Here is a 144,179-nt window from a genome sequence, read left to right as displayed (position 1 = left end):
TTAAGATACAGTGCCTTCGGAAAGTATTCAGACCCCTTGACTTTTTCCACATTTGGTTACGTTACAGCCTTATTCAAAAATGTCCTCAGCAATCTACACACAATACCCCATAATAACAAAGCCAAAACAGGTTTTTGGAATTTTTGCAAATGTATAAAATAAAAAAATCTACATAAGTATTCAGACCCTTTGCTATAAGACTTGAAATTGAGCTGAGGTGCATCCTGTTTCCATTGATCATCCTTGAGATGTTTCTACAACTTCATTGGAGTCCACCTATGGTAAATTCAATTGATTGCACATGATTTGGAAAGGCACACACCTGTCTATATAAGCTCCCACTGTTGACAGTGCATGTCAGAGCAAAAACCAAGCCATGACGTCAAAGGAATTGTCTGTAGAGCTCCGAGACAGGATTGTGTCAAGACACAGATCTGGGGAAGGGTTCCAAAAAATGGCTGCAGCATTGAAGGTCCCCAAGAACACAGTGGCCTCCATCATTCTTAAATAGAAGAAGTTTGGAACCACCAAGACTCTTCCTAGAGCTGGCTGCCAAACTGAATAATCGTGGGAGAAGGGCCTTGGTCAGGGAGGTGACCTAGAACCCGATGGTCACTCTGACAAAGCTCCAGAGTTCCTCTGTGGAGATGGGAGAACCTTCCAGAAGGACAACATTGCGGCAGCACTGCACCAATCAGGCCTTTATGGTAGAGTGGCCAGACAGAAGCCACTTCTCAGTAAAAGGCAGATGACAGCCCTCTCGGAGTTTGCCAAAAGGCACCTAAAGTCTCTCCGACCATGACAAAGAAGATTCTCTGGTCTGATGAAATTAAGATGGAACTCATTGGCCTAAATGCCAAGCGTCACGTCTGGAGGAAACCTGGCACCATCCCTACAGTGAAGCATGGTGGTGGAAGCTTCATGCTTTGGGGATGTTTTTCAGGGCAGGGTCTGGGAGCCTAGTCAGGATTGAGGGAAAGATTAACGGAGCAAAGTACAGAGAGATCCTTGATAAAAACCTGCTCCAGAGCGCTCAGGACCTCAGACTGGGGCGAAGGTTCACCTTCCAACAGGACAACAACCCTACGCACACAGCCAGACCAAAGCAGGAGTCTCTGAATGTCCTTGAGTGGCCCAGCCAGAGCCTGGACTTACACTATCGTTCAAAAGTTTGGGGTCACTTAGAAATGTCCTTGTTTTTGAAAGAAAAGCAAATGTTTTGTCCATTAAAATAACATCATATTGATCATAAATACAGTGTAGACATTGTTAATGTTGTAAATTACTATTGTAGCTGGATTTTTTTTACAGAAAATCTACATAGACGGACAGAGGCCCATTATCAGCAATCATCACTCCTGTGTTCCAATGGCACGTTGTGTTAGCTAATCCAAGTTTATAATTTTAAAAGGCTAATTGATAATTAGAAAACCCTTTAGCATTTTATAATAGCACAGCTGAAAAATGTTGTTCTGATTAAAGAAGCAGTAAAACTGGCCTTCTTTAGACTAGTTGAGTATCTGGAGCATCAGCATTTGTAGGTTCAAAATGGCCAGAGACAAAGACCTTTCTTCTGAAACTCAAAAGTCTATTCTTGTTCTGAGAAATGAAGGCTATTCCATGCGAGAAATTGCCAAGAAACTGAAGATCTCGCACAACGCTGTGTACTACTCCCTTCACAGAACAGTGCAAACTGTCTCTAACCAGAATAGAAAGAGGCTAGACCTGAAAATAGCTGTGCAGCAACGCTCCCCATCCAACCCGAAAGAATTTGAGAGGATCTGCAGAGAAGAATGGGAAAAACTCCCCAAATACAGTAGTGCCAAGCTTGTAATGTCATACCCAAGAAGACTTGAGGCTGTAATCGCTGCCAAAGGTGCTTCGATAAAGTACTGAGTAAAGGGACTGAATACATATGTAAATGTGACATTTCAGTTTTTTATTTTTAATAAATTTGCAAAAATGTCTAAACCAGTTTTTGCTTTGTCATTTTGGGGTACTGTGTGTAGATTGTTGAGGGGAAACATCTTTTAAATACATTTTAGAATAAGGCTGTAACGTAACAAAATGTGGAAAAAGTCAAGGGATCTGAATACTTTCTGAAAGTGGGCTTTTTGGTAACAGAATGACAAGAAAGACACTAGGCAATATTTCTTAAACTTACAGAAGTCAAATCATTTCTGTAAAACGAAATGTTGATGTTTTCTAAAACCCCTTTTCCATCCGTTTGACTAGAAACCTTTGCTTATGCCTAGTTTATATATGGCTTAATAAAATAATTATATAGATTCATAGCTTTCATTTGACACCAATTTTTATGTGCTCCTATGAACTTCCCGTTACTGCTAATGGCGCTTTTACAAAGAAATGCCCACCAATTTGCACAGACTCGCCCATGTCACAAACAACCACATTTACCCAACTCCTATACACACACACAATTGTTATGTTCTTCTAACTTCATGGGGACCTACAATTCATTTCCATTCAAAATCCTAATTTCCCTAACCCCTAACCATAACCCTTACCCTAACCTTAACCCATAACGCTAACCCAAACCCAAACCCTAAACCTAAACCTAATTCTAATTCTAATTCCCCTAAGTTTAAAATAGCATTTGTCCTCATGGGGGAATTGTCCTTGTTTTACTGTCCTTGTGGGAACTTTTGGGGATTTTAGGTCCCCACAAGGATAGAATAACCAACACACACACACACATTATCTATGTTTGCAAATGCTATACTTCCGTCTCAAAAGCTCTGTTGGTTAGCTGACTTGAGTCTGTCTGACCAGCCAGCGTTACTATGTCTCTCTCAGGCTGTGGCAAACCAAGCAAGGCCCAGCTGCATTCCTTAAGCGTCTGGGCTTGGCGTAGACCCCAGTCTCTCAGAAGGTTTAAAGTGTTTATCTTTTTCTCTCTCTCTCTCATTTAAAGGGAGACACGTGACTCACAGCTTTACTGCCAACCAGATTTTTCTACTACCATGCTGATTGGAAACTACTGCTCTGGGCCATTATTCACAAACTCAAGAGAACTCTTAGTTGTGCTGATCTAGGATCAATTTAGAAGTGCTGATCTAGGGTCAGTTTAGCCTTTTAGATCATGATGAGCTTGATTTTATGGACAGCACTCCTACTCTTAGACTATTTCTGAATATGGGCCCAAAGGCTGTATGTCTCAAGTGTCTAAAAGTAGGAGTGCTGATCTAGGATCAGGATCCTCCCTGTCCATATAACAGTAATCAATATGATCCAAAAGACAAAACATATCCTAGATTAGCACTCCTACTGTTTAGATAGAAGCCCTTGAGCCATATTCATTAAGTGTCTCAGAGTAGGAGTGCTGATCTCGGATCAGTTTTGCCTTTTGGATCAACATTTATTCGTTTCAATTTTGACAAGGAGGGGATCCTGGATCAGCACTCCTACTCTTAAGACTAAAGTATTTCCAAATAAGGACCCCGGTCTGCTTTTCATTGGGGCTCCCCACAGAATTTCTGCTTCTTAACACTTTAAGCATTCCTCACCACAGACCCAGAGTAAAGTAGACAAGGGGCACACTGACAGAAACCATCAGACCGGTCACGTCACCCACTGTTTGTCATCGCAGTCGGCGATCACAAATGCACCGATTCAGCCTCTCTAAATGCCTCTGTTGCATTCCTTATGGCCACAAATGCATTTTTCAAAAGACTCCACACTGTTTTCGCATTCCTCCTCTCGTAGCTCATTGCATTGCTGTGCTGTTTGGCAAGAGACGTCTAGGAGACCCGTGACATTGCCTGTCAAAGCGAGGCTGGGTTGTTTACCCCCAAAATTGGCGTGGTGCTTTGTTGTTGTTTGTATCCCAGATTGCCCCTTTATACAATGGGTCTTATATCATAAGGCAACTACATAAGTGTAGTCTACAGCTGGTCAGATGAGAGTGTAGTCTACAGCTGGTGAGAAGAGGTGTAGTCGACTCCTTGAGAATTTAATTTGGAAAGCCTCAAATGATACATAATGTCAAAAACATTAGTTGGCTATGATAAGCCTTCTTGGATAAATCTAATCAGAATAACAGTATTAATCAATTGGCTCAAATGCTAGTACACAAACCACTTGTGAAGACGCACTCCATTATCTTCGAACTGACATTTGAACATGCAAATTCAATCTATTCTACTCAATCTAATCTAATTCATTGGATACATGTGGCAGTCTGTCTCATAAAAAATATTGCATTTTTGTGCAATCAAACATATTGACATTTCTCAGTTTCAACCTGGAAAGAGTATCTCTCTCCTCGTGACGTCTAACACTTCACCGTGGCTGGCTGCACGACCTGAGAGGCTACTGACAAGGTAATCATGCACAAAATATATGGCTTGGCCCATGGCTAGAACCCATACATTGGAGGGAAGACCTTAAACTGTTGGGGGTTAAGGGTCAGACCCTTTGAGGGCGACTGAGGAAACGATTGCCAAGGAGTAGAGGGATGTAAGAGTTCCTCCCTCTACTGAAGAAGAAGAAAGCTTTAAAGATCATTCCTCTTCTGACCTCTTCTCCTTTATATGCAGTGATCTGAAAGAACTGACCAGGGGTGTAATCATTACTCCAAACAGTTGCAAAACTGAGCGGAACGTTTTGCCCCAGGTGAAAACCAGCCTAATGACGAGATTCCACCCTATAATTTTTTTACCTGGGCCATGGTCAGCAAGCAAACATTGTGGAACATTGCACATAGAAATACCATGAATAGAGCTCCCATGATTCCTTGTTCTACGTGCCAGAGGCATGTTTGTTGTACATTTTTATTGTGTCCTGCTGAACGTGGCCCTGTAGTTTTTTCCATTCAGAGTGGATGAAGGGAAGGAGCCAATGACAGGATACATTTTATGACAAATAGCCTGTGTTTTCTTTAAATTATATCAAAGTCGGGCCTCCGGAGTGGAGCAGTGGTCTAAGGAACTGCATCGCAGTGCTAGCTGTGCCACTAGAGATTCTGCGTTCGGGTCCAGGCTCTGTCACAGCCGGTGCCTGAATGGGTTGTGTTTCAGACGATGCATGGCTCTTGACCTTCGCCTCTCCCAAGTCCGTTCGGGAGCTGCAGCGATGAGACAAGACTGTAACTACCAATTGGATACCATGAAAAAAGGGGTAATAAAATATTATATCAAAGTCACTCTATTTTTGTTATGCCTGTACTACTTGACAATAGGTTGCCACTGCCAGACTTACCATTACTGCTCTTTGGCTGTACTAATGTAGTTTGAGGGTTCTTCATAAGGTGGATTGATGACTCTCTATGTTGACAACACTGGATGGAGACAGATTACACATTTACTCTTTACTCGTTTGATTTCTCTTTTACTCATGAACGGACTACATTCACAGAAATGTCACTTCAAGTACTTCCTGTTCTCAACATCTAACCAATCAGAACAGAGAAAAGTAGTTGCTAGGTAGATCATCAATTACTATTAAAATTTAAATCCACTGATTCACCATATTTTGGAACTACAAAACATTGACAAATAATAATATCTCTTCACAACATAATTATACACCAGTGTTATGTGGTGAACAATGTTACAAACAAAATGTTTCTCAAAAGGTCTTTCATATCTGGTCTGCTTTGAGTCATATTGGCTAAGATAGGTAGAGGCCTGTGAGCCATAAAAAAGCCTATTGCAAAGACTACAGAGACTATTGTAGAGAGTAATGTCAGCAGTTTCAAATCCAGAACATTCTAAACCTATAAAACGTGGAATGCAGGTTCTAGTAGAGAGAGACTTTCAAAAGAAGATGAGGCAAATACTCAATGTTAAGTGTGCCATTGCAGTTTTACTTATTTATGGATTCATAGTTATTAGCAACTGAATGTTGAGCTATCGCCCATTGTTTTGAAAATGTACTTAGCAGTACTTTGACTGTAATTGCTTTCTAACAAGGTTTTAAATAGGATAGAACACGTATATCTGGCCTATAGCCCTAAGTGATTTTCACCCTGCACTTTCCAGTAAGAGAGCAATACCTCACATACAGTATCTAAAGTCATAAACTGTTCTCTCAGCTACCGCACGGCAAGCGGTACAGATGAACCAAATCTGGAACCAACAGGACCCTGAACCGCTTCTACCTCCAAGACTACTAAATAGTTGACCAAATACCTACCCGGACTATCTGCATTGACCGTTTTTGCACTTACTCTTTTGACTCTACTGTCACTTTATCCCCAGTTACCTCGTACCCCTGGACATCGACTCAGTACTGGTCCCCCGTGTATATAGCCAATTATCATTACTCATTATGTATTTATTCGTTGTTATTATTTTTCTATATTTTTCTCTCTGCATTGTTCAGAAGGGCTTACTGTTAGTCTACACCTGTTGTTTACGAAGCGTGTGACAAATAACATTTAATTTATTTAATAACCAGTTTGGGACACTGGGGAGGAGCAATGTTGGACTTCTATGGTCAGATACCCATACATTTAGCCTACTCTCATCGTTACATGTCATCATTGTCATGATGATGAAATATCTACTTTTCATTATTTTCAGTGCGACCAGCTTTCACCAGACATTCCTCCTTCCTGTTTTCTTTGCACTGATGATTAGCAAGAGGTTGGAGCTAGTCCATGGGGTGAGCTATAGGCGACAACATTTTACTCTGCAGCAAATGCATACTATTGTGCACCATACTGAAACAACCAAAGCTCTTCTCAAACACTCTCAGACAGATTCATGTTTGAAAGATATTTCCATTCTCCTTTCTGCCATAACGTATTACGTGATGGAATGGAATGGCAAATCTATATCTTGATACAATCATATACAATCCAATGTCTGGAATTCATAAAGATGAAGAGTTGGCCAAGTCTCTGTGAAAGATATTGTTAGAGAATTCCCATAGTTAACCAGAACACTACCCTTTGGAATTCCCAGCTGCATCTGGGAGTTAAATCTGCTTGCTCATAAAGCAGTCAGTCCTACAGCTTCCATACCAACACTGAGATAAATATGACTTTTAATTATCCAGGCATCTGGTTAATGGTAAAAGCGTATGTGTTTTGTTTCTTCTTAGAACAAATATTAAAACAAGCAAACTCAATGCTATTGTGTGTCCCTATACATGTAAAGGTAAAACTGTTTTGATAACATCATAAAACATCATAAAAGGAGAATGTAATGATGAAGGGAAATCTACTATCCAATACAAATCCAACCAAAAATGTTAGCTGGAACTGAAGCATGGTTCTATCTGAGACACTGTAGCTCCCAGTGTAGTGAGATGACTGGGGAGTGTAGAGGCAGTCTGTCTGCTGAAACGTGCTCAGTGTCGAGGCAGTCTCTGAGTGCATCCCAAATGGCACCATATTCCCTTTATAGTGCACTGCTTTTGACCAGGGGTTTTATTTTAATCCCCATTAGCTGTTGCGAAAGCAGAAGCTACTCTACTCACAAAACATGACATACTACAGAAAATGAATAGACAAGAACAGATCTAAAAATAAATAAATATAGAAATATACAAGCCTCTGGTTAAAAGTACTGCAATACAGGGGAAAGGGTTCCATTTGGGACATAGATTCTGTGTCTACTGAAATGTTTTTGCTCAGAGGAACACTAAGTGGATTCATGCATCGCCCCATGCTACAATGCCATGTTGGAATGTCCAAGCCATGTTATTTGCAGTCCCACTGGGAATAAAGAAATGTCCCTTTTCACATCAGCAGCTTGAAGAGAGGCCCTTTATATGGCAATCAACATTCATGAGCTACAAAGGGAATCCGTAGATAAATAAATTGTCCACATCTTGAAATGTTAAGCTCACTGATTCTAGCAACTCTTGCTTCTCAGGAGATGAACAGAGATGCCGGTGAACCAAGGCACAAAATGTGGAATAAAAACATTACCAAGCTATACAACTCTGCCCTCCCTGATGTTTTTAGAGACAGTCCACTGTCATTTGGAGTGATAAGTCATGCATTTGTTTTTGAAACTGCATCAAAATCAACAAATCAACAGTAAAAGTCAACATACTTAAAACAAAATGATATTGCCTCTTTTGTCCAGTCTTCAGGTAAGCTTCCTTTCTTCTTCCTGTCCCCAACCGGCCTTGTCTATCCCCAGCGTGTGGATGGGTATCCAGTCCAGGCTAGTGTGGTTAGGAATTGTCAACTGTTCCTCCCAAGGCTGCCTGAGGTGAGCGGGGAGGAGGCCTAAACAAATGTGCTTGTGTTCACCCTCGATGGTTTGTATGCAGCCAACACCACCACACCACAGCCGGGCTCCTAGCCAAGGCCCTACCTCTCCTTCCACAAATGGCAAATGGCCGTCAAAAAAACGGACCAGTTCCCGCCACAAATACACACCCACTCCTTGTACTTTATCATTTCCTCAGAGTGCTAGGTCAACACAAAGGAGGGCCGTTGTGAGGCGTGGTGTGATGAGATGCCCCCAGAAAGACTACGTTATGCCCCTGTGAATGTTCATGGGGTAGGCTAGGGTGGGTGCAGATGAAGGGTAGGGCAGGGTGGAGGGAGGTGTGTGTGTGTGTGTGTGTGTGTGTGTGTGTGTGTGTGTGTGTGTGTGTGTGTGTGTGTGTGTGTGCCCTGCGACTGAACCTCAGCTCCCTGCGCCATTATGCCATGTTTGCCCTGTGAGACTGGCAGCTGGGGCGAGGACAAGGCATTTTTGTCTGTTTTATTTTCCTATGAGGGCCCTGGGACAGGGAGGGAGCGCTGATGATGAGGGCCCATTCGGCTGGCATTGACATGTAAAGAGACTGTGTCAGTGACAGCTGAGGAGATCAGGCCCTGTAATTAGCTGTGTGTGTACAGAGAGGATGTAGGATGGGCCGTTGCTTCCCCCTCTCCCCCACCCTTTGACATTCAGCATCACTGATCATATTCTGAAAAACAGACAAACTGGGTATACCAGACCTGGATTCCACTAGTGTTAGTTTTCTTTCAAATACTTAGGCCCAATCAAACTGAAATGCGAGGTACAGTAATACTATAATTAAGCAATAAGGCATGAGGGGGTGTGGTATATGGCCAATATACCACGGCTAAGGGCTGTTCTTAGGCACGACGCATGGCACAGCCCTTAGCCGTGGTATATTGGCCATATACCACAAACCCCCGAGGTGCCTTATTGCTATTACAAACTGGTTATCAATGTAATTAGAGCAGTAAAAATAAATGTTTTGTCATGCCCGTGGTATACGGTCTGATATACCACGGCTGTCAGCCAATCAGCATTCAGGGCTCTAACCACCCAGTTTATAATATAACAATATATGCCATTTAGCAGACGCTTTTATCCAAAGCGACTTAGTCATGCGTGCATACATTTTACATATAGGGTACAGGTTTGCACTACTCCTTTGCTTCCATCGCACTGTGTTCGATGAAGTACCAGTGAAAAAATCAAATATTTGAAAGAAAATACATCCTATTTGAACACAGGTTATATAGCTTACCGAGCAAGATATTCTAGTCTGTGTGGGATTTCACGCAGAACTAGAATTATACGACTGTTATAAATATAAGGTTGTGAGAGCCAGGTGGTTGGGGCCTGGGGTGGCCCATATAGAGCCTGCAAGGCCTGGGGAAACATTTGGAGGAGGAACACTGACAGAACCATCCATGTGAGACACAGGTGTGATCAACCAACAGTGAAAAACTCACCCCACCTCATTACACGCAGTAAATCACAGCGAACACTGTTTGTTGAAACTCAATATTGCAAAATGTTGAGTTAATCCTCAGGTAATGACAGCCTTGATTTGTTGGTGCTGTAACATAGGTGGTTCAGAACCACACTGGTTAAATGAGGAACCTTTGCCTGAGACTTGACAACTTGCGTTAGTACCTCAAACTAATGCCTAGGCTTTAGCTAAGCGGGCTAACACAGTCTCGTGTCACCCAGCAGAGCCAGGTTTGAACCCCAGTCAGTCGCACTGTCAACTTGTACTGCTATAATTGGATAAGTAGATGTATTTGTCAGCAGCATGCAGACTCAGTGATATCTCAACCATGAACTATCCAGACCTCACACTCTTGTTTTGCTCACTTTCGACCTCCTAAGTCCAAGACTCACTCTCTCTCACAATGGGACAGTGTTGTGTAGGGACTAGTTGGCCTCAGTGCAGTTACCATGGTGATTAAGCTGCTCTTTCAAGCCCAGGACTGAAGGTGCACCTCTTCTCTTTGTGACAGAGGATCAGGGTCCCAACCTGCACAAGGCTCTCACTGTCTCACATCAAAACACTGATGACACTTCAGCTGGAGGTGAAGGGGAGCCTAACCTTCTGGAAGACCCCACACAGGTCCTCTCCTGGGGCCCCATGTCCCACGGGAAACAGGGGCGGACAGGGTGCCTCAACCTGGGCCTTTGCCATCTCCGTGGCCCCCTGCCTTCCGTTGGGCCCTTTGATGTACAGGGATGTGTGGGATCTGGGGCAGCCCGTCTGTGGAGCTGTCAACCAGAAGAGAGGCCTCCTCCTCGTCGGGTTACCCAGGAAAGAGTGAACCATGGCTGGACACAGTCGTGGCTACGGACAAGGTGGAAGCGTGGAGGGATGGATGGAAGCATCAAGGTCCCTCTGATCTGATGGGACAGTCAAAGGCCTAGCTGATTACTCGCTATCCCACTAAGCCTCTGTTCTTCTCACTGTGATACAGCCAGAAGAGATGGAGAGACAAGGGCCACGATTGTTCTTTAATCCTGGGTCTGATATGGTTGTGTCACAGAAGACTCCAGGGAATGGGTTTGTGGAATATCTGTATAACATTTACGTCTGTGTTCTCTAGGATAAGTAGGCCATCTTTGAAGTGAAGGCAAGAACTAGATAAATGTAATTGTTATGAAAAGCTGATTTAAATCAGTTAAACATAAGCAATCCTTCTTTCATCAGGGGAACATCTAATTAAAATAAATATGGTCTTTCATTTTCTTTCAAAACATCTGCACGGACAACATTAGACAATCAAATAAACGTATCTTTGTTATTCCTCCCTCATCTTAACTATTTCAAACTGTATTGTTCACTGTTATCCTCTGAAAGGATTTCAAAGTTAAAAAGGGCAAGTGACATCAATTTCTTTTTTTATTTATTTAACTAGGCAAGTCAGTTAAGAACAAATTCTTATTTACAATGACGGCCTAACAGTGGGTTTAGGGGCAGAATGACAGATTTTTACCTTGTCACCTCGGGGATTCTATCTAGCAACCTTTTGGTTACTGGTCCAACGCGCTAACCACTAGGCTACCTCCCGCCCCAATGCAGCTAGAGTAAGTGTGCCCCCATGTGACAAGATGAAGTGAAACAAAAGAGTCACAATACATTTGTTTTTCACTCAAAATTATTATTTTGAGAATAATTGTTCCACAAATTGTAAAATTGTTAAATGAATAGAAAACATTTTTGTAACCAACAAAGATTACTTTACATTGTTAAGTGTAGTTAGTTTAGTTGATAAGCTGATACACAATCAAAACATAAAAACATATGAACATGCGACAAAGTACGTTAAGTAGTGGTTCTTCAGACTTAGTATCAAATGATAAGGAATATTTAGTGGTTACAGTTACATTTTTAGGTAGTTACAGTGTTATGAATAAACATTTATGCAGCACTGCTGCCCTCTGATGGTATGATGGTGCTACTGGAAGTGGCTCCGGGGGTGAAGTTGCCCTATAGGTACAGATCTAGGATCAGCTTCCCCTCTCCAATCCCAACCTAACCATAGGGGAATGCAAAACTGACAAGATCAGCATCTAGGGGCAACTTCACTCTACACCATTGGAGGAGCTGCAGGTTCCGTGGCTGCAGGTTCCAGAGTGATCACATATGTTCAGGGTGGCTCTGCAGACATGTGATAAACTCCTGCACAGCTTTGCCCTCAAAGCAGATCTGGTACACAGAGGCAAACAACGGAAACCTACAAGACAAAACATTGCACTAAATCTCAATGCAGCAAGAGGTGGTTCCATTAGCAGCACTCACACATTTGTCGAGGAGAGCTTCAGTTCCTATTTGCAGCTAATTTGATGAAAATGTATGTGGTGAATGAGTAGAGGAATATTGGAGGAACATTTGCAAGTCATTAAATGTATTGAAGGTAGGCTCAGCGATGCGCGAAGTAAACTAAAAAAAAAAAAATCGGGCCACAATTTCCACAAGAGCATTGAAGCATGAGGCTAAACTTCTTCACTATTTTGAACCCATAGCCATCATGTTGTAGTAGCGTGAAGCAGGAACAGTGCACATACGCAGATACTCTGTGTGACTGTGTGAGAGCAAGCAAAGTCATATCGCTGAGTCTCACTTTAAGGTGAAAGATTTGTACTCACTTGCTGATCAGGTCTCTCTTCTTGAGAATTTTGAACACCTCAGCGGAGGTTTGTGGGCCTTGGAGCTTCTGGCCATTGAGCATCTCAGCCTCTAGCTCTTCAATAGACTGGAAAGGTATGCAACATAGTTACTTAAAGCACACACACACAAGTTTCTTGAAGTGATGGATATTAATATCTTAACCGTTATCAACCTGACAAAACAGTTAAAAGTTGCACTGGTCACAGCACAGTCACATCCTTGAATCGTATTTGTCTAGATATGTCACCTTGGACGTCTTGGCGAAGGCCTCGGCCACCTTGCGGTTGCGCCCCCCGTAGCAGGTGGTGATCAGGTCGGCGACCCCACAGCTCTCCAGGAAGGTCACGGAGGAAACCTGGCCCTTACAGAACAGCTTGGTGAAGGCGATCATCTCCATCAGCCCCAGCCGGATCACCGCAGCCTTGGTGTTGTCCCCAAAGCCCAGACCGTCACAGAACCCAGCGCCCACCGCTACAATATTCTGGGAAGGAGAGAGTGGGTAAGGAATCATTAGTGTTATCTGTAGTTTTCTACTCTATTTCTATCAACATTATGATTCATGATTTGTAAAAAAAATATATATTTGACAATGTGAGCGAATAAAACAGAGGTGCAGTGCAGCGAAGCATAGGCCTCCTATGTAAGTTACGTTCACGACGTAGCGGAAGTTGTTCTCTTTGAGTTGAAATGTAAATTGTACCTTGAGAGCCCCACAGAGTTCTACGGTGTCACTCTCCTGCACCACGGTGATCCTGAAGTTGGGAGTCTGCAGCAGCTCTTTAAAGATATGTCCGTTTGCTTCGTTCTTAGCTCCTGTTTCGGTAGTGATAGAAAGTCAAGGTACACGTAACTGCATCCGTGGGAGTTGCACGGCAAGCCGAGGAGGACACGAAACATTACAGCACTATTCTAGATAATATTATGGAAAAATATTTTACCAATTGTGGTCTCACAGAACTTCTCATCAGCCACTTCGTTGGCAATGTTGGCCCCCATCAGGACGCTAACCTCGATTTCCAGTTTCTCACGGATGATGTCAGAGATGAGCTTCAAGCCCTCTGGGCCTTCATCGATGCCCTGAATAAGGACCAGGGCAGAAAAGAGATCTTAGGCTGCCTTCAAAATCACTCATTTTGTAACATATACCCTAGTTACCAGCATTTGGGTGGCTGCATTTTTTTAGACTAGGCTGCTGTTACATAATGAGTGTAAAATCATAGCCATGATGATAAATTCATACAGCTGAGACTTTCCCTGAGTGATAAGAAGCCCGATATGAAGCCAGAGTAAAGTCAGACATACATTTTATAGATTTTAGCAATGGTTTTTCTAAGTGAGAGCTGGTGTGAAAAAGAGCTAAATGACATTACTTTGATGAGGGATATCCCAATGGTTCCCTGTGTAAGATGAGGTTTCATCTGATCACATAGCCTCCCAATGAACTGATGTGGAATGACAAAGATCAGTATGCTGGCCCCTTTCACCGCTTCTGTGATTTCTGGAACAGCAACCTGGTAAATTGGAGCGGGAAAAGATAGCATGATACATTGTACTGTTCATGATGGATGTTACTGTGTAGTAGCATTTATCGTGAATCTACATTACGCAGTGGAGGCTGCTGAGGGGAGGACGGTTCATAATAATGGCTGGAACGGCGCGAATGGAATGGCATCAAACACGTAGAGACCATGGGTTTGATACCAATCCATTTTTTTCCTCTCCAGCCATTACCGTGATCCCGTCCTCCCCAATCAAGGTGCCACCAACCTCCTGTGATTACAATATGTTATGTGATGTTATTTTGTTACAGGGTCGTTTAAGGAATTGACATAAGGGGCGGCTGGATACAATAACACGCACATTAAGTCTTGGCATAGTGGAAAGCAAGGCATGTCAGACTGGTAGGCCGTTCATAGAATGCCAACTACCTTAAGCATCTATTCATGAAGGTATATTCTGGCCGGGGGAGTTTTGTTAAAAGCCCCGACGCTCGTTCTGAACGTTAACATACATCACTTGCGGTACGGTTTTGGAAATATAAGGAAAGTATCTTTCATAGCAGCAAGAAATAATTTCCAAAAAACTTAAGTCTAAATTACTACACACCTTTTATAGTATGTCTGGGAATTTCCAGGGACCTCACAATACCACATTATCACAATATTTAGGTGCCAATACGATATGTATTGCGATTCTCACAATTCTATGTATTGCGATTCGATACTGTGATTTTATTGCGATTCGATGTTCCAAACTGTTCACCGTAGCTGCAGAGGGACAAGCAAGAACATGAGAAAACGAGTTTGGATCGGTCAGGGAAATAAAAGTGGTGAAAACAAATTGGCTCCCTACTTAAAAAGATGGAGAACAAGCTAGGAAAACAAGCTAAGGAACAATACTGGACAACTAACAAAAAAATCATATTGCGATATTGTCAAAACTACATGATATATTGTCAAAAATAATATCCTGATATGTAACTGTCTAGATTTCTTACCCCAGCACTATTTTATAAGGTTAGGGTTTGTGTTCCCATATGGCCATGTTACAGCGCTTTATTAAGGAAGACTAATGGAAGGCAGAGAAGACCACCTGTGCTAATTAGATATCTAGCGTGCTCGAACACCTGTGTGTAAGCGTAACTGGAAAGGAAGTGTAGTTTTGTCGTCTGGAGGAACACAGTTGGCATGATATTGATCCCATACTATGCATACACACAGCCCTATGGCTCAGTGCAAACCGATACAGTAAGTGTATCTTTTTTATATGAAAGATTATTTCTCACTGATATGAAAGATAATTCCATGTTTCAAAAACTGCATTGCATGCGATGATCATTGACGTGTCTGAACTTTAAAACAAAGATGGGATTGTAGTTTTACACGGGCCCACCGGTAAACAGTGCTTAAAGCTGAGAACCCTAGGGATAAGGCAGAATGCCTTGGGTTCTTGTGAACAACCCCAGACGGATATGTTATCATCTCTGTATAGGTCAAACTTCACTCATCTTATCGGTGTGTATCCTTTTACACAACCGCAAAGCATGTCCGGAGATAACGTTAACTCCAGCTGTATTGCCCAACTCAATGATTTGTAATCTTGAGACAAAAATCTAATATTAAACAAAACACAATACTAACCACATTTTTGGGAAGCTTGTGACCCGGTAGGTATTTGACGTTCTCATGCTCTGTGTTGATGATTTCTGTTAACTTTTTGCCATCGATCATCTCTTCAAACACCCACATGTTAACAATGGGGTCAAACCTGTTGGATCCCTTTGCATTGTGACCAACGATTTTGGCTATCGCAGAGCCCCTAGGAGATGATGAAAACGGATTAGATTGGAGGGCAATGGAATAACACCATTCATATTTTCAAAATCCCAGTCGCAAAATGAACAACATGCTAAATATATCTTGGGGGTACCATAACCAGATTATAACAGTACACGGAATGGCTTGCATATCCCCAAGCCTACATTCAATGAATGTAAATCAAACTTCTATGTTTGATCTTCTATGAAACTACATGCAAGTTGTCAATTTAGCCAAATATCAGCACTTAGTTGGCTACATTATGAATCAATGAGTGGAACTCATGATACAATTCTGTCGAATGCAGGCACATGCAAATAGAGAAATCCCATAAATATACCAGTTTCCAGATCCAACGATGCACACTTTCTTAGCAGGCATTTTTAAGGTAGAGTAGCAGCCACGATTCCTTGAACAGTGTTAAGGGATCAGTAAAATGCCGTGTTTATAACCATGTCCATAACTTCCTTACACGCCCTAGTCGTGTGGGCAGCACATTATTATTAGCACACCGCCCTTTGACCCTGTATATAAAAGAAGGGAAAGGTTTGTACAGGTTAGATAACAGTAGGGTTATTCTGGGTGTGCCACCACGACGAACCTGTCATGACAAGTATGGAGAGACATTTATCCATGGAGAAAGTCCTATAATTTTCTCGATTTGCCGAGCTCGGGGGAGATACAAAATTCTCAGTTTGTCATGCAACACGACTGAAATATATGCCGGCGGTAGCTCGATGGGGTATGTGCAGGATATATTTGAAGACGTGTTCTATTTCTACAACTGCAACCTATTTTGACAAACTTTGTATGCCACAAATGTCCCTATTGTTTTGCCAATGCGGAAGTCCTTTCATGGAATTGAATCACATGACTCCAGTTCCGTGACGCGTCATCGTGAAGCCTGTTAGCAGCGATTTGGATCATGTAAACCCCAAGCTCACGACCTAGCTAGCTAGCACGTCACTGTTTTTATAAGAATATATTGTGATGGATTACTTAATCAGTCGTTTAGATAGTTTTTCATGAACGATAGCTATGTGTTTTGTAAAGGCATAAACCGAATAAATCCATCTGTGAGCAAGGCCTTCAAGTTAGCAAATCAGATTAGAGATTGCTGTGTGACTAGCTGTCAAGCTAGCTAACGTTTCTGGCAAGGTTTGTAGCTTGTTAGCTAGCTATAACGTTGGCTATGACTATGCAAGGAGAAACCGCCACGGCAATACGAATATCAGACAGTGAAGGGAAACTGGATGTCTTTCCCCAGAAAGGGACGCCTGGTAGTTCTGGGAGAGGGAGTTCTAAAAGCTGGCAGTACAGGTATGCTCTCTGTCTAACTAGCTAGGCTAATTATCTGGCTAACCAATCGTGCAAACCTAGTTAGCTGCAGTTATTTGTTTGGTTAATAGGCAGTGCAACACACATCTTCAGTTGGTAAGGTTAACTAGCAAGCCCTTGGTCAAATGTTAGCTGTTTAGCCAGCTATGGTTTCTAGCTTTTCTAGCTGAGCTTACTGACTTAGTTATTAGTTAACAGGCTAGTCAGAGTTGAATCAGAGGTTCATCTGGAGTTGAACTTTGCCAACCCATTGCTGTTATTGTAGCATAACTAGCGTGTTTGTTAACTGTCAATCATTTTCTCAATCTCTGCTCTATTCAGTGACCACATGGAAAATATTGACGGTTACCTGATGAAATACACCAACCTGGTAACAGGATGGCAATATAGGTGAGTGGGCAGCCCAGGTTGAAGAACATTGATTAAACAGTGCCATGTGCATTTGGTAAAAGTATTTACAATTTAATCAAATCAACTAAACATTGAATTTAATTGATTCAATGCTTTGCCAACAAGCATCTTGAGCTCAATGGCATTGGGCCAGTAACCAAAAGGTCACTGGTTCGAATCCCTGAGCCGACTAGATGAAAAATCTGTCTATGCCCTCGCAAGGCACCCAACCTTATTTTCTTCTATAAGTCCTGTAAATCGCTCTGTATAAGAGCGTCTGCTGAATTACTCAAACGTTTTGATAGATTGAACGTTCTGCTCTTCATGCAGGTTCTTTGTCCTCAACAACGAGGCAGGGTTGTTGGAGTACTTTGTCAATGAGCAGTCCAGGCCCCAGAAACCTCGCGGGACACTCCCCTTGGCAGGGGCGGTCATATCCCCCAGCGACGAGGACTCCCACACCTTCACGGTTAATGCCATCAGTGGGGAACAATACAAGCTCCGAGGTGAAACGCACACACTATCTGTCTCTCACACTCCTCACCAATCAAAACAGCTACAACAACTCATACAAGAGTGTCATGCTGTTTGAGTAGTCTACTACTGGACATGTATGGTTTGCATTTCAACACAATGTTATTATATCCTCAATGCGTCAGTCAGTAGTTGGACAGGCAATATACACATCTAGTCACTGTCAGACTATTGTACCAAGACTTCAGGAAGGGGAGAAAGCATGTAAATGTATCCAAATCAATACGCGATAATGGCGGTTTTCTCATTATCCTCGGTCGGCGAGGGATAACGTTGTCGTTATTGATCGATGCGGAGAGATTCACTCTGCTGCACTGTAATGAGTTAACTCTGTTCAGGCACCAAACTAAAGAAAACCGACTGAAACAGGGATGCACTAACTGAACATACCCAATAGGAAACTCGTTTGAATTTTCAGTTGCAAAACATTTTGCAACGGTGTGCACTAATGAATGTGACCTTGTGGTGTTGTCTCCCAGCGACGGACGCCAAAGAGAGACAGCACTGGGTGAGCCGGCTGCAGATCTGCACGCAGCACCACACTGAGGCCATGGGGAAGGTAAAGGCAAGGGCTTTTCGTCTGACACGCACCCACTTTCACAGGCGCACACACACAGTTGCATGCATACACACACACACACAGTTGCATGCATACACACATACACACACACAGTTGCATGCATATGCACTCACCATCACAAGCTCTTTCTCACTCACAACAATGTTTTCCCTTGAACCAGACACTCTCTACTAGCTCGTTTTGTTACGCAATTCCATTGATCGTGTCCATGGTTGCCTGTAACATGAGCTTCATAACAGAAGTGGAGAGCGGATGTCTTGTATTTAGATTAGATGTAGTAGTGTTTGTGCTTGATAATGAGAACACATTGATGGGGAACTCTAGCTACTATTAATTTAGCTTAGTTATGAGCCAAGACCATCCTAGATGGTAGACTTTGAGTGTAGTGTTGTAACACACCAAAGACACCCCTGGCTGCATCATAGCAGACAAATGAGGGGTGGGTGGGGGGGATGTGACACTTCCTTAAAAAACAACTTTGATCTTACGTTCTTGGCTGAAGTCAGTGAGTCTATTACTCAGTTGGTTTTACTTCCTAACATATGTACATTTTCTATTGAAATACTGATGATAAGACAGAATGTGACAAACCACAAGCATGATGCAAACTCTATTCTTGGGTAAATTGTGGCGTAGCCATAACGACTCGATTCAGTACACTTCACATTATTGGCCTTAATTCGTCTCGCATCTTGAGCACTTGAGTTGAAGACAATCAACATTTCCAGAGCACACTGACATGACACCATAAGGTCACACAAATAGTCACAAACAAGATGGCTCCATAGGTTAAGATTCCCCGAGGTACAGATCTAGGATCCTTTTCCCCTACCACAATCCTAGCTGTAACTAATAGAGATGTATAACTCGTTTTAACATAGACATTTCCATTGAGTGCTTCCACCATTTTTAAAGTAGTCAACTGGTGGGGATTCTTATAAGTTGGGAGCAATCAGCAAATAACAAAGACGACAATGGCCTAAGCCTCAATGTTGCTGCCCATGCTGTCACACACACACTATATACTGGCACAGATACAAAGATGAGGCCTCGATCTCTATGCTGTAACCATTAGTGAGGGAAATACTAAACTGACCCAATATCCGAGTCTAAGGGGCAACTTTACTTACGTTCCACAAGCTCCAATGATCAAAATATACTTATCTAAAGATCCTATCACAGATGAGATTCACTGTATGACAAATTTGTTGACCATCTTGTCTTTGTCCAGAGTAACCCTCCGCCCAAGTCTCGCAGCTACTCCATGGCGTCTCAGGGGAGCGCCAGCTCGCCCCTGTCCCAGCGCAGGCCTAGCCAGCTCCAGAACCAGAACGCTGCCTCCTTCTTCAGCATGACTCAGCTCCACAAGGGCTCCTCGCTGTACTCCTCCAAGAGGTCCCTGCTGCCCGACCATCTGCTTGACGCCAGAGAGGTAGGCTGGGGATAGGGATGGTAGCTTTTACCTCAGGTACCAAAATAGAAGTGGGGTTTAGCGTAGCTTAAAGGTTATTTTTGTTATTTTTCTTAGTGTTTTGTATTTTCCATCAGGTTTTTTTGTTGTTATAACTTCGCGTCTCAACAGGAATAGCCGGTGGTAGAGAGAAGAATATCTCTTCTGCCTTATTTGAAATGTATTTTGTCATAGAGGTATTCTCTTAGTCTTTTTACCCATCTTTTTTTGTTTAGTGTCATTTTATGAAGATTGTTCATCTAGGTCTAGGTTACAGGGACTTCTTGTTTTAATCTAATGATGGATACAGTAAGCACATTTGTACATCGGTATCAACTTACTACTCCGGTTCCTTCCGCTCTTCTTTACTCCCAGATGATGACCCAGGCCCAGGGCCAGCACCGAGACCTGATCCAGACCATCGAGGGCCTGCCCCCAGCCGCGGGCCCCCTCTCCCCGCTAGACCAGGACCTGCTGATGCTCAAGGCCACCTCCATGGCCACCATGAACTGCCTCAACGATTGCCTGCACATCCTGCAGCTGCAGCAGGTGGCCCGCCAGAGGAGCTCCCTGGGAGGTGAGGGTGACCGCTGGGGGCCTGGAAGGGAGGGGGAGTAGGTCACTACTGGTGACAGTAATGAGTGTTCATTTATGGATGAACTCCAATGAAAAGAAAGGGATCTGTGTACACGCACTGTTAGTTTTTTCAGTGGGTAGATCTTTATTGCCCGGCTTTCTCAGATTTGCCTTCTAGATGGTTCATTTACCACTGAAGAGAGCAAGGTAGAAACTGTTTAAGTTACCTTTTCCTTGACTCATTTCTCAAAGTTAGCCATGGAAGTCTTGAAGGTGGTTTGTTTCCAAGAAGGGTTTTAGTCATGTTTAGTTGTATGTGACATGTACTAGACACCCATCGTGTGCTTGCACAATTCTACCTCACAAATCATGGAATTGCACATGTAGACCCTCCCAGTCCAGATGTTTTACCCGAAAGCCGACAGTGGAATTATTTTCCATAATTGATGAGGGAGCGGTACTTATTCTTACCGGCTGTCTAGGCTCGTAACCAGATCGCACATTGGGTAACTGAGTAATAACAGCTCTCCCAATTAACCACCTTTCTTCCTTTTTGATCACACCGCACCATACTGACAGCCAAGAGACTTACCAGAAGTGTATGGCTGCTACGATCTCAGCCATTTCTTTTGACAGAGCCAACCAGACATTGTGGAATAGGGGAAACGGTGAAAAGCTGTCACAAGTTCCCGGTTTGATGAAGGAGATCGTAAGAGATCTTGTTACCTGGCATCCATATTTCATTAGGCCCACGAACAGGACGGAACCCGGGGACCAGCCAATCAGGAAAAGTTGTCAAGGATTGTGTGGGCTGTGCTAATTTGAATGGGCCTCTCCTCCCACCCAAACACTAACCCACCAATCAGGCGGTTTCCTGTTGGCGGGGCATAAAATGTATCTCGATACTCCCTGTGTACCGGGGATCGAGTTAACGTCTCATCCTGTGGTCCTAGGGAACTGTCAGGTAATACGCCAGCCTGGGTCTTTCTTGAATGGTCGCTGGCTACAACCTTGTTGTTTTGGTCTGGTAGCCTCAAGGGGCCTTGTAGCGTAGCCTAGCATGAGTACCTCTGAGCTAAAGGTCGTGGCGGCCGCCGCTGTGTCGGGTGTTACAGGGCCCACCATCGAGTGGCTGGAGCCCAAGCTGCCGGACATCCTGAAGAATGGCGGGCCCTTGGACAGCTTCAGCACCGAGGGAGGGCCGCTGGAGGGGAGCCTCCTGGAGCTCAGTGCCACGGAGCCCTGCAGTTTCTCAGGGGTAAGGACACAGAACATTACTAGACCCAAAAAGGCTTTTCCCACTATCGAGCCAAACTGTACTGACCTGAGGCTGTATGTATCAAGCTCTGAGTAGGAGTGGCCTGGTTACGCATCCAGCATAGTTACTGGAGCTGTGCTAGAAAGGGCGATGTGAAAAGAAAGTATTTGAAAAGTGATAGGCGTATCTCTTTGGATAGGACAATTTCACTTCAGTACTTTTTATTTAGTAATTAAATGTATAGCACTGTTTCCAATGATCAATTTGTCTATCAATGTGTCCATGGTCAGGTGACGATGGTAAATATAACTAAATAAAGGCCTTTTATTTTCAATCATGGCTTTTTGTTGTAGGTACTTCAGTTTGACTGTTTCTCAAGATGCAAGCCACAACTTTTGTTGTTCTCAACGTAAATATTGTTGTATCCCCTGCCAGGAGGAGATTGACGGGGAGGACGAGGTGGAGGACGCGTTCACGGAAAAGGAGGAGGAACTGGGGGCGGTGGAAGAGGAACGCAGTGTCATCCTACACCTGCTCTCGCAGCTCAAGCTGGGCATGGACCTCACGCGGGTAGGTCGAGTTCCACAACGCTCACACCGCTGCCCCCCCCCCCCCTGGCCGTGGCCTGGACACCGCCTGAAACATGCATCGGGCTGGACCAAGGCCCAGCTAGACAGACCATAGTGGTGTCTTGTTTCCCGTCCTCTGATTGGCTAATGTAAAGGCAGTTAAGAAATGCCTCTGTTTGTTGTTTCACTTTTCTTGTTGACTTCATAGTAGAGCTGGGCGATATGGACTAAAATCCATATTGCGATTAATTGCTTGAATTGATGCGATAACAATAAGTGGAACGATACGTTTTAAAGTTAATGTGCTGCAGTTTTTATTTGCGTTATCTTTTAAACTAAAATGACTTGTTTGATGGTTTTAGCCATAAGTTGTCCCATTAACATCACACAGATTAGCGAACGCATTTCATTTCAGACTTCACATTTCTCTAATATAGGCTACAAAATGCCTGCGATAAGCGATCTGTATGGTCGGCGTCGATAGTTTTCGATTATCGTCACAGCTCTACTTCAGTGAAATTCAGTTTCTCATGGTTCGCAGCAGCTAGTGTAGGCTCAAAGCCTGTTGGGTGTCGGATGGTAGTTAGTCAAGACATAAAAAGAGAATGTGTTCTCAAATTCCAATTGAAGCTTTTTTTAAATCTTTACCTCATAGCTACATGTCATTATAGATCACACACTAGATTATTGAACAATTGTCAATAACCCAACCCGCTTTATTAAAGGTCATAAATAGTTCTGTCTCCTCAGGTGGTGCTGCCCACCTTCATCCTGGAGAAGCGCTCCTTACTAGAGATGTACGCTGACTTCATGTCCCACCCGGACCTGTTCGTATCCATCACAGACGGCCAAGGGCCCGAGGAGCGCATGGTGCGCTTCGTCGAGTACTACCTCACCTCCTTCCATGAGGGCCGCAAGGGCGCCATCGCCAAGAAGCCCTATAACCCCATCATCGGCGAGAGCTTCCACTGCTCCTGGAGGGTGCCCAGGTCAGGGGAACCTGCCAAGGATGCCCCCTCGCCCCCCTCTCCTCCCCAGGGAAGCCCCACCACCGAGGGGGAGGACGGTAGTTACCAGTTGCGCTTCGTGGCTGAGCAGGTGTCCCATCACCCCCCCGTGTCGGGCTTCTACGCCGAGTGCCCCGAGAGGCGGATGTGTGTCAACACCCACGTGTGGACCAAGAGCAAGTTCATGGGCATGTCCATCGGGGTGTCCATGATCGGGGAAGGTAAGGCCGGCCAGAGACGGAGTATCGATTTAATGCACTGGGTTTGAAATGGAGAGACTCGGTAAGGGATTAGGCCTACTTCCTTCAGACCAATGTCAAAGGGAGAGTGGACATTTCTTCCATACAGGAAGTAATTATTGTTGAGTCTTTTGACTTCAAACCTCTGGCTAAAAGTGATCTGTAATGCAAACAGGATATAAGGTATAAACCTTACTGTAATCTGTATGTGTAGGCTGTCTGTACCTGCTGGAGCATGATGAGGAGTACACGTTCACGCTGCCCTGTGCCTACGCCCGCTCCATCCTTACCGTGCCCTGGGTGGAACTGGGGGGAAAGGTTAACGTGAACTGCACCAAGTCGGGATACTCCGCAGTCATCACCTTCCAGACCAAGCCCTTCTACGGAGGCAAGCTGCACAAGTGGGTGCCCCTCACAGAGCGCGCACACACACAAACCTGCAGAGGAATTTCTAATGCTTTCATTAAATTGTTACATTGGCTTTTGGTCCCTGTGCCGTTACAGCTTCATATAGTTAGTTCTATGTTATGTTACTGTGTTTTTTAGATTTAAACTATTACATTTTTTGGATCCTAGAACTCCCTGGAAAACAGTGACTGTTGAGGAGTGGATTATCCTGGCTAAAGAAAGATTAATTTAAATTGAGTTAATAAACAAGTGTTTGAATAATTGACAAAAGCCACAACTCTTTGGCTTGAAGTGACCTCAAATTGTTTTGCATAGTTTGTGCGGAGAGGCTGTGATTGGTTGATAACGTTGACCATGTGTCCTCCTGCTCTCGTGGCGCCTCACGCAGGGTGACGGCGGAGGTAAAGCACAACGCCACCAGCGCCGTGGTGTGCCGTGTTCAGGGCGAGTGGAACGGCGTGCTCGAGTTCAGCTACCAGAACGGCGACACGCGCATGGTGGACGTCACCAAGCTGCCCGTCACCAAGAAGCGCGTGCGCCCCAACGACAAGCAAGGACCAACTGAATCAAGGTTAGACCAAAAAGTTCATTCATATTGGCATTAATATGCTCAGATTTGTTTTCTGCCGCTTTCAGGTGAGGTTGTGGCATAGATAAGGACTGTAGATGAAAAATAAGATGTTTAGTTAATTATGTCTCCTCTGTTGATTGTGCCTTGTCCCATTTAATAGTCATGATGTAAATAGATAACTCTGTTTTTAGGCGCCTGTGGCAGCATGTGACTGAGACGCTGCGTCAGAAGGACATTGAGAAGGCCACGGAGTACAAGAGGATCCTGGAGGAGAGACAGAGGACCGAGGAGAGACACCGCACAGAGACCGAGACCCCATGGAGGACCAGATATTTTGAGAGCGAGGTACGTAGAACATCGTCTTGACAAACCTGTTCATATTTAGCGCGCTTGCTTCAGTAAGACCTGGGGGAGCTCTGGACAGACAGCTGAAGCAGGCACACACATTTTCTTCAGGAAACGTTCTGTTTCGTTAAGCGGTCAGGCATTTTGACACCCAGTTTTGCTAGAAGAATGCAAGGATAATGGACACATGATATCTAATGAGGCATTTACAGTTTATATTCAGGAATCAATGGATTTTATAATGGATTCTCTTCTGTCAGACATTTACAGGTTCAAATGACAATTGCGTAGCAGGAAATCTTAGCTTGTACTTTTTATTTTATGTCATGTTTTCTATTCTCTCCTTCTCTCTGTGCTAGGGCGAAGGCTGGATGTATCACAAACCACTGTGGAAAACACCCACTCTGAAAACTTAGTCCTACCGGTCAGTGAGATCTATCATCGAGAACGGGTGTAGCCACGAGACTGACGCTCTCTTTTGGTTTGTGTGTGCGCGTGAATGTGTGGGGTTATTTCCTAAACGGTCGAGGTAAAGCGCGACCTCCACTTACATGCATACGGATGCAAAAGTATTGGGGAAAGCCCTATAACGTGATGAAAAGCTATATAGTTTCATCTCCCACTCGATGTACAACTCAAACCTCAAGGTAGTAGGTACAGGCTTTTGTACAGATTATCATTTTTTGTATAATCCACTCTGAATGAGGACATATCTCCTTGAGCAGATAAAAGGTACTCAATTTACGCCGCGTTCACAATCGTATGACGACACGCTCGTTTGGGTTGTTTTTAAAGTGTTCAAGAATCACGATTCAGCATAGGGATTTTTTTTTTACAGTGATGTCGCACACGAGACCGAGAATGGAAGTGCATCTTTCAAAGTACACGATTGACATTCGACGGTGTGAACTGGATAGCCATATTTTGGGATATGATTGGCACGGCCTGGGTCATGTTCATTAGGGCATGCGACAGAATGTTTTAAAACGCCTTACAACGGTAAATTAGTTATTGGATAAGTACATACAGTCCCTCCCTGTTTTGACTTTTCTTCCGTTTGGTGCCTAATGAACATGACCCTGCACGTGTTATGTCACAGCTTGGATAAGACACACACACACACACACAACCTGTCACTACAATGAACAAGTTTATAATGGGGACAATGTTCCTGAATTCATACTGTAGGTAATTCATGACATTACTCCTTTGGTTTTGCACAGACCTCTCCATTTGGATGATTCCATGTTTCAAAATGATTGACAAGGCTTGGCATGATACAGATAGTATTTTAACGATTTAGGCCCCCCAAAGTGAATGCATTTGTTGATATGAGATGTATGATAAAGTAACAATCATTCCTTTCGCAGTCCCAAAGGGATATAGTCCACCTTCCTTGAGGTATTTTGGAAAATGGACCGCATGATGAGCAATGTCTTTTTGTGTACTACAAGTATTATTATACTCTGGTTACTATGTCTGAATTCCACAATTTGTTTTCTTATGCAAACAAATGTTTTACTTATTTTTCTGGTTCAAAATGAATGTTAATCTCCTGGATATCTGTCTGTTCTGATTTTAAGAGCAGAATATAACTTAATATCGTCACCTTATTAGTTGGTTTTGAATGAGATTGCTCCCTCGTGGTGTTTCTTTTCAAAAGCTACAGTTATCACATTTTTCGCCCCCCCCCCCCCCCAAATGTATGAAATACACAGCACTAGTTGAGTCTCAACACCAATGCAGTCAATATCAGCCTGGAAAGGTTCTCCCAACCCTTTTTTGATAGGCAGAATGCAAAGAGAAGACCTGCTTGACGCATGGGATTTGACTTTAACTCTGCATTGATAAGCTACTCTCTCCACGTCATGGTGCCTTAATCACTCTTCCGTTGTGCTTCTTCCAGTCCAAGAGCATACCCCCCCCCCCCCCCAGGGCCGGATTACCGCATTTGGAAGTCAGCTAATTTATAGCAGTTTCATACTGCTATTCTACACATTTTGGCATGAGCCTGAGAACAATTTGCTGTTTTAAAGCTATATTGAGGCAATTCTACACATTATGCTTTCTTGGGGGCCCCGACCTCCAAGGGGAAGCAATGCCGGGGCACATGCCCTGCGTGCCAGTTCTGTAATCTAGCCCTGTTTGTTTCCCCCGTCACCGCTATGAATGATGCAATAGTATGTAAATATTGGTTGTTTTGAGGTATTTGTTGCATTCTTTCCTGTTTTGAAGAAAGACATGTTAGACGAGCAGACCCCTGAATGGTGTTATACATGTTGACTTTGTTGTTTGGAATATTACTCGTTTGTCTTGCTGACATGTGAAATGCACTGACATTGAAGGAAACATGACTCCTTGTAGACTAAGATATGTGTGGTAATGACTGATTAAATAAATTGCCTATCAATTGAGTATCGTGTTAATAACTCTTTCGCCAAAAAAAAAAATTGCTCATACGACAGTAATATTTAATAACCCGATACATTTTCCTTATTGACTGTGTATTACTTACATCATGAAACTGCTCAGTATTCTAAAGTGGATTCCTTGCCGACAACGGGTGCATCTCAATACTCTTCAAATGGGCGTTTCTAGTGAGCCACAATCAATACAGAGAAGCTAACTTTCTCTACAATTGTGTGTTTGCCTTACATGGCTAACAGTTTAGGTTGGGCGTAATTTCGAATCCCTCTTCAATATTCCTTATGAAAAGAAGCACACTTTAAAATAATACTTTTTTTTTTTTGGTTCTAAATCAGAATGAACCACAGCTAAAATGGGGGGGGAAGATGTGAACGTGTTGACACAGGACAGATTTAAGAAATGTAGGTTATCCCTCCACCACCAAGCTTTGATAAGAGCCCACTTGTGCAGTGATTCTGGCGGTGTTCACATTGCAAGTTAAACAATATTGGTAGTCTTAAACACCCAGTCATATCTTAATCGCCCGAGAACTGTCGTCACCACTCACAAAATGCCTCTGTCTTTGATGCCCTTCCCCCCCCCCCCCCCCACACAGAACACAGTCATGTTTCTGTGCATTCTTTCCACGTGTCCCCTTAGGCTTTGCTTTGTTGCAATCATTTGACGTATACATTTTTTTCTCTCTCTGTGGGTGTTCTTTGACTATTCAATGTACTTCTGGCACTAAAGCATGACAGACGCGTGTAAGATTTATCCTGTGAATTTCCATATGCAATGTCAAATATAACAGACAATTGTGAAAGATGTGCAACAGTCACGGTCGAATGTGGTTTCTCCCCTCGGTCTCATATGCCAGATCAAATGTTATTAGTCACATGCGCAGACCTTACAGTGAAATGCTTACTTAAGAGCCCCTAACCAGCAATGCAGTTTCCAAAAAATACGGCTAAGAATAAGAGAAATGTAACAAGTAATTAAAGAGCAGCAGTAAAATAACAATAGCGAGACTATACAGGGGGGTACCGATACAGAGTCAATGTGCGGGGGCACCGGTTAGTTGAGGTAGTATGTACATGTAGGTAGAGTTATAGTGACTATGCATAGATGACAACAGAGTAGTAGTGGTGTAAAGAGTTACTGAGCACGCGCTGCTGAGGGGCTGATGTGTTGTTACCTACCCTTACCACCTGGCGGCGGCCCGTCAGGAAGTCCAGGATCCAGTTGCAGAGTGAGGTGTTTAGTCCCAGGGTCCTTAGCTTATTGATGATCTTTGAGGGCACTATGGTGTTGAACGCTGAGCTGTAGTCAATGAATAGCATTCTCACATAGGGGTTCCTTTTGTCCAGGTGGGAAAGGGCAGTGTGGAGTGCAATAGAGATTGCATCATCTGTGGATCTGTTGGGGCGGTATGCAAATTGGAGTGGGTCCAGGGTTTCTGGGATGAAGGTGTTGATGTTAGCCAGATTGTTCAGATTGGAACAATTCGTGAAACATTTACAACAATCCTGACAGCAAAATGGTGTATCGCTCATCTGATTATCCTCATATGCACTCTCGTGACTGCCAGTGCTCAAAGATCTGCTACTGAAGCAACAATATGATTTCCCTCATATGCGTAGTCAGATTATGGTCATGCAGAAATTATTTGCCACAATAATGACAGAAATGAGGCTTCACCCCTTTTTGAATCCTAATGTGAGAACTCCGACTACCACTATGAGCAAAACATTTTCCACAGACCTGGCAGGAATATGATTTCTCCCCTATGTGAATCCTCATGAATTTTCAGACCAGTGCCAAAATGAAAACAATTGCCACAATCATTACATCTAAAAATTGTATCCCATGTGATAAGTCAGATACCGAACTTCAGAAAAACACTTTCCACATTCACCACAGTGATGCTGTTTCTCTCCTGTGTCTTCCTATGCGATTAGAAACATCTAGCCAAGTGAATACTTTGCCACAGTCTTGACAGTGAATGAGTTTCTCTCCTGTGTGAATCTTCTTATGACACTTACATGCACGAGCAAAACATTTGTCACAATCCTGACAGTGATATGATTTCTCCCGTGTGGGTCCTTATATGAGAATCCAGATATACCCACTGAGGACAACATTTGCCACAATTACAGCGATACGGTTTTGTCCCCGAGTGTATCATGAGCCTATGAGAATTCAGTTTTCCCATCTGAGTTAAATGTTCACCAATCACTACAGCAAAATGGTTTGTCCTTCGTGTGATTCCTCATGTGCAAATTTAGATTGTGGCAAATGTTTTGCTAAGATTGGCAATCACTGACAGTGATGAGCTGTATCTTCTCTGTGACTCCTCTTTTGCACTTGTGATTTCAGATCCATCGAATTTTTGCCCTTGGAGCTGATGAAGCTTTTTCCTTTTTTTTGTCTGCATCCGCGTCCTCTTCGATTTGTGCAGGGGCTGAGAGTCACTGGTTTTCTCTGTGAAACCCACTTCCTTAGATTCTGTTTTGATCTGTTCAGTAGAGGCAATTCTGTCTTTGTATTATTCACTTTGGGTTTGTGAGGACTGAGTTCACCCAAGCAGGAGTGAATACAGCCTTCCTCCTCCTGGATGATACAGAATTCCTCCTGTTCCTCTTTAATCTGTATGATGTTCCAGTCATCTTGCCCCAGACTAGGGCTCCACTCCTGCTTACAGTGCTGCTGCTCAGGGGGAAACTCCTCTTCAGAGACAATGAACTGCTGGAAATCTGAAGGGAAGGAGAAAGGATGAATTTGAACTGAAAAGCTGATAAGACAATGCAGAAACGATTGTCACGCGGTGCTCATTCCTCAACTGACAGTGTAGATGATTTTTGTGCAATCTGACGTAAGACAATTGGGTCTCTGTTGCAGGATAAGTTCAGCCTTTTACAGCGTAATGCAAGTTGGTTCCTCACCTTGAAAGTAGTCTGCAAACTTATACCACGACTAGCTAAAAACATTAATGGAAGTGATAGAGGCAACTGTGCAATGCCAAATCACCTTTAAGTCATGCCAAATCAAATAATCGTTGATTTTGGAAGATTTGGCCATGAACTTTGAACTGTGCTATTGTCGTGGAAAATAGTGTTTTATTAAGACAGTAGGCATATTCTGCCCGTTTTAGTTTTTTGCCTCTATCTATTTAAGTTAGTAAGAAGGACACTGGTGCCTTTTGCAGCCTGAATGGAGGATGTTTAATGTACTCACCGGTAGCAGGGAAATTAGTGTGCTAGCCAATGTACAATATCCTTCCAAATGATAGTGGGACCCTCAAAGACTGGTAAACAGCGACCACTAGTGGCTTAGTGGAGCTTGCTAGTAGGGTATGCATTAGGGCTTGGAATTGTAAAGTATCTCACGATACGATATGTATTGTGATTCTCACGATTCTATATCTATTGTGATTCGATGTTCCAAACATATTGCTCAATATACTGTGTCTCCTGCAAATTTAGATTTGTCAGCCATGGAAATAAAATTGCATGTTACCTCAATATTTAAAATGACGGAGAAAAAGCTAATCCATTCCTTTGACGTGCATTTTGGGTATATGTTGTGAAACTGTTTAGATATTACGGCACTGTCGGAGCTAGAAGCACAAGCATTTCGCTACACCCGCAATAACATCTGCTAAACACGTGTATGTGACCAATAACATTTGATTTGGAGAAAAACTCCAGTTTGGTACAGGCACAGCCGACTAGCGCTAGCTAACGCTACCTACCTAACAAAATAAAAATAATAATAATTGTACACTATCGGAATATGTAAGTAACGGACATTAGTATTCGATAGGGCTGTGATGGTCATGGAATTTTGGATGACCAATCACTCTAGGGCGCCCACAAGCCTCGTCTGAAAGTAGCCCGGTACCAGTTACATTTTTTTTTATGGAAGTAGTTTAGTTCCTAAAAATAGGGGTTAAATATGTTCCCCCCCCCCAAAAAATCTGGATACTTCTCTGATATAGGACAGAAATTTCAAAACAAACTTCCTTTTGATTTATTTTGTTGACTGTTTTTCCATGTATGAATCTGTTATTCAATGCCTTTTCTATGGGCTAATAGCAGTAAGGCCAAATTCAATGTTTCATCCCCCCCAAAAAGTAGACTTTTTTTTTTTTTTAATACTTAAAGGGCTCCTAAAATTACAAATCAAATAGCTAAATGATACTTGGTATGACCATATTTTCACATAAGACCCAATTAGTCAAACACTTCTTAGCCAGTAGTTTTGAAAGTAATGCTCACGAGCTAAAAGTGGTCCCGAAAATTCCATACTATGTCACATATGTGCACCACACCATTGCTCTTTCTCACTCTGCTGTGTGTGCATCTTGTTAGCTGTCACTCAAATGGTGAGGGACTGCAGCTCATTGGCGAGAACTCAAATTGCTAGGGGCTGCCCCACGTGGGGGAAAGTTGCGCAGCACAGCTTCCAGAAAAACAGCCGCTTTCAAACTATGGATTTTGTTGAGGTAAAAAAAAAAAAGTAATTATGATCAGATTATGCATGTATGAAGTAAATATTTACACATTCAGTCGAAAGTGGGAGGTTTAAAAAAGACTTACTACATGCTGGCGCATGTCTTTAAAATGAACTTAAGACACGTCCAGACTGGTATATGCAACATTTAGTGGAAGAGTTTAAGCTGTATAGCTAAAAAAAAAAAAAAATATCAATGGGAGCAAGGCTTTAGTGAGGACGGCACACTTGAGCCACTGTTGATATCACAAGTTTACTGGAGAACTGAGACCAAGTAGAGACTTTGGACAGGGTGGATATGGTATAATAAAGGCAGTTTTATTCAGAGGTAAAGATATCTGAAATAGCGTGCACGGACTCGTTCTGTCTGGCTCATAGGGAACTGTCGGAAGAGCCCCGAAACATTGTGTGCAGTTACATTTTATACATTGTCTTGACGTAGGTAGGTTCCGGTAGTCTGTGCTCCTGACTGGTCGACGAGGGCCGAGGAAAGTCCCGACGCTGTTGCTGTGTAGATTACGCTCCCTCACCCCAAAGACCGAGGTCAGACAGTTTCTGTAATACTGTCTGAGCTATTCGCACCTGTTATACAATGGCCACTGTTCGCTCAAGGCTAACCACAGCTTCCCAGCTTCTTATCTGAGCTAACTGTTACTTCCAGCACACACACACATTTCAGACTGCTTGTTCATATCTTATGCTCAGATACATTTGTTGCAATTTCAGGCTGTGGCCTCATGGTTAGACAAAGCACTGGTAAGAGTAGAGACTGATGGGAAATGCAGTAGTTATAACAGGTTCTAAGTAGTTATAACAGGTTCTAACAGTAAGAGTAGAGACTAATGGGAAATGCAGTAGTTATAACAGGTTCTAAGTAGTTATAACAGGTTCTAACAGTTCAACGCTGTTAATTAAGGATATTATTTATTACACCACATCAGTTATCATTTGAATGAACATTCTACATTACCGTGGAAATTATTGCATCACAATACCAGTCAGCCATTGTGAGTGTACCCATGAGTTTACCAGTCAAATTGACAGGGTTAGATTCCAAGCCCATTCTATTAATTATATTTCTATGTGTGCTGCTGCAGGGAAGGGGGCGTTGCCTAGGCAACCAAAGACTCGTTTTCTACAAGACCTTGCTTGTTTCAACACGTTCAGAAACGGACTCAAACACACGAATGACCGGCCGTTTCGTCTTCAGTCAGTTGTTCCACACATTTTTATAAGACTTCATCCATAACCGCTGGTTACACGGTTATATGTTAACGATGGAAAGGCTTTGTCTGAATTAAATAAAATGAGGGCTAAGAGTCAAAAGCCTAACGTTACCGATCCCAGTAAGAGAGAGAGAGAATAAAAAAAACACCAGCTGACAATTGAGGCAAAGGGGAATTAAATGGAGCAGCAATGTTCCTGCGCTGCAGGGTGTCTCACAATAAATTAAAAAGCAAGGGCATACTGTATTGTGTACAACATCAGCTGTAGCTAGCTGTTATGCTAACGTTAACAACCAACTGACTTTAACATACCGTTCTCGTTCTATGCTAGCTCCACAGGTTACTGCTCTTTTGTGGCCAGGCTAATACCCTGGACCTTTGGAGAGCCCAAGATGAAGTGCCCAGACTAAAAGATTTACAGGTTGTCATTACCTCTGTGGGGTTTTTATAAGGTTTTTTGACATGCTTAACTAACTATAAGCTAGTAGGGCTTCTTATGCATTAAAGTTTGAATTGCTGACTCTTGTGAACCTGCATTTTCCATTGTTCTCACTTTTACCAGTGCTCAGGGCCTAACCATGAATATCAGCCTGAAATGTGTGTGTGTTAAAAAGGGCGCTGTGAAGCTGTACTGTGTGACCGAGACTGTGCTAATCTTAGAGAGACACAGGAGGGGGTGAATCATGAGACTGCTGACTGAGGTGTACAATGGACAATAACAGATAACCTTTACCGAACCTCAACCCCGGATCCGGGATCACCCCCCACCCCCCCCACACTGATTAGCATCGCTAGCATAGCATCACAATTAAATAGTAGCATCTAAATATCTTTAAATCACAAGTCCAAGACACCAAATGAAAGATACAGATCTTGTGAATAAAGCCACCATTTCAGATTTTTAAAATGTTTTACAGGGAAGACAAAATATGTAAATCTATTAGCTAACCACGTTAGCAAAAGACACCACTTTCCTAACTCCATCAGTTTCTTACTCCATCAGGTGCTATCACCAATTCGGCCAAATAAAGATATTGATAGCCACTAACCAAGAAAAAACCTCATCAGATGACAGTCTGATAACATATTTATTGTATAGGATAGGTTTTGTTAGAAAAATGTGCATATTTCAGGTATAAATCATAGTTTACAATTGCACCCACCATCACAACTCGACTAGAATAAATACACAGAGCAACGTGTATTACCTAATTACTAATCATAAAACATTTCTTAAAAATACACAGCTCACAGCAATGGACAGACACAGATCTTGTGAATTCAGACAATATTTCAGATGTTCTAAGTGTTTTACAGCGAAAACACAATAAATCGTTATATTAGCATACCACATGTGCAAACGTTACCAGAGCATCGATTCAAGCCAAAGAGAGCGATAACGTAATCATCGCCAAAATATATTAATTTAAACATATGTGAGGTTCTGAGTCATGCACTATAACCCAATATTATAACAAACGTGATTAACAACTATATCATATGTGATTGGATATTGACAACCTGTTGGCCTGGGCGCCTGGATGTCTGTGTGTGTGTGCTGGAAGTAACAGTTAGCGCCAGATAAGAGTGCTGGGAAGCTGTAGTTAGCCTTGAGCGAGAACAGTGGACAATGTATACAGGTGCAGATATCTCAGACAATGTTATAAAACTGTCTGACCCCAGTCTCTGGGGTGAGGGAGTGTAATCTACACAGCAACAATGAAAGGACACCAGAAAGCGCAAAGAAGCTGGGACTAGCTTATGCGCCAACACCAACGATAGGCTGGGTAAGTCTAAACCACGCCCAGTCTCTACTCTGACAGGCCGGCTCGGAAGCGGGAACTATCTCTGTCACGAGTATAATATACTATCTTTGTCAGAAACAAATCAGTTCTCTGTCTTATCCTGCGTGATGAAACATTGAACCCGTATATACGGAAATTGTATTTGCCATTTATTAACTTTTGAATTAAACAATTATTTTAACCAAGTTCAGGTGTACTATTGTTCCTATCTCAGTTGAACTTTTGCAACCCTAACACCTCTGTCAAAAAGCTGATGATACATATGCTTTCAAACCTAATCATGAGTACCATTACCAAATTGTGGGACAGCTGGGAATCCGTGATGTGATTTCTTTGTCTGGTGTAACAATGACTATCCCCTAGAGCTGTCCACTTTGATGCAGAAAAGCAGGAGAACATGATAAGCAACCTGGACTGCTTTTTTTTTTTTTTTTTTTTTTAAGCATTTCCTGCCGGCCTGGGGCAGATACGATCTGTGGCATCATCTTCGGTATCCTCTGGTGTCCGTCTCCCCTGTGGTGTTAGTGGAAGCTGTATCTTGCAGATCAGATTTTAATCTATAGATACATGTGACATACACTCAGTGGTCAGTTTATTTGGTACACCACCCAGTTCACGAAAAATGGTTGTGACTTGCTATATACAGTAGGCAGACAAGCAGAGGCATTCAGTTACAATGGGGAAAACGATTGACCTAAGTAGGGCTGTCCCTGACAAAAACAATTATTCAAAATTTTTAAATGTATTTTTCCATATATAGACACAACCTGTGTTTTAATATAATCAACAATATATGCATTGAGTTTGTCTGATGCTTTAAGCTCACTGTTTGATTAAATAAGACACTAATGACTCGAGGGAGCCAAAGACCAAGATAACCAGAAGAAGAAAACCTTAACCTGACCCAACTATTCTCCTCTCGCTCCTGCTGGCTTTCGCAGATGCTGCCATTACTCTTCTGAAGATGCCGGTAATAGGCTACACGAGTTGGCTGCAACCTTTCTCAATTTATCTTACCACTTCTACCGATCTGCGTGCAAGTTATGGTTTTCATATGAACATGTTTGTGGAACAGTTTCATTTAATTTCTAATAACATCTCAAAATCATTTATGTGGTTAGTCAATTGTATCCAAATCTAAATTAATATTATACAAACCATAAAGAGCAACTTCTATTTCCATTGCCAACTATGTTAAAATAGACTATAAAGCCAACAAATAAAAAATGCTGCTAAAAATAAATATCCTATAAATCACATTGGCTGTCTAACAAACTTGAAACATTGTATAAACTATTAACTTGGGTCCAGCCTGAAGCTCCTTGCAACATTGTACAAAATATTCTGCGCCCCAAGTTTCCCATGCAGACCAAGCTGTAGGTTATTTGCGCAAGGAACAAGAAGTAATCAGGTAGGCCTATTTTATGACGTTTCCACTGGATCAGAGAATGACACTTTTCACTTTCACGCTGTGGTTATCAAAAAGGAGAGAGCTGGAAATATATTTTTTAAATACATTGAGGAATTGTTATTTTCAATTGGTGTAAAAACAGGCTTTGTTTCCTTGCTGTTTTAGGCGAAGAAAACATTACTTTGAGAAGCGCCACCGCTCATTAGTGGTGGTGCATTAAGCCAATCATAAATACTATCAGATCCCCAATTGGGCGCATTTGTATGCCTACATTTGTGCGCAGGCCAGATAGCATATAGGCCTACTTTAATGCGTAAATCAGGTGCGCGTCCCTACTCAACATTGACAGGAGCGCACCAAACAAAAGACAATGACTAAATTGGCAAAACAAAACGCGTTTCTCACAAGTGTACCATAGGTTGTGCGTGCTGCAAACAACGTGTCCACTCCAACAATGAGAACGGTAAAAGGCTGGAATAATAATATTACATTTTATTGGTCACATACACATATTTAGCAGATGTTATTGCAGGTGTAGCGAAATGCTTGTGTTCCTAGCTACAACAGTGCAGTAGTATCTAACAATTCACAATACACACATCTAAAAGTAAAATAGAATTAAGAAAAGGCGAAAGAGTTAACACGATAGGCAATTCATTTAATCAGTCATTACCACACATATCTTAGTCTACAAGGAGACCAACTCAAACCGGTATGCCTGGCTCCTAATGCCATACTCCATTCAAAGGCACTTACATCTTTTGTCTTGCCCATTCACCCTCCAAATGGCACACACACACACAATCCATGTGTCAATTGTCTCAAGGCTTAAAAATCCTTCTTTAACCTGTCTCCTCCCCTTCATCGACACTGATTTGAAGTGGATTTAACAAGTGACGTCAATAAGGGATCATAGCTTTCACCTGGATTCACCTGCAGAAAGAAAAGTATTTGGAAAAGTATATGGATTTACCTTCAGAAAATATTCACACCCCTTGACTTTTCCCCCCACATTTTGTTGTTACAACCTGGATTTAAAATTGATAGAATTGCGATTTTTTTTTTGTTCACTGGCCTACATACAACACTCCATAATGTCAAAGTGGTATTATATATTTAGAAATGTTGTGTTATTAATGTTTTGTATACTCAGTGTATATACATTATATGTCATCACAGTATATTTATAGTCCAGTCTCTGACATTGCTCGTTCTGATATTTCGTAATTTTTTCTGGATTATGTATTACTGGAGCTAAAAACACAAGCATTTCGCTGAACCTGCGATAACATCTGCAAATCTGTGTATAGACCAATAAACTTTGATTTGATCAACCAGAAAATCATGTTTGGGTGAACACACACACGCACACAGGCTGGCTGTGAACTGTTAGATTTGTGAAGAAGTGTTGTTTTATTTTTATTAACCCTATTTGAAGGGGTTAGTCAGTGATAGTGCATTCGGGAAAGTCTTCAGGCTCCTTGACTTTTTTGATACATTACAGCCTTATTCTAAAATGTATTAAATAGTTTACCCCCCTCGTCAATCTACACACAATACCCCATAATGACAAAGCAAAAACAGGTTTTTAGATGAGACATTTTTGCAAATGTATTAAAAATAAAACAGAAATACCTTTTTTACATAAGTATTCAGACCCTTTGCTACGAGACTCGAAATTGAACTCAGCTGCATCCTGTTTCCATTGATCATCCCTGAGATGTTTCACCTATGGTAATTTCAATTGATTGGACATGATTTGGAAAGGCACACACCTGTCTATATAAGGTCCCACAGTTGACAGTGCATGTCAGAGCAAAAACCAAGTCATGAGGTTGACGGAATTGTCCATAGAGCTCCGAGGCAGGATTGTGTTGAGGAACAAATTTGAGGAAGGGTACCAAAAAATGGCTGCAGCATTGAAAGTCCCCAAGAGCATGGTGGCCTCCATATTTCTTAAAAATTGAAGAAGTTTGGAACTACCAAGACTCTTCTTAGAGCTGGAGGCTTGGCCAAAAACGGAGCAATCGGGGAAGAAGGGCCTTGGTCAGGGAGGCGACCAAGAACCCGATGGTCACTCTGACAGAGCTCCAGACTTCCGCTGAAAATGGAAGAACCTTCCAGAAGGACAACCATCTCTGCAACACTCGGGCAATCAGGCCTTTATGGTAGAGTGGCCAGATGGAAGTCACCCCTCAGTAAAAGGCAATGACAGCCCGTTTGGAGTTTGCCAAAAGGCACCCAAAGGACTTTCAGACCATGAGATACAAGATTCCATGGTCTGATGAAAACAAGATTGAACTCTTTGGCCTGAATGCCAAGCATCACGTCTGCAGGAAACCTGGCATCATCCCTACGGTGAAGCATGGTGGTGGGAGCATCATGTTGTGAGGATGTTTTTCAGCGGCACGGACTGGGAGACTAGTCAGGATCGAGGCAAAGATGAGCGGAGCAATGTACAGAGATCCTTGATGAAAACCTGCTCCAGAGCGCTCAGGACCTCAAACTGGGTCGAAGGTTCACCTTCCAACAGGACAAAGACTCTAAGCACACAGCCAAGACAACACAGGAGTGGCTTCGGGACAAGTCTCTGAATGTCCTTGAGTGGCCCAGCCAGAGTCCAGACTCGATCCAACATCTCTGGAGTAGAGGTCGACCGATTAATCGGAATGGCCGATTAATCGGGGCCGATTTCAAGTTTTCTAAACAATCGGAAATCGGTATTTTGGGGCGCCGATTTGCCATTTTTTATTTATTTATTTTATTTGTATTTATTAATTTTTTACACCTTTATTTAATCTTTATTTAACTAGGCAAGTCAGTTAAGAACACATTCTTATTTTCAATTATGGCCTAGGAACGAGGCAGAACAATAGATTTTTAACCTTGTCAGCTCGGGGGATCCAATCTTGCAACCTTACAGTTAACTAGTCCAATGCTCTAACACTTGATTACATTGCACTCCACGAGGAGCCTGCCTGTTAGCGAATGCAGTAAGCTAAGGTAAGTTGCTGGCTAGCATTAAACTTATCTTATAAAAAACAATCAATCAATGACTGTCATTGCTTCAATGTTTACTTAACCATAAACATCAATTCCTTTCTTAAAATCAATACACATGTATATATTTTTAAACCTGCATATTTAGCTAAAAGAAATCCAGGTTAGCAGGCAATATTAACCAGGTGAAATTGTGTCATTTCTCTTGCGTTCATTGCACGCAGAGTCAGGGTATATGCAACAGTTTGGGCCGCCTGGCTCTTTGCGAACTAATTTGCCAGAATTTTACATTATGACAACATTGAAGGTTGTGCAATGTCTCATGGATGCCACCCGTTAGATAAAATACGGAACGGAATAAACGTTTTGTTTGAGGTGATAGTTTCCGGATTAGTCAAAGGTATATGGTTTAGAGAGAAATAGTCGACGCGTTATAATTCCTGTAATAACTTGCGGCTGAATTTGAAAGGGGTTCCTTTGTTATTTTACCGTTCATGTCTTCCATAGAGAATGTCTTGATCTACTTCAAATAAGGTCTGTGTTTCGTGCAGGCTTAAACCGCCTCGACGTTTTGATACCCGTGTAAATCTCACTAGGATAAGGTAACGTTTGTCAACATATTTTCATAAATCCACTCTACTATTTTTTTTATCTTCGCTTATATTTAGCCAATATTGATCAGAGTTACCTTGTCCTATGGATATCTACACAGTTATAAAATTGGCACGGTGATGTAAGCCTACACGAAACACAGACCTTATTTTAAGTGAATCTAAAAATATCCTATGGAATAAATTAAGGAACCGCTTTTCAGATTTTGCTAGGTGTCATGGGAATTATGACTCGCACTTTGGTTGTCAATTCTTACCATGCCCATTATTAAAAAAGGATTTCCCTCATATAGAAATTAAAGTTTTTGTTTTCAACATTCATCACAGGTAACTTAAACTCTATTTTTATTCAAACAGTTGAGAGTATTTGTCTCCTAAGCAGACTCTTCAGTATCATTGTCACTTCAGAGCTGTGTGCGTATTTATGTATTATATTAAGTTAAAATAAGTGTTCATTGTTCATTCAGTATTGTTGCAATTGTCATTATTACAAAAATGTGTGTGTGTGTATGATATATATATATAATTATTATTATTTCTTTTAAATAAATTGGCCGATTAATCGGTATCGACTTTATTTGTCCTCCAGTAATCGGTATCGGCATTGAAAAATCATAATCGGTCGACCTCTACTCTGGAGACCTGAAAATAGCTGTGCAGCAACGCTCCCCATCCAACCTGACAGAGCTTGAGAGGCTGTGCAGAGAAGAATGGGAGAAACTCCCCAAATACAGGTGTGCCAAGCTTGTAGCTTCATACCCAAGAAGACTCGAGGCTGTTATTGCTGCCAAAGGTGCTTCAACAAAGTACTGAGTAAAGGGTCGGAATACTTGTCTCTACTGGCCAAAAGCCTGTATTAGCACGGGCAGCGCCATTGAGGACTTCCGCCATTTTGCTTTCGTCAACTCGCCGGGACTTCCCAATTCATTGTCTGTTCCCTCCTGATGACCTTTTTGGCATGACCTGACGACCCGGTTGGAGTCCTGACAGCCGGGTCATCAGGAGCCTAGGAATTTGACTCGTGAAGAAGAAAATTGACTTTTTAAGATGAGATGGCCTCAAAGGCACTGCCCATTCTCTCACAGATGCCATCGTGACACAGAGATGTTGTCTATGGTCCAGGCCCATCACCTTATGTAGTACAGCACCCGGTGGCAAGAAGTGACATCCTAAGAAAACAAACTATGGGCCAACAACAAATGTCTCCTAGCCTCCCACACAATGGCTACTTTATGTCCCTAACACAAACTAAATATAAAAACAAAATAAACATTTCTATCAAAACTCAACAAAAAAAATGTAAACTAGCAAATCAAGTCTAAAAACTAACTCTAACTAAACTGAATTTCTAATCAAAATAAAAAACTAATATTAAATCACAAAACTAAAATAACCTTGCAGCGACCACTAGCGGCTGTTCAGGCTATAAATGATGCAGAGGCGGGTTGCTAGTGACCCAGCGTAAGCTTGCTAGATGTAGCCTAGGCATAAAAAAAATCCTAGGCATAAATCAACATCGTTTGTTAAAAATCACTCTCAACTCCAATTTAGACATTTTTCAGATAACGCCTATAGCTAGCTCGTGTTGTCACCTGTGAAGCCAACAAGAGTAATGAAGCGCTTCCAGGTCAAGTGTAATTATTTCAAAGTTAGTCATGTCAAGTGAAACTGTAAAATTAATAATAAAGGCTAAAATGATTGTATTATCAACATATCTTATACTAGTCATAAAACACATGGACCTCTAACACGGAACCCAAACCGGCTGCGCTCGTGCGCAATCGTGCGCTAACTTGCATACATTTATTTTGCCCCCCCACACCAAACGCGATCACGACACGCAGGTTAAAATATCAAAACAAACTCTGAACCAATGACATTAATTTGGGGACAGGTCAAAAAGCATTAAACATGTATGGCAATTTAGCTAGCTAGCTTGCACTTGCTAGCTAACGTTAATTTGTCCTATTTAGCTAGCTTGCTGTTGCTAGCTAATTTGTCCTGGGATATAAACATTGAGTTGTTATTTTACCTGAAATGCACAATGACCTCTACACCGACAATTAATCCACACATAAAACGGCCAACCAAATCGTTTCTAGTCATCTCTCCTCCTTCCAGGCTTTTTCATCTTTGAACTTATATGGTGATCGCATCTAAACTTTCATTGTATTACCATGGCAACAAAGTTCGTCTTTCAGTCACCCACGTGGGTATAACCAATGAGGAGATGGCACATGGGTACCTGCTTCTATAAACCAATGAGGAGATGACTTTCAGCACGATCTGCGTCAGAAATAGAACTGACTTCTATTTTAGCCCTTGGCGTCGCAGACGCTCGTTGGCGCGTGCAAGCAGTGTGGGTGCAATAATTGAATAACATGGATTTCAAAATTTATTTTACGACGCTCGCGCACGCGACGTATCCGGTCTGGTCAGCATGTAAGTAATTTTTGGTCTTTTTAACAGGGCTCCCACTCTTTTCAAGAAATCATTCTATAACTTTTCCATAAAATGTTTTATCATGACATACAAGGAAGACAGTACTATATAGGGGGCAAAACACACAATAACACACTTAAGTAGGTATCATACATGCGTACATAAACAATGCATCAATTCCCTAGGGGAAATTCCAGTTAGTTCAGGTATAGAATGGTTACTGGTGTCTCGTGGGCTGAACTGGAATCGAATGGTTTCTAATGGATTCAATTGGACCAGTTCAAGTGACCGTTTGAGCTAGACTCGATTACAGCTTGCATCAACGTAGGCTTTATCAGATCAAAATAATCGTATCACTATCGTTGGATTAATTATTTGACAGATATTGTGCAGGGTTCACATGGAAAGTTAAAGATGACTATACAATGTAATCAAGTATAAAACTATGAACAATAGTAACTATTTGTAGTATTACAAAAAGCAAAAGACAAGAGTATATTATTCACCCAAGAACCGTATCTCCACTCACAGGTGGAAGTTTCAAAATGTGACTCAATCGTCTGACTGATGTCCATGTGTCCGCTTAAGCATTGCTTTGTTTTGAAGCAATCATGACTTAACCTAAATAGTTTATTTTCAGTGTCTATTCTGATGACAATTCAATGCACTTTTGGCACTTAAGCATTTGACAGACGCTTGTAAGATTCCTCCCGTGTGAATGGCTCATACACAATGTCAAACAAAGGCAGTCATGAAATATTTTCTAGTCATGGCAGTAATGTGGTCGCTTCCTCTCCGTCTCCCCAGTTAATTCAGATTCAAACAATTAGTTTCATATTTACAACAATCCTGACAGCAATATAGTTTATCTTTCATGTGATTATCCTCATGAACTCATGTGACTACCGCCAGTGCTGAAAGATCTGCTACTATAGCGACAATGATGTGATTTTCCTCGTGTGAATCCTCATATGCGTTGTCAGATTACCTTTATGACGGAAATATTTGCCACAGTAATGACAGCTATAAGATTTCTCCCCTGTGTGAATCCTAATGTGAGAACTCAGATTACTAGGACGAGCAAAACATTTGCCACAGACCTGGCAGCGATGTGGTTTCTCGCCTGTGTGAATCCTCTTATGAAGTGTCAGCTCACCAACTCGAAAGAAACATTTGCCACAATCATGACAGCGATGAGGTTTCTCCCCTGTGTGAGTCTTTATGTGATAGTTCAGATACCCAACTTGAGAAAAACATTTGCCACATTCACCACAGCGGTGCGGTTTCTCTCCTGTGTGGGCCTTCCTGTGCAATTTGAAGCAGTCAATCCGAGTGAATACTTTGTCACAATCCTGACAGTGATACGATTTATCCCGTGTGTGGGTCCTCATATGAGAATCCAGTGTTCCCATCTGAGAAAAACATTCACCACAATCACTACAGCAAAATGATTTATCTTCTGTGTGTCTCCTTTCCACTGGTGATTTCAGATCCATGGATTTTCTACCATTCGAGCTTTGTCCTTTTTCTGTCCATGTCTTCTTTAATTTGCACTGGGGATGATAGTCACTGGTTGTCTCTGAGGAATCATCTTCCTTAGGTTCTGTTTTGATCTGTTCTGTTGAGGCCATTCTGTCTTTGTATTCTTCACTTTGGGTTTGTGAGGACTGAGTTGGGTACTGATCATAGTCACTTTTCACCCAGGCAGGAGTGAATACAGAGTCTTCCTCCTCCTGGATGACACTAAATTCCTCCTGTTCCTCTTTAATCTGTATGGGGTTCCAATTATATTTCCCCAGACTGGGGCTCCACTCCTGCTTATAATGCTGCTGCTCAGGGGGAAACTCCTCTTCAGAGACAATGAACTGCTGGAAATCTGAAGGGAAGGAGAAAAGATGAGTTAGAAGTTAGAAGCTGATGAGCTAGGTACTGATGATCTGACATAAGATAAATGGGGTCTAAGACAGCCTATGTTCAAGATTTCACACTCATCTGTGCTGTTGTTGATTGGCCCAAACAGTTTGCGTATATAATAGTCAATACTTTTTACCAACAACCGCAATCTGACTAATGATTATAATGGAGGGGGTATAGCTCATTACTGGTCTAAACAACACTAATGGTCCATAAAAAAACACAAGGGTAGTACTGCGAGCAACTTTGTCTTCAGTAATCTCTGTTAACCCAGAACTCAAGTCTTGCGTAATTGGTCAGCTGCTCAATTAAGTTCTAGGTCCATACGTGTTAAGAGAAGAGATACTGGAACAAGGAGCGGAACAAGAACAAGGAGCTCCAACCTCTCTCTTTGCAAGATACGGGCAGAAAGTCCCCTCCCGAAATTCTAAAGACGCTATCCACCTGTGAAATCGTGATTTGTCTAAAAAAAAACAGTGAGGAAAAATCCAAGCCCCGGAAATATTGCTGCTCGTTAGCTATCAGTGGCGATAGTACGAAGACACATCTACTGTACCATTTATGTTTACGTAGTCTGTCCACGAGAGAATGTCTACAGAGGTTGTACTTAATAAACATGGATTTTATATTGTTTATTCTATTCACATTAAAAATTAATATTGACTGCAAATGATTTCTTAATTTCTCTCGAAATATGAAACCTGCACTATTGATTGTAGAGTTAGAATCCTATCAGGAGAGAGGTTTGCCTGACGTCTCAAACCTGAATTTAATTCCACTGCTTTATTGACAGCTCCACACATTCTATCTGAAACTGACATCCTAGAATTTGTTAGTGCTAATGTTAAAATGAGGGGGCGTTGTACAAAACACATTCATCAGTGACTGGATCGTCTCTAACCAATCAGAGAATCAAAGCCAATGTTGTGATTCATGATTCAAGTAGGCCCCATCTGGCCCAACCCATCGGTTTCTGGGACCAAAGCAAATCCCTACTCATCGTGGAGAAGAAATACTAGTGGGTGTGGCATTTGGCCGAAACAATGTGGCTGGGTAGTCAGAGCTGGGAATTTCCAGGGAACTCACGATACGATCACAATACTTAGGTGCCTATACGATACGTCATTTGATTTTCACAATTCTATATGTATTGCGATTCAATACTGTGACTATTACGGTCGAAACATATTGCTCACCATATGTCTGATGCAGAGGAACAAGAGACAGCCATGAGAAAACAAGTTTGGATCAGTCAGGGAAATAAAAGTGCTGAAAACAAATTGGCTCCCTACTTAAAAAGATGGAGAACAAGCTATGAAGGAAAAATACAGGTGCAGGTACAGCCAACTGGCGCAACAATATTGCAAGTGTCAAAACTATACAATATCTATCAAAACTAATATACCCATGTGTAATTGTATCAATTTTTTCCCCCATTACTAGTATTCAGGCTATAGGGAGGTAGCTTGCCATCAGTGGTCTGCAGTTGAAGGACAGCAGCGCATACGGGCCTGCAACTGCAGCAGCTCATACGGGCCTGCAACTGCAGCAGCTCATACAGGCCTGCAACTGCAGCAGCTCATACGGGCCTGCAACTGCAGCAGCTCATACAGGCCTGCAACTGCAGCAGCTCATACAGGCCTGCAACTGCAGCAGCTCATACAGGCCTGCAACTGCAGCAGCTCATACAGGCCTGCAACTGTATGACAGAGGAGGCACTAGTACAGTGTATGCCCCTATGCCATCATGCAGTCAAATGCATCCAGAGTGAGATTAACAGATTTTTTCTGTTGTCAAATACATAATTTCAACAAAAGACAAATTAATTTAATGACATTCCAACTTTGTTCAGCACATTTAATTAATTGTTTTCAATACAGGTCTTTTAATTTGGAGGCGAACATTTGATTCCACTATTGTTACCCATTGTTAATGTTGCTCATTTCACAGTCCTAGTGTGGCGGACCAGATGGAGCTTGCTTGCCATAAGAATCCTAGACGTTCACTACTTCTCTCTCTAGTCAGAACAGTGCTATGCCACGATCAGGACAACCGACGTGAGATATGGCTCGGAAAACGTACTCCTAATTATCCTAACCAGGGGTTGGAACCGGAATTATTCTCCAATCGTTTTGTTCTGAACAGAACTACTATTTTTTCGTTCCGTCCCACTGTTTCTCCCAGCAAAATAAAGTTCTGAACCGGTTCAAACCAAAAAATTACCGTTCATATTGTTCCCTTTTTAACCTGTAAATTACTTCCCCAACAGTGCGGATAGAGCCGGTTTCTATGGAGCAGGCAAGCTAGTTACCGCGTGATGGACAGACGAGGGTATTGCGCGAGATGCGACAGAGAGCGAGAGGGTGGAGAAGGACTGAGTGTGGGAAACCCTGGCCTACAGTAGCCTATGCTTCGGAGGGGAGAGGGGGAGGCAAAGATTTTCAGCTTGCAGGCAGACAATGGAAGAAGTTTGAGTGACAGTGTAAGGGCTTTGCATAGGCGTCTTGTTGCGTTTTTTGTGTTCCTAGAAAAACATGCCCGGTTTAAAATAATGGTTCAGTTCCGGAACAGTATACATCACTTTCATTCCCGGTTCTTTTCCTTGAAAAAGTTTTATTTTTCGGTTCTGTTCCATCAACCAGTTCCAACCCAAATGACAAATCGAGAAGATTGAAATACTGCTAGTTTTTAATGAAAGTGAGTTTCTCGTCAGAATGCTAGGTTAGCTAATGCTAAATCAACCCATTCATTTCGACCTGCTATAGCATTAGCTAGCCTACTGACAAAATATTTTAAAAAACTAGCAGTATTTCAATCTTCTTAATTTGTCAGTTGGGATAATTAGGAATACAGTGCTGTGTGTGAGTGAGAGGCCTGCCAGATCTTACAATGCCTAGATAGGTATTTTACAGTATCAGCTAACCACATATGTTGTAGAAATCTGTCAGTCAGGACACCGTTATTGACGTGGCACGCAGCCATTGATTGATGCATGAGCAGGGGAACGCGACCCCTGACTTGACCATTTCGTGACTAGTGATGGGATTTGATTCATCTGGCCCGGGTAAGCGTGCTTTGCAATGGGTGAAATGGGTCACACGCCACGAGCTGGTGCCCCACGGCTCAGAATAATCGAATCCGCCCTATGATTAGTTCAAATGCTGACAATAACCAGTTATAGCCGTACCTAGAGAGCCAGGTGCTGCTAATGAACGAGGGATCTTGCGTGACTGAAGCGAGGACGGCGGAAGCAGGTGCAAACTTGGATCTTCAATCTAATGGCGGTGGAATAGTGGAAGAATGGAGTGTAGAGAATGGAAAAAGGAGCAAAGTTATGTTGAGTTCTGATACTGTGTCCTCTTACATGGTAGGAGTACAGTTTGTAGAAGAGGAGCAGATGGCCCAAATGCCAAACTTGAGGATTCCGTTTGTGATATTTCAACTGGTGGGAAAAGTATTAGGTAAAGTTAAAGCTGTGAGGATCACGAGAAGTAGGCTAGTTTGATTTCTTGTACTTCCGCGGAGCAGAAAGAGCGCGTGTTGTGGCTCATCCGATTTGAAAAACCTGCTGTATTGTAGCTCTTGGGAGCAGGGCACCCGTCAATGTGAAAACTCAGATTAAGGGGGTAATGTCGGGCGTTTCATGGGGAGTTGACTTCAAAGAAAATAAGAATATCCCTGGAGTGGTTGACCCACGTCGGCTAAATTGAGTGGTTAATGGAGAGAGAGTGAGGAGTGTTCTTTCGTTTTTTTTTAAAGGAGAGTCCCTCCCTACCTAGGTGAAGTTGGGATATGTGTATTATCATGTCAGAGCATTTGTGCCAAGAGTGATGCAGTGTAGCCCCTAAAGCTTTTGAACATGCGGAATGTGTATGCAGAAGGGAAAAGCTGAGATGTCCATGTTGTGGAGGAGATCATCTAATGTGTTGTAGAAGTGTAGAGAATGTGAAGTGTTGCAAATGTGGTGGGAACCATGAAGCGATGTCTGACTGAAGGAGTTTTTCGCCAAAGGATTTACATGAGGTACTGGCATGAGCAGTACCACCCTCTCAGGTCCCGGAGGCGGCCCCGGAGCCTGGGGAGGGAGCTATGGAACTTTGAAGGACAGATTTAGAGCTAGTTAATTTTGTTTGCTTTCACCGAATGGTCTAGCACCTCGAGCCCCGGTACACACTACCAAGTAGGCGCTATTTTTCAGATGTTGCCATACCGGAGTTGCACAGTATTGTTGAAACGCACATCCATGAGCTACTTGCTATTGGCGTCACTGTTATTAGCTTCACGACTGGCGTTTGGACCAGCGGTGTCAGCTCCATGAGCATGCAGAGTCTGACAGCACAGTGGGTTGACGAGGATTTTGTACTGAGGAAAGTCGTATTGCATGCACAAGAATGTGCTGGTAGTCATACCACTGCTGCCATTTCAATGGCGTTTGAAACTTGGAAACATGAACACACTCCTAGCTCCATTTCGAACAACTGACTCGAGAAATAAGCTCATCAACTGCGGCTGCAGCAGACGTGATACCCTCTGTCATGGTATTGAGTAGCTCTGGCAGTCTCTATGGGGGTACCACAGGGTTCAATTCTATGGCCGACTCTTTTCTCTGTATATATCAAAGATGTCGCTCTTGCTGCGGGTGATTCCCTGATCCACCTCTACGCAGACGACACCATTCTGTATACATCTGGCCCTTCTTTGGACACCGTTTTTACTAACCTCCAAACAAGCTTCAATGCCATACAGCACTCCTTCCGTGGCCTCCAACTGCTCTTAAAACGCTAGTAAAACCAAATGCATGCTTTTCAACCGTTCGCTGCCCGCACCCGCCCACCCAACTAGCATCACTACTCTGGACGGCTCTGACTTAGAATATGTGGACCACTACAAATACCTAGGTGTCTGGCTAGACTGTAAACTAGAGGTCGACCGATTAATCAGAATGGCCGATTAATTAAGGCCGATTTCAACTTTTCATAACAATCGGTAATCTGCATTTTTGGACACCGATCATGGCCGATTACATTGCACTCCACGAGGAGACTGCGTGGCAGGCTGACTACCTGTTATGCGAGTGCAGCAAGGAGCCAAGATAAGGTGCTAGCTAGCATTAAATGTATCTTATAAAAAACAATCTTAACATAATCACTAGTTAACTACACATGGTTGATGATATTACTAGTTTATCTAGCTTGTCCTGTGTTGCATATAATCGATGCGACTGCCTGTTAACTTATCATTGAATCATAGCCTACTTCGCCAAACGGTTATTTAACAAGAGCATTCACGAAAAAAGCACTGTCGTTGCACCAATGTGTACCTAACCATAAACATCAACGCCTTTCTTAAAATCAATACACAAGTATATATTTTTAAACCTGCATATTTAGTTAATATTGCCTGCTAACATGATTTTCTTTTAACTAGGGAAATTGTGTCACTTCTCTTGCGTTCTGTGCAACAGAGTCAGGCTATATTCAGCAGTTTGGGCCGCTTGGCTCGTTGCGAACTGTGTGAAGACCAACTTCGCCAAACAGGGGATGATTTAACAAAAGCGCATTTGCGGAAATAGCACAATCGTTGCACGAATGTACCTAACCATAAACATCAATGCCTTTCTTAAAATCAATACACAGAGGTATATTTTTTTAAACCTGCATATTTAGTTAAAAGAAATCCAGGTTAGCAGGCAATATTAAACTAGGGAAATTGTGTCACTTCTATTTCGTTAATTGCATGCAGAGTCAGGATATATGCAACAGTTTGGGCCGCCTGGCTCGTTGCGAACTAATTTGCCAGAATTTTACGTAATTATGACATAACATTGAAGGTTGTGCAATGTAACAGGAATATTTAGACTTATGGATGCCACCCGTTAAATAAAATACGGAACGGTTCCGTATTTCACTGAAAGAATAAACGTCTTGTTTTCGAAACGATAGTTTCCGGATTTGACCATATTAATGACATAAGGCTTGCATTTATGTATGTTATAGTTAAGTCTATGATTTGATATTTGATAGAGCAGTCTGACTGAGCAGTAGTAGGCAGCAGCAGGCTCGTAAGCATTCATTCAAACAGCACTTTCATGCGTTTGCCAGCAGCTCTTCCCTGTGCTTCAAGCATTGAGCCGTTTATGACTTCAAGCCTATCAACTCCCGAGATTAGGCTGGTGTAACCGATGTGAAATGGCTAGCTAGTTAGCGGGGTGCGCGCTAATAGCGTTTCAATCGGTGACGTCACTCGCTCTGAGACCTTGAAGTAGTTGTTCCCCTTGCTCTGCAAGGGCCGCGGCTTTTGTGGAGTGATGGGTAACGATGCTTCGAGGGTGGCTGTTGATGTGTTCCTGGTTCGAGCCCAGGTAGGGGCGAGGAGAGGGACGGAAGCTATACTGTTACACTGGCAATACAAAAGTGCCTATAAGAACATCCAATAGTCAAAGGTATATGAAATACAAATGGTATAGAGAGAAATAGTCCAATAATAACCTAAAACTTCTTACCTGGGAATATTGAAGACTCATGTTAAAAGGAACCACCTGTTCTCATGTTCTGAGCAAGGAACTTAAACGTTAGCTTTCTTACATGGCACATAGTGCACTTTTACTTTCTTCTCCAACACTTTGTTTTTGCATTATTTAAACCAAATTGAACATGTTTCATTATTTATTTGAGGCTAAATAGATTTTATTGATTAAAAGTTAAAATAAGTGTTCATTCAGTAGTGTTGTAATTGTCATTATTACAAATTTAAAAAAGTAAAAAATTAAAAATAAGCAAAAATAAAAAAAACTTTAAAAAAATATATATATTTATTTTTTATTTTTATTTTTTTAAATCGGCCGATTAATCGGTATCGGGTTTTTGGGTCCTCCAATAATCGGTATCGGCGTTAAAAAAATCATAATCGGTCGACCTCTACTGTAAACTCCTTCCAGACTCATATTAAACATCTCCAATCCAAAAATAAATCTAGAATTGGCTTCCTATTTCGCAAACAAAGCCTCCTTCACTCACGCCGCCAAACATTCCCTCGTAAAACTGACTATCCTACCGATCCTCGACGATGTCATTTACAAAATAGCTTCCAATACTCTACTCAGCAAACTGGATGCAGTCTATCACAGTGCCATCCGTTTTGTCACCAAAGCCCCTTATACCACCCACCACTGCGACCTGTATGCTCTAGTCGGCTGGCCCTCGCTACATATTTGTCACCAGACCCACTGGCTCCAGGTAATCTATAAGTCTATGCTAGGTAAAGCTCCGCCTTATCTCAGCTCACTGGTCACGATAACAACACCCACCCGTAGCACGCGCTCCAGCAGGTATATCTCACTGGTCATCGCCAAAGCCAACACCTCCTTTGGCCGCCTTTCCTTCCAGTTCTCTGCTGCCAATGACTGGAACGAATTGCAAAAATAGCTGAAGCTGGAGACTTATATTTCCCTCACTAACTTTAAACATCAGCTATCTGAGCAGCTAACCGATTGCTGCAGCTGTACATAGCCCATCTGTAAATAGCTCACCCAATCTACCTACCTCATTCCCATACTGTTTTTATTTACTTTTCTGCACACCAGTATTTCTACTTGCACATCCCCATCTGCTCATCTATCACTCCAGTGTTAATTTGCTAAATTGTAATTACTTCGCTACTATGGCCTATTTATTGCCTTACCTCCTCACGCCATTTGCACACACTGTATATAGACTCTTTTTTTCTCTTTTCTATTGTGTTATTGACTGTACGCTTGTTTATTCCATGTGTAACTCTGTGTTGTTGTTTGTGTCGTACTGCTTTGCTTTATCTTGGCCAGGTCGCAGTTGTAAATGAGAACTTGTTCTCAACTAGCTTACCTGGTTAAATAAAAGGTGAAATAAAAAAACTCCTACTCAACAAAACTGCCGACACAGACCAAGGGGTTAAAACTTGCAAAAGTACTCTACAAGAGGCTATGAACAAGCGATTCGGTGGCATTCTCTGTGAGCCTCTTTACTGTGTCGCCACCATGCTTGATGCTAGGTACAAGGACCCATACTTCGATGCAGACAAAAAACAGGGTTTACGTGAAATGTTACAGACACAGCTGGACAAAATGGAAATGGACACAGTGACAGTGAAATAGGTTTTGATTATGTTTTACTGGTAATGGGGACATACGTAAATGCCAACAAAATAACTTTTTGGTCAGTGTGTGTTTGTTTCAACTATTTAACTGTACTAGAATGCTTAAAAGGCCGCTAAAATGTTAAGTATCGGTATCTGTTTTTTTTGGCAAGAAAAATATTGGATATCTGTTTCGGCCAAAAATGTCATATCGATGCATCCATAACTCGTTCTAAAGCGAATACTGGAACAAAATGTCTAACATAGAACGTGGGGAAGGGTCAGAAGCGATCTAAAAAATAATGTCATGTTGGTTGTTATTTTGTGATGTCATTAAAAATGTTAAAAGAAATACTATAACTTGAAAAGTATATACACTACAGTACGAAGTATCCATCCTCCACATTGTGTATGAAATATGAAAAATTATAACTGTTTTTGTTAACCTCTACGGGATCGGTGTCTTCCCCGCAAGACGGTTGAGCTAACGTGCGCTAATGTGATTAGCATGAGGTTGTAAGTAACAAGAAAATTTACCAGGACATAGACGCATCTGATATGGGCAGAAATCTTAAATTCTTGTTAATCTAACAGCACTGTCCAATTTACAGTAGCTATTACAGTGAAAGAATACCATGCTATTGTTTGAGGCGAGTGCACAGTTATGGACTTGAAAATGTATCAATAAACCAATTAGGCACATTTGAGCATACTTGATACAACATTTTTAACAGAAATGCAATGGTTCATTATATCAGTCTAAAACTTTTCACATACACTGCTGCCATCTAGTGGTCAAAATCTAAATTGCGCCTAAACTGGAATAATACATTGTACCCTTTATCTTGCATTTCAAATATGATAAAAAAATAAAAAAATGTTTTTTTCTTTTTATTATCTTTTACCAGATCTAATGTGTTATTCTCCTACATACATTTCACATTTACACAAACTTCAAAGTGTTTCCTTTTAAATGGTATCAAGAATATGCATATCCTTGCTTCAGTCAGGTCCTGAGCTACAGGCAGTTAGATTTGGGTATGTCATTTTAAGACAAAAATTGAAAAACAGGGGCGGATCCTTAAGAGGTTTTTAAGAGAGGGATGTGATCTTAGAAACTATAAAGAGGAAATTGTTTCTATAACTTTGTACAAGTGAGTAGTCACCGCCCCTTGAGTGAGGTCAGAGAGCGTGTCAGGCTCATGAACTGCCCCTTTTGAAGAACTGTATAAAATGAGGGGTTAAGAATTAACATATCAGACCAGAGAGGGGTTTAGCTGCAGCTCACCTCCAAAGTGGTTCGAACTCTGAAATCTCAACACGAGGCAGAGACAATAACGTCACCTCCCGGACAATCACTGGTATGGCTGATTAGCTGTCCTAAGTAAAGTATCTAGAAAAGTTAACTTATGTGGGACCATTCTACTACTCTTCTCAAATCACCATAATACGCTACTCTCTTCACCACCATGGGAACCATCGACACGGCTGGCTAGCCTATCTTCAAAGAATCATCTTCCAGAACGATTGGAAGAATAACAGTAGAAGAGACAGGTGGGGACTCCTTTTGGACAATCAGAGCCGGACAAGAGTGGCGCACAAATGCCCAACACCCTTTCCAAGAAGGTCTGGTTCCGACAGAAATCCACGAAAAACCAAGACATTTACACGTAAATACATTCACGATTTATTACTCCAAACAGGTGGCGGTTCATGTGCAAAGTATATGATAACTGTGAGAGTAGTTTCTAAATGTACCAAAGTATTATGTCTCTGTCCCTCTCTCTCGCCCTCCCAATCTCCTTTGTAACAAGACCTATTTTAATGTATTAAGTGTGTATGTTTATCCTGTGTTACCATTTAGTTAGTTAGTAAATACATAATTAAACCAATTTGTGCAGTACTGAATCATAAGTAAGGCTGGGTTTTTTGCAGATGCAGGAGGTTACAACTGTTCAGAATTGTGAAATGATATCAGGTTATGATTAATACGTTGACTGTTTTATGGATGTGATAGGTAAAGACCTTTAGAGTTTCATTCAGGAGATGGTAAGTCTTTAAACAACCGCTCTCATAGTGCCCCAAATCCCAATGAGTTAATTGTTACATGAATCATTTAAAATCGGGTAACAATTAAACATAGTTAGTTGATTTGATAAATAAGTCATCAGATTAATGAAAGTAAAGTCATGGCAGCCAATTAAATCATTGTGAACGACCTTGGTCCTAGAGTAGCCCCATGTCGGCATATGAAAAAATAATCAGTTTGGGACGATTTAAATTGCACTTCGGGACAATTCTGGGACGGTGAAGAAAAAAGTCAGTCTCGAGCCCTGTATGTCACAACCTAGCTAGCATTGGCCAGAAAGTCAGAGAGAGAGAGAGAACTGTGTACAGTGGAGCCGAGGTGAGGACAGAGAGGAACCTATTAACATTACTGACTGTTCAGAGGGATGGAAGTCTGCAGCCACACATGAATTAACATTTTTTATGAAAAGACAAAAAGCAAACTGTTGGAGCTTTTGGATTTCTATACTCTAGTTGAAAATACAATTATTTTAGAGCAATGTGCCTTGTATTAATACCATTTTACAAGAATGTTCTGAAAAAACAACATACATTTGAACCATTCACTATCATGAACCAATAACAAAGGGCAAAATGCAGAGAACAAGGTAAAGAAATTGGATTTAGATCGTCATTATGGAGACACCTATTGGATAAAGGTGGCAACTCCTCTCTTGCTGCTGAAGCTAGTTTTCAGTAGTCATTTAAGTGATAATGCCCTCAAAGCCAGTGTTTGGAGGATATATTGGCACGGGTGTTGCAAACCGTGCCAATATATCCTCCAAACACCGGCTTTGAAGGCATTTATACAACGGGTTACCAACATATTCAAATAATGATTGACATATTTTCATTAAAACGATACTTTTATGAATTTATTCATACTATTTAATCTTTCCACAAGATATAGTCCCGACACAAATCTAGGGTTGCTACCCAAGCCGGGTGGTCGTTCGTTCTATTGGTTCGGTTGCTAGGGACACGAACCAGTCGATCAGTCTTTTTGTTCTGTATCTATGGACATGACCGAGTTGTTTGTTCTAAATGTTCCATTGCCATATGTTCTTATCCCTTACTTGCTAGCTAAACAACTAAGGCTAATTTACAGTCACGTCAAAAAGTGCAGCCAGATTAACAATAAAGTAGCCGCATTTGCATTTGTTTAAGCTCTTTTCTTGTGACATTTATTTGGATACATCCATCATAATTAGCCAATGAGGCGCAATTTCGCCTCACATAGAAAATATGCTCACTTGTCAAGACACTTGTTCAGAGAAGCTAGCCAACAACACAGCAAACACAATCACTTCAAACTGAAGCTGGAAAGACTGCAAACTAGCTGCCCTTGTTTCGTTTTATATTTTTTCAATTTATATTTTTTTTGTATATATCCTGAAAAAATGATGCCAGCTGATTCATGATTTCGACTGGCTGAGAAACACTGCTTGCCTATCTGTCTCATCCCGACACGTTCATTACTATGGAACAGCAGGAGATCGAATTTGAATATTGAAACAATTTTGCAAATGTCGGAGACAGACAGCAAGGTATATACAAATCTCCGCTGTTCAAAACTAAATGTTAGTCTAAAAGAAATGTGAGATAATGTCTAGATGCTTTTTATAGTGGATATCAAGTTTATAAATTGCCTGGCTGGGCTGATGAGACAGTGGATTGCGCAGTCAGATGGAACAGAGTAAATAGGCATTTTAACATCATAGATTTAGCCCGTGGCAACATGTGGATTATAAACTGGGTGGTTCGAGCCCTGAATGCTGATTGGCTGACAGCCGTGATATATCAGACAGTATACCATAGGTATGACAACATGTATTGTTACTGCTCTAATTACGTTGGTAACCAGTTTATAATAGCAATAAGGCACCTCAGGGGTTTGTGGTATATGCCCAATATACCACGGCTAAGGGCTATATCCAGGCACTCCGTGTTGCGTCGAGGTAACAGCCCTTAGCCGAAGCCCTCTGGTCTTATTGCTTAAATAGACACCGGCTGGAATGCGGTTTTAACCAATCAGCATTCAGGATTATACACACCCGTTGTATAACCTAGCAACCCTGAAGACAGTTACAAATCGATAGCCCACCTTCGTCTTCAGCATCAGCCGCGGGGGAATTGCCCGAAGGACTGTTGGTTCTCGATGAACCACAGGTAACAAGCGTCTGCCCTTCTATGCCACTCACCGACCTATACCTCGACTCAGTCAGGCTGAGTTGCTTCTCTAGCATTTTGATTTGCTCTTTGCCTTGAAAGACTTCTACACTTAACGCTCCACAGCAATCCTCTACTAATTTGCAAATCTCTGTCACGGCAGCGGAGGCTAGAATGTCCATGACGGAGCTTAACCGTTGATGTAAAACACTCATCTCCGACATTGTAAACCCTTGTTGTTTTTCTAACCGGGCACAATTACTTAATCTATGAAGATTCTAAACGTTTTTTCCAGCAGCTTATTCACGAAATAATACTATTTGTAAAGAATATATTGCTTTTTGTTATCAATGTTTCGCCATCTTTGGTAACTGTGTTCTTGCGAGCGCATCCGGTCAGATTTTAGATAGGCAAAAAGCTAGAAAGCGCCACCTATCGCGTGGAGACTAGAAGGCGCATTACTCCAAGTCAAATCTTTGAGCACTAATTGGATTTGGTGTATTCTCTGACAGTAGGAATTATCCCTATGGTTTGCAGAATTATTGTTTAATAATTTAGTAAATCATGGTTTTTATTATGGTTGTTGGTTATCAACTTGAATACAGGATTTAGCACTGGAGTAATCTTAACCTCAGACAAACTATGAGGTTGTATTAGTCTCAAGATCTTGAGAGAAACTGTATTTATATTGTTCATTTCTAGTACATATGCTTATTGTTTTTACCATAGATATAGAATATGGTCAGTCTTTTTTTTTGTACACCATCACACCAAACCCTCTTATCCAAATAAGGCTGTAAGAACATTCCATGCAAAATGTCTCCTCTAAACACACCCCTATATCCAGTCCACACCCTTTACTGTATTTAACAGAGCCTTAACCGAACCAAAGACAGGTCTTAGTAAACAGGTAAATTGAGGCTCAATAAATAAATGGAGGACTCTACAGACTTTCTGTTCTCATCTCAAATCTTTTCTCATCCCATTTTATGCTGTCAACCAAAAGCATCATATCCAATGTTTATTGTTGTCATATTGTTCCATAGATGATCGTAGACAATACTGTTATCTTCCTGAAAGTACTAGCCTGTACAATGTTTATATATATGTATATATACATACACACACAGTTAAAAAAATGTTTTACTTGAAAACAATAATACCAGTTTAAGTATATAGAAATCGATTTTTATTAGAAATTACAACATATTTAACCCGTTGGCGAACACTTATTTAAAGTATTATACAGTAAAATAATGCAAATGTTCAAAGCAGTTAGAAATCTTCATGCATTGAATTGTGTGTTGCTAACCAGGTAGTCAACATTGTGAAGCATTTTATGGTCTAACATGCACAATGGGTATTGTGTGCCACATGCGAGGTTCCTCCAGCCCTGGACCACTACAAAAGGAAAAACAAAAATGTGTCATCTTAGTAATTTTATCTGCCATATTTTAATGTCATACACTTCTGGGACCAGGCTACCTGCCATTCATTTTCAGGTAACATAAATAAAGGTTAAATAAATGAAGTAGTTGCAGTGCTCTGGCTGTACCAGCTGTGGTAGTAAATTCCTGAACGGTCGACCCACTTCTTTTTTTGTTATTTAGAAGATGACTTACAGGAGCAATTAGGGTTAAGTGCCTTGCTCAAATGCACAATGGCATATTTTTTCGAACCAGCTACCTTTCAGTTGCTGTTACTGGCCAAACGCTCTTAACTGTCCGTTCTTAACTGTCCGTTCTTACCCACTAGGCTACTTACAGCTGCACTACTGTCGCTTACCACTAACAGATCTGATATCGTGCCTAGCTGCATGAGTAAAATATCTGAACTATTTTTGCATGTGACCTGAATGAAAAACTCTGGGTCAAAAACGTTCTGCTCACGCCATGTTGTCAGGGGACCCTTTCTCTCACCTCGAGGTCGAATCCAGCGATCCAGGCGGTGGCTCTGTTGGCTGTTCTTGTTATCTGTTGCAGGTAACAATATTCAGACGAGGAGCCGGCGAAGGCCAGGCTGGCGCACAGTTCGTTGCAGTGTTACTGAAAGGAGAGGGGGGAGATGAGACACGTGTGCACACACACACACACACACACACACACACACTAGGCCTGCACATTAAAAAAAGGTTGAGCACCCTCAGTGCATATTTCAGTAAATACCAACACCAACAAAAACACACAGACATTTTGAAAGTCCACAATTTGCTATCATATTAATAAATTCATGTCAAGCGCTCAGACACTAATTAAATTGGGAAGTGCATTATACAGTCGTATGAAAAAGTTTGGGCACCCCTGCAAACGCACATTTGGACAAGCCAGCTTCATTTTGGAATAAGGTGCTGTCGACTGATGAAACAAAGATTGAGTTATTTGGTCATAACAAGGGACGTTATGCATGGCGGCAAAAGAACACAGCGTTCCAAGAAAAACACTTGCTACCCACAGTAAAATTTGGTGGGGGTTCCATCATGCTGTGGGGCTGTGTGGCCAGTGCCGGTACTGGGAATCTTGTTAAAGTTGAGGGTCGCATGGATTCCACTCAATATCAGCAGATTCTTTGGAATAATGTTGAAGAATCAGTCACAAAGTTGAAGTTACGCCGGCGCTGGATATTTCAACAAGACAACGACCCAAAACACTGCTCAAAATCTACCCGGGCATTTATGCAGAGGAACAAGTACAATGTTCTGGAATGGCCATCCCAGTCCACAGACCTGAATATCATTGAGAATCTGTGGGATGATTTGAAGCGGGCTGTCCATGCTCGGCAACCATCAAACCTAACTGAACTGGAGATGTTTTGTAAGGAGGAATGGTCCAAAATACCTTCATCCAGAATCCAGACACTCATTAGAGGCTATGGGAAGCGTCTAGAGGCTGTTATTTTAGCAAAAGGAGGCTCTACTAAATATTGATGTGATTTTTCTATTGGGGTGCCCAAATTTATGCACCTGTCTAATTTTGTTTTGATGCATATTGCACATTTTCTGTTAATCCAATAAACCTAATTTCACTACTGAAATATTACCGTGTCCATCAGTTATTTGATAGATCAAAATGAAATTGCTTTATCCAAACACCCAATTATTTATAAATGGAAATCTTGGAAATTGTCAGGGGTGCCCAAACTTTTTCATACGACTGTATAGATGACTAAACTCAACTCCATGGTGAATGAAATTTCGGATGAACTCCAACAACGGAGTTGAGCAGAGACCAGGCTTTGTGGAATTCAGCTCCGACTACGTCGATTAGCCTGAGGTCAATACTTTAAAAAAAAAAGTCAATTATGAAACACTTGCCTTGTACCTATGTTTGTCCTCTGTACTTCTTTGTTTCCTGAAATCTATATTTTTTCAATAAACGTTAGTCAAATACAACCAACTGTTTGCTCATTGCTGTTGCTCTAAGATGGCAACTCAGAGCAAATGCATGTGCCAATTGAATCTCAACAAGGAAATACCCAGCTAACAAACGTTCCCACAACTTTAGAGTACATTCCCTTAACGTTTTCATAGAATGTTCCAGTGATGTGCAAGGACTGTTTCCAAGAGACCATTCAAACAGAACTTACCCAGAATGTGGTTACCATGTTCTCAGAATATTCAATAGTAATGTTCTAGACACGTTTCCTGGGAACGTTGCAAGAACATTCACGTATCCAGTTTTCTGAGGGTTAGGAGAATATTCCATCAACATCACACAGAACATGGTTGCCATGTTGGTTGCCACCTGATGGTTCCAAAGAAATGTTGTCCCCTCAAAAAAAACATGTATTTACACACCACCCATTGTTACTGTGGCCGAGCCAATCAAGGCCCTAATTGGTGCACCACTGATCTATTTACAGCTCTTTGTCTGTTGGCAAGGTTAGGGACACCCACACACACAGTGCTTTTAACATACAATGTTTTCAACTTACACATTTGACACACATGATTACATTGTGGATGTTCATTTATACAGTAATTATAATTATGTCCTCACCTAGAATTTGAACTCACAACCTCTTGGTTCACAGCATTCCGATCTTCCTGCTACACATTTTTTTTAAGTTTTGACCTTGGGAGAATCAATGTAGTTGATGGAGTTCATCAGAAACTTCCATCACCATGGAGTTGAGTTTAGTCAGCAAGACAGAGGAGTGTTCACAAACATGAAACACTTGGACTGGTAGCTGAACCATCCGTCAGGGCAGAACCTGCGTGGTGCTGTGAAGACAACGATCAAATATAAACATTTGTTGACATCTTAATACCAAGGCGTTGACATTGGCAGGAGTATGACCTTGCTGAAGTACAACGTTTGATCTCATAATGTAAAATATGAATGTTTATTTAGTCTTTGGTGTTTTTTTTCCCCTACCTGTTGACCGATCCAAATTACACTTGTCTTTCATTATGTGGCCATGTATTGCAGCACGTACCACATCAGTAATAGTAGAACAAGTAATAGTAGAACCAGTAACGGTGATAGTTTTGACTTTACATCATTCACAGTGAATTGTCAATATAGCTTTAGGTTCTGCAGCCACCTCTTCAACAGCCTCAGCCTGTACTCCCTCCTCTGGAAAAGCACAAACAATACACGTAATCAGAGAACAATATCATTATTTTGCCACCAGCAAATCACTATGACATGGAGTTATAGATACCATATAAATATAGTTGTTTTCGTGCCTTTAGTATTTTATAGATGACATGTGGTTTAATGCATTTGTTTCATACCAATGTGAAGTCTCACTAAAGGGAATCCCTAAACTATAATTGATCAGGAAAAAAGGTACATAATAGACAGTGATGCTCCTGCTTGATGAAAGCCCATAGAGAAGAACTGACCTGGGACTTCACTCAGCTTCTCTCTGGTGCAGGAGCCTCAACCCTTTAGTATTTTAGGGACTATAGTCAGTAGACTGGACCCTGGTTTTACAGTAATATACACTAAGTATCATAAGTATTCACCCCCCTTGGATTCTTTTCACATTTTGTTGTGTTACAAAGTGGGATTTAAATGGATTTAATTGTGATTTTTATTTTGTCATTGATCCACACAACATAGTCCATAATGTCAAAGTGAAAAGAAGATTCTACAAATGTTTACAAATTAAATAACTAAAATAATGTAATTGCATAAGTATTCACCTCCTTTATTTAGGCAAGCCTAAATTAGCTCAGGGATCAAATTTGGTTCAACAAATCACATATTTAAGTTACATGGACTCATTCTGTGTGAAATAATAGGGATTGACATGATTTTTGAATGACTACCCCTTCCTCTGTCCCCCATACATATAACATCTGTAAGGTACTCAACTACAAAGACCAGGGAGCTCATAAAGCCTCATAAAGGGCAGTGATTGGTAGATGGGTAACATTAACAAATTAGACATTGAATATCTCTTTAAGCATGGTCAAGTTAATAATTATGCTGTGGATGGTGTATTAAACCACCCAGACGCAACAAAGATACAGTCGTACTTCTGAACTGAGCTGCAGGACAGGAAGGAAACTACTCAGCGATGTCACCATGAGGCCATTGGTGGTTTTAAAACAGCTACAGAGTTCAATGGCTGTGATGGGAGACAAATGAGGATGGATCAAAAACATTATAGTTATTCCACAATAATGACCTAAATGACAGGGAAAAGAAGAATACAAATATATATTTAAAAATGTGCATCCTGTATGCAACAAGGCACTAAAGTTATACTGCAAGAAAACACGACAAAGGAATCAACTTTTTGGACTAAATGCAAAGCCTTACGTTTGTGGAAAATCTAACAAAACATATTACTGAGTAACTGCCTCCTTATTTTCAAGCATGGTGGTGGCCGCATCATGGTATGGGTATGTTTCCCAATCCTGGAAGAGGGGCCTGAGTGAAAAGGTTTGGGAACTCCTGACTTACAACACAAGGCCAAATCTACACTGCCAACTGGGCAAAAACAGGTTGAATCAACATGGAAAACTGATTGGATTTGCAATAAGTCATCAACGTAAGGGATTTATTTTTTTTACATAACCTTTAACCTAAATCCAATGACATGGTGACAATATTTGTTGATTTCACGTTAGTTTACAACTCAACCAAATGTAAATTAAACTAGACATTGAACTGACATCTGTACCCAGTGGTTGCAGTTGCTTACCAAGGAGACAGTGAATGTTCCTGAGTGGCAAAGTTAGTTTTCACTTTAATCACTTAAATCTATGGCAACAATATGTGATTATACAGATATACTAATGTCAAGATATGTCACAATATTCGTATTCATAATTTAAATTGAACATTAATTTGCAAGAGACAAAGTCCATTTCATCAATAGTTATTGCTCTAGTATCCTATTGTGCCACTGATGCCAATGACATCTATAGTGCCACCAACTGGTCTGGTGCCACCTAAGGTTGGTTCTCATGAAATATACATAAGGTTTATATACCAAATGTATATACCAACTAATCATTCTCAAATTCATTAGAGGTTGAATTCATTGAGTCTTTATAAAATAAAATCTGGAGTCAATCTGACTTCTGGTTCATGAGAGTATTTTTAGCATTAGCATATGTGCTAACGTGCATCTATAGGTACAGTGTGGGCATATTTGAATGCAGCAACAATTGTTTTTCAAAACCATTAAAGATGCATATAATGAGTCTAAATACAACATTTGGAGTGAATCTGAAGTGAGGTTCACAAGGAAATTATTTTGAGCATTAGCGTTACATGCAAACAATGAATTGTTACTAGTTTCCTTGTTTTTTTATATATATATTCATATATAAATTCAGTGTGGTTCATGTTAGGTATGTCCATGATAGTGATGACAAGATTCAAGTTCATAGATGACTGTGGAGTGGATTTACAGCGGTTTAAATGGGCACATAAAATCTGACTCAGACATTTTTTGACCAATCCCTTAGCTTTTCTCAAACTAAGTTAAGACATGTACCATGGCCTCCCGAGTGGCGCAGTGGTCTAAGGCATTGCATCGCAGTGCTAGCTGTGCCACTAGAGATTCTGGGTTCGAGTCCAGGCTCTGTCGCAGCCGGCCGCGACCGGGAGACCCATGGGGCGGCGCACAATTGGGTTTGGGGAGGGTTTGGCCGGCAGGAATGTCCTTGTCCCATTGCGCACTAGTGACTCCTGTGGCGGGCCTGGCGCAGTGCACGCTGACACGGTCGACAGGTGTATGGCGTTTCCTCCGACACATTGGTGCAGCTGGCTTCCGGGTTAAGTGGGCATTGTGTCAAGAAGCGGCTTGGTTGTGTTTTGGAGGACGCACGGCTCTCGACCTTGGCCTCTCCCGAGTCCGTATGGGAGTTGCAGTGATGAGACAAGACTGTCACTACCAATTGGATACCACGATATTGGGGAGAAAAAGGGCAAAAAAAAAAAAAAAGACATTCCAAATATTTTTTTAAATATATTTCGCATATTAGCGTATGTACTAATATGCATCTACTGGCTAGATTCAGTCATAACCCACTGGCAAAAACTGGTTGAATCAACGATGTTTCCACGTCATTTCAGCCAAAAAATGAAACGTGATGATACGGATACAATACGCATTTCTTTAGTGAAAAGACACAACTCTGGTTTCTCTTCATTACGCACAACCCTGCATGGTGGAGATTTTCTGGGGTTCTGTCCCTTTCTCTACTCTCTCTATTCTATCCTTTTCTTTGGACTGACCAGGAGGCAGCAACAGTAACAGTGGCTTGCCCTCGGCTGGCGCTGCCTTTCTGGTCAAGCGGAAAAGGCAGAGAACACCTGAAGGACTGGGGAAGCGGAAGGGTAACAGTGGCTTGACCGTGGCCCGACCTGACTCGCCAGTCCACTGACCACCCGGAACCCCCCGGCATCCGGAACCAGCAATGGACCAGCTGCCTGAGGAGGAGACGATGGACTGCAGGCCTTGAGGCGAGTAGAGTGCTGTCAGGGTCAAGCCATTTCTCCCTCTACCCTTGGCCTGCAGCCCTCCTCTGCCCTTTTTTTTTTTACCCATCTGCCCTCCTCAGGCCACCAACACCAACCAGACCAGGACCAGCTGACCGCCAACCACCCAGAGCAGACCAGACAGCATCTCTTCCAGAACCAGAAGAGCGGAGGAAGGACCAAAGACACCAACCTACGCCTGGAGCGAGCAGACCACAGGAGAGTCCCCCCCCCCCCCATTGACCTATGGGTCACGGGCTTCCAGGTGTGTCTCCCTGCTCTGAGGTTTGTCCTTCCTTCCTCTGCAGGATCACAGACCCCCCAAAACAACACCACCACCCACCTGAACAAGATGACCAGGATGACCCCAGGAGTGATGTGCCACTACAACATGGTGAGGCTGTTGCTAATCCCCAACGAGGAGACTGTAGAGTACGGAGCCACCAAACACCGGGGAGCAGCAACAACAACTGCCAGATCAGAAACCATGGATTTCAGCAGGGCAGTTTTCCAGAGTGGTATTGGCTTTGTGCAGTCTTACCTGAACTGCCTGATGAAACCCCCAGGGCCACAGGAATCATTCGAAGCCAGTTTCAAGACCCTGTAGTTACTAGAACAGTTCGTCTAAATTCAGTACAAAGACTCTGTTTAAGGGGTGTCTCTCCCACAGGCACCAATGCTATGGCAGCTGTGTCTGGTCTGCTTAGTTCACTGACAATATATGGACAAAAAAATCGGAGGGAGTGGAATGCTCGCTTCCATCCTTGAAATAACCTTTGGAGCGGGTTTGTTGTTTGTGACCACCATTATTTCCTTGACGTAGCCATACTCACTGATTACCCAACTCTTAGTCGACTGAAAATGTCTCAACTACAGTTGCTGCGTGTGTTTTTAAATGAGCGTTTAATGGCTACTGCTGTCGAGATTTTCGGGGCAGTTGAGAAACCTATGGCGGAGTACCAAGAGAATGATAGGCTACAGAGACTGCTGCGGAAAACACCGGAGGTAAAAGGTTCGTATAGCATAGAACCTCGTATGATCGCCACATTCAACACGAGCTATTTCCATTATGACATTTAGCAAGTTAGCATTAAAAATCGCGAGACAATTGCCTACTACGCTCCGTTTCCATTTAACAGCTGTGCGTAATGACGTCACACACAAACAACTTTCGCAAAACCTAGGTCTTTTCTCAGTTAGATTCTATCAACTCCTCCGTCCTCCTTTAGAAACAGGTCAAAGGTAATCGAAGAGAGGCGTCGAGGAGAGGGAAAATAGGCTTGAATGACTCTGCAGAAATCAGGGCATTCATACTTCTTGCGCTTCGTTGAACAGTGCAGAGCTGTTGTGAAGGAAGTGAGTTTGTGTTCATACAGGACCTCCCGCCATCAAATCATGGCAATGCGGAGCTACACGAAGCCCTCTACATTGTTACAACATTTGAGAGGTCCAAGGAGATGTGGTACAAAGCTCAATTTGGCTTCTGCGTGCCTTGTTAGGCTCCGCGTTTGCCTCACACCATCATCTATACGTCGCTTTCGACCACATTTTCAGATCAAGTATACATTGGCTCATAGGCTCCTTTAGTCCATTATTGTGTTGATGTCTCCGGTATCCCGCAATAGCCAGCATGGATAGAATGCAATAATTAACTAATATCTGCCATATAATTTGCATGTTCCAACGTATCACCACGGTACATGCATGCTGTGTGAAACTTGCATCACGAAAAGCAAGGCAGAACAATTCAAGCATTCTTTTAAGTCAGGATAAGCCTGGTCCTGCAAAGAAACATTTTTATAGTTGAAAAAATATATTTAGCAAGAAGTAGGCATTTAGAATGAAATGTGCAGTGGAGCTTTATAGTTACGTGATGACATCACGTGCCCTGCATACCTTCTGCAAATATAATTTTTGATAAACTCAGTTTCCATCATAATTTGTTGCAATAAAGAATGTTTGACAAAAGAAAAATCCACCCGACAATTGCCTGCTAAGGAGCGTTTCCATTGATATGTCTTGTCGATAAAAACAGCTGGAGAAATTAAGTCACACACAAAAAAAGTTCTCAAAAAGCTAGAATGTCGACAGAAAAATGTGGTTAAAGTGTTTCCATTATCCATTTAGGCAAATTACGCACTAATAGCCAACATTTGTGACTGCCTGTATGCTTTCCCATCTACACTATATATACAAAAGTATGTGGACACCCTTTCAGATTAGTGGGTAAATAGCCACACCCATTGCTGACAGGTGTATAAAATCGAGCACACAGCCATGCAATCTCCATAGAGAGCTCAGTGACTTTCAATGTGGCACCTTAATAGAATGCCACCTTTCCAACAAGTCAGTTTGTCAAATTTCTGCCCTGCTGGAGAAACAACGGCTCAGCCACGAAGTGGTAGGCCACACAAGCTCACAGAATGGAAGTGCTGAAGCGCATAGCCCATAATAATTCTGTCCTCAAGTGCAACACTCACTACCAAGTTCCAAACTGCCTCTGGAAGCAACGTCAGCACAACTGTTCATCTGGAGCTTCATGAAATAGATTTCCATGGCCGAGCAGCCACACTCAAACCTAAGATCATCATGTGCAATGCCAAGCATCGGCTGGAGTGATGTAAAGCTCGCTGCCATTGGACTCTGGAGCAGTGGAAACGTGTTCTCTGTAGTGATGAATCACATTTCACCAACTGGCAGTCCAACAGACAAATCTGGGTTTGGCGGATGCCAGGAGAACCCTAGCAGCTCCAATGCATAGTGCCAACTGTAAAGTTTGGTGGAGGAGGAATAATGGTCTGGGGCTGTTTTTCATGGTTTGAGCTAGGCCCTAGTTCTAGTGAAGGGAAATCTTAACGGTACAGCATACAATGACGTTCTAGACGATTCTGTGCTTCCAGCTTTATGGAAACAGTTTGGGGAAGGCCCTTTCCTGTTTCAGCAAGACAATGCCTCCGTGCACAAAGCGAGGTCCATACAGAAATGGTTTGTCGAGATTGATGTGGAATAACTTGACTGGCTTGCAGAGCCCTGACTTCAACCCCATCAAACACCTTTAGGATGAAGTGGAACGCCGACTGCGAGCCAGGTCCAATCGCCCAACATCAGTGCCCAACCTCACTAATGCTCTTGTGGCTGAATGGAAGCAAGTCCCCGCAGCAATGTTCCAACATCTAGTGGAAAGCCTTCCCAGAGGAGTGGAGGCTGTTATTGCATAAAAAGGGGGGACCAACTCCATTTAATGCCCATGATTTTGGAATAAGATGTTCAACGAGTATCATGTAGTGTATCTGCTTCATGTCTCAGGTAGCCGCAAGAGCGAGCATGTACTAATTTATAGTTAATTGATGAAATCACTTGACCTTATTACCTTATTATTAGGCAATCATTTATTTGAAAAATTAAATTTCCATAATCATTTGTCGCAATAAAGTTAAACAAAAGAAAAATCCAACAGATACAATTTTTGTTGATCTTTAAAAAAAAAAGATCCTATAGTTGTCTTTTTTTGTGACGTTGAGTTTGTCGTATAAACCTGGGTCAATAAAAACCTGCCTAATGTTTTGTGATTATGGTGTCGTAAAAATCTTAGCTAATGGTTAGCAATTAGCATGTTTGACATTTCTACTATTATCGGCTAGCATATTTCCATTGGCATATGGTCCCAAGTTAGTGGCCATCTTATTATTTTCTTAAATAACGAGATGTATTCGTTTTAATTTAGTTAAACAAGAGACATGAACCTCTAGCCTGAAGTGTTTCCTAGATCGCCGACTAGTTGGTTAGCTTTCCGGTAAAAACAATTACTGACCCGTCAACTTTTCATTGCATACCCTGCTGCGCCTCCCTGTGGACTTGTAAAATGGGTTGTATGGACCCTGAATGCTGATTGGACAAGCAGCGTTCCAAGCGGTGCTATATTCGCAGACACATGCACACCTTTGCCTGCGAACAGTTTAATCTGAATCCCTGCGCTTCCACTTCATGAGACCATGTTGCTGTCTGAATCATCTCTTGAATGTATCTCAACTCGCACGTTATTTCTCCTTGCTTCTAAGCTACCATTTGGTTTGTAACAGCGTTGGTTACTATAATGTTGCGTTCACGTGCTAGTCGGAACTAGGAAACTCAGAAATGTCTGACTTACCAACTCATTGTAGAAAGATGAGTTTCACAATTGGGAAGTAACAGATTCAACCAATAGGAAGCTCTACATAAAAAAAGTGTCCGTTTTAACTCTGAGGTTCCAGGTTTCTGATAGAACGTGAACGCGGCATTTGCCTTGCAGTCTGACCTCGGAAAAGATGTTTCACTCTCTTGAATTGTCATTTCCCCTGTGCCAAGAAAAAAGTGAAGTGTCCAGACGAGACATACATTTTTTTCTGAGCCAGGCGAAATCACGCATCAACATTATTATGGATATATCCAAGTAAATGCCAATAGAAAAAAAATGCTAAAAAACAAAAATGCGAGTGACACGCACACGTCTGTAGCATTGACAACCTGACCAATATGTTGGTAATTGTTTTATAAAGCAATAAGGCATGCGAGTCAGTGCTATTTAATGACTACATAATACATATCGTTCTATATAATGACTGCTTCGGCGTCGGGCAGAACAACGCCATGTACCTATGACTGTATTCATTATATAGCACTGCCGCTTGTACCTTATTGCTTAATTAAAACATGCTTCCTCACCCACTTTGTTTGTGTGCTGCAACCAAATGTCTCATTAGTTTTACAGATGAATCATATGTTTTGAAATAGATTTTTGATATCAAAAATAGATGATCCTTTTTAAATTATTGAATTGGAATTTCAGTTGACTTCTAGAATTTACTGTCTTAAAAGGGGCAATCTGCATTTTGTAAAAAAAAACAAAAACGTTAAAATGATTTATACACTGACTGTACAAAACATTAGGAACACCTAAATTATACACCTTTCCATGACATACATTGACCAGACGAATCCAGGTGAAAGTTATAATCCCTTATTGATTTGACTTGTTAAATCCACTTCATTCAGTGTAGATGAATGAAGAACACTAAGAAAAGAGGTTCAAACTAATTAGCTAGCTAGAGACTTTAATTGACATTACCTATAAACAAACAAGCAGCTTGCCGGTTTTATTATTTCGATAAGGAGTTAGGAGGATAAAGGATTTTTAAGCCTTGAGACATGGATTGTGTATGTGTGCCATTGAAGGTGAATGGGCAAGACAATGGTTTTAAGTGTCTTTGAACTGGGTAGTAGGTGCCAGGTGCACCGGTTTGTCTCAAAAACTGCAACACCTTATAGAGTTAATGCCCTTACGAATTGAGGCTGTTCTAAGGACAAAAGGGGTGCAACTCAATATTACAAAAGTATTCCTAATGTTTTGTACACTCAGTGTATATACCCATTGAATCTTGAAGAATATAACTAACCCTAACCCTAATATAATGCATCATAAGCTTACTTCAACTGTCGTACCCCATCAGACCCCCAAATATAAGCTTGTTTTACCACAGAGTTTCTTAACAATGTGATTGTTATCAAAAACAGTATAGCCTTAAAACATGGTTAAAACTATAATTTTTAATGAGCCCCATCCCTCAGCTCTAAACCAAAACAATGGCGGGGTGGCGGCTTTGTTATTGTTTGAACTGCAGAGTGCCCCTTTTAATTCGAATTCACCCCAACCCTGATGTGTAAAGACTGTATAACCTCTACTCCTCATCTCCTTCCCTCCAGACTTCCTGCAGCTCTCTCCTGCTGTCTCTGAAGAGGTTCTCCCTGGGCACTGTGAGCAGGAGCAGAGCCTTAGTCTAAGACAGGAGAACACTGAGCCCACACAGATTAAAGAGGAGGAAGTCGGGACCAGTCAGGAGAAAGAACCGCTTCAAGAACTATTTGATACCAAAGAATCCATATTCGCTCCTCCCTGTGTGACAAGTGAATGTGATGATGAGGACCCACTTCAGTCCTTGATTCTTCCTCAAATCCAGACTGTGGAGAACAGAGTGTGTGACCCTAAACAAGTGAATCTCACACCTTTTGGCACTGTGACTCCGCTTAAGGCTCTCAACATTCCCTGTGACCCACAGCACGGCCGAAAGCAGCGACTCAATAGGACTCGACAGCAGCCCAACATTGGATCACAACTCACCATTGGAGAAACACTGTTCCAAACCCAGCACCACAGCTATAAAAACTCTCCGCTGCTGTGACTGTGGTGAAACGTTTGCTCTAAAATCTGACCTGCAGATGCATGTGACTCTCGCCAAGAAGAGACCCAGTGAATGCCAATTCTGCTAGAAATGCTACAACTCTACCTGTAAACTGAAGGCCCATGTGTGAATCGGCCCCTAAGTGAATCAAGTTTGATTTGAATTATGTAATTATTAAACAGTACAGAGTATTGTAGGAAACTCACAGCTCTGGTTCAAAGTCTGTTTTCACGTTACTAAAAACAGGGATTCCGGTTTGTTTTGGAATGTCTCTCAGGGTGATGAGAGAATCAGAATGATGTTATTGATACATTCAAAATACATACTTTCCAGATAATATTGCCTTCCTTCTGTCCAAGAGTATTTCTCATTCATTTTGACCTAATGCTGTCCATTCAATGTTATTGATTGAATCTTTTGGGAAGTAAATCACCAAGTCGGCCTTATTCCACCTCAAAAACATTTCACGACTGAGACCCTCTCTTACTGACCCCACTGCTGTAATTCCCATTCACGCCTTTGTATTATCCCGCCTGGACTACTGCGACGCCATTTTCTACGGACTCCCTGTCAAAACACGGGACAGACTTCAAAACTCAGCCACCCGAGTCTGCTCCCCTGGCATTGGCCTCACCAACATCCCTCATACCAGGCTCCGCTTCATGGGTGACCATGCTGTTAGAAGTGCAGAACCTTGCTGATTATCTCATGCAACTAATCAGTTACATTACCAGCAAAAATATTGTAATCAGATACTTCTGAAAAACTGGGTGACTTTTAAATTAAGAACTGTGGCGTGTCTCCACTCAACTCAACAGGTGGAAATTACAAAATGTGCCTCAATCTTCTGTGATGGCCTTCCCCCACACAGGACACAGTCATGTTTCTCTCCATGTGTACTCTTAAGCTCATGATACAGTAGCAACATTACCTCAACAAATTCCAAGTGTATCATGGCCTTGAAGGCTCCAATGTGAAAAGAGACAAGTCAGGTGGCGGTCATCAAGTTCAGAAAAAGTATTTAATGTTGCAAACAGTAGAGGCCTACTGGGAGATCGCTCTGCAAAGTCAGCAACCTCTTCAAGATACAACTGCTAAAATGGCAAATGGCTCAAAGGCAAATTCTTCTGAGTGACAAGAATATTAATTCTGAATGAGACATACATGCATCATTATAGACGATGGGTGATATTGAACAATGAAGCACACAAAATGGTTTCTGGAAGAGACGGGCTACACAATTAACCATACAAGTTCTGATCTCAGTGGAAAAATACAGTTTCACACTTAATGAAAGTTACAGCCAATACAGAATGGAAAATGATTATGGCCTTTAATAGTTATGCATAGATGGTGCCGACAGACATGGCAGCTTTGCTTCTAGCTAAGCAACTTTGCAGAATTTGTGTGTGTGTTATTACATACAGCCTGAAAGTACTTTTAGATATCAGAGTGGCGGTAACTCACCAGCATTACGAACAGTAATACAACTTTCCCGAATTGGATCTTTTGTTTCTTCCACACCCCCAAGGCATTTTTTTGAATTGTTAGATACTACTGCACTGTTGGAGCTAGGAACACAAGCATTTTGCTACAACCGCAAGAACAGCTGCTAAATATGTGTATGTGACCAATCAAATTTGATTTGAATAGAGATCAGGCTTCAGGGCTACCAGAGTAAAGGTCAATCAAGTGTGTCCTCAGGTGACCCTTTAGGCTTTGAAGGTTGTTCTTCGCTGTGTGTTCTCTGATGACTATTTAATGCACTTCTGGCACTGAAGCATTTTCTACAGAAAACTTGGAAGATTCCTCCCCTGTGTGAATGTCTCATATGAAAGGCAGTTGTGAAAGATTTGTCACTTATGGTATTAATGTGGTTCCTCCCCTCCGTCTCCCCAGACGATTCAGATTGTAATGAGTGAACCATTTACAACAATCCTGACAGCAAAATAGTTTATTGCTCATCTGATTATCCTCATATGCACTTGTGACCGCCAGTGTTTAAAAGATCTGCTACTATAACAACAATTATCTGATTTTCTTCGTGTGAATCCTCATATGCGCTGTCAGATTACCTTTATGACGAATATATTTGCCACAATGATGACAGTTACAAGATGTCTCTGTGTGATTCCTCATGTGATAACTTAGAGAAGTCTGCTGATTATAACATTTTCCACAGAACTGGCAGCGATACGGTTTCTCCCCTGTGTGAATCCTCCTGTGAATATTCAGATCCATAAATTTATAAAAACATTTGCCACAATCATGGCAGCGATGCGATTTCTTCTCTGTGTGCGACCTCCTATGATAATTCAGGGACCCAGTGTTAGAAAAATATTTGCCACATTCAACACAGCAATAAAGTTTCTCTCCTGTGCGACCCTTCAAAGTGGTCAAGGAGGGTTCGAAGCGTTCAGACCGAGTGAATACTTTGCCACAATTCACCCTTGTGTGAATCCTCATATGAGAATCCAGATATCCCCACTGAGCAAAACATTTGCCACATTCATCACAGCGAAACGTATTACCTCTGGAGTGTATCATGATCCTATGAGAATTCAGTCTTCCCATCTGAGTGAAACATTCACCACAATCACTACAGCAAAATGATTTATCTTCTGTGTGACGCCTCCTTTGCACTGGTGATTTCAGATCCATTGATTTTCTACCCTTGGAGCTGATAAAGCTTTTTCCCTTTTCTGTCTGTGTCCTCCTTGATTGGGGCTGGGGCCGAGAGCCACTGGTTGGCTTTGAAAAATCCACTTCCTTAGGTTTTGTTCTGTCTTTGTACTCTTCACTTTGGGTTTGTGAGGACTGAGTTGAGTACTGATCATAGTCACTTTTCACCCAGGCAAGGGTGAATACAGAGTCTTCCTTCTCCTGGATGATCCTGAATTCCTCCTGTTCCTCTTTAATCTGTATGGGGTTCAAGTCATCTTGCCCCAAATCGGGGCTCCACTCTTGTTTAAAGTGCTGCTGCTCAGGGGGAAACTCCACTTCAGAGACAATGAACTGCTCAAAGTCTGAAGGGAAGGAGAAAAGATGAGTTAGAATTCATAAGCTGATGAGATAGGGGTCTTTGCATCTTATTATGTCAGGCAGCGCATCATCATCATCATCAACTGACAGTGTAGATCAATTCTGATATAAAACAATGGGGTTCCTGTTGAAGTATAAGTTCAGCCTTTCACAATGTAATATTAGTTGGTTCATCACCTTGAAAGTAGTCTATGGGCCAGGGGAGTCTTTAAACAGCCACTACGAATGTTGGCAAACTTCAGCCACAACTAGAAAAACATATATGGAAGTGATAAGCAACTGTGCAATGTCAAATCAAATTAGGGCTGACCCCAATTAATCGACTGGTCGATTGTTTGGTCGTTAGGCTGTTGGTCGACCGAGATTGCTTTAGTCGAGCAGTAACAAATATATATTTGCGCCTAGACTAAAAGCCGATTTAAGTTTGATTCTAAAATGTGGTCGGAGGCTCCATATGGAGGGTGTGACACAGAGGCACGTAGAGGGGAAATCGATCTCTGTACCGCATCGCCATGCGCCTCCCAAATTTTGTAACAATGCGGAGGGCTCTGTATAGCTCCACATTGACATGATTGGTTGACAGTAGGTGGGGGCGGTACATCCTGTATAAACACAAACTCACTTCCTTGACATCTCTGCACTGCTCTGGGAAGTGCAAGAAGTATGAATGCCCTGACTTCTGCTGAGGCCATATCAACGTACATGGCCAATGCATACGTCAGATTGAACATGTGCCCAGACCAGAATGCACCCTCTCCCGCCAATTTGGGCACAGTCATTGTTTCATAACTTAGTTGTGTGAATAGTTTGCTTTTGATTGTTAGTGTATATTAATTCCCCATTACATACACTACCGGTCAAAAGTTATAGAACAGCTACTCGTTCAAGGGTTTTGTTTATTTGTACTATTTTCTACATTGTAGAATAATAGTAAAGACATCAAAACTATGAAATAACACATGGAATCACGTAGTAACCAAAAAAGTGTTAAATCAAAATATATTTTATATTTGAGATTCTTCAAATAGCCATCCTTTGCCTTGATGACAGCTTTGCACACTAATGGCATTCTCTCAACCAGCTTCATCTAGAATGCTTTTCCAACAGTCTTGAAGGAGTTCCCACATATGCTGAGCACTTTTCCTTCACTCTGCGGTCTGACTCATCCCAAACCATCTCAATTTGGTTGAGGTCAGGGGATTGTGGAGGCAAGGACATCTGATGCAGCAGTCCATCACTCTCCTTCTTGGTCAAATAGCCATTACACAACCTGGAGGTGTGTTGGGTCATTGTCTTGTTGAAAAACAAATGATAGTCCCACCAAGCCCAAACCAGATGGGATGGCGTATCGCTGCAGAATGCTGTGGTAGCCATGCTGGTTAAGTGTGAATTCTAAATAAATCACAGACAGTGTCACCAGCAATGCACTCCCACACCATAACACCTCCTCCTCCATGCTTTACAGTGGGAAATACACATACAGAGATCATCTGTTCACCCACACCGCGTCTCACAAAGACACGGCAGTTGAAACCAGAAATCTCCAATTTGGACTCCACACCAAAGGACACATTTCCAACGGTTTAATGTCCATTGCTCATGTTTCTTGGCCAAAGCAAGTCTCTTCTTTTTGATGTCTTTTAGTAGTGGTTTCTTTGCAGCAATTTGACCATGAAAGCCTGATTCACACAGTCTCCTCTGAACAGTTGATGTTGAGATGTGTCAGTTACTTGAACTCTGTGAAGCATTTATTTGGGCTGCAATTTCTATGTCTGGTAACTCTAATGAATTTATCCTCTGCAGCAGAGGTAACTCTGGGTCTTCCATTCCTGTGGCGGTCCTCATGAGAGCCAGTTTCATCATAGCGATTGATGGTTTTTGCGACTGCACTTGAAGAAACTTTCCAAAGTTCTTGAAATGTTCGGTATTGACTGACCTGCATGTCTTAAAGTAATGATGGACTGTCATTTCTCTGCTTATTTGAGCTGTTCTTGCCATGATATGGACTTTGTCTTTTACCAAATAGGGCTATCTTCTGTAAACCTGCTCTACCTTGTCACAACACAACTGACTGGCTCAAACGCATTACGGAAAGAAATTCCACAAATTAACTTTTAAGGCTCACCTGTTAATTGAAATGCATTCCAAGTGACTACCTCATCCGGTTGAGCGAAAGCAAAGAGCGTGCAAAGCTGTCATCAAGGCAAAGGGAGGCTACTTTGAAGAATCTCAAATATATTTTGATTTGTTTTACACTTTTTTGGTTCCTACATAATTCCTTGTGTTATTTCATAGTTCTGATGTCTTCACTATTATTCCACAATGTAGAAAATAGTAAAAGTAAAGAAAAACCCTTGAATGAGTAGGTGTTCTAAAACTTTTGACCGGTAGTATATAATCACATATAGTACATTTACCATTAATTCTTATAATTACTAATCTACAATGATTGTTACTTTGGTTATGGTCATTTCTTTTAATGCATTTAATATTATTCATTCAGTCTTCCTGTTCTCATCGTCAGAGTGGACACATTGTTTGCACAGTGTACAACCTATACTACACTTGTGAGAAACAAGTTTTCGTTTAATTCCATTTGAGTTCTGTCATTTTAGTCAGTCATTGTGTTTTGTTTGGAGTGCTGCTGTCAATGTTGAGTAAGGATGTGCACGCATAGAAGTAGTTCTATAGGCTACCTGGCCTGCATGCAAATGTAGGCCATTTGGGGATCTGATAGTATTTCTGATTGGCTTAACACACCACCACTAATGACCTGTGGAGCTTCTCAAAGTAATGTTTTCTTCACCTCAAACAGCAAGCAAGCAAAGTCCGTTCTTACATCCATTGAGAATTACAAAATCTTTCCAGCTCTCTCTTTCAATAACCACTCGGCGTGAAAGGGAAAAATGTCATGCTCTGATCTAGTGGAAACGTCATAAAAATAGGCTTCTTATTAGTGCTTGACTTGGACTGAAATAGGTTCCGGTACTCATTTTGGGTCATGGTACTCTTTATATTTAGGTGCAGGAGCTCCACAATACTTTTGAGCTAATATTCTATAAGAAGAACAGGAGCTCAAGCAGTAGAAAATTTGAGGTGTCGGTACTCAGCTCTGGTGAGCTCCTGCCAAAGTCAAGCACTGCTTCTTATCCCTTGTGCAAATAGCCTACAGCTGTGTCTGTCCCGAGCTCACTATATTTTATACAATGTTACAAGTATGTTTGCACAAGCCTCCAGCTGGACCCAAGTTAATACAATGGTTCAAGTTTATTGCAGACAGGCGAAACATAGCCAATGTAATTCATTGGATATTTATTTTTAAATCAGGATATTTTCTACCTGCAAGCTGCAATATTTTTATTTGTTGACTTTATGTAGGCTATTTCTACATAGTTGGCAATGGAAGTTACTTTTTAGATTTATCATTTGGATAGATTAACTACATGACAATGATTAAGATATGAAGATGTTAGAAATTCAATTAAACTGTTTCATGAAAATGTGCATATGAAAACCATAACTGGCACGCAGATCTGCAGAAATAGTAAGATAAATTGGCAGTCCACATGAGAAAGGTTGCCGACTCCTAGCCTATTACCAGCAACTTCAGGAGAGTTATGGCAAAATCTGCAAAAGCCAGCAGGAGCTGAACGGGGAATAGTTGCGTCAGGTTAAAGTTTTTTCTTCTGGTTATCTAGATCTCTGTCACCCTCTTGAGGCATCAACCTGTAAGGTTAAAGCAACAGACAAGCTCAATGCATATAGTTGATTTTATTAAAAAACATGGGGTGTGTCTATATATAGCTAACCGATCGCTGCAGCTAACCGATCGCTGCAGCTGTACATAGTCCATCGGTATATAGCCCACCCAATTTACCTACCTCACCCCCCATACTGCTTTTATTTAGTTACTTTTCTGCTCTTTTGCACACCAGTATCTCTACTTGCACATGATCATCTGATGATTTATCACTCGTGTTAATCTGCTAAATTGTAATTATTCGATTTATTGCCTACCTCCTCATGCCTTTTGCACACATTGTATATAGATTCTCTTTTTTCTACCATGTTATTGACTTGTTTATTGTTTACTCCATGTCTGTGTTGTTGTCTGTTCACACTGCTATGCTTTATCTTGGCCAGGTCGCAGTTGCAAATGAGAACTTATTCTCAACTAGCCTACCTGGTTAAATAAAGGTGAAATAAAAAATAAAAATAAATATAGAACAATATACTTTTAAAAATGTTGAGCTATAGACTTGTCAAAAAAACAGAATACTTTAGGGTCAACCAAGATTTTTTTTGTCAGGGACAGCCTTAAATCAAATAATTGTGTTGATTTCAGTTGATTTGGCTATTAACTGGAAAAGTGCTTTATTAAGACAGTAGGCATATTCTGCCCGATTTTTGCCTCTATCCATTTAAGTTAGTAAGGAGGAAACTGGCACCTTTTGCAGCCTGAATGGAGGATGTTTAATGTACTCACCGGTAGCAGGGAAATTAGTGTGCTAGCCAATGTACACTGTCTGTTCAAACGATAGTGGGAACGTCAAAAGACAGAAACAGCGATGACTAGCGGCTGTTCAAGCTAGAAATTATGCAGAGGCAGGCTGCTAGTGGAGTCATGGCAGAGGGGAAGAGGCAAAGCGAGAGGGTTTACTCCACCCCAAATCTGTCCACATTAATTATTACGCAAGTGAGGAGTTTTTGCATGGGGGGTGTAACGGATGTGAAATTGCTAGCTAGTTAGCAGGTACGCGCTAATAGTGTTTCAATCAGTTACGTCACTTGCTCTGAAACCTAGAAGTAGTGGTTCCCTTTGCTCTGCAAGGGCCGCGGCTTTTGTGGAGCGATGGGTAACGATGCTTCGTGGGTGACTGTTGTTGATGTGTGCAGAGGGTCCCTGGTTCGCGCCCGGGTCGGGGCGAGGGGACGGACGTAAAGTTATACTGTTACAGGGGCAATGAGATTTGAATTTAGTCAATATAAAATGTATTGCCATTTTGATAAATTAGGCTTTTTTGATCTAATAGAAGTTTTCGTAACACTTAGGTTGTTACAAGTGTACCACAGGAGGCTGGTGAGGGGAGGACGGCTAATAATAATGGCTGGAATAAAGTAAATAGAATGATATCAAACACATATCTTGATAATTTTCCATTGATTCCATTACTAGGAGCCCAGTCCTCCCAAATTATGGTGCTACTGATACAAATATGATGCACAGACTTCCTGGTAAATTTGAGGAAAAAATGTTTTATATCAGAGTTGTCCCTGTTGAAATTCGAGACTTCAATGCATATTCATGTGGATAGCATAGCATCTCATTCTCCATTGAATACAGTCCGTTGACTTCAAACCCCCTCGTCAAATATTCCAAAAAGTATTAAAATAACGAGATATATCGACCAATCCAAAGAGAGGAACAGGCAGGAGCTTGACAGCCCGCTGTTCTGCTCTGTGGACATCAAATCCAATTGTTAGGGAGAAGACAAGCATCTCCTCATACAATTTATATGGGCCGTTTTCATTACGGAAACCGTTCAGTTTTTAAAAACCAAGCGGAAGCAAACAAATTCTGGTAGGTCCCTCCCCGTTTCATTCGCTTCTGTTTAATAACTGTTTTCCAACAGAATCGGCGTAATGAAGATAGCCCCAACCAGAGTCGCGCCACTAGTTAGTTACCACAACCCAAGTAATAAACTTCTTATTTGGTGTGGTTTATCGCCGGTTGGCATCCAACGTCATGGTGCATTACCGCCATCTACTGTACTGGATAAACTAAAACCTATCTGCCAGCTTAGTTGCTCTTAAAAAATAAAATATTTGAGACTATATCTAATGAAGTTCTACTCAATATACGCGTTAAACTAATTTCCTGTATCCCCTTCTCCCTCATTAGAGATCTCAGCCTCTCCCTTTCCCTGATTCTGCCCACACTGTAGCAATACATGCTCCACGGTCTGTATCTGTCATAAACCCCGCCTTTTCTACAATTTGTATTCTTAAAATCTGATTTTAAACCTAACCCTAAACACAATGCTAACCTTATACCTAACCTTTAATACCAAAAAACAAATGTTTGTTTTCATACATTTTTACAATAGAGACGATTGACTTTGCGGCAACTAATGACAACCCCTGGTCATGTGTAACTGCAACTCAACATGGCTGCCGAATTTGCTAGCTGTAGGCACATCAAAGGTTTTCTAGCCACGTTACTTAGGCTAGCTTCCTGCTGCATTTAATTAAATCCTCAACATTGCAAATGTTTATAAAATGAATACTGAGAAAGTAACAAACCTGCTCTATACAACTTTATCTCAGGTTTCAGGATGACATCAAGCAGCCCCTGTAGACGACCGTTGTCCTCTTTCGATAGATTAACGTTGTCCTGGTACTCTGATATCGTTTTTGCAACGGCTCTGAATATCTCATCTGCAGCGCCTGTACATCGTTGGTTAAAAATCACTCTCAACAACTCCAATTTAGACATTTTTTCATATAATGCCAATGGCTAGCTAGCGTGTGTTGTGTTCCGTCCCCGGTGAAGCCAACAGTAATGAAGAACTTCCGGGGCAAGTTTTTTTTAATCCTTCAAAGTAAGAGTAATGTTACATGAAACTGTAAAATTAATAATCAAGGCAAAAATTATATTATACTAGTTATAAAACACATGGATCGCTTGACGTAATTATGTGATATTTGTTTCGTTTTTTAAAACAGGGTTCCCACTCTTTTCAAGAAATCATTCCATAACTTTTCCATAAAATGTTTTATCATGACTTCAAAGGAAGAAAGTACTCAATAGTGGGTAAAAAGTGACCATCCAAAGTACATATGCTTAACATCAGACTTATTTTTATGCGCTCTAGAGAACAACATAATACTTAGTTTTCAGTACTAATTTTAGGTCAATAAAGTTTTTCTGTAATACAATGAAGGCAGACTGAAGTTCAGATAGAGCCTGGTCAACCGTGGGGGCAATAACATACACAACAGTATCATTGGCATACAAGTGCAGGTTACAATATCTTACAGATAAGGTGATATTGTTAATGTAAAAAGTACAGGACCCAGAATAGACCCGAAGAACACCTTTCCTAATATCCAGAAAACCTGATTTAACACCATCAGGAGATATACATTGAGTTATATCTGTCAAGTAATTTTTAAACCAGTTACATGCAGCCTGGTCTAGGCCAATTGAAAGCCTCTGAATTAGCAGTGAGTGATTAACAGTATTGAAAGCCTTTGACAGGTTAATGAAGAGGGCAGCACGATGTTGCCTTTCATCTATACAGCTAACCACATGTATAACTAGGGATGGAGCAGAGATAGTGCTTTGACCTGGTCTAAAACCAGACTGATTAATTCTGATGTACAGAATTAAATCAAGGATTCTAATATTTTAGCAAGGCAAGAAAGTTTAGAAATAGGCCAATAAGTATTTAGGTCACAAGGGTCACCACTTTGTGAAGGGGGAGTACATGGGCCGCCTTCCAAACTTTAGGGGTAGTACCAGATATATAATCGTCAGGTTAAAAATATGTGTTAATAATACAGAAATCAGGGAGGCAGTGAGCTGTGGCAAACATGTATCAGGAATATCAGCCACAGGGGATTTTTTTTAACATCAATCTTAAGAAAAGGCATCGAGCACATCACAGATAGTAAATTGTTGAAATGAAAACAAAAGATTCATTAGAAGTTGACAGGTTAACCGTCGTGTCAGCTAGAGGCTGGCAGAGGGAAATGCAGTTGATTGACTGACCATGGTCAATTAAACCAGTTTTTCTCAAATAAAAAGCCTGCCGGGATGAAATAATGATTAAAAGCATCATTTATCACATTCTTCTCAGTTATGATCCCATTCTTCTCAGTTATGATGCCATTCTTCTCAGTTATGATGCCATTCTTCTCAGTTATGATGCCATTCTTCTCAGTTATGATGCCATTCTTCTCAGTTATGATGCCATTCTTCTCAGTTATGATGCCATTCTTCTCAGTTATGATGCCATTCTTCTCAGTTATGATGCCATTCTTCTCAGTTATGATCCCATTCTTCTCAGTTATGATGCCATTCTTCTCAGTTATGATGCCATTCTTCTCAGTTATGATGCCATTCTTCTCAGTTATGATGCCAGAGTCAGACAGAACTTGCTTAGGCACGGAAGAGGAGGAATTTGTACACTTCAGCACATTGACTGTTTTCCCAAATTTTGAAGAATCACCAGCAGAGCATAAAAAAATAGCTCGATTTAGCTTTCTTAATCAAAAATAGTACATCTGTTTCTCAATTGTCTGAAAAATTGCCAGAGTCAGTTTTCCTTGAATTGGCCCAGGCCTGACTTCTAATCTGAATGAGCTAAGATGAAAGCCAAGGGTTGGATCTATCTTTGACCCTGAATAGTTTAAAAGGGGTGTGTATCTGCCAGAGGAATACAGTTGCAAGAAAAAGTATGTGAACCCTTTGGAATTACCTGGATTTCCACATAAATTGGTCAAAATAAATGTGATCTGATCTTCCTCTAAGTCACAACAATAGACAAACACAGTGTGCTTAAACTAATAACAAATTGTATTTTTCTTGTCTATATTGAATACATTATTCTAAACATACACGGTATAGGTTGGGAAAAGTAGGTGAACCCCTAGGCTAATGACTTCTCCAAAAGCTAATTGGAGTCAGGACTCAGCTAACCTGGTGTTCAATCAATGAGACGAGATTGGAGATGTTGGTAAGAGCTGCCCTGCAATATAAAAAAAACAATCCCAAAATGTGAATTTGCTATTCACATGAAGCATTGCCTGATGTGAACCATGTCTCAAACAAAAGAGCTCTCAGAAGACCTAAGATTATGAAATATTTGCCAGTCATGGTAGCATGTGGTTCCTCCCCTCGGTCTCCTCATATTCTAACAATTAGTGAAACATTTACAACAATCCTGACTGCAATATACTTTAAATCACTGATTATCGCCAGTGGTGAAAGATCTGCTACTATAGGGACAATGATGTGATTTTCCTCGTGTGAATCCTCATATGCGCTGTCAGATTACCTTTATGACGAAAATATTTGCCACAATAATGACAGCTATAAGATTTCTCTGTGTGAATCCTAATGTGAGACCTCAGATTACTAGGACGAGCAAAACATTTGCCACAGACCTGGCAGCAAAGCGGTTTTTCCCCTGTGTGAATCCTCATATGAAGCGTCAGATCACCAACTCGAAAGAAACATTTGCCACAATCATGACAGCGATGAGGTTTCTCCCCTGTGTGCGTCTTTCTGTGATAGTTCAGGTACCCAACTTGAGTAAAACATTTGCCGCATTCACCACAGCTATGCGGTTTCTCTCCTGTGTGGACCTTCCTATGAGCATCCAGTTTTCCCATCTGAGTGAAACGTTCCCCACAATCACTACAGCAAAATGGTTGCACTTCTGTGTGACTCCTTTGCACTGGTGATTTCAGATCCATGGATTTTCTACCATTCGAGCTTTGTCCTTTTTCTGTCCATGTCTTCTTCAATTTGCACTGGGGATGAGAGTCACTGGTTGTCTCTGAGGAATCATCTTCCTTAGGTTCTCTTTTGATATGTTCAGTCGAGTCCATTCTGTCTTTTTCACTTTGGATTTGTGAGGACTGAGTTGGGTACTGATCATAGTCACTTTTCACCCAGGCAGGAGTGAATACAGAGTCTTCCTTCTCCTGGATGATACTGAATTCCTCCTGTTCCTCTTTAATCTGTATGGGGTTCCAGTCATCTTTCCCCAGACTGGGGCTCCACTCCTGCTGCTCGGGGGGAAACTCCACTTCAGAGACAATGAACTGCTGAAAATCTGTAGGGAAGGAGAAAGGTTGAGTTAGAACTGAAATGCTGATTAGCTGGTTTTAGCAACGCTAGTATTTACACACTAGCAACCCTAGGAATTAGCTTGAAAAAAAAACACAAAAACAGAGGTCTGCCGGAGGACAGAAGTAAAACAAATAATAATAATAATAATTAAAACTTACTCCGCCGATTGTCTGTAGGCTTGGTCCTTATGCATCTAATAGAACATAAATTAAACAGACATTCCAAGCATGAGTCTGTTGTAGACCCACTTCCTCTTCACTGACCTCATGTAAAAATAAAAGTCCTTTACCTGCGTCATACCTGCACAAAAAAAGCAAGAACTTGTGGGGGACTTTTATTTTGACATGAGATAAGCAGAGAGGAACTGACCTCGCTGAGGAACTGCATCGGTCTACAACAGACCCGTGTTTGGAAATTCTGTTCAATTATACAGTACCAGTCAAAAGTTTGGACACACCTACTCATTTCAGGGTTTTTCTTAATCGTTTACTATTTTCTACATTGCAGAATAATAGTGAAGACATCAAAACTATGAAATAACAGATATGGAATCATGTAGTAACCAAAACAGTGTTAAACATGAGGTAGTCACCTGGAATGCATTTCAATTAACAGGTGTGCCTTGTTAAAAGTTAATTTGTGGAATTTCTTTCCTTCTTAATGTGTTTGAGCCAATCAGTTGTGTTGTGACAAGGTAGAACAGGTATACAGAAGATAGCCCTATTTGGTAAAAGACCAAGTCCATATTATGGGAAGAACAGCTCAAATAAGCAAAGACAAATGATAGCCCATCATTACTTCAAGACATGCAGGTCACTCAATACAGAAAATTTCAAGAAGTTTAAAAGTATCTTCAAGTGCAGACTCAGAAAACATCAAGCGCTATGATGAAACTGGCTCTCATGAAGACCGCCACAGGAAAGGAAGACTCAGAGTTAACTCTGCTGCAGTTACCAGCCTCAGAAATTGCAGCCCAAATAAATGCTTCAGAGTTTAAGTAACTGACACATCTCAACATCAACTGTTCAGAGGAGACTGCGTGAATCAGGCCTTCATGGTCAAATTGCTGTAAAGAAACCACTCCTAAAGGACACCAATATGAAGAGGCTTGCTTGGGCCATGAAACATGAGCAATGGACATTAGACCGGTGGAAATCTGTCCTTTAGTCTGATGAGTCCAAATGTAAGATTTTCGGTTCCAACCGCCATGTCTTTGTGAGACGCAAAGTAGGTGAACGGATGATCTCCGCATGTGTGGTAGCCACCGTGAAGTATGGAAGAGGCGGTGTGGGGGTGCTTTGCTGGTGACACGGTCAGTGATTTATTTACAATTCAAGGCACACTTAACCAGCATGGCTACCACAGCATTCAGCAGCGATAGGCCATCCCACACCTCCGGGCTGTGTAAAGGATATCTTACCAAGAAGAAGAGTGATGGAGTGCTGCATCAGATGACCTGAATGCCATGCCAAGGGTGTGCAAAGCTGTCATCAAGACAAAGGGTGGCTACTTTGAAGAATCTCAAAATATAAACTACATTTTGATTTGTTTAACACTTTTTGGGGGTTACTACATGACTCCATGTGTTATTTCATAGTTTTGATGTCTTCACTATTATTCTACAATGTAGAAAATAGTTTAAAATAAAGAAAAACCCTTGAATGAGTAGGTGTGTCCAAACTTTGACTGGTACTGTACATTCCATTCGATTTGTATTTATTTAATCCTCCCTGCATAAGAACCAAGCCTACAGACAAGCGACAGAAAAAGTAGAAGTTGAATTTTATTTCATTTATGGCTTCTGGTGGACTATTTAGCTTTTTAGGAAGTTAATTCCCATCAACGTGTAAATAGTAGCACTGTTAGCGCAGCCACACACTGATTAGATAGCACATAAGCACCTATCTGACATAACAGGGTCTAGGATAGGATAGCCCATGACTTATTTTTTTAAAGATAGCCCATCGGATAGTTCAGGATTTTGCACTTATATGTACTGTTGTCGATTGACCAAAACAGTTGTTGAAGTGTGTATTAATGGGCAATCATTTTACCAGCAGCAGCAATCTGACTCGACTGATTATAATGGAAAAGGCATAGCTCAATACTGGTCTAAACACCACTAATGGTCCATTTTAAAAAACGCTGATCAGCTGCTCGATTAAGTTCTGGATCCATACATGTTAAGAGAAAAGATGAAGAGATGCTAGAACGAGGAGCGGATCATTTACTCTATTCAGATGTAACATTATTAATATCGACTGGATTTGTGACGCAAATTCTTTCATAATTTCTCTCGCTATATGAGACCTGCAGTATTGATCGTAGAGTTAGAATCCTAGAGCGGACAAAGCCCAAATCCCCGATCAAACCACAGACATTTCCAGTCAAATATCAGGAGGGAGGTTTGCCTGACGACTCATCCTGAATTTAATTCCACTGCTCTATGGACAGCTCCATACATTCAGTCTGAAACTGTCACCAGGAGCGATCGGCCCCCGAAGTTGAAAATCCCACTCAGTTGACTACATTAAAATGACGGAAGCCCTCAAAAGTGTTACCCATGCTAATAGAGCCTTTTGGCCACAATCATTCTTTATGATCCAGACTCATCGTGGAGGGGAAATGTTAGTGGGCTTGGCGTTTGGCCGAAACGATGTGGATGAGTAGTCAGGCTAGCGGGAGGTAGGTTGCTGCTGATTTACAGCGGTCTGCACTTGATGGGCTGTAGTGCACAAGGCCCACAACCGGCTGCCACAGTGGGTCTGCAACTGTATGCTGCAGGCAGCATTATTCAATTAAATACATCCGGAGTGAGAATAACAGATTTCTGTTTATAGTCAAATAAATTCATTATTGTATTTAGTTAAAACTATGTAACGACATTCAAAAAAAAAATTGCATTATGATTCCATTATTTCTATCCATCAGTTTCAAGACAGGACTTTTCATTGGAAGGCCGAACATCCAATTTCACCATCTTTACTCATTGTTAATGTTGCTCACTTCAGTCATAGCGCCAGCGCCCCAGTGGCAGCTTGCAAGTCATAAAAATCCAACTAGACTAGACGTTCATTACTACCTTTCTCTCTCGTCGGAATGGTGCTATGCCACGATAAGGACAGCGTGGAGCCGGCGCGGGATATGGCTCGGAAAACGTACCGCAATCCCGTTATCCCCACTGACAAATCAAGAAGATTGAAATACTGCTAGCCTAGCAAGCTGACAAAAAATACAAATTTCAAACTTCTTGATTTGTCAGTGGGGATAATGGTATAATAGAGCTCGCCACCTTGAAGGCCTTTAAGATGGAAATTATTTAAGTCTGGTTCGTTCAGCCATTCCTAAGGGGGAAATTAATGGGGAAAGAAAGGGGTTTTGGGATAAATGCCGAAAATAAGGTCTGAGGTTAACAACCTTGAAGAAAATGATGATCTCCTTCTTCTGTGGGTTTTATGGCAGACTACAACCCAAAAAGGTGTATTACCGCCACCAACTGGACGGGGTTGAAAAAACCAAGGTCAAAATAAAACCCATACATGACAGGGAAAACTAACTTAATCCACCCACAATAAAACAAAACACCACATTGACAAAACCAAAACTCAAATCTCCATATCTCCCTTCTCAGGCTCTATCACCTGAGAGGGTGGTAATGGCTTGTGACAATACTCCATGCAACTCCTTCGCCGAGAAGTCTATCAGTCCCAGGGACCGTTCCGCCGCATCCACAATGATATCTATTTCCCTGGACTTCCTCTCCACCTCGGCAGTGCCATTAATCACTGTAGCTACAAAGGCCACGTTCTTAAACTTTAACATATCTAGGTCTTTCTTGCTGTTGAACGGAAACCCCCGCAGCCTTCAGTGAAGGCCTATCCAACACTATGGACTCTTCAGGAGCGCCATTCGAACCCTCAACCCTTTTTAACAGTCGCTGTATATGAAATGTTCAGGACAGCCCTGTGGCCACCTCATTCTCTTTCACCCATGTTGGGAATTCATGGTTCCCACCACAATTGCAACATGTCCCATTTTCATCACATCATACGAACTTTTCCACAACTTGAACATCTCGGCTTTTCCCTTCTGCAAACACTTGAAACATGTCCAAAAGCTTTACAATGATCACACTGCATTGATCTTGGAACAAACGCTCTGAGTGTAGTTTATATATCCCAACTGCACTTGAGTAGGGAGAGACTCCATATACATTTTTTTTAAAGAATGGAGGATACTCGTCACTTTTTCTTCATTCACCACACGATTCATCCGACGAGCGTCACTCACTCCAGAAATATTTTTCATCTGTGCAACATCGACTCCCCACGAACCGCCATATATTACCCCCTTCTGTGTCTCTTCGGAACAGGACCCACCCTGGGCACATAAAACTTCTAAAAATCGGGTGAGACGCAACACACTCTCCTTCTTATCCTCAGAAGAACAAAAAACCTAAACAAGCCTGCCTCTCGTGATCCTCACAGCCTTCACTTTACCCAGCACTCTCTCCACCAGTTTGGTTATATCAAATGGATTCTTCAAAATTGGTAATCCAATCAGCTGCTCCTCATTAACAAAACATACTCCTACAAGATAAAGGACATTCTCATCACTGTTTGCAACTTTGGTCCGTTTTCTATTCTTTTGGACAATATTCCAATTCTCCTTGAGTCCCCCGCCATTATACTCACGCTCCACATCAGCGTTCGCTTCTGCCATCTTTTCGCTGTCGGATGTCAGGGTGAATAGTTACTTCAGGTACACCCTTCAAAAACAACTACTCGCCCATCGTTATGATAGCTACGCCAAAGATAGCATTAACTACCTTGATCTACGTGCGTGTGTGGGTGGAGTGGGATTTTGTCTTTAGGAGATATTATACATTTTGATCTATGAGATAATATCCGCCAGTGTACATTACCTTTGAATTCTTTGTGCTTGATTTTATCAAATGAATGCTTCAAAATTCACAAAAGGTTACATTAGCTGATGTAGATTTTCTCAAAACGTATAAAATGTCTTAAGTACTTTACACCACTGCCATTAATATTGCTCTCTATTAGGAGTACGAGTACAGCGCTACGAGAAAGAGATCAACTTGACCATTACTTGGTTTACAATAATTAACGTTAGCGCAAAGGCTGACAATAGCCCGTTACAAATTGATAGCCAACCTTCGTCATCGTGAGTGTCGTCCGCATCATCTTCATTGGCCGCGGGGGAATTTCCCGAAATATTGTTATTTATCGGTGAGCCGCTGCTGACAGGCGTCTGACCTTCTTTGCAACTCACCGACCTGTAACTCGACTCAGCCAGGCTGAGTTGCTTCTGTAGTATTTTGATTTGTTCCTTGCTTTGAGAGACTTCTGCACGTAATGCTCCACAACAATCTTCTACTAACTTACAAATCTCTGTAACCGCAGCGGAGGCTAATATGTCCATGATGACAGAGCTTATCCGTTGATGCAAAACACGCATTTCCGACATTTTAAACCCTTTGCTTTTGTGAAACAAGTGACAACTACTACTATTAAGATTAAAAACGTCCAACAAAGGTTATTTTTTGCTAGCTTGTTCAAGAAATAGTAATATTTGTAAGAATAGCTGGCTTATTGTCATCAATATTCCTTCATCATTGATAACGGTGTCTTTCCTTGCGAGCTCATCCGGTCAGATTTTAGGTAGACGGCAAGCTAGAAAGCGCCACCTACGGCGTGGAGACTAGAAGGTGCATTACCCAGAGAACCCCGTTGCGCTTAACGTTGTATTTGGGGTATTCTCTTACTGTGGGAGTTATTCCTAAGCTTTGCAGAATCATTGTTTAGCATTGAGAAAATCATAGTTTTTTTTGTGTTTATCATGCTATCAACTTGAATAAAGGATCTAGCACTGGAGTAGTCTTAACCTCAGACAAACTATGTGAGGTTGTATTAGTCTCAAGATCATGTGCAAAGCAAAATGCAGAAATCCTGTAGAAGCATAAACCTGCACAATTCCTTCAGAGGCCCAAAATCCTGTGGGATTCCTGTGGGTCTTTCCTTGTTTTCCTAGTTAACCATCCTAATATCCATTCATCATTCATTCTGCAATATCCTTTCATGATTCAAACTGCAATAATAAAACGGCACCAGACCATTCAACTGCAATCCTCCTCTCTGTTTTAATGGCAACCACCACCATAGCCCCAACTCAAACCAGCAACGGTTACATTAAGATACAGTCCTTTACCACCACAACTCGGATCATTTTTTTTTTACAAGGAGATTGAAGCTGTACTGTCTCCTCCTTCTAGATCACAGGTGTCAAACTCATTCCACGGGGGGCCGAGTGTCTGCGGGTTTTCGCTCCTCCCTTGTACTTGATTGATGAATTAACATCACTAATTAGTTAGGAACTCCCCACACCTGGTTGTCTAGGGCTTTATTGAAAGGAAAAACCAAAAACCTGCAGACACTAGGCCCTCCGTGGAATGAGTTTGACACCCCTGTTCTAGATGGTAGCGGGAGGAACAAGTGGCTGAGGTCCTTTATGATCTTCTTGGCCTTCCTCTGACACAGGGTGCTGTCGATGTCTTGGAAGGCAGGCAGTGTGAGTTTGACAGCACCACCCTCTGGAGAGCCATGCGGTTGCAGACGGTGCAATTGCTGTACCAGGTGGTGAGACAGACCGACAGGATATAGGATACTCTCAATGGTGCATCTGTAGATTGTGGAGGCCAGATGACATGGCCTCCACAATCACCCGACCTCAACGCAATTGAGATGGTTTGGGATGAGTTGGATTGCAGAGTGAAGGAAAAGCAGCAAACAAGTGCGCAGCATATGTGGGAACTCCTTCAAGACTGTTGGAAATGCATTCCAGGTGAAGCTGGTTGAGAGAATGCCAAGAGTGTGCAAAGCTGTCATCAAGGCAAAGGGTGGCTACTTTGAAGAATCTCAAATATAAAATATATTTTGATTTGTTTAACACTTTGTTGGATACCACATTATTCCATATGTGTTATTTCATATTTTTGATATCTTTACTGTTATTCTACAATGTAGAAAATATAAAAAATATAGAAAAACCCTTGAATGAGTAGGTGTGTTCAAACTTTTGACTGGTACTGTAAGTATTCTTACATAGGTATTTCTCTTGTCCAGGTGGGATAGGGCAGTGTGCAGTGCAATAACGTCATCCGTAGATCTGTTGGGGCGGTATGCGATTTGTAGTGGATCAAGGTTGTTGGGTAAGGTGGCTGTGATATGATCCTTAACTAGCCTCTCAAAGCTCTTCATGAAGACATAAGTGAGTGCTACGGAGCGATAGTCATGTAGTTCGGTTACCTTCGCTCTCTTGGGTACAGGAACAATGGTGGACGTCTTGACGCAAGTGGGGACAACAGACTGGGATATTAGAGATTTAATATGTCTGTAAACATCCAGCCACCTGGTCTGCACATGTTCTGAGTACGCGATTTGGGATGCCGTCTGGGCCGGCAGCCCTGCAAGGGTTAACACACTTAAATAACTTACTCGCGTCGGCTACAGAGAACAAGAGCACGCAGTCCTCGTGAGCGGAGGGTGCCGGCGTTCGGAGGCTCAATGTTTTCCTCGAAGTGGACAAAGAAGATGTTTAGGTTATCTGGGACCAATGCGTCTGTCCGCGACGTGGTTGGCTTTATGTTTATGATCCGTATTTGTCTGGAGTCCCTGCCACATACACTACATGACCAAAAGTATGTGGACACCTGCTCATCGAACATCTAATTCCAAAATTATGGGCATTAATATGGATTATGTCCCCCTTATTCTGGGAAAGCTTTGTACTATATGTTGGAACATTGCAGCTGGGACCTGCTTCCATTCAGCCACAAGAGCATTAGTGAGGTCAGACACTGATGTTAGGCTTGGTTCGCAGTTGGCGTTCCAATTCATCCCAAAGATGTTCGATGGGGTTGAGGTCAGAGTTCTGTGCAGGCCACTCAAGTTCTTCCACACCGATCTTGACAAACCATTTCTGTATGGTCCTTGCTTTGTGCACCGGGGAACTGTCACGCTGTTGACCGAGGCAGCTCTAGCAGGGCAGAAATTTGATGAACGGACTTGTTGGAAAGGTGCCATCCTATTATTGTGCCAAGTTGAAAGTCACTGAGCTCTTCAGTAAGGCCATTCTACTGCCAATGTTTGTCTATGGAGATTGCATGGATGTGTGCTCGATTTTATACACCTGTCAGCAACAGGTGTTGCTGAAATAGCCGAATCCACTCATTTGAAGGGGTGTCCACATACTGTTGTGGAAATATAGTGTATATCTCATGTTTGAGCAGTTTAACTGCAACTTCACTTTTACTGTCGCTTTGCCTCTTTGATTGCCTTAAGTAAGTCAGAGCTAGTCTGTTTGTACAGTATATGTCCATGTTCCCAGTCACCTTGCCATGGTTAAATGCGGTGGTTCTCGCTTTCAGTTTTGCTCGAATGCTACCACCTATCCACAGTTTTTGGTTTGGATAAGTTCTAATTGTCACAGTGGGAACAACATCCTCTATGCACTTGCTGATTAACCTAGGCACAGAGTCAGTGTATACTTCAATACTATTCTCAGAGGCGGCCAGAAGGCCGTTTAAGCATGGGCAGCGCCATTGAGGGCTTCCGCCATGCTTCTGCCATTTTAAAGTAGTCAAAGTACTCAACTGAGTGGGTATTCCTATGGGTTGTAGCCTCTATGGCACTGCCCATGCTGTCACAGATGGCATAATGGCACAGATAAAGATGAGTCCTCTATCTATCTCTATGGTTGTTTGACATTCATTTGAATGCAACAAGAGTTTCAAGGCACTTACAGGTCACATTTTGTAATCCTTCAAAATAAGATGTCCTATAAACTGTGTAAAATGAATAATACAGGCAAAAATGATGGAACATATGCACAATAAAGTATACAAGCTTTATAGCTTTACTAACACATGGATCTCATTAAGTAATGATGTGATATATTTAGCATTGCTGGCAATGAAGCAAAAGTGACATTTAGGTTCCTAAAGGAAGAACAATAAATGTATTGTTTGTATGTATGTAGCTAGACCTATTATACATTATAAGCAGTATATTTATTACTTCCATAAAACATGATATGTTCCTAATGGTGAATATAATAAATATCAAAATCTTGTTCAAATGAGGACCACTTTGGAAACAAGCGTTTTAATTAATACTATTGAGTGACATCCTCTGGGTCCACTTTGTACATGTTGTTGTATATGTCTGTTACCCCAAATAAATTCAATTCAAAAATCTATGTTGGAGATGCACTGTTGAGGCCCAAACAGGAATAAATCAAGTAAGTTAGACTTCAGTCCCCCATGAAATAACACCATATATAGATTCTACAGTCCCTAGTGAGTAATCCCAACCACACTTTTACTTTGGCACCTAGAATAGTTTTTTCTCTATAAACCAATATGTATTTCATGAATACAGTGTATTGCATTGGGGACATTTATTTGACCTTGGAACATGTTTTAAAACCCAAATGTAATGCAAATTGACATTTCCGAACTTCCGTGACCCGGAAATACTTATTTTATTGTTGCTGACAAGTCGCTTGTAGCGCTGATTCAGTATATCATCTTTGGAGCGCATTTAGTTTTTTTTATTCAACATAATTTTTACGTGGACAAAGCCATATTCGTTGAATCCTCAACTCTCAATCGATTGAAAATGTCTCAACTACAGTTGCTGCGTGAGTTTTTAAATGAGCGTGTAATGGCTGCTGCTGTCGAAATTTTTGGGGCAGTTGAGAAAACGGTAGCTGAGTACCAAGAGGAAAATGATCGTCTACGGAGACTGCTGCGGATAGGTTCGTATGTACAACACAACCATGTATGATCGCCTCATTCTACAATGTTTTAGAAATATATTATTTTCAACAGTGTTATGAAGCCGTCAATGTTTTGTGATTATTGGTGTTGTAAACATGTCCGCTAACTGGTTAACGTTAGCATTTTGCATGTTTGACATTTCTTTGGAAATACTAGTTACTATTATCGTGTATTTTGATAAGTGGTTTAGCAAAATTAAAATGTAATCGGCATTTGGTCCCCAGTTAGTGGCCACCTTATTATATCCATTTAATTGTGTTAAAACATAGACTTAAACTCAGCAAAAAAAGAAACGTCCTCTCACTGTCAACTGCGTTTATTTTCAGCAAACTTAACATGTGTAAATATTTGTATGAACATAAGATTCAACAACTGAGACATAAGCTGAACAAGTTCCACAAACATGTGACTAACAGAAATGGAATAATGTGTCCCTGAACAAAGGGGCGGTTAAAATCTAAAGTAACAGTCAGTATCTGGTGTGGCCACCAGCTGCATTAAGTACTGCAGTGCATCATCTCCTCATGGACTGCACCAGATTTGCCAGTTCTTGCTGTGAGATGTTACCTCACTCTTCCACCAAGGCACCTGCAAGTTCCTGGACATTTCTGGGGGGAATGGCACTAGCCCTCGCACCCCGATCCAACAGGCCCAGACGTGCTCAATGGGATTGAGATCCGGGCTCTTCGCTGGCCATGGCAGAACACTAACATTCCTGTCTTGCAGGAAATCACGCACAGAACGAGCAGTATGGCTGGTGGCATTGTCATGCTGGAGGGTCATGTCAGGATGAGCCTGCAGGAAGGATACCACATGAGGGAGGAGGATGTCTTCCCTGTAACGCACAGCGTTGACATTGCCTGCAATGACAACAAGCTCAGTCCGATGATGCTGTGACCCTCCACCTCCAAAACGATCCCGCTCCAGAGTACAGGCCTCGGTGTAACGCTCAAACCTTCGACGAAAAACGCAAATCTGACCATCACCCCTGGTGAGACAAAACCGCGACTCGTCAGTGAAGAGCACTTTTTGCCAGCCCTGTCTGATCCAGCGACGGTGGGTTTGTGCCCATAGGCGACGTTGTTGCCTGTGATGTCTGGTGAGGACCTGCCTTACAACAGGCCTACAAGCCCTCAGTCCAGCCTCTCTCAGCCTATTGGGAACAGTCTGAGCACTGATGGAGGGATTGTGCGTGTAACTCGGGCAGTTGTTGCCATCCTGTACCTGTCCCACAGGTGTGATGTTCGGATGTACCGACCCTGTGCAGGTGTTGTTACACGTGGTCTGCCACTGCGAGGACGATTATCTGTCCGTCCTGTCTCCCTGTAGCACTGTCTTAGGCATCTCATAGTATGGACATTGACATTTAATGCGCTGGCCACATCTGCAGTCCTCATGCCTTCTTGCAGCATTCCTAAGGCACGTTCACAGGGAGCCTGGGGATCTTTCTTTTGGTGTTTTCCAGAGTCAGTAGAAAGGTCTCAAGTTTTCATAACTGTGACCTTAATTGCCTACCGTCTGCAAGCTGTTAGTGTCTTAACGACCGTTCCACAGGTGCATGTTCATTAATTGTTTATGGTTCATTGACAAGCATGGGAAACAGTGTTTAAACCTTTTACAATGAAGATCTGTGAAGTTATTTGGATTTTTAGAATTTATCTTTAAAAGACAGGGTCCTGAAAAAGGGCCATTTCTTTTTTTTGCAGAGTTTAGCTCTCTTCTCTTAAGCGTTTAATAGATAACTGGCTAGTTGGTTAGCTTTTTGGTTTAAAAACATTTACTGACCTGCTGCGCTCTCCTGTTGACTGACTGACCTCACCAACATCTTTTTCAGTGTTGGAACCAAATAATTATTTACTTATTTACCGATTTCTCTTATGTTTTGACAAAGTAGACACTAGTTTAATGCTAAAATATATAGGAATATGAATAACAGACATTAAATAAAACATTAATGTCAGTGGTGTGCACTGACATGAACAGTAAAACACTGTGTTAGTGTTGCAGGGATTCACTTGGAATCTCAGTGAAGGAAAAACACGACATGGGTTGAATAAATCTATAGATATATAGATATTAGATTCATAAATAAATACATAAAAGCAAACAAAACAACAACTAAATCTCGACCTCCATCCCTATATTGTCACACATATCGCATTAAAAGTCCAGCTCCACTACCCCCTCTGCGTCCCACTGCACACAGCAGCAGTGGGTCCAGTGCTGGCAGAAGTCAGAGCACACACATGGCACCTCCGACTCATGCTCCTGAGGGGAGCTTGCAGGTGGATCACGCTCCTGAGGGGAGCTTGCAGGTGGATCACGCTCCTGAGGGGAGCTTGCAGGTGGATCACGCTCCCGCAGCGGGCACAGCAGATAGTGTTTTCAGCTACTTGTATTTGAAAAACAAAATCAAATTGATGAACATAGAGGTATTACAACAACAATAGTAGTTGATACAACCGAGAGAAGATTATGAAGTACCTGAGGGTGGTGCTATAGGTGGCGTGACAATTTTCTTTTCTCGTTAGTGTCGTGGCAAAGAACCAAAACACAGAGCGGCTTTAAAACTTCTTCAGGAAAACCGACCTAATGTAACAACATGTTAGAAACAAACACATATTTTCATCCAGATTCACATGTATTTATTTTCCAAGCTATAGCACACAATATTTTACATACAGCAGGTTGTTAAAGGACCAAAGTATTTTGTCTGCATCGTGTTTTGTTTTTTTTGCCATGAAAAAAACAGCCCTATTAGGCAGAGCATGTTTCATGAAAAGCATTTAACTCTTTTACATCAATACCTCTAGAGGAAGCTGCAGGGGTTTTTGAAAGAGGTGGAAACTGGTGCTACAGGCTATAAATATATAAAGAAAAAAAATTGTGTTAAACATAGCAGTTTATAAAACGCATGCATAACAGTAACTATTTAATCATTTAACATGTTTACCTCGAGGTGGTGGTTTACCAGCATGGAGAAAAACCGACTGTCACGAAAACCTGGAAGTGATTTGAATTTATAATAAATAAATAAAACATTGACAAACTTTTGAAATTAAATCGCTTTTTCTCTTTAGTTTATTGAGAAGTAATTGGAAATAGATTCTAGATTTTCGATCATTTGAATTGGAATTTCAGTGTACTTCTTGAATTTACTGACTTAAAGGGTCAATCTGCGATTGGTACATACATTTTTTTACCTTTTTAAAATGAATAATATACCCATGGATTCTTGAATATAATTTATGGATGTCTTGTAACCCAACAGAACCCCAAATATAGGCTTGTTTTTTTACAGTGTTTCTAAACAATGTAATTATAAACAAACACTTTATAGCCTCAACATGTTTTAAAACGGTCATTTTGATATCATAACTGGTCAGTCCTTACACCCATAGCTCTGTCTATGAATTTGAGAGCGGTTCCACTTAGCAAGCCTCACCCCTTTACCAAAACAGTGGCGGGGTACCCGCTTTGTTATTGTTGGAACTGCAGATTGCTCCTTTCAATTCAAATTCACTGTAACCCTGATATCTAAAGACTGGATAACCTTAGCCCCCCCCCCCCCCCCCCCCTCTCATTCCCTCCAGATTCCTTGCAGCTCTCTCTTGCTGTCTCTGAAGAGGAGGTTCTCCCTGAGCATCAGCATTGTGAGCAGGAGTGGAGCTTCAGTCTGGGACAGGAGAACACTGAAGCCACACAGATTAAAGAGGAAGAGGAGCAAATCAGTCAGGAGGAAGAACAGCTTCAAGAGCTCTTTGATACCAAAAACACAATTGCCTGTATGACAAGTAAATGTGATCAGGTGGACCCCTTGACTCCTCCTCAAATCCAGACTTTGGAGAACAGAGAGTGTGACCCGAAACAAGTGAATCTCACACCTTTTGGCACTGTGACTCAGCTAAAGGCTCTCAACATTCCCTGTGACCCTCCAAATAATCAAAACAATGCATCCAGCCACAGCACAGCCGAAAGCAGTGACCCAATAGGACGCGACAGCAGCCCAACATTAGATCCCAGCCCACCATTGAGTCACAACCCACCATTTAAGAAACACAGATCCAAACCCAGCAACACAGCTATAAAAACTCTCCGCTGCTGTGACTGTGGTGAAACATTTGCTCTAAAAGCTGACCTGCAGATGCATGTGACTCTCGCCAAGAAGCCCAGTAAATGCCAATTCTGCAAACATTTCTACAGATCTACCTGTAAACTGAAGGCCCATGTCAGACTGTGTCACGATGGGAAAACCAGCACCTTCCCCTATTTTGGAAAGACCTTCAAACTAGAAGGAGATCTGTCCAAGCACATGATTCACACAGGAGAGAAACGATTTAGCTGTGGTGACTGTGGGAAGAGCTTTAATCGCAAGGGGAATCTAACCCAACATATATTGACTCACACAGGGGAGAAATCATTTAGTTGTGGTGACTGTGGGAAAAGTTTCAGTCTCAAGAGGAACCTAACCGAACATGTTCGGACTCACACAGGGGAGAAGCCATTTAGCTGTAGTGACTGTGGGAAGAGCTTCAAACAGAAGGGACACCTAACCATGCATAAACTGACTCACACAGGAGAGAAACCATTTAGCTGTGGTGACTGTGGGAAGAGCTTCAATCGCAAGCAGCCCCTAAACATGCATAAACTGACTCACACAGGAGAGAAACCATTTAGCTGTGATGACTGTGGGAAAAGTTTTAATTTGAAGGACTCCCTAAAGAAACATAAATTTACTCACACAGGAGAGAAACCCTTTAGTTGTGGTGACTGTGGGAAAAGCTTCTGTCAGAAGGGGCATCTGAACGTGCACAAACGGACTCATACTGATTCACACAACAGAGAAACCATTTAGCTGTGGGAAAAGCTTTAGTGTCAAGGGGAACCTAACCATGCACGAACTGACTGCTGCTCAGGCTATGATTCAGTCGTAAGGCTCAGCTGCTGAAACATATGAATAAAGTCCACAAGGAAAGAGAACTGGGCTAAAACAGGAAGAAAAAAAATTGGGAGAGATCTTCGGTTGACGTTTATTTGGATGAGTATTGTCCTTGATGCAGAACTGAGCAATTTCCTCTAGATGGGCCAGCTGCAAAGTCAAAATTGGCTATATTGTAAAAATGTATGAAAACAAAAATGTAAAGTTAGCTTTAAAATCAGATTTTTATGACTTTGTGACTGTGCCAGCTAGTGACCACTCTGCAGAGCTGCCTCCAGAATAAGATTCATGATGGAAAAAACACTAACCTGCATCTGAAGATGGAAACTTAAAAGTCAGGGTTTGGACACAGAAAGGAAAGTAAACTCTGCATAATACATGCTCTAGATGTGTGATAGATGTAATTTTGTAAAACGTTCTATGGGTCTAATGAGAGCGAATAATTCAAAATGAAACAAATTGTTTTAAATAGGCTATGTGTAAATACACTTTACAGGCACCATAATTGCTTCCCGTGGGCATATAATATTAAAACAAAGCTGACTATGGAGAGTTTTACGTACATACAAACTTTTCGCAGTAGCTGAACAAAGTATAAATATAATAATATAAAGGGAGAATGTCCATTCACCGTTTTACTTTTTCCAAATATAATGTTTTATACACAGTAGCAGTCAAAAGTTTGGACACACCTACTCATCCCAGGGTTTTGCTTTATTTTAACTATTTTCTACATTGTAGAATAATAGTGACGACATCAAAACTATGAAATAACACATATGGAATCATGTAGTAACCAAAAAAGTGTTAAACAGATCAAAATATATTTGAGTTTCTTCAAAGTACCCACCCTTTGCCTTGTCAGCTTTGCACAATCTTGGCATTCTCTCAACCAGCTTCATGAGGTAAATCAAATTCAAATCAAATGTATTTATATAGCCCTTCTTACATCAGCTGATATCTCAAAGTGCTGTACAGAAACCCAGCATAAAACCCCAAACAGCAAGCAATGAACTCCAAGACTGTTGGAAAATCACTCCTGGTTGAGAGAATGCCAAGAGTGTGCAAAGCAGTCATCAAAGCAAAGGGTGCCTACTTTGATTTGTTTAACACTTTTTTGGTTACTACATGATTCCATATGTGTTATTTCATAGTTTTGATGTCTTCACAATTATTCTACAATGTAGAAAATAGAAAAAAAATAATAAAGAAAAACCCTTGAATGAGTATGTAAGACTATTTTAAGATAATACCCAATGCAGAGGACTAGAGGTCAATAGGGAATTAACCATCAATGGAAATAGTTGTTTTTCAGTTCAACATCTGGTTAGAATCTGTGTAGAGGTTTCAGTCCTGGACTCATAGCTACATGTGGCAAGATCTCATTGGTCTGAATTGTCTATACATTGAGCCTGAAACAGGATACTTGTTATTTGGCCATTGGGCCAATTTTACTGCAAGGAATTCTAATTGGTCAACCAGACTAGGGTTGAGGGTTATAAATGACATCCTGTCCCTTTGTTCTGTGGAGAGTCACTGAGGACAGGGAAGAATGATCATCTACTTCTCAGCATAACAACCATGATTTGTTCTCTTTGAATAAACCTATTTTTCTTCCTCCCCCTGATTTGCTGTGGGGTCTGTGTTACTGAAGAATAACATCAACTGCTAACAAGTAGGTGTCCAAACTTTTGACTAGTACTGTACAAATTGGAACCATCCATTACAGATCGCATTCACACTTCTCCAGAAGTTTAATCATTCTAATAAGTTTGCTTGTTTTTTTGTTGACTTTGGTTTAAATAAATCTTTTTTTTTCAACAATAAATACATGAAGAAATGTGATGATATCAAGTCGCCAGCATAAATAAGACGTGACGCATGTTGCTGTTGAACCAGCCCTCGTTATAGTAGGCCTATGGTAAGGGTAGCCTACGGAGGGCTTGGGCTTTCAAAAATATTAAACGGAAAACAAAAAATTGTTGAAGGAAAAAACCTTCTAAACACGAGGTTCACATCTCTAATTTCATGATGGGCATGGAATAGATCATGAAGGGGTTTTTATGCAGGTCCAAAGCATGGCTAAAATAATGTAGGCCTGCCTACAATACGTAGCTAAAACGGGAATTCCAGCTCACTGTTTTGCTCCTCTGAAATTAGATATTTTAATAAAGCTTTGGTGACGTAAGATTGATTTCCCAGCGGTCTCATGAGCCAAACACTTTATCGGAGGTCTTGACTAGCCTACTTGATTACATTGGGCAGGACAAAAAGAAAACAGACTTCACTCAGCGGAGGGGAAGCTATGCTTGGGTTTTAACCAAATAAACCGAAATGGGGGGGGGGGGGGGGGGGCATGATTTATGTTTCTAAATACGAAGTATACGCAAATCACCAAATAACATATTGTTCCATGTGCATACAGTGTATTCGGAAACTATACAGACCCCTTGTACTTTTTTCACATTTTGTTACGTTATAGCCTTATTTTAAAATTGATTAAATCGTTTTTTTTCATTCTCCTCAATCTACACAATATCCCATAATGACAAAGCAAAAAACAGATTTTAGATTTTTTGGCAAATGTATTAAAAATTAAAAAAACAGATTTCACACTTACATAAGTATTCAGACCCTTTACTCAGTACTTTATTGAAGCAGCTTTGGCAGCGATTACAGCCTCGAGTCTTCTTGGGTATGATGCTACAAGCTTGGCACCTGTATTTGGGGAGTTTCCCCCATTCTTTGAAGATCCTCTCAAGCTCTGTCAGTTTGAATGGGGAGCGTCGCTGCACAGGTTTTTTCAGGTCTCTCCAGAGATATTCGATCTGGTTCAAGTCCGGGCTCTGGCTGGGTCACTCAAGGACATTGAGAATTGTCCCGAAACCACTCCTGCATTGTCTTGGCTGTGTGCTTATGGAAGAACTCACCTTCGAGTAAAGTGCATTAGCTGATGGAATAAAACGGCTCTCATCATTAGCCATTGACAACATGGTGCTATTTAGCAGCAGATTTTCACCAACATTTACATGGCGATACTTTCTTCATTCTCAACTTGGAAGCAACCAGTGTCTTCTAAACTCCCAACGCTAGCTGCAGGTAAAACGTTTGAATTGAGAAAATGCTCCATTGTTAAATAAAATACATTTTTGCTCCATTAAGTAATTCAACAATGTATAGGCTACGCTGCCATTTTAGAGAATATTTGTCTTCTCTCATGGATCACTGAAAAGCAACGCTTGATTTCTGAGTTGCACACATGAAGTGTAGCCATTGTTCCCTCCATTTGGGGGGGGCACTGAGCAAATTTCCGGTCTGCTTAGTGCAAACTTGAACGTTGTGAAAATTCTGCGTTTACTGTGAACACTGAGGATGTATCCATTTTAAGTTATAATTTTAACAGCGGTCAAGTAGGCTGCTGTGGCTATTTGATTGTAATGTAGGTCTGCCAGAGTGGTCTAACATCAAAAATAACGGAGAAAATACACCCCATAAAATTTTAACATAGAAATAGCTGGTCTATCATTATGTCTAGAAATGATGCAGCTAATGGCAAAGTGATGTCAAAAGTTGCATGTTTGAGTTCGTCAGGGAGAATTGTTTTTATTTTTTACTAGATCCGTAACTTCTCTTAACTTGTCACTTCTGACATTAGCGGCATCCCATCTATCCAAAGCCTGTCCTATTGGCTGGAGTCCTCAACTAGGGTGTGAAGGGAATATAAACACTGTTCGCCTCTGCACATGTATTATTGTTTTTGTTTAGTTTATAAGACGGAGCCGAATAGCATCATGGTAATAAAAAAAATCGCAATGCATAGGCTACTTTACTGTTCTAATGCGCATGTAATTATGTGCAATGATTTCCGAGGGGGGGAAAAGTGTTCGCTGTTTGAAGTAATGTCTTTGTTGTAATATCGCGAACTGACGTAGCAGTTTTACCATTACTGATTCCAGCGTTAAGTTGCCCTGTGCCATCATGATCCCCCTCAAAACGTATTCCTTCCCAACCTTCAATCTCTCTCTCTCTCAATTCAATGTCTTTATTGGCATGTGAAACATATGTTAACATTGCCAAAGCAAGTGAAGTAGACAATAAACAAAAGTTTATTATCGCTCTCTCTCGCGCGCTCTGTAACTCGTGGCACGACTTCTCCTTGCCACTTGGGGCCGCAATGGTAGAAGACATGGCAGTGCTAGAAGACAGCGCATACAGTGTGGATATGAAACTAGTACACAAATCAAATCCAATTTTATTGGTCACATACACATGGTTAGCAGATTTTAATGTGAGTGTAGCGAAATGCTTGTGCTTCTAGTTCCGACCGTGCAGTAATATCTAACAAGTAATCTAACAATTTCACAACAACTACCTTATACACACAAGTGTAAAGGAATGATTAAGAATATGTACATATGAATATATGGATGAGCGATGGCCGAACGGCATAGGCAAGATGCAGTAGGTGGTATAGAGTACATTATATAAAGTGGCATTGTTTAAGTGACTAGTGATACATTTATTACATCCAATTATTAAAGTGGCTAGAGATTGAGTCTGTATGTTGGCCGCAGCCACTCAATGTTAGTAATGGCTGTTTAACTGTCTGAGATAGAAGCTGTTTTTCAGTCTCTCGGTCCCAGCTTTGATGCACCTGTACTGACCTCGCCTTCTGGATGATAGCGGGGTGAACAGGCAGTGGCTCGGGTTGTTGTCATCCTTGATGATCTTTTTGGCCTCCCTGTGACATCGGGTGGTGTAGGTGTCCTGGAGGGCAGGTTGTTTGCCCCCAGTGATGCGTTGTGCAGACCTCACTACCCTCTGGAGAGCCTTACGGTTGTGGGCGGAGCAGTTGCCATACCAGGCGGTGATACAGCCCGACAGGATGCTCTCGATTGTGCATCTGTAAAAGTTTGAGTGTTTTTGGTGACAAGCCAAAAACAGTGGTAGAAAAATTGCCCAATTGTCATACTTGAGTAAAAGTAAAGATACCTTCATAGAAAATGACTCAAGTAAAAGTGAAAGTCACCTAGTAAAATACTACTTGAGTAAAAATCTAAAAGTATTTGGTTTTAAATATACTAAAGTATCAAAAGTAAATGTAATTGCTTAAAAATACATAAGTGTAAAAGTATAAATTATTTCAAATTCCTTATATTAAGAAAACCAGACTGCACTATTTTCTTGTTTAGCCAGGGGGCACACCAACACTCAGACATCATTTACAAACGAACATGTGTTGTTTAGTGAGTCTGCCAGATCAGAGGCAGTAGGAATGACAAGTGATGTTTTTTTCTTGATAAGTGTGTGAATTGGACCCTTTCCTGTCCTGCTAAGCATTCAAAATGTAACAAGTCTTTTTGTGTGTCAGGGAAAATGTATGGAGTAAAAATTACATAATTTTCTTTAGGGATGGAGTGAAGTGAAGTAGTCAATAATTTAAATAAAGTTAAGTACAGATACCCCCAAAAAACAACTTTAATAGTACTTTAAAGTATTTTTACTTAAGTACTTTACACCACTGCTAGTACACTTTTTCACACAACAGTCACACACACATCCCTTTGTGTATGGAAAACTTACTTCATGATTCTTCTAATATACTTATAATGGAGTAAGTATTTCCCTAGGCCCCCAAGCCATTCCAGAGTGTGCGTCCTGACACAAAGCACTTCTTTATTAAACTAACTTTGCTTACCCAGCTGTCGGACTGTGTCAGTGGAGACAAGAGGTTTGGGAAAGTGTGTTAACACTGCCTTTGAAGAGCTGCCATTGACAGAGGCAGAGAGGTAAGTTCCAAATGGCAACCCACTCCTTACATAGTGCACTACTTTTGATCAGAGCCCTATAGCCCCTAATCAAAGGTAGTGCACTGTGTAAGGAATAGGGTGACTTTTGGTACGCAACCAAAGTGAATTAGCACCTCCTGTCTGACAGCTCTCTGTTGGCGGAGGGTTCTCCCGAGTTGAGTGGAATGGCGGGTACATCCCCCGGGATGCCACTGGTCCAGCTCCGTTTCATCTGGAGAGAGAGGGAGCCATTGGTCTAGCTCTGCTTCTTCTGGAGAGAGAGGGAGGCACTGGTCCAGCTCTGTTTCTTCTGGAGAGAGAGGGAGCCACTGGTCCAGCTCTGTTTCTTCTGGAGAGAGAGGGAGCCACTGGTCCAGCTCTGTTTCTTCTGGAGAGAGAGGGAGGCACTGGTCCAGCTCTGTTTCTTCTGGAGAGAGAGGGAGCCACTGGTCCAGCTCCGTTTCATCTGGAGAGAGAGGGAGCCATTGGTCTAGCTCTGCTTCTTCTGGAGAGAGAGGGAGGCACTGGTCCAGCTCTGTTTCTTCTGGAGAGAGAGGGAGGCACTGGTCCAGCTCTGTTTCTTCTGGAGAGAGAGGGAGCCACTGGTCCAGCTCCGTTTCATCTGGAGAGAGAGGGAGCCATTGGTCTAGCTCTGCTTCTTCTGGAGAGAGAGGGAGGCACTGGTCCAGCTCTGTTTCTTCTGGAGAGAGAGGGAGCCACTGGTCCAGCTCTGTTTCTTCTGGAGAGAGAGGGAGCCACTGGTCCAGCTCTGTTTCTTCTGGAGAGAGAGGGAGCCACTGGTCCAGCTCTGTTTCTTCTGGAGAGAGAGGGAGCCATTGGTCTAGCTCTGCTTCTTCTGGAGAGAGAGGGAGGCACTGGTCCAGCTCTGTTTCTTCTGGAGAGAGAGGGAGCCACTGGTCCAGCTCTGTTTCTTCTGGAGAGAGAGGGAGCCACTGGCCTAGCTCCGTTTCTTCTGGAGAGAGAGGGAGGCACTGGTCCAGCTCTGTTTCTTCTGGAGAGAGAGGGAGCCACTGTTTATGCAGGCAGCCCAAATTCTGATATTTTTTCAACTAATTGGTCTTTTGAACAATCACATTAAAATTCTCATCACTTGGGAGTTTAATTCACAACCTCTCGGTTGCTAGCAACCTGAATTTCCTGTTATGCCACTGGATCTGTGGGTATGATAAAAAATAATTAAGTTTAGAACCAATAGGCATTATGTCATTTGTCCTTGTAAGGGAACCCTTTTGGATTCTAAACAGAACCCTGTAATGAAGAACCCTCTGGTTCCAGATAGAACCAATGACAGGTTCTACAGTTATACTTCTAGGATATTTCAGATGTGCTTTAGGCACACACTGTTAAAAATGATCTGTAAGTTGACGGTAAGTTACCATCTACTGTGCATTTTCCAGTAACGTCATGGCTGTTGGTCACTGAGAAGTTCCTGTTTAATTTTTTCAATAACTTACTGTCAGCTGGTTGCCATGTAGTAATACAACATTAGAGCAATTTCCAGGCAACTCACTCACATTAGGTTACTGTGAAATGCAAAGGACGCTCTTAAATGTCATGCTTTTACAACAATTGCGGAACTGACCGTGTTAAAAGAGGTGCTTAACTTCTGACAACATAACCATCAACCATTTAAACTGGTACAACACTTCCACTGACGGTTGGCACAAATACACATATATTAGATTACACCCCCAAATATGATAATGAGCCCCACTGGTTCATTGCCCCCACCTAAATTTCAAAGCAGATGATTGTACCTTTTATCAAAAGTATTGGGTAGAAAAAATTTACCATTTATACTAGATTATCCACACATGTACCCTAAAAGGAATAGACCAGTTCCATGAGTTCCTATGTGTTCCTATCGTATGTGTACCTTTGACCTTTTTGAACCCCAGGGAACAACACTGTACCCTAACCGTACGCAAATTTTGAGATTGTGTGGATGTATGTTCTTGGTAGGAAAGTACTCGGTGACAATGCTAACACATTAATGTCCTTCCACCCAAAAGCTTGCAAGTTCAAATCCCAAAAGCATCTATGCACACTTTGCATCAAATGTCCCTGAGCACAGCTATTTTTTATGTTGATGTTATCAGATAATCAGAAAATGATTTAATTGATTCAGGGCAACTTTTAGCAAAGTGCATGAAATGTATTTTTGCCATTAAATCTGTGATCAATCTCTGTCATGCCACAGATTTGGTGGTGTAGCAGGAAATTTGCTTCATTAGTATGCAAGCTGTTTTGGGTTCAAATCCCAAGTGAGGTATAGACTAGTATTCAGTATTCAGCAGCATACTGTCATTTTACAGCAATAACACCTTCATTCAGCTGTAACAAAACAGTAACTTGTTGTTGTTTACTTTACTTTCCCTGACAAAGAACCCCTTTTTTTGTGTGTGTGTGTATGCTGGTCCAGCATGCTCTAGCTCAGGGATGTGAAACTCCAGGGCTCGGGGGCCTGATTGGTGTCACACTTTTGCCCCAGCCCCAACTAATCCACCTTATTCCAATAATGAACTAATCACGATCTTCAGTTTAGAATGAAATTAGTTTAATCAGCTGTGTTTTCTAGGGATGGGGAAAAGGTGTGACACCACTCCGGCCCCCTGAGGACTGGAGTTGTGCATCCCCGGTCCAGCTGGTCAAGCTGGTCTGCAAAACTACACCCATCATTATCATATTTCCCAGCATGGTCTATTGCAGTTTGATTTTTAGAATTGTTTGTTTCAACATCTGTGTTTTTGCATGTACATTAATAGATTAATGTATCAATTGATTTATCTTATGCTGCACAAAGATGAAATACATTTGACTAAACTAATCCAATCTTTTAGTTGGACTTATTGCACTTATTGGTTCTTCCAGTTTAGATGGCTTAGCTAGTCTCATTCATCTATTTTACGCTGGCAGTCATTCTGAATGCAGATTGTGGGTGAAGATCCAACAATTGGAATGTTATATCTCCACTCAGGCTGGATTCCAATGGAAATTAGATATCACTTTGCAAGTCAGCATAATGTGACTTGATGCTGGTTTTGTGGGTAACCAATTTATGCTGGTCACCAGCAAAAATACAGCAAAGACTGGTCACCATTGAAAACAAAATGAAGGCTGGTCTATGCAGTTTTTTTCATCAGGGTTGACCAAGCTACATAAAGGCTACTATGGGTATGGGCCACTGAGACTGCAGGCTGCTGGATGGGAAGCTAGAGTAATGGCAGCAGCATCTCTCCCTCCCTGGGCTGTTGATGTAGAAGTCTGAAGACAGGAAGGAGAGCTAGACAGACTATATGCCTGGCAAGGGCACATCTGGCTCTAAGTAAATAAGGCATGAAACACTCATATCTGAATGGCTTCTGGAAACTACGGTTATCACTTCACATACGAAGGGACACTGAAGAGAATCACGGTCCGTGTTTTATAAGCAGAATGTAGCTTCACTTTAGAAAAAAATAGTAATTTGAGGACAAGGACATTTTGAACATGACAGGAAAAATTATTGAGACTGTCACACCATTATTCCTTTCTCCAGTGTAGTGCCGATTTGTAATCTTGTACAGGCCTCTCTCTGTATTGTGTTCATAATGGATTCTGTCCTTATCCTAGTTAGCCACTCTCTTTCTAAAGAACCCGAGGAGAAAGAATATCGATTTCTAAGCATGATGGGAGAAAAGGCTCCGTGGCTGGCCTGAGACGTAATTTGAGCTCAGATTTATTTTTCCACCAAATGACTTTCAGAAAACAGCCAAGATGTCGTTCATCTGATTACCACTAACCTAGTTCCAGGAAGGCTATATATAATTAACACTAGAAGCTTATTACCTAAAATGGATCAATTGAAAGTGTGGGTTCACAGCTCCAATCCAGATGTGTTGGTCATTACTGAGACGTGGTTAAGGAAGAGTGTTTTGAATACTGATGTTAACCTTTTTGGTTATAACCTTTTTTGGCAAGACAGATCTTCCAAAGGTTGGGGGAGTGGAAATCTCCAAGGATCACCTTCATGCACGGTTATCTCTACCAAGTCTGTCCCCAAGCAATTTTATTTGCTGGTTTTAAGCATTAAACTTTCAAATAGCTCTTTGTTGACTGTTGCTGGGTGGTATCCTCCATCAGCACAGGCCTGTACTCTACCTGCCCTAAGCTCTCTCTTGGCCCCTTACACTAAGTTTGAATTTGTTCTGCTTGGTGACTTAACATGGGACATGCTAAACCACCTGACCAAGTCCTCAAGCAATGGGACTCCCTAAATATTTCTCAGATTATTAAAAATCCCACAAGGTATGACTCCAAACACCCAGAAAAGGCTACTTTCCTCGACGTTATCCTCAAAAATAATTCTGATAGGTGTTTTCTCTAATGACCTTAGTAATCACTGTTTTACAGCCTGTGTTCGTAATGGCTGCTCAGTGAAATGACCTGTTTATCTAACTTGTTGGAAAAACTTGTCAATAATAAACTGACTAGCTTTCTTGATGTCTATAGTATTCTCTTGGGTATGCAATCTGGTTTCCCGCTCAGGTTATGGATGTGTCACTGCAACCTTAAAGGTCCTCAATGATGTCACCATTGCCCTTGATTCTAAGCAATATTGTGCTGCTATTTTTACTGACTTGGCCAAAGCTTTTGATACGGTAGACCATTCCATTCGTGTGGGCCGGCTAAGGTGTATTGGTGTCTCTGAGGGGTCTTTGGGCTGGTTTGCTAACTATCTCTCTCAAAGAGTGTATAAAGTCAGAAAATCTGCTGTCTCAGCCATTGTTTGTCACCAAGGGAGTACCCCAAGGCTTGATCCTAGGCCCCACACTCTTCTCAATTTACATCAACAACATAGCTCAGGCAGTAGGAAGCTCTCTCATCCATTTATATGTAGATAATACAGTCTTATACTCAGCTGCCCCCTCCCTGGATTTTGTGTTAAATGCTCTACAACAAAGCTTTCTTAGTGTCCAACAAGCTTTCTCTACCCTTAACCTTGTTCTGAACACCTCCAAAACAAAGGTCATGTGGTTTGGAAAGAAGAATGCCCCTCCTCCCACAGGTGTTATTACTACCTCTGAGGGTTTAGAGCTTGAGGTAGTCACCTCATACAAGTACTTGAGAGTATGGCTAGACGGTGCACTGTCCTTCTCTCAGCACATATCAAAGCTGCAGGCTAAAGTTAAATCTAGACTTGGTTTCCTCTATTGTAATCGCTCCTCTTTCACCCCAGCTGCAAACCTAACCCTGGTTCAGATGACCATCCTACCCATGCTAGATTACGGAGACATAATTTATAGATCGGCAGGTAAGGGTGTTCTCGAGCAGCTAGATGTTCTTTACCATACGGCCATCAGATTTGCCACCAATGCTCGTTATAGGACACATCACTTCCCTCTATTCTCCTCTGTAAACTGGTCATCTCTGTATACCCGCCGCAAGACCCACTGGTTGATGCTTATTTATAAAACCCTCTTAGGCCTCACTCCCCACTATCTGAGATGTATACTGCAGCCCTCATCCTCCACATACAACACCAGTTCTGCCAGTCACATTCTGTTAAAGGTCCCCAAAATACACACATCCCTGGGTCGCTCCTCTTTTCAGTTCGCTGCAGCTAGCAACTGGAACGAGCTGCAACAAACACTCAAACTGGACAGTTTTATCTCAATCTCTTCATTCAAAGACTCAATCATGGACACTTTTACTGACAGTTGTGGCTGCTTTGTGTGATGTATTGTTGTCTCTACCTTCTTGCCCTTTGTGCTGTTGTCTGTGCCCAATAATATTTGTACCATGTTTTGTGCTGCTACCATGTTGTGTTGCTACCATGCTGTGTTGTCATGTGTTGCTGCCTTGCTATGTTGTTGTCTCTTTATGTAGTGTTGTCTCTCTTGTTGTGATGTGTGTTTTGTCCTATATTTATATTGTATTTATTTTTTATTTTTAATCCCAGGCCCTCATCCCCGCAGGAGGCATTTTGCCTTTTGGTAGGCTGTCATTGTAAATAAGAATGTGTTCTTAAACTGACTTGTCTAGATAAATAAAGGTACACAAAATATATATAAAAAAAATATTTATACCACTGTATGGTATGGTTCCTAGCATAGGAGGTAGACCTACAGACACCTACTCACATAAAACAAATATATAAATACTATTCACTATAGGTTTTTTGCATACTAAAGTACTAAAGTGTAATATTTACTGTAAGATTTACAGTTCACTATAGTATAAATACTGTAGTTAAAGAAAATTGTAGTATTTACTATAGTAATTACTGTAGTGTTTTTGTGGACTATACTGTATTATTTACTCAAGTGTTTTTGCAGAGATTACTGTAGTATTATAGTGTTTTTGTTTTATTATCTTTGACATAGGCGCACAATTGTCCAGCGTTGTCCGGGTTTGCCGGGGTAGGCCGTCATTGTAAACGAGAATTTGTTCTTAACTGACTTAAAATCAAACTTTATTTGTCACATGCGCCGAATACAACAAGTGTAGACTTTACCGTGAAATGCTTACATATAAGCCCTTAATTAACCAACAGTGCAGTTCAAGAAGAAGAAAATATTGACCAAATAGACTAAACTAAAAAGTAACACAACAACGATAATGAGGCTATATCCAGGGGGCACCGGTACCGAGTAAGTGTAGGTGGGGGTGAAGTGACTATGCATAGGTAACAAACAAACAGCGAGTAGCAGCAGTATACAAAAGGGAGGGGGGTCAATGTAAATTGATTTGATGCATTGTTCAGCAGTCTTATGGCTTGGGGGTAGAAGCTGATGAGGAGCCATTTGGTCTTAGACTTGGCGCTCCGGTACCGCTTGCCATGCGGTAGCAGAGAAAACAGTCTCTAACTTAGGTGATCCAGTTGCAGAGGGAGTTGTTTAGTCCCAGAGTCCTTAGCTTAGTGATGAGCTTCGTGGGCACTATGGTGTTGAACGCTGAGCTGTAGTCAATGAACAGCATTCTCACATAAGTGTTCCTTTTGTCCAGGTGAGAAAGGGCCGTGTGGAGTTCAATAGAGATTCCATCATCTGTGGATCTGTTGGGGCGGTATGTGAATTGGAGTGGGGCTAGTGTGTCTGGGAGGACGCTGTTGTGAGCCATGACCAGCCTTTCAAAGCACTTCATGGCTACCGACGTGAGTGCCACGGGACGGTAATCCTTTAGGCAGGTGGTCTGCTTGAAACATGTAGGTATTACAGACTCGGTCAGGGAGAGGTTGATAATGTCAGTGAAGACACTTGCCAGTTGGTCCGCTCATGCTTTGAGTACACGTCCTGGTAATCCGTCTGGCCCAGCGGCTTTGTGAATGTTGACCTGTTTTAAAGGTTTTGTTCACATCGGCTACCGAGAGCGTTATCACACAGTAATCCAGAACAGCTGGTGCTCTCGTGCATGCTTCAGTGATGCTTTCCTCGAAGCGAGCATAAAAGGCATTTAGCTCGTCTGATAGGCTCGCGTCACTGGGTAGTTTGCGTCTGGGTTTCCCTTTTTAACTTGCCTAGTTAAATAAAGGTTAAATTTAAAAATAAAAAAAATAGAAGTGGAGGCTTTCTCCTTAAGGAAACGTACTCAAGAAATCTCAAAATAGCTAATTTTTCATAACCTGTAGGTAGGAAAGAAGGAAGGATGGACTGGGGTCTGAACAGATAGTTCAGAGCTTCTGCTCTTTTCTATAACATGTAGTGAACACAATATATATGGTCTTTACTTGGCATGTAGATTTCTCACTTACGTTATGCACAAATTGCGATATAGGGAGAGGAATGGGCAGGGAAAATGCAAATTCAATACTGTAGTATTTTCTGTAGTTAAAAAAGTGTAGTGTTTTTGGAGACATTATTGTAGTATTTGCTACGGTGTTTTTTGTGGATAATACAGTAGTATTTACTATAGTATTCTACAGTATGCTACAACATTCTATAGTAAGTACTACACATGATTGAGGGATAATACAGTGTGTAGTATAGTATTCTACAGTATACTACAGTTTACTATAGAATTCTATAGTAAGTTCTGTAATATTCTATAGTAAACTGTAGTATTCTTTCATGTGGGTACCTTCCTGTCTCAGTGAGAAAAAAGCACTGCCATATTTTCCAGAGATGTTACGAGTGGTTGTGCGTTCTGATTAGGGTGTATGGCAGGTAAGATGCCTTTCTGTTGTAACATGCAAGGACTATTGCATGCAAACAGCCTGGCTCCCATACTGTCTTGAGTGTGACCCATCACCACAGCAATTAAAACCTGCCTGCAGGCTTCTGGATCAGGTTTGCTAACCACCACCAGTCAATCTGTAAACTGAGTTATAGAATTGGTCCAAGCCACAAGGCGCCTTTAAGAAGCTCTAGTCCTGAAGTCTGATCTAGTTGGCCAGTCATAAATTAAAACATAACCACCAGCCACTACCATGTCAAAGCAGGTATGAACTCAGACTTACCCTATAACTAGCTCTTTTAAAATAACAGAGCCATCATCTAATCTATCAGTAGGGATCTCGAGTTACTTCTCATTAACTCTATGTGTGTGTGTGTCTGTGTCTGTGTCTGTGTGTATGTGTGTGTTTCTCCAATTACTTCTTGTCATGGAACTCCCAGCAGTTACCCTGCATGGCCGGAAAACCAAATTATGCCCCTACTCACTGTCGTCTCCAGTAATCCCCCCTAGCCTCTCCCTGTTAGTGGTTATCTGACTGTGTGGCTGCAGCTCCTTTCAACAAAACACTTCCTTCCTCTCTCTGCCAGGACCTTCAGGCCTAAAGAACCACAATATTTTTCAAAATAGCTGAAGGATGTTTTCTGTCTACTACAATGTCAATGTGTAGTCTACACACAAGAAGATTGGACTTTTTTTCTGTTTTCTCCCAGTAAAAAGTATTTTGAGTTTTAACTTGCCTCACGATCCCTCAACTATTATCAGTCAGTGTGTATTACACTGGGGTGAAACCCCCGATTATAGGTTACTTATTGACTTGTCTCTGTTACAGTACCCTGTGTGTCGACTGGTACACGGTGTAGCCGAGGATCTGTGGCTTTTAAAAGGGTGAGAGATCATTGCGGTCATATCACCTGATTGCGATTGAGACGAGCGTGTTTAGTGATCAAACCGCAGGCCTAATGGGGCGTGCCTAATGTGCTCTCCAGTGGCTTATACTGTGGTTGTGGAGCTTTCAGTGGGTTTGAGAGAGATTCTGAAGCCACCTCATTACACACACACACAGACACAATCATCGTCATCGTCATCAGCTTTCATCTCAATAACAGTCTGAAAAGCTACATAAATGTGTTGTTGCACGAAAGTAGGATAGACTATTGATAGTGTGACATGTCCATAAACGGTTAGAATGTTAGACTCCAACCACAGCTGATGTTGCCTTTCACAATGTGTGTGGAATTATACGGGGCTTATAGAGAAAAAAGGGACCGCATCAAAGAATGGTTACATTGGAGAGGATCAAGGGCGGCCCAATGCTTGGAGTGAGTCCATATTCCTCACAGCCTTTGTCAGTAGTGAAAAGAGTTAAAGCACTTTCATGCAACTCAGCATGTAGTGTCTCTGTCTAAATCTGATCCACAAAAGTAGGGCAGGATTTATATGGCAGGATACACAAAGCCCTGGTGATAGAATCCCTGTGAAGAATTCAATGGATAAAGATAAATGCTGCTGATGTCAATTCAACAGACACAGCTATTACAGCTTAGGCAGGGAATTATGCCAGTGACATTATTGGTTAACAAAAAGCTGAAAACAGCAGTTTTTTTGTAGTCTAAAGGTGCAAATCAATGTTAGTGTGACAAGGTCAAGTAAAATATAATTTTACATTTCTGTGTTTGGATTCCAAAATATTTACAATGGAGCAATATGTGCATGTTCAGATAGTCATATGAATGTGCCTTTCATACAAAACACATGTTAGGTCAAAGCACCCTTGAGACAATTGAGTCCTGGTGGAGAAGCCTGGTCACTCCGCATCTACTAGTATGAGTCACCACATAGGATGTACAGAACAGAGAGAGCGGGTGATGTTTGGTGTAATTATGGTAATGCTGCATGACTCATGTACCCCTAATAGATGGGCACTAGGAGTTCTCTGTCGATCTCAGAGAGGCAGATTTTAACTTTAGTTACTGCTCCTGTGTTTCAGCCACTAGCCAGTCCTCGTGTGTGTGTGTGTGTGTGTGTGTGTGTGTGTGTGTGTGTGTGTGTGTGTGTGTGTGTGTGTGTGTGTGTGTGTGTGTGTGTGTGTGTGTGTGTGTGTGTGTGTGTGTGTGTGTGTGTGTGTGTGTGTGTGTGTGTGTGTGTGTGTGTGTGTGTGTGTGTGTGTGTGTGTGTGTGTGTGTGTGTGTGTGTGTGTGTGTGAGAGCGAGAGAGAGTGCTGACACTATAACCTGGCTATTCCCTGTCCCCCACTGGAAAGTCTGGCTCCAGGAAGAGAGAGCACATGTGATGATGTCATCCTTCTCCTCATCTGTTCCCACAGTCAGAGCTCCTAGTCTCGACCCCAACCAGCCTCTCTGGGGTCGACCCTGTAACCGTTCACTGGGTTAATCAACAACTCAGCTTGCCAAAGTTTCAGACATATTACAAACATGCAGCTTCCAAATTGAAGTATTGTCACAGTAAACATGTTAAAGATGTTGCACTCAGGATAACACCATATCTGCATATTTTGTGTTTGGCTCTACAATTGTCTAGCATGGTTTATTGTCTTGCATGGTTTATTCTATACTAACTATAGAAATATAATCTGTATCTCAATCCCACCACTGAGAAACCAACATGAAGTGAAAGGGTTAACAACTTAGCGAGATTCTTCCTCGCATCCCTTTACACAACTTGTTTTCCTCTCTGTCTCGCAATAATCCATGTAATGGGTAATCACGGTATCCCACCATCCCTCTTGTTCTCTCTCTCTCTCTAGTTTATCTCTCTCTCTCTCTAGTTTATCTCTCTCTCTCTAGTTTATCTCTCTCTCTCTAGTTTATCTCTCTCTCTCTAGTTTATCTCTCTCTCTCTAGTTTATCTCTCTCTCTCTCTCTCTAGTTTATCTCTCTCTCTCTCTCTCTAGTTTATCTCTCTCTCTCTCTCTAGTTTATCTCTCTCTCTCTCTCTAGTTTATCTCTCTCTCTCTCTCTCTCTCTAGTTTATCTCTCTCTCTCTCTCTCTCTCTAGTTTATCTCTCTCTCTCTCTCTCTAGTTTATCTCTCTCTCTCTCTCTCTAGTTTATCTCTCTCTCTCTCTCTAGTTTATCTCTCTCTCTCTCTCTCTAGTTTATCTCTCTCTCTCTCTCTCTCTCTAGTTTATCTCTCTCTCTCTCTCTCTCTCTCGTTTATCTCTCTCTCTCTAGTTTATCTCTCTCTCTCATTACCAAGCACCACCCTAGAGGACAATCTCCCTCTGTTTAACCCTTCCGCTACCTTGATCACACGATTCTTCCACGTCCTATAGATAGACTCAGAGGAGAGGAGGGGGCTGGAACGAATGTGCCTGTCCGATATCTATATGCAGTGCGTGGAGAAAACAGGTACATCATTCGCACCTCTTTAAGTGGTCAATGCTCAATTTGCAGATGAAATGGAGTGATTTAGTTCCCGTGAGGGAATTGGAAGGCACAGTGCTTTGAATTCAGAGGGGGGGAAGCAGACGTGAGGAGCGAGGTAGCAGGGAATGGATGCTTTCCATTATATTTAATGTTCAAGCACATTACAGTTCCAAACTGATGAAGCCACGTCGTAGTACTACAGTATGTGAAACAGGAGAGTGGATCACTGAGCTAAGAGTGTATTACTATCTCATATAGGAACACAATATATTGTGTTACCAACGTTTAAGGCGCCTTGAGGTTTGTGTTGTGGAGATTGAATTCTGGACTTGATTTGATTCTATTTTCAGCACTGTAATTGTTTTCTCCCACTTGCCACAGTACTTCGAAGCCGTTCCCTTCGGAGGCTCGTTTCTGTCTGTGCTGTTGTTCACGTCTTTAATCAAATCAAACTTTATTGGTCACATGCGCCGAAATAAAACAAGTGTAGACTTTACCGTGAAGTGCTTACTTACAAGCCCTTAACCTAAAATAAAAAAGTAATAATAAAAAGTAACACAATAAGAATAACAATAACGAGGCTATATACAGGGGGCACCGGTACCGAGTCAGTGTGCAGGGGTACAGGTTAGTTAAGGTAATTTGTACATGTTGCTGGGGGGGGGAAGTGTACATGTAGGTGGGTGTCAATGTAAATTGTCCGGTGGCGATTTTATTAATTGTTCAGCAGTTTTATGGCTTGCGGGTAGAAGCTGTGGACGAGCCTTTTGGTCCTAGACTTGTTCCTGGACTGTGGCTTAGAGTGCTAAATGAATGCAATTCAAATGTACAATAATCTGATTGTGCCATATCCTTGTTCGTCCGGCAGTTTTGTGGGCCTTTCATGACGATGTGTAGTTACACTAGCTGCCATCTCTTCGTTAATTGGATTATTATATACTGTATATACACTACCGGTCAAACATTTTAGAACACCTACTCATTCAAGGGTTTTTCTTTATTTGTACTATTTTCTACATTGTAGAATAATAGAGAAGACATCAAAATGATGAAATAACACATACGGAATCATGTAGTAACCAAATAAAAAGGGCTAAACAAATCAAAATATATTTTATATTTGAATTTCTTCAAATAACCACACTTTGCCTTGATGACAGTTTTGCAAACTCTTGGCATTCTCTCCACCAGCTTCACCTGGAATGCTTTTCCAACAGCCTTGAAGGAGTTCCCACATATGCTGAGCACTTGTTGGCTGCTTTTCCTTCACTCTGCGGTCCGACTTATCCCAAACCATCTCAATGTGGTTGAGGTCGGGGGATTATGGAGGCCAGGTCATCCGATGCAGCACTCCATCCCTCTCCATCTTGATAAAATAGCCCTTACACAGCCTGGAGGTGTGTTGGGTCATTGTCCTGTTGAAAAACAAATGATAGTCCCACTAAGCCCGAACTCGATGGGATGGCGTATCGCTGCAGAATGTTGTGGTAGCCATGCTGGTTAAGTGCGCCTTGAATTCTAAATAAATCACAGACAGTGTCACCAGCAAAGCACTCCCACACCATAACACCTCCTCCTCCATGCTTCACGTTGGGAAATACACATGCGGAGTTCCACAAATTTCCACCGGTCTAATATCCATTGCTCATGTTTCTTGGCCAAAGCAAGTCTCTTCTTATTATTGGTGTCCTTAAGTAGTGGTTTCTTTGCAGCAATCTGACAATGAAGGCCTGATTCACACAGTCTCCTCTGAACTGTTGATGTTGAGATGTGTCTGTTACTTGAACTCTGTGAAGCATTTATTTGGGCTGCAATTTCTGAGGCTGGTAACTGCAGTGAACTTATCCTCTGCAGCAGAGGTAACTCTAGGTCTTCCATTCCTGTTCTTGTGTTTCATCATAGCGCTTGATGTTTTTTGCGACTGCAGTTGAAGAAACTTTCACATTTCTTAACATTTTCCGTATTGACTAACCTTCATGTCTTAAAGTAATGATGGATTATCTTTGCTAATTTGAGCTGTTCTTGCCATAATATGGATTTGGTCTTTACCAAATAGGTCTATCTTCAGTATACCCCCCCCCCCCCCCCCCCCCCCCCCCCCCCCCCCCCCCCCCGCCCCCTACCTTGTCATAGCACAACTGATTGGTTCAAATGCATTAAGAAGGAAATAAATTCCATAAATTAACTTTTAAGAAGGCACACTTGTTAATTGAAATGCATTCCAGATGACTACCTCATGAAGCTGGTTGAGAAAATGCCAAGAGTGTGCAAAGCTGTCATCAAGGCAAAAGGTGGCTGCTTTGAAGAATCTCAAATATAACATTTGTTTAACTCTTTTTTTTGGTTACTACATGATTCCATATGTGTTATTTCATAGTTTTGATGTCTTCACTATTATTCTACAAATTGTAATAATAAAGGAAACCCCTTTAATGAGTAGGTGTTCTAAAACTTTGGACCGGCAGTGTATATATATAAATATATACTGTATATACACTGCTCAAAAAAATAAAGGGAACACTAAAATAACACATCCTAGATCTGAATGAATGAAATATTCTTATTAAATACTTTTTTCTTTACATAGTTGAATGTGCTGACAACAAAATCACACAAAAATTATCAATGGAAATCAAATTTATCAACCCATGGAGGTCTGGATTTGGAGTCACACTCAAAGTGGAAAACCACACTACAGGCTGATCCAACTTTGATGTAATGTCCTTAAAACAAGTCAAAATGAGGCTCAGTAGTGTGTGTGGCCTCCACGTGCCTGTATGACCTCCCTACAACGCCTGGGCATGCTCCTGATGAGGTGGCGGATGGTCTCCTGAGGGATCTCCTCCCAGACCTGGACTAAAGCATCCGCCAACTCCTGGACAGTCTGTGGTGCAACGTGGCGTTGGTGGATGGAGCGAGACATGATGTCCCAGATGTGCTCAATTGGATTCAGGTCTGGGGAACGGGCGGGCCAGTCCATAGCATCAATGCCTTCCTCTTGCAGGAACTGCTGACACACTCCAGCCACATGAGGTCTAGCATTGTCTTGCATTAGGAGGAACCCAGGGCCAACCGCACCAGCATATGGTCTCACAAGGGGTCTGAGGATCTCATCTCGGTACCTAATGGCAGTCAGGCTACCTCTGGCGAGCACATGGAGGGCTGTGCGGCCCCCCAAAGAAATGCCACCCCACACCATGACTGACCCACCGCCAAACCGGTCTTGCTGGAGGATGTTGCAGGCAGCAGAACGTTCTCCACGGCGTCTCCAGACTCTGTCACGTCTGTCACATGTGCTCAGTGTGAACCTGCTTTCATCTGTGAAGAGCACAGGGCGCCAGTGGCGAATTTGCCAATCTTGGTGTTCTCTGGCAAATGCCAAACGTCCTGCACGGTGTTGGGCTGTAAGCACAACCCCCACCTGTGGACGTCGGGCCCTCATACCACCCTCATGGAGTCTGTTTCTGACCGTTTGAGCAGACACATGCACATTTGTGGCCTGCTGGAGGTCATTTTGCAGGGCTCTGGCAGTGCTCCTCCTGCTCCTCCTTGCACAAAGGCGGAGGTAGCGGTCCTGCTGCTGGGTTGTTGCCCTCCTACGGCCTCCTCCACGTCTCCTGATGTACTGGCCTGTCTCCTGGTAGCGCCTCCATGCTCTGGACACTACGCTGACAGACACAGCAAACCTTCTTGTCACAGCTCGCATTGATGTGCCATCCTGGATGAGCTGCACTACCTGAGCCACTTGTGTGGGTTGTAGACTCCGTCTCATGCTACCACTAGAGTGAAAGCACCGCCAGCATTCAAAAGTGACCAAAACATCAGCCAGGAAGCATAGGAACTGAGAAGTGGTCTGTGGTCACCACCTGCAGAACCACTCCTTTATTGGGGGTGTCTTGCCAATTGCCTATAATTTCCACCTGTTGTCTATTCCATTTGCACAACAGCATGTCAATCAGTGTTGCTTCCTAAGTGGACAGTTTGATTTCACAGAAGTGTGATTGACTTGGAGTTACATTGTGTTGTTTAAGTGTTCCCTTTATTTTTTTGAGCAGTGTATAAAGGACATCTCTTTTCTCCAAAATTCCTATGGAATCCTTTACCCATGTGTGTTTGAAGTGAACGACAGAGTGAGTGTCAACTCTATCAGTCTGAAGTTAATTCAGTCAGAATTAGATTATTCTCTCATTGAAGAGTTCCATGTTCCACCCGACAGGGAATGGAATTGACCCCAACTTTGGTGGATAGGCTACAACCATCCTTCCTGGGTATGGTTGTGGTGCTGGGAGATGGTCCACTTGAACATAAAGTCCATTCGTTTAGATACGTATTTCTCAATATCTAAGATGGTAGTCTATTCTGGAGAGTGTGTTTCTGACTGTCCTATGTCACGCTTCTGTGTTATTTCATGTTCATCTCAACTCAAGCTGTTAGCTCAACAGAGCAGAGATATTAAATCACAATCTCCCAATTACTTTGCTGTGAAACTAATGAAACGTATCCTTTTGCGGGAGAAATTAGTTATTTTTTTCTGTGGTTCTGAGTGGCTACTCTTCTGTCTGAAGCTATACTACTGGCATGGTGTCTGACCTTCAGTGCCAAACACCCCCGCCGAGGCCTGGCTGACAGAGAGAGAAAGTGTTTATAGAGAGATCTATGTGTCACTCGATACTGTCACTCTCTCTCTCGCCTTCTACCCCCTCCCAATACTGAGAGATACATTAGAAGTCTCTTTCTCCATCTCTCCGGTTCCAATACCGAGACACAGATGAAGCATCTCTCACTCTCTTCCTGTCTCTCATCTCCCCCTTCTGTCTCTCAAAACCACGGAAACACACAGACGTGATCTCAGACTGTAAATCAATAGAAGCCATTTATAATCTCAGTCTCTGACGGTCGATATATTGCGTTCATTTGAGGTTGGCAGCTACTATCAGTCCGTCTGGCACTCTGACACCAGCCGGTTGGAAGACACAGCAGGGCTTCTTGGCCACTTACATACTCTGAGAAGGCCCTCAGCCCTGTGTTATTAGACAATCACCATTTCCTCACTTCACTAGTGAGCTAGGAGGAGAAGGAGGAGCCTGTTGTCAGTTTCCGATAATAAGCAGTTAGTAGGTTCTAGCCTACGAACAGTGTTGGGGAACCGGCTCTGAAAACATAGTTTATCAAGCTACCAATTACTTCGCACTGGAAGAAGTTAAGCTACACCAAAGCTACCCTTAAGAAGAATATACAAAACTACTTCGTGAATTTTTTAAATATCTAAATCTGAAACTTCATAGACTACAAATTGCAAGAAAACAGATTGCTCTGCACTCAGAATGTGTAATGTAGCCTATTAAACACAAAATATATTTCAATTGAGAATTAGGCGGGTCTGCTGCCGAAAAAGAAAGGAAATTCTTGCCAACTTAATAATTTCAAAAAAATATTATTTTAGCAAAGTAGAAGTTGCGCTGTTCCATTAATTAGCTACACCGCTACATGGCAAAAAAAAGTTAGCAACTACTAAAACACCACCAAGCTTCTGTAAAATGTACTTCAATTACTAGTTAAACTACATGTAGTACACACCAACACTGTATAGGAATAATAATAATTCCCCTAACTTCCTTTTGTTCATGGAATCCAAACTATGATATCAATCTGCAACACAGACAGGGTTACATGCAGAGTACTCTACAGTCTATCACCAACCCCTTTCCTTTATCCACTCCCCCTCCCCATCTCCTCCCTCACCCCTTCCCTCCCTGCCTGAGATTCTGGGAATAACCACTCTACTTCCTGGAGGTCACATCAAAGCCATCTAATCAGATGTATTATTCTCATGTTGATCTTCACCCCCTGGACATGCAGAGGAATCACAGGAAAACGTGTGGAATGGTTGTCACACAGACCACACTGTAATGCATCTACCCAGAGTAAACACAACATGTCATCTGGATCTTTTTTCTTTGTGCCAGTTGTCTATTCCTACCTGGGTACTCAGCGTGAAAGCTTTTTGATGTGACTTTTGTCTTACATCTCTCATAAATATCCTTATTGTGACCAAGAGGCGGACTGTAATCAATCAATTTACATTCTGCCATCATCTCCGCTCTGAAGTACAAAGAGAAGGATGTGGAGACACAAACAGGTTGTTTCCCTATATAAGCTTGCCAGGCTAGTCTGTTCTCCTACAGAGAAGACGTTGGTTCAATATTGAGTAATGAATATCTCTGTCCTCCAAACAAGATGGCAGGTGTTTGGCAGGAAATCAGTTCCTACCGTGTCTCCATTGGCGCAACCGTTCACTCCTTTTACACGTGTTTACTAGTCTCTCTAGAGACGGACAGGTTGCCTCCCTCAATATTCCAAAGTTCTGGCCATTGCCTAGCTCACAATGCTCCGAGGTCTGGGACATCTGAGACTACATATTTACCAGTCCCCTTAAACCCTTCCTCATCCAGCTTGCTCTGTACATTCAGACTCTGTATAGCTCTTATCTACGGCAGAATACAGGTGACTATCAGAGCATACAGTAAGTTATTGTAAAGTAGAACTTGCTTTGCTCTGCCCATCCACTGTAGGTTAACAAACCCATTGAGATATAGTAATATGGCCACAGTCCATTTTGTGAGGATCAATGCACCCAGAGGGTTCGTGACTGAGCTAACGTCTCAGGGTAGACTAGTTTACTTTTCGGCTCCTACTGTAAATTGAATGCTTCCTTTTATTCCAGATGCTCAGTCAGTCACACAGCCTGACTCAGTTCATTCCTACTGAACCGCCTCGCCTCTTTCACAATCCCACCAGCTGCCACTTCCTGTCTTGTCACAGAGACAGGGACTGACTGCAATCTGTCCCTGCATATCTGTGCGGACTGCACTGTACAGTTTGTACGGTGGAATAAACATCGTATTAAAACGGGAAGAAAAATAATCCGCAGCCAATTTTTCTTTGTTGATCTCCAGTTTGTAAATCTATGCTGCAGAAGGGAAAGACAAAGGATTAGACTTTGTCGTCACCATGTGTGTGTTGGGAAGATAGGCTGTGTGTGTTGGGAAAATAGGCTGTGTGTGTTGGGAAAATAGGCTGTGTGTGTTGGGAAGATAGGCTGTGTGTGTTGGGAAGATAGGCTGTGTGTGTTGGGAAGATAGGCTGTGTGTGTTGGGAAGATAGGCTGTGTGTGTTGGGAAGATAGGCTGTGTGTGTTGGGAAGATAGGCTGTGTGTGTTGGGAAGATAGGCTTACGTGTTTGAGGGGAGGAGTTGTTCTGTTTGACATCCTTGTCTTCTGTTAGCAAAGAGGATGTAATCAATTTGAGTGTTGCGTAGTAAGTAAACCATGACTTGCTGTGATGTTTGTGTGTCAGCAGCATGCAAGACAGACAGTACTGTGTATAGAGGGCAATGTGTGTGTGTGTGTGTGTGTGTGTGTGTGTGTGTGTGTGTGTGTGTGTGTATGAATTGCATTTCTGAATGAATGAATGAATGACAATGAATTAATGGATTACAATGAATGAATGCATGAAGGAATGACAAGTCGCCAGTTGGCAACCCGTCCCTTATGGGATTAATTGACATAAAAAAAAAACATTACAATAATTCAATGTGATAATACAGTGATAATTCTTCTTCTGGTGTTCTCTGCAGTGAGTTTTTGCATAAAATATATTTGTATATAATGTATGTGCACACGCTCATGCACGTTATGACTGCATAATTGCTTCACCTAACAATACAGCAGCAGCCACACCTCAGTCAGCAGACTGAGCATCGAATATGTTAGAACGAATGAAATGCCCCATTAGAGTTGGTGGAGAGTGTGTGAGGGTGTGTGTTTGAGAGAGAAGACTGGTGTCTTACTGAATCAAATGTTTCCACCTGATGAAACAGCACATTTGAGTCTTTGTTGTCAACATGATCTAATCATTGGACCGATTTATTAGTCGCCATCCAGTCCTGCAGCTTTCTTTCATTTGACAGGTGGATAAAGAAACAATAGTCCCCCTTTTTATTCACAGGAGCTTTTTTTCCTGGAATTTGTGTGCTGACAGACAACAATATGTCACTTACAAGGGCTCTCTGAGAGACAGCGGGAGATGAGAAGGCATTACCATAGTAGCAGGGTTTAAAATAAATCTGGAGAAGTAGTACAAAAGTAGGCTAGCACACACACGCACACACACACACACACACACACACACACACACACACCCCTACACACAAAAGTAGCACACAGCTCCCACCCACTAAACTAATGGGCCCAGAGAGCTATCAGACTGCGATGGAGAGAGAAACTTCTCTTCCGCAACCCTTGTTGTGGGTGAGAGACAGCTGGAGAGTACTGGGCACCATGCTAAGCTCAGTTCTGACCCATTTGGAGGAGGACGGCTGGGCGCCCTGGAGTGACAGATGAATACGGGTCACAGGTAATTGGCAGAGTAGACTGGAGAGCTGAAGGGTGTAATTTTCTGCCTCCCAAAGCAAAGAGGAGATGGAAGGATGGCTCAAACTGAGCCGCTGCAAGGTTATTCAACGATGAGAGAGAGAGAAAGAGAGACTCTTAAAGAAGATGAAAGAGGAGAGAGAATGCTGCAGAGAGCAGAGCTACATGAAAATATGAAAATAGTTGGAGGGGGTAGATGAGGGATGATGACAGCTTATTACATGACACATTGGCATGGTACACCCTCCTGAGTGAGGAATGGGCTCTGGATTCGGCCCACCAGCCAAACAGAAGGCTTATACATCTGATTACCATCCTTCAGAATCATGATGAAGGGTGGAAAGGTTTTTCATATCTGAATGATACACGATGGGAAAGTGGGACCACTTCCATTTAGACTTGCTCTTCAAGCGCAAAACGGACAAAAATAAAAACTAGTGCTGTCAACAATTCAAAATGTAATCGAGTTAATCGCAGGATTTGCTGAGATTAATCATGATTAATCGCAAATTCAGAATTTGCTCAAATTGAACTGTAATTTATAAAGGGACAATCCGCAGATTCTACATCCATTTTAAGAATGATAAATTAATGATATGTACCCATTGACTCATATCAATGCCTCATGAGCTTAGTTCAACTGTTGTAGCCCATCAGAACCCAAAATATAAGCTTATTTTTACTCCAATGTTTCTAAACAAGTCCATTTAAACAAACACTGTATGGCCTCAAAACATGCTTATGGATGGTCAGTACTTGACTCCATAGCTCTGTCTATAATTTGATAGTGGTTACATTTCTCCAGGCTTTACAAGAATATTGAAGTCTTGATTCTTTCCAAAGTAACAGTAAGCAAAATCTGGTAAATTGATAAAACATACTTTCTATAATCTCAATGTCAACTTGTTTAGACAGCGCATTTGTAACGGCTCTCGTTTGTGGAATGACCGGACCAAGGTGCAGCGTGGTAGGCGTACATCATATTTTTATTGATGACACCGAAAGCAAAATAACAACGACAAAAAACGAAAGCGCACAGTTCTGTAAGGCAAAGAAACTATACAGAAAACAAGATCCCACAAAAACCCAAATGGAAAATGACAAGTTATATATGATCCCTTATCAGAGACAACGATAGACAGCTGCCTCTGATTGGGAACCACACTCGGCCAAAACAAAGAAATAGAAAACATAGAATGCCCACCCAAATCACACCCGGACCTAACCAAATAGAGAAATAAAAAGGCTCTCTAAGGTCAGGGCGTGACAGCATTGTTGTATTTAGCTGTATAGATTATGTATTTTGACGTTGTCAGTGCATTTTGAGAGCTTTCAGACAAGGCAAATTATTAGTGAGAAAAAAAGTGCAAAAAAATTATAAAAGGTTAACTCGAGTTAACTGATTAACTCTGACAGCACTAATAAAAACACAATCAAGAATCTTCATAAAAGGCATCCAGTAGAAATAAATTAATCTACCGAAATGAATATCATTTTATATTAACAGTATAAGTCAAAAGTTTGGACATACCTATTCATTCAAGATTTGTTCTTTTTTTTTTTTACTATTCTACGTTGTAGAATAATAGCGAAGACATGAAATAACACATATGGAATCATGTAGTAACCACAAAAGTGTTAAACAATTCAAAATATATTTTATATTTGAGATTCTTCAAAGTAGCCACCCTTTGCACAATCTTGGCATTCTCTGAACGAGTTTCACATGGAATGCTGTTCCAACAGTCTGGAAGGAGTTCTCCTGCCCCTGGGGGGGTACTGTCACACCCTGATGTTTCACCTGTCTTTGTGCTTGTCTCCACCCCCCTACTGGTGTCGCCCATCTTCCCCATTATCCCCAGTGTATTTACACCTGTGTTCTCTGTTTGTCTGTTGCCAGTTTGGTTTGTTTCATCAAGCCTACCAGCGTTTTTCCTGTGCTCCTGTCTTTCTGTAGTTCCTGTTTTCCCGGTTTTGACCATCCTGCCTGCCTGCCTGCCATTCTGTACCTTTCGGACTCTGCTCTGAATTACTGACCTCTGTCTGTCCTTGACCTGTCATTTGCCTGGCCCCCTGTCTTTGTAATAAACTTTTGTTACTTCGAAACTGTCTGCATCTGGGTCTTCTCCTGAGTCTTGACAGTGGGAACTCCTTCAATACTGTTGGAAAAGCATTCCAGGTGAAGCTGGTTAAGAGAATGCCAAGACTGTGCAAAGCTTTCATCAAAGCAAAGGGTAGCTAAAATCAAAAATATATTTTGATTTGTTTAACACTTTGTTTTGGTTACTACATGATTCCATATGTGTTACTTCATAGTTTTGATGTCTTCACTATTATTCTACAATGTAGAAAATTGTACAAATAAAGAAACCCTTGAATGAGTAGGTGTGTTCAAACTTTTGACTGGTACAGTACATGTAAACAGGGCTGGAAAGTGGCTGGTAGCAGGAATATACACTTATATTAAACATTAGGAACACACACGCAATCCATGTCTCAATTGTCTCAAGGCTTAAAAATCATTCTTTAACCTGTCTCTTTCCCTCCATCTACACTGATTTGAAATGGATTGAACAAATCAAATTGTATGCACCGAATAAACTTACTTACTTAAGGGCTTACTTACAAGCCCTTAACCAACAATGCAGTTAAGAAAAATAAGAGTAAAAAAAGTATTTACTCAAAATATAAAATAAACAATAAAAAAGTTACACAATAACGAGGCTATAAAGAGGGGGTACCGACTCAATGTGCGGGGGTACAGGTTAGTCAAAAATAATTGAGGTAATATGTACATGTACTGTATACCCAGATCCTCTCCACATAAAAACAATCCATCTAGATCCTGATGGTAATTTCAAGGTGTAGGTGAAAACAGAAACAGCATGGCTGAGACAGACAAGGGAAGCCAAACAACAGCTGTGGATGTTTCCTCTGTACCTCTGAGATAACTGAGATCATTCATAAAACCACATCTGAGAGAGGGGGAGATAGAAAGATGAAAAATACAGAGATAGGGCCTGGTTCCTGCCTTATATCCAATCATTCTCTCTACTATTATTCTGACATTTCACATTCTTAAAATAAAGTGGTGATCCTAACTGACCTAAGACAGGGAATTTCTACTGGGAATAAATGTCAGGAATTGTGAAAAACTGAGTTTAAATGTATTTGGCTAAGGTGTATGTAAACTTCCGACTTCAACTGTATGTAGGGGTAAAGTGGCTATGCATAGATAAACAGCAAGTAGCAGCAGCATACAAATAAATAAAAGTGACATCAATAAGGGATCATAGCTTTCACCTGGATTTACCTGGTCAGTCTATGTCAGGGAAAGAGCAGGTGTTCTTAATGTTTTGTACACTCGGTATATAATGGTTATTTATTTATTTAACTAGGCAAGTCAGTTAAGAACAAATTCTTATTTTCAATGACGGCCTAGGAACAGTGGGTTAACTGCCTTGTTCAGGGGCAGAACAGCAGATTTCTATCTTGTCAGCTTGGGGATTCGATCTTGCAACCTTTCGGTTACGCTCTAACCACTAGGCTACCAGTCCAATGCTCTAACCACTAGGCTACCTAGTGGTTAGAGCAGGCAAAGATAATATAGTAAAGAGAGATAATAGTGACCAATAGCAGGATCAATAGATAAATGCTAATGGTAAATGCAATCAATAATCAATAGACAGCAGTGTAATTGAGTAATAAATCTAATAATTGGAGTAATGATTTTAGCAGCAGCGTAGGTTGTGTCTGATTGGGTAGAGACCTGTGGATAGGCATAGAGTCAGTGTAGATAGTCTGTGGGAGAGAGAGAGCAGTAGTTGTTAGCCATTTAACAGTCTTATGGCCAGAGGATAGAAGCGGTTTAGTTTGTCTGAGCCTTGATGCATGGCAATAATAAAGTAGCAAATATGCGTCGGAGCTCTCAAGACGGCAGCCATACAGTACAGCGCCATCTTGTATCTTGAACGTAGCGTGTCAAAGTGATCCTGACTGAACTGTCTCTGAGCCAGTCATCTCATTTCCAAGTTCTATATTTTGTGAACTGGGCGGCTGCTCTCTCCTCGCCTGCAAGCTGCTTGGCGAACACAAGTGTGCAGACTGTGCTTAGTTACAAAGTGAATAGCATCTTTTTTCTCTCTTACCTCAACAAAACTACCTCATCCTTTCAAATCCCACATTGAAATTCCCTGCTCTGAAATTTAGATGAGACATATTGTAATGAGGCATTTCTCATTCAACTGATCCTCATGAGGATGCAAGAGGAACTATTTCACCCCATAGTGTCTTTCTCCTTGCATTTGTATTTCCTAGGTAATGCGATCTCCATACCTGGCCTAGATGGTGTTCTTGCCTGGAGCTGTGAAACTGGTCATGTGACCAGCAACCTCCATACCTGGTCTAGATGGTGTTCTTGCCTGGAGCTGTAAAACTGGTCATGTGACCACTAAACTAAACCATTTTGAGAGTTTAAAAACACATCCTACGGTTTATGATCCTATAATACTAGCCCACTATATGCTACTATAATACTCTAGCCTACTATACTAGCCCACTATATCCTACTATAATACTCTAGCCTACTATACTAGCCCACTATATCCTACTATAATACTCTAGCCTACTATACTAGCCCACTATATCCTACTATAATACTCTAGCCTACTATACTAGCCCACTATATCCTACTATAATACTCTAGCCTACTATACTAGCCCACTATATCCTACTATAATACTCTAGCCTACTATACTAGCCCACTATATCCTACTATAATACTCTAGCCTACTATACTAGCCCACTATATCCTACTATAATAATCTAGCCTACTATACTAGCCCACTATATCCTACTATAATACTCTAGCCTACTATACTAGCCCACTATATCCTACTATAATACTCTAGCCTACTATACTAGCCCTCTATATCCTACTATAATAATCTAGCCTACTATACTAGCCCACTATATCCTACTATAATACTCTAGCCCGCTATACTAGCCCACTATATCCTACTATAATAATCTAGCCTACTATACTAGCCCACTATATCCTACTATAATACTCTAGCCTACTATACTAGCCCACTATATCCTACTATAATAATATAGCCTACTATACTAGCCCACTATATCCTACTATAATAATCTAGCCTACTATACTAGCCCACTATATCCTACTATAATAATCTAGCCTACTAAACTAGCGCACTATATTCTACTATAATAATCTTGCCTACTATACTAGCGCACTATATCCTACTATAATAATCTAGCCTACTATACTATCCCACTATATCCTACTATATGTAAGGGGTGCGCAACTGGTGGCAGTGAAGTCAGACGCAGGAGAACAGAACTAGGTAATAGCCGGAGCAGTTTAATTTCAAAACCAACGGTATAAAGAAATAACCAACATGGGTACAAAACCTGACGCGCACCAGTAAACATGTGCACAAGCACTTACAACAAACAATTCCACACAAAGACATGGGGGGAACAGAGGGTTAAATACACAACACTTAATGAGGGAAATGAGAACCAGGTGTGTAGGAAAACAAGACAAAACAAATGGAAAATTAAAAGTGGATCGACGATGGCTAGAAGACCGGTGACGCCGACCGCCGAACACCGCCCGAACAAGGAGAGGAACCGACTTTAGTGGAAGTCGTGACACTATAATAATCTAGTCTACTATACTAGCCCACTATATCCTACTGTAATACTCTAGCCTACTATACTAGCCCACTATATCCTACTATAATACACTAGCCTACAATACTAGCGCACTATATCCTACTATAATACTCTAGCCTACTATACTAGCCCACTATATCCTACTGTGATAATCTAGCCTACTATACTAGCCCACTATATCCTACTATAATAATCTAGCCTATTATACTATCCCACTATATCCTACTATAATAATCTAGCCTACTATACTAGCCACCTATATCCTACTATAATAATCTAGCCTACTATACTAGCACACTATATCCTACTATAATAATCTAGCCTACTATACTAGCCCACTATATCCTACTACAATAATATAGTCTACTATACTAGTGCACTATATCCTTCTATAATACTCTAGCCTACAATACTAGCGCACTATATCCTACTATAATAATCTAGCCTACTATACTAGCCACCTATATCCTACTATAATAATCTATCCTACTATACTAGCACACTATATCCTACTATAATAATCTAGCCTACTATACTAGCCCACTATATCCTACTACAATAATATAGTCTACTATACTAGTGCACTATATCCTTCTATAATACTCTAGCCTACAATACTAGCGCACTATATCCTACTATAATAACTCCACACTTACAAACCCCAAAATAACTCACTTTAACTAACCCATAGCCTTTGACAACCCTATTACTACCATTACTACTACTACCGTTACTACTGCTGTCACTACCACTACCACTACTATTTAACAACCTTACAGTGGTGGAAAAAGTACCTGATATTCATACTTGAGTAAAAGTAAAGATACCTTAAAAGAAAATGACTCAAGTAAAACTGAAAGTCACCCAGTAAAATACTACTTGAGTAAAAGTATAAAAGCATTTGGTTTTAAATGTACTTAAGTATCAAAAGTAAAAGTATAAATCATTAAAAATGTCTTATTTTAAGCAAACCAGACAACACGATTTTCTTGTTTTTTAAATTTATGGATAGCCAGGGGCACAGTTCAACACAGACAAAATTCAGGATTTGTGTTTATTGAGTCTGCCAGATCAGAGGCAGTAGGGATGACTAGGGATTTTCTCTGGATAAGTGCGTGAATTTGATAATGTTCCTGTCCTGCTAAGCATTCAAAATGTAACGAGTAATTTTGGGTGTCAGGGAAAATGTATTCAGTAAAAAGTACATTATTTTCTTTAGGAATGTAGTTGAGTAAAAGTAAAAGTTGTCAAAAATATAAAAAGTAAAGTACTTCATAGTTTTGATGTCTTCACTATTATTCTACAATGTAGAAAATTGTACAAATAAAGAAACCCTTGAATGAGTAGGTGTGTTCAAACTTTTGACTGGTACAGTACATGTAAACAGGGCTGGAAAGTGGCTGGTAGCAGGAATATACACTTATATTAAACATTAGGAACACACACGCAATCCATGTCTCAATTGTCTCAAGGCTTAAAAATCATTCTTTAACCTGTCTCTTTCCCTCCATCTACACTGATTTGAAATGGATTGAACAAATCAAATTGTATGCACCGAATAAACTTACTTACTTAAGGGCTTACTTACAAGCCCTTAACCAACAATGCAGTTAAGAAAAATAAGAGTAAAAAAAGTATTTACTCAAAATATAAAATAAACAATAAAAAAGTTACACAATAACGAGGCTATAAAGAGGGGGTACCGACTCAATGTGCGGGGGTACAGGTTAGTCAAAATAATTGAGGTAATATGTACATGTACTGTATACCCAGATCCTCTCCACATAAAAACAATCCATCTAGATCCTGATGGTAATTTCAAGGTGTAGGTGAAAACAGAAACAGCATGGCTGAGACAGACAAGGGAAGCCAAACAACAGCTGTGGATGTTTCCTCTGTACCTCTGAGATAACTGAGATCATTCATAAAACCACATCTGAGAGAGGGGGAGATAGAAAGATGAAAAATACAGAGATAGGGCCTGGTTCCTGCCTTATATCCAATCATTCTCTCTACTATTATTCTGACATTTCACATTCTTAAAATAAAGTGGTGATCCTAACTGACCAAAGACAGGACATTTTTACTAGGATTAAAGGTCAAGAATTGTGAAAAACTGAGTTTAAATGTATTTGGCTAAGGTGTATGTAAACTTCCGACTTCAACTGTATGTAGGGGTAAAGTGGCTATGCATAGATAAACAGCAAGTAGCAGCAGCATACAAATAAATAAAAGTGACATCAATAAGGGATCATAGCTTTCACCTGGATTTACCTGGTCAGTCTATGTCAGGGAAAGAGCAGGTGTTCTTAATGTTTTGTACACTCGGTATATAATGGTTATTTATTTATTTAACTAGGCAAGTCAGTTAAGAACAAATTCTTATTTTCAATGACGGCCTAGGAACAGTGGGTTAACTGCCTTGTTCAGGGGCAGAACAGCAGATTTCTATCTTGTCAGCTTGGGGATTCGATCTTGCAACCTTTCGGTTACGCTCTAACCACTAGGCTACCAGTCCAATGCTCTAACCACTAGGCTACCTAGTGGTTAGAGCAGGCAAAGATAATATAGTAAAGAGAGATAATAGTGACCAATAGCAGGATCAATAGATAAATGCTAATGGTAAATGCAATCAATAATCAATAGACAGCAGTGTAATTGAGTAATAAATCTAATAATTGGAGTAATGATTTTAGCAGCAGCGTAGGTTGTGTCTGATTGGGTAGAGACCTGTGGATAGGCATAGAGTCAGTGTAGATAGTCTGTGGGAGAGAGAGAGCAGTAGTTGTTAGCCATTTAACAGTCTTATGGCCAGAGGATAGAAGCGGTTTAGTTTGTCTGAGCCTTGATGCATGGCAATAATAAAGTAGCAAATATGCGTCGGAGCTCTCAAGACGGCAGCCATACAGTACAGCGCCATCTTGTATCTTGAACGTAGCGTGTCAAAGTGATCCTGACTGAACTGTCTCTGAGCCAGTCATCTCATTTCCAAGTTCTATATTTTGTGAACTGGGCGGCTGCTCTCTCCTCGCCTGCAAGCTGCTTGGCGAACACAAGTGTGCAGACTGTGCTTAGTTACAAAGTGAATAGCATCTTTTTTCTCTCTTACCTCAACAAAACTACCTCATCCTTTCAAATCCCACATTGAAATTCCCTGCTCTGAAATTTAGATGAGACATATTGTAATGAGGCATTTCTCATTCAACTGATCCTCATGAGGATGCAAGAGGAACTATTTCACCCCATAGTGTCTTTCTCCTTGCATTTGTATTTCCTAGGTAATGCGATCTCCATACCTGGCCTAGATGGTGTTCTTGCCTGGAGCTGTGAAACTGGTCATGTGACCAGCAACCTCCATACCTGGTCTAGATGGTGTTCTTGCCTGGAGCTGTAAAACTGGTCATGTGACCACTAAACTAAACCATTTTGAGAGTTTAAAAACACATCCTACGGTTTATGATCCTATAATACTAGCCCACTATATGCTACTATAATACTCTAGCCTACTATACTAGCCCACTATATCCTACTATAATACTCTAGCCTACTATACTAGCCCACTATATCCTACTATAATACTCTAGCCTACTATACTAGCCCACTATATCCTACTATAATACTCTAGCCTACTATACTAGCCCACTATATCCTACTATAATACTCTAGCCTACTATACTAGCCCACTATATCCTACTATAATACTCTAGCCTACTATACTAGCCCACTATATCCTACTATAATACTCTAGCCTACTATACTAGCCCACTATATCCTACTATAATAATCTAGCCTACTATACTAGCCCACTATATCCTACTATAATACTCTAGCCTACTATACTAGCCCACTATATCCTACTATAATACTCTAGCCTACTATACTAGCCCTCTATATCCACTATAATAATCTAGCCTACTATACTAGCCCACTATATCCTACTATAATACTCTAGCCCGCTATACTAGCCCACTATATCCTACTATAATAATCTAGCCTACTATACTAGCCCACTATATCCTACTATAATACTCTAGCCTACTATACTAGCCCACTATATCCTACTATAATAATCTAGCCTACTATACTAGCCCACTATATCCTACTATAATAATCTAGCCTACTATACTAGCCCACTATATCCTACTATAATAATCTAGCCTACTAAACTAGCGCACTATATTCTACTATAATAATCTTGCCTACTATACTAGCGCACTATATCCTACTATAATAATCTAGCCTACTATACTATCCCACTATATCCTACTATATGTAAGGGGTGCGCAACTGGTGGCAGTGAAGTCAGACGCAGGAGAACAGAACTAGGTAATAGCCGGAGCAGTTTAATTTCAAAACCAACGGTATAAAGAAATAACCAACATGGGTACAAAACCTGACGCGCACCAGTAAACATGTGCACAAGCACTTACAACAAACAATTCCACACAAAGACATGGGGGGAACAGAGGGTTAAATACACAACACTTAATGAGGGAAATGAGAACCAGGTGTGTAGGAAAACAAGACAAAACAAATGGAAAATTAAAAGTGGATCGACGATGGCTAGAAGACCGGTGACGCCGACCGCCGAACACCGCCCGAACAAGGAGAGGAACCGACTTTAGTGGAAGTCGTGACACTATAATAATCTAGTCTACTATACTAGCCCACTATATCCTACTGTAATACTCTAGCCTACTATACTAGCCCACTATATCCTACTATAATACACTAGCCTACAATACTAGCGCACTATATCCTACTATAATACTCTAGCCTACTATACTAGCCCACTATATCCTACTGTGATAATCTAGCCTACTATACTAGCCCACTATATCCTACTATAATAATCTAGCCTATTATACTATCCCACTATATCCTACTATAATAATCTAGCCTACTATACTAGCCACCTATATCCTACTATAATAATCTAGCCTACTATACTAGCACACTATATCCTACTATAATAATCTAGCCTACTATACTAGCCCACTATATCCTACTACAATAATATAGTCTACTATACTAGTGCACTATATCCTTCTATAATACTCTAGCCTACAATACTAGCGCACTATATCCTACTATAATAATCTAGCCTACTATACTAGCCACCTATATCCTACTATAATAATCTATCCTACTATACTAGCACACTATATCCTACTATAATAATCTAGCCTACTATACTAGCCCACTATATCCTACTACAATAATATAGTCTACTATACTAGTGCACTATATCCTTCTATAATACTCTAGCCTACAATACTAGCGCACTATATCCTACTATAATAACTCCACACTTACAAACCCCAAAATAACTCACTTTAACTAACCCATAGCCTTTGACAACCCTATTACTACCATTACTACTACTACCGTTACTACTGCTGTCACTACCACTACCACTACTATTTAACAACCTTACAGTGGTGGAAAAAGTACCTGATATTCATACTTGAGTAAAAGTAAAGATACCTTAAAAGAAAATGACTCAAGTAAAACTGAAAGTCACCCAGTAAAATACTACTTGAGTAAAAGTATAAAAGCATTTGGTTTTAAATGTACTTAAGTATCAAAAGTAAAAGTATAAATCATTAAAAATGTCTTATTTTAAGCAAACCAGACAACACGATTTTCTTGTTTTTTAAATTTATGGATAGCCAGGGGCACAGTTCAACACAGACAAAATTCAGGATTTGTGTTTATTGAGTCTGCCAGATCAGAGGCAGTAGGGATGACTAGGGATTTTCTCTGGATAAGTGCGTGAATTTGATAATGTTCCTGTCCTGCTAAGCATTCAAAATGTAACGAGTAATTTTGGGTGTCAGGGAAAATGTATTCAGTAAAAAGTACATTATTTTCTTTAGGAATGTAGTTGAGTAAAAGTAAAAGTTGTCAAAAATATAAAAAGTAAAGTACTTCATAGTTTTGATGTCTTCACTATTATTCTACAATGTAGAAAATTGTACAAATAAAGAAACCCTTGAATGAGTAGGTGTGTTCAAACTTTTGACTGGTACAGTACATGTAAACAGGGCTGGAAAGTGGCTGGTAGCAGGAATATACACTTATATTAAACATTAGGAACACACACGCAATCCATGTCTCAATTGTCTCAAGGCTTAAAAATCATTCTTTAACCTGTCTCTTTCCCTCCATCTACACTGATTTGAAATGGATTGAACAAATCAAATTGTATGCACCGAATAAACTTACTTACTTAAGGGCTTACTTACAAGCCCTTAACCAACAATGCAGTTAAGAAAAATAAGAGTAAAAAAAGTATTTACTCAAAATATAAAATAAACAATAAAAAAGTTACACAATAACGAGGCTATAAAGAGGGGGTACCGACTCAATGTGCGGGGGTACAGGTTAGTCAAAAATAATTGAGGTAATATGTACATGTACTGTATACCCAGATCCTCTCCACATAAAAACAATCCATCTAGATCCTGATGGTAATTTCAAGGTGTAGGTGAAAACAGAAACAGCATGGCTGAGACAGACAAGGGAAGCCAAACAACAGCTGTGGATGTTTCCTCTGTACCTCTGAGATAACTGAGATCATTCATAAAACCACATCTGAGAGAGGGGGAGATAGAAAGATGAAAAATACAGAGATAGGGCCTGGTTCCTGCCTTATATCCAATCATTCTCTCTACTATTATTCTGACATTTCACATTCTTAAAATAAAGTGGTGATCCTAACTGACCTAAGACAGGGAATTTCTACTGGGAATAAATGTCAGGAATTGTGAAAAACTGAGTTTAAATGTATTTGGCTAAGGTGTATGTAAACTTCCGACTTCAACTGTATGTAGGGGTAAAGTGGCTATGCATAGATAAACAGCAAGTAGCAGCAGCATACAAATAAATAAAAGTGACATCAATAAGGGATCATAGCTTTCACCTGGATTTACCTGGTCAGTCTATGTCAGGGAAAGAGCAGGTGTTCTTAATGTTTTGTACACTCGGTATATAATGGTTATTTATTTATTTAACTAGGCAAGTCAGTTAAGAACAAATTCTTATTTTCAATGACGGCCTAGGAACAGTGGGTTAACTGCCTTGTTCAGGGGCAGAACAGCAGATTTCTATCTTGTCAGCTTGGGGATTCGATCTTGCAACCTTTCGGTTACGCTCTAACCACTAGGCTACCAGTCCAATGCTCTAACCACTAGGCTACCTAGTGGTTAGAGCAGGCAAAGATAATATAGTAAAGAGAGATAATAGTGACCAATAGCAGGATCAATAGATAAATGCTAATGGTAAATGCAATCAATAATCAATAGACAGCAGTGTAATTGAGTAATAAATCTAATAATTGGAGTAATGATTTTAGCAGCAGCGTAGGTTGTGTCTGATTGGGTAGAGACCTGTGGATAGGCATAGAGTCAGTGTAGATAGTCTGTGGGAGAGAGAGAGCAGTAGTTGTTAGCCATTTAACAGTCTTATGGCCAGAGGATAGAAGCGGTTTAGTTTGTCTGAGCCTTGATGCATGGCAATAATAAAGTAGCAAATATGCGTCGGAGCTCTCAAGACGGCAGCCATACAGTACAGCGCCATCTTGTATCTTGAACGTAGCGTGTCAAAGTGATCCTGACTGAACTGTCTCTGAGCCAGTCATCTCATTTCCAAGTTCTATATTTTGTGAACTGGGCGGCTGCTCTCTCCTCGCCTGCAAGCTGCTTGGCGAACACAAGTGTGCAGACTGTGCTTAGTTACAAAGTGAATAGCATCTTTTTTCTCTCTTACCTCAACAAAACTACCTCATCCTTTCAAATCCCACATTGAAATTCCCTGCTCTGAAATTTAGATGAGACATATTGTAATGAGGCATTTCTCATTCAACTGATCCTCATGAGGATGCAAGAGGAACTATTTCACCCCATAGTGTCTTTCTCCTTGCATTTGTATTTCCTAGGTAATGCGATCTCCATACCTGGCCTAGATGGTGTTCTTGCCTGGAGCTGTGAAACTGGTCATGTGACCAGCAACCTCCATACCTGGTCTAGATGGTGTTCTTGCCTGGAGCTGTAAAACTGGTCATGTGACCACTAAACTAAACCATTTTGAGAGTTTAAAAACACATCCTACGGTTTATGATCCTATAATACTAGCCCACTATATGCTACTATAATACTCTAGCCTACTATACTAGCCCACTATATCCTACTATAATACTCTAGCCTACTATACTAGCCCACTATATCCTACTATAATACTCTAGCCTACTATACTAGCCCACTATATCCTACTATAATACTCTAGCCTACTATACTAGCCCACTATATCCTACTATAATACTCTAGCCTACTATACTAGCCCACTATATCCTACTATAATACTCTAGCCTACTATACTAGCCCACTATATCCTACTATAATACTCTAGCCTACTATACTAGCCCACTATATCCTACTATAATAATCTAGCCTACTATACTAGCCCACTATATCCTACTATAATACTCTAGCCTACTATACTAGCCCACTATATCCTACTATAATACTCTAGCCTACTATACTAGCCCTCTATATCCTACTATAATAATCTAGCCTACTATACTAGCCCACTATATCCTACTATAATACTCTAGCCCGCTATACTAGCCCACTATATCCTACTATAATAATCTAGCCTACTATACTAGCCCACTATATCCTACTATAATACTCTAGCCTACTATACTAGCCCACTATATCCTACTATAATAATCTAGCCTACTATACTAGCCCACTATATCCTACTATAATAATCTAGCCTACTATACTAGCCCACTATATCCTACTATAATAATCTAGCCTACTAAACTAGCGCACTATATTCTACTATAATAATCTTGCCTACTATACTAGCGCACTATATCCTACTATAATAATCTAGCCTACTATACTATCCCACTATATCCTACTATATGTAAGGGGTGCGCAACTGGTGGCAGTGAAGTCAGACGCAGGAGAACAGAACTAGGTAATAGCCGGAGCAGTTTAATTTCAAAACCAACGGTATAAAGAAATAACCAACATGGGTACAAAACCTGACGCGCACCAGTAAACATGTGCACAAGCACTTACAACAAACAATTCCACACAAAGACATGGGGGGAACAGAGGGTTAAATACACAACACTTAATGAGGGAAATGAGAACCAGGTGTGTAGGAAAACAAGACAAAACAAATGGAAAATTAAAAGTGGATCGACGATGGCTAGAAGACCGGTGACGCCGACCGCCGAACACCGCCCGAACAAGGAGAGGAACCGACTTTAGTGGAAGTCGTGACACTATAATAATCTAGTCTACTATACTAGCCCACTATATCCTACTGTAATACTCTAGCCTACTATACTAGCCCACTATATCCTACTATAATACACTAGCCTACAATACTAGCGCACTATATCCTACTATAATACTCTAGCCTACTATACTAGCCCACTATATCCTACTGTGATAATCTAGCCTACTATACTAGCCCACTATATCCTACTATAATAATCTAGCCTATTATACTATCCCACTATATCCTACTATAATAATCTAGCCTACTATACTAGCCACCTATATCCTACTATAATAATCTAGCCTACTATACTAGCACACTATATCCTACTATAATAATCTAGCCTACTATACTAGCCCACTATATCCTACTACAATAATATAGTCTACTATACTAGTGCACTATATCCTTCTATAATACTCTAGCCTACAATACTAGCGCACTATATCCTACTATAATAATCTAGCCTACTATACTAGCCACCTATATCCTACTATAATAATCTATCCTACTATACTAGCACACTATATCCTACTATAATAATCTAGCCTACTATACTAGCCCACTATATCCTACTACAATAATATAGTCTACTATACTAGTGCACTATATCCTTCTATAATACTCTAGCCTACAATACTAGCGCACTATATCCTACTATAATAACTCCACACTTACAAACCCCAAAATAACTCACTTTAACTAACCCATAGCCTTTGACAACCCTATTACTACCATTACTACTACTACCGTTACTACTGCTGTCACTACCACTACCACTACTATTTAACAACCTTACAGTGGTGGAAAAAGTACCTGATATTCATACTTGAGTAAAAGTAAAGATACCTTAAAAGAAAATGACTCAAGTAAAACTGAAAGTCACCCAGTAAAATACTACTTGAGTAAAAGTATAAAAGCATTTGGTTTTAAATGTACTTAAGTATCAAAAGTAAAAGTATAAATCATTAAAAATGTCTTATTTTAAGCAAACCAGACAACACGATTTTCTTGTTTTTTAAATTTATGGATAGCCAGGGGCACAGTTCAACACAGACAAAATTCAGGATTTGTGTTTATTGAGTCTGCCAGATCAGAGGCAGTAGGGATGACTAGGGATTTTCTCTGGATAAGTGCGTGAATTTGATAATGTTCCTGTCCTGCTAAGCATTCAAAATGTAACGAGTAATTTTGGGTGTCAGGGAAAATGTATTCAGTAAAAAGTACATTATTTTCTTTAGGAATGTAGTTGAGTAAAAGTAAAAGTTGTCAAAAATATAAAAAGTAAAGTACTTCATAGTTTTGATGTCTTCACTATTATTCTACAATGTAGAAAATTGTACAAATAAAGAAACCCTTGAATGAGTAGGTGTGTTCAAACTTTTGACTGGTACAGTACATGTAAACAGGGCTGGAAAGTGGCTGGTAGCAGGAATATACACTTATATTAAACATTAGGAACACACACGCAATCCATGTCTCAATTGTCTCAAGGCTTAAAAATCATTCTTTAACCTGTCTCTTTCCCTCCATCTACACTGATTTGAAATGGATTGAACAAATCAAATTGTATGCACCGAATAAACTTACTTACTTAAGGGCTTACTTACAAGCCCTTAACCAACAATGCAGTTAAGAAAAATAAGAGTAAAAAAAGTATTTACTCAAAATATAAAATAAACAATAAAAAAGTTACACAATAACGAGGCTATAAAGAGGGGGTACCGACTCAATGTGCGGGGGTACAGGTTAGTCAAAATAATTGAGGTAATATGTACATGTACTGTATACCCAGATCCTCTCCACATAAAAACAATCCATCTAGATCCTGATGGTAATTTCAAGGTGTAGGTGAAAACAGAAACAGCATGGCTGAGACAGACAAGGGAAGCCAAACAACAGCTGTGGATGTTTCCTCTGTACCTCTGAGATAACTGAGATCATTCATAAAACCACATCTGAGAGAGGGGGAGATAGAAAGATGAAAAATACAGAGATAGGGCCTGGTTCCTGCCTTATATCCAATCATTCTCTCTACTATTATTCTGACATTTCACATTCTTAAAATAAAGTGGTGATCCTAACTGACCTAAGACAGGGAATTTCTACTGGGAATAAATGTCAGGAATTGTGAAAAACTGAGTTTAAATGTATTTGGCTAAGGTGTATGTAAACTTCCGACTTCAACTGTATGTAGGGGTAAAGTGGCTATGCATAGATAAACAGCAAGTAGCAGCAGCATACAAATAAATAAAAGTGACATCAATAAGGGATCATAGCTTTCACCTGGATTTACCTGGTCAGTCTATGTCAGGGAAAGAGCAGGTGTTCTTAATGTTTTGTACACTCGGTATATAATGGTTATTTATTTATTTAACTAGGCAAGTCAGTTAAGAACAAATTCTTATTTTCAATGACGGCCTAGGAACAGTGGGTTAACTGCCTTGTTCAGGGGCAGAACAGCAGATTTCTATCTTGTCAGCTTGGGGATTCGATCTTGCAACCTTTCGGTTACGCTCTAACCACTAGGCTACCAGTCCAATGCTCTAACCACTAGGCTACCTAGTGGTTAGAGCAGGCAAAGATAATATAGTAAAGAGAGATAATAGTGACCAATAGCAGGATCAATAGATAAATGCTAATGGTAAATGCAATCAATAATCAATAGACAGCAGTGTAATTGAGTAATAAATCTAATAATTGGAGTAATGATTTTAGCAGCAGCGTAGGTTGTGTCTGATTGGGTAGAGACCTGTGGATAGGCATAGAGTCAGTGTAGATAGTCTGTGGGAGAGAGAGAGCAGTAGTTGTTAGCTATTTAACAGTCTTATGGCCAGAGGATAGAAGCGGTTTAGTTTGTCTGAGCCTTGATGCATGGCAATAATAAAGTAGCAAATATGCGTCGGAGCTCTCAAGACGGCAGCCATACAGTACAGCGCCATCTTGTATCTTGAACGTAGCGTGTCAAAGTGATCCTGACTGAACTGTCTCTGAGCCAGTCATCTCATTTCCAAGTTCTATATTTTGTGAACTGGGCGGCTGCTCTCTCCTCGCCTGCAAGCTGCTTGGCGAACACAAGTGTGCAGACTGTGCTTAGTTACAAAGTGAATAGCATCTTTTTTCTCTCTTACCTCAACAAAACTACCTCATCCTTTCAAATCCCACATTGAAATTCCCTGCTCTGAAATTTAGATGAGACATATTGTAATGAGGCATTTCTCATTCAACTGATCCTCATGAGGATGCAAGAGGAACTATTTCACCCCATAGTGTCTTTCTCCTTGCATTTGTATTTCCTAGGTAATGCGATCTCCATACCTGGCCTAGATGGTGTTCTTGCCTGGAGCTGTAAAACTGGTCATGTGACCACTAAACTAAACCATTTTGAGAGTTTAAAAACACATCCTACGGTTTATGATCCTATAATACTAGCCCACTATATGCTACTATAATACTCTAGCCTACTATACTAGCCCACTATATGCTACTATAATACTCTAGCCTACTATACTAGCCCACTATATCCTACTATAATACTCTAGCCTACTATACTAGCCCACTATATCCTACTATAATACTCTAGCCTACTATACTAGCCCACTATATCCTACTATAATACTCTAGCCTACTATACTAGCCCACTATATCCTACTATAATACTCTAGCCTACTATACTAGCCCACTATATCCTACTATAATACTCTAGCCTACTATACTAGCCCACTATATCCTACTATAATACTCTAGCCTACTATACTAGCCCTCTATATCCTACTATAATAATCTAGCCTACTATACTAGCCCACTATATCCTACTATAATACTCTAGCCCGCTATACTAGCCCACTATATCCTACTATAATAATCTAGCCTACTATACTAGCCCACTATATCCTACTATAATACTCTAGCCTACTATACTAGCCCACTATATCCTACTATAATAATCTAGCCTACTATACTAGCCCACTATATCCTACTATAATAATCTAGCCTACTATACTAGCCCACTATATCCTACTATAATAATCTAGCCTACTAAACTAGCGCACTATATTCTACTATAATAATCTTGCCTACTATACTAGCGCACTATATCCTACTATAATACTCTAGCCTACTATACTAGCCCACTATATCCTACTATAATAATCTAGCCTACTATACTAGCCCACTATATCCTACTATAATAATCTAGCCTACTATACTAGCCCACTATATCCTACTATAATAATCTAGCCTACTAAACTAGCGCACTATATTCTACTATAATAATCTTGCCTACTATACTAGCGCACTATATCCTACTATAATAATCTAGCCTACTATACTATCCCACTATATCCTACTATATGTAAGGGGTGCGCAACTGGTGGCAGTGAAGTCAGACGCAGGAGAACAGAACTAGGTAATAGCCGGAGCAGTTTAATTTCAAAACCAACGGTATAAAGAAATAACCAACATGGGTACAAAACCTGACGCGCACCAGTAAACATGTGCACAAGCACTTACAACAAACAATTCCACACAAAGACATGGGGGGAACAGAGGGTTAAATACACAACACTTAATGAGGGAAATGAGAACCAGGTGTGTAGGAAAACAAGACAAAACAAATGGAAAATTAAAAGTGGATCGACGATGGCTAGAAGACCGGTGACGCCGACCGCCGAACACCGCCCGAACAAGGAGAGGAACCGACTTTAGTGGAAGTCGTGACACTATAATAATCTAGTCTACTATACTAGCCCACTATATCCTACTGTAATACTCTAGCCTACTATACTAGCCCACTATATCCTACTATAATACACTAGCCTACAATACTAGCGCACTATATCCTACTATAATACTCTAGCCTACTATACTAGCCCACTATATCCTACTGTGATAATCTAGCCTACTATACTA

The 144,179-nt window shown here is 41.3% G+C and overlaps 6 protein-coding genes and 2 long non-coding RNA genes across 9 annotated transcripts; 2 read left to right on the top strand and 6 right to left on the bottom strand.

The window, feature by feature from the left end:
- Positions 1–11,184: 11,184 nt before the first annotated feature.
- On the bottom strand, positions 11,185–16,523 carry LOC120051301 (glycerol-3-phosphate dehydrogenase [NAD(+)], cytoplasmic-like). Its single transcript, XM_038998108.1, has 8 exons — positions 16,027–16,523; positions 15,510–15,687; positions 13,740–13,880; positions 13,308–13,446; positions 13,070–13,182; positions 12,617–12,850; positions 12,348–12,454; positions 11,185–11,935 (listed from the first exon to the last, which is right to left on the bottom strand). Exons 1-8 carry the CDS (start codon positions 16,065–16,067, stop codon positions 11,839–11,841), a joined length of 1,050 nt encoding a protein of 349 aa, XP_038854036.1. The 5' UTR covers positions 16,068–16,523; the 3' UTR covers positions 11,185–11,838.
- On the top strand, positions 16,251–27,365 carry LOC120051299 (oxysterol-binding protein-related protein 11-like). 2 transcript variants are annotated; one of them, XM_038998107.1, is made up of 13 exons: positions 16,251–16,428; positions 17,346–17,414; positions 17,745–17,920; positions 18,428–18,507; positions 19,760–19,960; positions 20,354–20,555; positions 21,670–21,812; positions 22,248–22,382; positions 23,132–23,609; positions 23,842–24,028; positions 24,424–24,606; positions 24,798–24,951; positions 25,311–27,365. In XM_038998107.1, the coding sequence occupies exons 1-13, from the start codon at positions 16,424–16,426 to the stop codon at positions 25,365–25,367; spliced, it is 2,070 nt and encodes a 689-aa protein (XP_038854035.1). In that variant the 5' UTR covers positions 16,251–16,423; the 3' UTR covers positions 25,368–27,365. The 2 variants fall into 2 exon arrangements, with proteins under 2 accessions (XP_038854035.1, XP_038854034.1); XM_038998106.1 differs by lacking the exon at positions 16,251–16,428 and adding an exon at positions 16,500–17,006.
- A 15,085-nt stretch (positions 27,366–42,450) lies between these two features.
- On the bottom strand, positions 42,451–57,003 carry LOC120050476 (zinc finger protein 287-like). The gene is made up of 2 exons (XM_038997063.1): positions 56,559–57,003; positions 42,451–44,240 (listed from the first exon to the last, which is right to left on the bottom strand). Exons 1-2 carry the CDS (start codon positions 56,845–56,847, stop codon positions 43,294–43,296), a joined length of 1,236 nt encoding a protein of 411 aa, XP_038852991.1. The 5' UTR covers positions 56,848–57,003; the 3' UTR covers positions 42,451–43,293.
- An 802-nt stretch (positions 57,004–57,805) lies between these two features.
- Positions 57,806–60,246, bottom strand: LOC120050475. The gene is made up of 3 exons (XR_005477205.1): positions 60,206–60,246; positions 58,543–58,668; positions 57,806–58,024 (listed from the first exon to the last, which is right to left on the bottom strand). It is a non-coding gene; the product is annotated as an uncharacterized LOC120050475 (long non-coding RNA).
- Positions 60,247–60,263: 17 nt separating this feature from the next.
- Positions 60,264–65,690, bottom strand: LOC120050474. The gene is made up of 5 exons (XR_005477204.1): positions 65,108–65,690; positions 64,910–65,036; positions 60,997–61,197; positions 60,619–60,842; positions 60,264–60,300 (listed from the first exon to the last, which is right to left on the bottom strand). It is a non-coding gene; the product is annotated as an uncharacterized LOC120050474 (long non-coding RNA).
- A 6,119-nt stretch (positions 65,691–71,809) lies between these two features.
- LOC120050473 (oocyte zinc finger protein XlCOF8.4-like) lies at positions 71,810–80,365 on the bottom strand. Its single transcript, XM_038997061.1, has 2 exons — positions 80,127–80,365; positions 71,810–73,807 (listed from the first exon to the last, which is right to left on the bottom strand). The coding sequence occupies exons 1-2, from the start codon at positions 80,317–80,319 to the stop codon at positions 72,810–72,812; spliced, it is 1,191 nt and encodes a 396-aa protein (XP_038852989.1). The 5' UTR covers positions 80,320–80,365; the 3' UTR covers positions 71,810–72,809.
- A 297-nt stretch (positions 80,366–80,662) lies between these two features.
- On the bottom strand, positions 80,663–89,340 carry LOC120051298 (zinc finger protein 583-like). Its single transcript, XM_038998105.1, has 2 exons — positions 88,863–89,340; positions 80,663–83,668 (listed from the first exon to the last, which is right to left on the bottom strand). Exons 1-2 carry the CDS (start codon positions 89,173–89,175, stop codon positions 82,827–82,829), a joined length of 1,155 nt encoding a protein of 384 aa, XP_038854033.1. The 5' UTR covers positions 89,176–89,340; the 3' UTR covers positions 80,663–82,826.
- Positions 89,341–93,270: 3,930 nt separating this feature from the next.
- On the top strand, positions 93,271–99,236 carry LOC120050472 (gastrula zinc finger protein XlCGF46.1-like). Its single transcript, XM_038997060.1, has 2 exons — positions 93,271–93,525; positions 97,141–99,236. Exons 1-2 carry the CDS (start codon positions 93,387–93,389, stop codon positions 98,400–98,402), a joined length of 1,401 nt encoding a protein of 466 aa, XP_038852988.1. The 5' UTR covers positions 93,271–93,386; the 3' UTR covers positions 98,403–99,236.
- Positions 99,237–144,179: the final 44,943 nt, after the last annotated feature.

This window comes from Salvelinus namaycush, chromosome 7 (genome assembly GCF_016432855.1).
Source record: "Salvelinus namaycush isolate Seneca chromosome 7, SaNama_1.0, whole genome shotgun sequence".
NCBI lineage: Eukaryota > Metazoa > Chordata > Actinopteri > Salmoniformes > Salmonidae > Salvelinus > Salvelinus namaycush.
This window is presented reverse-complemented; position numbering and strand designations above follow the sequence as displayed.

Coding starts and splice junctions, on each gene's coding strand:
- LOC120051301 (XM_038998108.1), bottom strand. CDS start 16,067: ATGCCTGCTAAGAAAGTGTGCATCGTTGGATCTGGAAACTG. Junction 13,881..15,509: donor ACAAGCTTCCCAAAAATGTG/GTTAGTATTGTG, acceptor CCAATTTACCAG/GTTGCTGTTCCAGAAATCAC. Junction 12,851..13,069: donor AACTCTGTGGGGCTCTCAAG/GTACAATTTACA, acceptor TCTCCTTCCCAG/AATATTGTAGCGGTGGGCGC.
- LOC120051299 (XM_038998106.1), top strand. CDS start 16,879: ATGACTATGCAAGGAGAAACCGCCACGGCAATACGAATATCAGACAGT. Junction 17,921..18,427: donor GGAACAATACAAGCTCCGAG/GTGAAACGCACA, acceptor GTTGTCTCCCAG/CGACGGACGCCAAAGAGAGA. Junction 24,952..25,310: donor CCAGATATTTTGAGAGCGAG/GTACGTAGAACA, acceptor TCTCTGTGCTAG/GGCGAAGGCTGGATGTATCA.
- LOC120050476 (XM_038997063.1), bottom strand. CDS start 56,847: ATGTCGGAGATGAGTGTTTTACATCAACGGTTAAGCTCCGTCATGGAC. Junction 44,241..56,558: donor GGCTGATGCTGAAGACGAAG/GTGGGCTATCGA, acceptor CCTTCCCTTCAG/ATTTCCAGCAGTTCATTGTC.
- LOC120050473 (XM_038997061.1), bottom strand. CDS start 80,319: ATGTCTAAATTGGAGTTGTTGAGAGTGATTTTTAACCAACGATGTACA. Junction 73,808..80,126: donor GATAAAGTTGTATAGAGCAG/GTTTGTTACTTT, acceptor CCTTCCCTTCAG/ACTTTGAGCAGTTCATTGTC.
- LOC120051298 (XM_038998105.1), bottom strand. CDS start 89,175: ATGTCGGAAATGCGTGTTTTGCATCAACGGATAAGCTCTGTCATCATG. Junction 83,669..88,862: donor CGACACTCACGATGACGAAG/GTTGGCTATCAA, acceptor CCTTCCCTACAG/ATTTTCAGCAGTTCATTGTC.
- LOC120050472 (XM_038997060.1), top strand. CDS start 93,387: ATGTCTCAACTACAGTTGCTGCGTGAGTTTTTAAATGAGCGTGTAATG. Junction 93,526..97,140: donor ACGGAGACTGCTGCGGATAG/GTTCGTATGTAC, acceptor CATTCCCTCCAG/ATTCCTTGCAGCTCTCTCTT.